Source organism: Enhydra lutris, unplaced genomic scaffold (genome assembly GCF_002288905.1).
Source record: "Enhydra lutris kenyoni isolate GAN:26980312 unplaced genomic scaffold, ASM228890v2 scaffoldscaffold77, whole genome shotgun sequence".
NCBI classification, from domain to species: domain Eukaryota; kingdom Metazoa; phylum Chordata; class Mammalia; order Carnivora; family Mustelidae; genus Enhydra; species Enhydra lutris.
The window spans coordinates 1,958,339-2,092,128 of record NW_019154161.1 but is presented as its reverse complement, the minus strand read 5'-3'; the positions used below and the strand labels follow the sequence as shown (position 1 = coordinate 2,092,128).

Here is a 133,790-nt window from a genome sequence, read left to right as displayed (position 1 = left end):
TATTTATTAGAGAATGAACAGTGGGGAGGGGCTGAGGGAGAGAGAAAGAGAAGCAGGCTTCCTGCTGAGCAGGAACTCCCATGGGGGGCTGATCCCAGGACCCAGAGATCATGACCTGAGCTGAAAGCAGACGCTTAACCAACTGAGCCACCCAGGCATCCCGAGCTGACATTTCTTAAAATGACCCTGCACGTCACCCATATCAGAACCATCTGAGGTGCTTGTTGAAAATGTGGATTCGTGGACACTCCTCTGCCTTCCAACCCTGGATCAGCCAGAAGCAGAACTTCTGGGGGGAGGAACCCTGCAGTCTGCATCTTTTTCTTAAGCTCCCCACATAATCCAAGTGCAAACAGAAGTGTGATAACCCTTTGAATGGACTCATTCACAGTCAGAGGTAGAATTTATAGCATTTAAACAAGTTTGTGATAGTCCTGTGGACTCATTAAAATATAGCAGAAAGCTATCGGAAAGGTGAAAACACGGGGCTGGCGCTGTTGTTGGCTGCTAAGACAATCAGGGAAAATACATGCTGTTTATTGAGTATCTAGTATGTCCCAGGCTCTGTGCTACACACTTAACCTTTGTCAACTCACTTAATTGTGGGAGGTGCCTGAATTTACCTACCGTCTTCCCGTTGAGACTCTCCCATGATGGTTCTGCTTTTCCCACTGCTACAGGTGGAATCACTGACTACAGAGCTGTCAGCTGAGCGAAGTTTCTCGGCCAAGGCAGAGAGCGGGCGACAGCAGCTGGAGCGGCAGATGCAGGAGCTCCGGGGGCGCCTAGGTGAGGAGGATGCTGGGGCCCGGGCCCGCCAGAAGATGATCATTGCAGCCCTTGAGTCTAAGCTGGCCCAGGCTGAGGAGCAGCTGGAGCAGGAGAGCAGGTAGGTTGGGGGGGGGGGGCGCACAGCTGGAGGGTGGTCCCCACATTCTGATCAGGGAGATGAAGGGGAGCTGTGTTACAAGCCCCTGGTTTAGAAACATCCTAAAGATGTCATAATATTAATGATTGCTGATTTCCTCTATTATTTAAGATACTTGGGGCTACAAGTAACTGTACTCCCACTAAGAATAAGATTTAAACAGTAATGTAGGGGCGCTTGGATGGCTCAGTCAATTGAACATCTGACCTTTGGCTTTGGCTCAGGTCATGGTCTCAGGTCATGGGATCGAGCCCCATGTTGGACTCCACACTCTCCCTCTGCTCCTCCCTGCTCCCACACAGTCTCTCTCTAAAGTAAATAAATCTTCAAACAGTAATATAGCGGTTAGCTCTAGCTGCATAACAAACAAGCCTAAAGTTTAGTGGCTTAAAAGAACACCCATTTCTTACTGCTCATGAGTCTTTGGCTGGCTGATGGGTTCTGCCGATCTGAGGGTGGGAGCTTCATTCATGTGTCCGAACCATTTGCTTAATGCCTTGCCTGGGACAGTGAGGCTCACTTGTCCCTGCTACAGACTGGCCCAGGATTGTTCACATGACAGAGTCCAGGTTCCACGGGTGAGGGCAAGTGTTAAAGGTTTCTTGGGGCCTAGACTTGGAACTGGTACAACGTCACTTCTGCTGCATCCTCCTGTCACTAACGCAAGTCGTGTCGCCAGCTCGGATTTAAGGGAATGCTGAAATAGATTCTGTCTCTTGGTGAGAGAAGCTGCAAAATCCTATTGCAAAGGCTGTGGGTAGAGGAAGAGGTGAGAATTGAGGCCATTTCTGTCCTAGGCAGAGCAGTGGCCTTGGGGACATGTATGGGAAACATGGTGTTTCCAGGGTGTTTGGAGGAGGGTGACTGGTCCTGAGAGCCTGTGACTCAGGAGAGGGATGGGAGGCAAGAGCCTTGAATGCCAGGCCGAAGAACTCTGTCTTGGGAAGATGGAAAGCCATGGATATCTGTGAGCCGGAGGGGATGGGGGTAGGGTCAGTGCTGGGTGTAAAAAGTCCTCCTGGGGATCAAGTTGGGAGCAGACTGGAGGACAGAGACTGGGAGCTGGGAGGCTAGAGAGGAGGCTGGGTGATTGTGGCAGAAAATGAGGCCTAAGCTGAGGCTAAAGAGTGAGGATAGACATGAGGGAATGAAAAAGAGAGAGAGGCAGAAGGGGTAGAGCAGGGTGCTGATAGGCTGTTGTGGGTGTAGGGAGAAGAGGACAGTGTTAGCAGTTAAGTCCCAGTGACTGGGGGAATAGTGGGGAAACAAGTTGAGTTCACTGGGGAGTGTGATAAACATGGGGTCTCAAGGACAGGCAATGGGAACCAACCCCAGAGGGTCTATGGAAGAAGGTGTTGTCATCCCAGGGCCCAGCCAAGGGCCCAGGGGCTCACAGGAGATGTAGTTTGGGGTCTCTGGAGAGGCCTTCCAGAGGCAGATGGATATACCACTCTGAGCTCTTTCCCCTCCCCCATTATACAGATGGAGAAACTGAGGCTCAGAGGGTGTTAATGACCTACTCAAAGTCATCCTGGGAGCAAGGAGTGGCTGGGGGATCTGTAGTTCAAGGAGCCTCCCCCACCGCATCCCTTTCCACAGCTTGAGCCCTCCCACTCCCCTAGCCCCATGTCTGCCTTTCAGCCCATCTGAGGCTGCCAAGCACCACCCATCACTAGGGGCCCCTCACATGGACTTCACCCCAGGTGTGATGGTCCTTGCAGGAAAGGATAGAGGAGCCAGGGTTGTGGATGGGGAAATTTGGGGGACGGGAGGGAATGGCTTTGAGGGGGCAGGAGGTGGGGATGGCTCTGGTGTCTGATCTGCAGATCTAGGGGGAGCACAGGGGGAGAAGGAACTAGTTGGGGAGAAGGCGCTGAGCCTGGTGAGGAATATGAGGGGTGTGGGGGGTGTGTGGGGTCTGGTGGATGATCGAGGCCGGGGGCCTACCTGGCTGGAGCCCAGGAAACAGATTTAGCAGATGGCTGTGGAGACCTGGGGTGCTGATGAGCTTGTCCAGGGGAAGCATGTGTATGAGAGGGAAGAAGCAGCCAGGGTGGCTGATGGAGATGCTCTGGGCTTCCAGAGTGTCCCCCACACACTTGTGGACAGTGGAGAAGGGAATTGAGAGAGAAGGGACAGGCCAGGTCAGGCGGGAGAACACAGCCTTGAGCTGGGGGCTCGGGCTGGAGGACAGAGAGGAGGGGACAGGACAGAGTCCAGGGGACATCAGGACAGGGTGAGCATGAGGCAAGGAAGGAAGGGGCAAAGATAATGCCTTAGATCTGACCTGGGGACTGGTGGTCAGTGAGGCAGTTCCCCAAGAGGAGGACTGGGGTGCACAGTGGGGTACGGGAACTGGTGTAGACATGAGCCACTTTCAGGAACATTGAGCACCTTGGTACAAGTCAAGGACTGGATGCCGTGCAGTCGGGAGCCTGGGAGCCATGTCTGGCCTGTATAAACTGTGGGAGCCACTGAGGGTGGGAAAGAGGGAAGAGGCCACTGCAAAAACAGGACAGCAGCCCCTGGACAAGGCTGAGGGGACAGAAGCCCACATGAGCACCTCTCCTCATTGCCTCCTTCATACCCCTCTCCAGGGAGCGCATCCTCTCCGGCAAGCTGGTGCGCAGGGCCGAGAAGCGCCTGAAGGAGGTGGTGCTCCAGGTGGAGGAGGAGCGGAGGGTGGCTGACCAGCTCCGGGACCAGGTGAGCCACTGACGTTTCTGGGGAGCAGCGGGGGGATGGTCTCCGCTGACAGAGACGTAGCCCATGTTGTCTGGATGCAGTGAGTTCCCATCACGAGAGGCCACGTGTGACCACCATCCTGGGGCTTGGTACATCAGTGGAGAGCTGGCATCAGTGACTTTGCAATCTGTCCATTGTGGGATCGAGGACAGGTCCTGGTGGGGAGCTGAGACAGCCAGGGAGAAGGAAGAACTGAAACCCTACCCAGAGGCTAGGCCGGGGCTAAAATCACAATGTGTAATGTTTACAGAATGCCTACTGTGGGCCAGGCACTGTGCGAAAGACATTAGGTGTAGTATATTCAGTTTTTATCAGAACCCTACAAGGCAAGTACTATCCTTTTCCCTCTTATTCAGGTGATAAAAATGAGGCAGAGAGATGATCATGAGAGATGGCGTCTGGGTTCAAACCCCAGGACTCCGACGGCAGTCTCTCTGCTCTTATTTATTTATTGAGCAGCAAGTGCTGTGCCACTTGGTTTAAAAAACCAAAAAACAAAAACATGTTTGCATTCTCTTACCAGTCCCAACGCACAGGTGGGAGAACAGAAACTTCAAAAGGGGACACAGTTTTTATCAAAGTCACACAGTTAGTAGAGACAGAGCCTGCATCAGATCCCGGGACTCTCTGACTCTAGATAGCGTCACCGTGGCCTTAAAAGCTCCGCTACTGCTTATTTGCCCTGCATCCCGTGATTATCCGGCACCCACCACTGTATTTGGCATTGGAGATGTGGCTGTGAACAAAACAGAGAAGGTCCCCCATTCATGGAGCTCACATTTGTAGCATAAGGAAAGGAAGACACAAACCTATAAATAAGGAGAGATGAGGACAGATTGTGACAGGCGCTGTGGAGGAACGAGAGATGAAGAGAAAAGGAGAGGTGGAGGATTAGGGAATACTCCCTAGATTGGGGGTGAGGGGGTCGGGTCAGGAAGATCTTTCTAAGGAGGTGACATACGAATTGAGAACTGAAAGGAGAGAAAGAGCCAGGCAGGGGGAACAGCAGGTGCAAAGGCCCTGGGGTGTGGAAATAAGTCTGGTGAGTTTAGAGCAAAAAGCAGAGCAGTGTGGCTGGAGAGAAGAATGGGGAGGGAAAGTTGAGTGATAAGAAAGGAGGCCAGAGGGGTTGGTGGGAGGCAGATAACGTGTGTCCCCTCCCCAAAGACAGAGATAGCAGGGTTTGGGGAAGGTCTTGGTGAAGATGGTCTCCCAATGGGTTTATGGGAAGAAGACCCTGCAGGACCTGGAATGCCAGACTGAGGGGCTGGCACTTTGTCTCAGTGCCACTGGGAAGCCATGGGAGGGCTTTGAGCAGAGGAGAGATGGGGTCAGCTCTGGGCATAGAAAGACCCCTCTGAGGCCAAGTAGGGGACAGCCTCACATTTGCATCTGGGGTGGAGGCTGGCAAGAGGATCTAGAACGAAGCATGAACAGAAGGCAGGGGGCAGGAGAGATGGGGTTCGGGGGCCCAAGGGAGTGGCCCAGAGACGCAGCCCAGTCCTCTACTCCCACCAAGCTGGAGAAGGGCAACCTTCGGGTGAAGCAGCTGAAGCGGCAGCTGGAGGAGGCCGAGGAGGAGGCATCCCGGGCTCAGTCAGTCCGCCGAAGGCTGCAGCATGAGCTGGAGGATGTCACAGAGGCCTCGGAGTCCATGAACCGGGAGCTGAACACGCTGAGGAACCGGCTCCGGTAGGGCCAGCCGCGCATGCGCACCCTCCCTCCATAAGCCCCGCCCCCCAGCTCTCTCTGCCCGCCTCCTTTAACCTCTGTCTCTCGGTCTTCCCTCCTCCCTGCAGACGTGGCCCCCTCACCTTCACCACCCGCACGGTGCGCCAGGTCTTCCGACTGGAGGAGGGCGTGGTCTCGGAAGAGGAGGCCGAGGAGGCAGAGCCTGGGGCTGGGCCGGCACCACCAGAGCCTGATGGGCCGCCTGTGTCCCAGCCCCAGTGACCCCACCCTGTTCCCAGCCATGGCCCCTCCCTCCCTGGCCCCTGGCCCCTGGAGGCCCAAGTCCCAGGAACCCTCCCTCCGACCTCCAGCTTCTTGCACTTTGGAAATGGTGCCACCCTCTGGCACTAGAGCACTTACCAACCCAATGGCGGGGGCGGGTGCTGCGACCTCCTGTAAACCCCTAAACACAGGAGCTGGCAAGCAGGGAGACGAGGACTGGGGCTTTCGCTGGGGAAGAAATCCAGGTGTAGTTGGCAAGCTGTGGTCCCAAAGGGCTTCCCTCCATCCTTAAGTTGTTAATGATCTTTATTAGCCAGGGAGCATGGCTCCCCTGGCCTCTGAAGCTAAGGCTCCCATTCCTCTCCCCCCACCCCCATTTCTTCCTCTCGCTCCACTTAGCCACTGATCCCTGAACATCTGAGCGACAACAGCCCGAGCCCCAGGTCTCCACCAGCCTTTGTCCCTTGCAGAGGGACGGGATAAGGGGGCCCCTCTCCCCCCATGCTCCGTCCTCCCTTCTGATTGTTCTTGTGTGATCACAGTTTGGTTGGATTTTCCTACGGGGCCTGGAGGAGGCTCCCGTAGCCTCTCAGCGTCCAGACTGTCGCAGAAATAAACTCCAGCCCCAGCCCTTGGGGCTGTGTGTGTTCCTGCACGGAGATGTCTGATGGGGCCGCAGGTGGGGCAGTCTGCTGGTTCGAATCACAGCTGGCCAGTGTTGGGAGCCTCTGGGGTACCTGGCATTTAATGTGAAAAAACTCATTTCGGCCTCCTTCCCACATATTCCGAACTTCATTATAGGTGGGGAAACTGAGGCTGAGCTGTCCCTTGCTCCAAGACTCCCAGTAAGTGGCAGAAGGGATGCTGCACTCTGTCTGACCCTTTGCAAAACAGTGACAGAGTGACCGTTGAGCCACCTTTTGGATGGCGATCCTTTGTTTAGCTGAACATGGGCTAACGGTGGGCCGCTCCTCTCAACCTTCAGCACAACCCCGAGAGGTAGGGATTCCATTGCTTTCCAGCACCTAGAAGAGTGCCTGGCATGCAGTTGGAATTCATATATTTGCTGAATGAATAGATCACCCCTTCCTGCCCTATTAGAGTGGTGGAAGCAACCCAGAGAGGTTGAGACTTGCCCAAGGACACACAGCTACTAAGAAGCTGAACCCACACAGTCTGCCCAGGGGCTTCGGAGTGGCCGATGTGGAGCATGTGGCCCTCGGGCCCTGACCTCCTGGTGGAGACCCAGCTCCACTCCTCTCCTGGGGTCATCACCCTGACATCAGAGCTCCTATTACCAGATGCCCTCACAGTGTCAAGTTAGGGGTGTGGATCCCCATTTTTACCATCAGGGAAACTGAGGCAGCCACTTCTTACCCCTCCCCCACACCATCCCCTAGAAAAGTCACAAGGTGAGACCAAGGGATCAAGGGTATATCTGGACCCCCCTGCCCCCCCACAAAGCACACAGTCTTGCTACTTTAATATGACCCCTGTTCTTGAAGACCCAACTCCTCTGGGAGGAAACCCCCCAAGCCGGCCCGGATCAGAGCTCCCCAGCAAACAGGATGCAATTTTTAAATGAAAAGGAAACTTTTATTTTGGTGGGAAGTAAGAGGGTGGGTGGGAAGGGGGCATGACACTTTTTTCTTTAGGGAGGGCAGGTGACATGCGGCAGCTTCTGCATTGGGCGGTTCATGCACCCAGGGTGGGCGTGGGGGAGACTTGGGGGAGGGGCCATGCCGACCCCTCCCTCCCTGCCCTGGGGGTGGGCTGAGAAGACCCGCCATTAGCACCAGAGTTGGACGATTTGCAGACCTCCCCTCCCCACACTGACTCCGGACACCCGCCCCCATCCCTGAGAGCGCCCCCTCGCCACTCCTCCCACCTCCCACTTCGACAGGCCAGGCCCGCCCCGCCCACATTTGAGTGAGAGAGTCTTATTGCTGTGTGTGTGATGGGGAGGAGGAGCCGCTGAACTCAGGGAGACCCCCCGCCGTTCCTTCCTCCCCAATCGCCCCGCCCCCCGCCCCGTGTCCGTGCGTTCCCGGAGCGCAGGAGGGGCGCGACATGCGTGTGGGGAGCGCGTCATGCAGCGCATGCGTGTAGTTGCAGGCACCCTGGCGGCCGAAGAGAAAAGGGGAGCGGGACTTGGAAGTTGTCCCTTTAGCTCTCTCTTCCTCCCCGAATCCCACACTGTTGACTTGGGGGATGGGGACGGTGGTGAAGGACGAGAGTCACGTTTTGTAAAAGTTTATGATCGTGATTACTTTCAAAAGCTGAACTAAAAAGCTGGGTACGTGTGGCAGATTGGCGAGCAGGGGGAGACGTTGGGAAGAGGTCTGTACCCTTTGGAAAAGATCCTCACCCCCTTTCCCTGCGCTGTTCGGCTTCTGTGAGGGTCATGGGAATCTGGGGGCTATTTTTTTTTTAAGAAGTTAAACCCTTTGGCAATATAACCAGTCCCCACCCCCATACCCTGGTGTCTGGAGCCCCTAGCCCTTTGCCTCGTCCCACCCAGCTCCCACCAGAACCTGCCCCACCCCTCACCCCTGATTCGCCAGGGTTTAGGGTCCAAGGGAAGGATGGGGGGACTCAAAATGCCCCTTGCATAGGAATCGTTGCATCAAGAATCGTGCTCAGTGACACCCCCCAACCCTCGGGTTGCGGGGCGGGGGGGGCTCCTGAGGCCGTGGGAGCAGAGGGAGGGAGGTTGCTAATTCTGTAGGCCTCCAGCTCCAAAAGGGGTGGTCCCCTCTAAGGATTCTGGGACCGTGTGGTCTCTGGGCTTGGGGGAGGTAGCGCATCCTTGAGCCAGGATGGGATATGAGAAATGATCTTCCGCCCATGAGCATGGCAGGACGAGGAATGCCGGAGAAGGGTGGGCTGGGATTCCAGCCCGTGTAGGTTTGTCGTTTCCCAGGCTTCCGATGTTCCAGTGTCCCTTGATGGGGGCACAGCCTCTGCTGTGAGTGGAAACACTCTACCCTAAATAAACGGTGTCCGGGCCAGGCAGCAGTATCCGGACTTACCGGCCTCTTTGGAAGATACCGTAAAAGACAAAACTTTCTAGATTAAGTGTCCTTGTACTGCCTAAGACTTTAGCACATCACCAGGGGTCCAAATATAGCCTTCTGGGAAACACTGATGTCCATGAAGAGGGTCCCTTTTGGGCACCATGTAGGGGGAGGGGCTCTTGGAAGAGGCAGGTCTAGGCATAAGAAAGGGGATGCCCAGGGGAAGGTCTGGTTCCCTGGAATTGCAGACAGGTTGAGCCTATCTTGGAAATTCTAGCATCAGGAGAACCTGAGGTGGATGTCTGATGTTAGAGATTTGGGGATATCTGGGGGGGGGGGGGGCCTGAGGATTTGGGGGTGTCCAAGAAATGTCCAAGTGTGGGAAGGATTTGGAGCATCCCAAAGGCTGAAAGTGAGCTGAAGGGCTGGGTCAAGTCTTGGAGGTTCGAGGTGCTGGGATGCAGTCCAGGCAATGGGTGGGGTGGGGCTTGGGGGGGCAGCATCTGTATGCAGAGGTTAAGTCCCAGGACCCTGTGGGGATTTAGGGGATGCGGGGTGCCAGGGTTGGTCTCAGGAATTCTGGGTACAGGTCTCATGTCCTGGTAATTTGAAGGGGGTATTGGGGAATTTTGTGTGCTAGGGCCAGATCATCCCAGAAATTCTGAGATGGGAGGTCTGAGTCCATGCAGCAAGAATAGAGGCGAGCAGATCCCTTGGGGGAGGGTTGGGATGGGGAGGGAGAATTGGGGAGAGATGACAGGGTCACATTCACCAGGGGTCCTCCTAAAGGCTGAGGGAGCAGCTGTCCACAGCACACGCACCATGCCTCTGCTTCTACCATCTGAGCTCAGCTCATTTTGGGGGCTCTAGTGACTGTTACTCCTTCCCCCACATTGTTGCTAATATATATATATATGTATATATATCACATCAGTGTGATGGGTTGCCCTCCTGGGGTGAAGGGTAGGAGGCCAGGAAACCCTCCTGCGGCTTAAACGCCAGCTCATCCCCTTGAGGTCCCCGCCCCCTTCCCAGAATTCCCCTTCCCTCCGTGCCGTGGCATGCAGCCCCTGGTGGCTCATTGCTGAGGTGGGGTTGGAGGGGGGATTGTCCAGGTTGAGGGAGGCATGCAGAGTAGGGGAGAGGCGCCCCAAAATGTAATTGGCATAATTTGGACGTATTTACAGGAGTTTATGGGAGCGGGATGTCCTATGGCTCATGGAGACCTGAGAAGGCTTTATTGGGGGGGTAGAGAGTTGGGGAGGTGGACTTTGGCTCCTCCCCCTCCATCCTGGGGGCCCAGGTGGGGGTGAGGGGTCCGGGGGTGTCTGCTGGCGTCGTCGTCTCAGTTGCATATTATTAATGACTTTTTGATTTTTTTTTTTTAAAAACCCTTTCCCCCACCCCCAGCTCCTTTGACCTTCTTCCCTGTCACCCCCGAGTCCCCCCACGGGGGGGAGGGGAGCGCTAGAGGATGGAGGGCAGGGTTGGGGGAGCGCGGCGGGCGGCCCTGGGAGAGCCCGGGGGAGTGGCAAGGGGCGCGAGGCGCAGGGACACCCCACTCAGGCCCGCGATGCTGCTCAGGCTGCGGGATTTCTCGTAACCTGGGGGGGGGGTCGGAAACACGGGAGGAAGCATGGAGATGGGGGTGCAGGGGAAGGGTCCAACAGACAGAGAGACCCCGAGACAGGGCAGCAGGGGAGAAACGACCAGGAGGGAAGGGAGATGGAGAAAGAAAGAGAGACACAGAGACAGAGAGCCAGAGACAGGAAAAGTCAAGAGACAGAAAAAGGTGAAGCAGAGGGTCAGGGATAGAGACAGACGGTGAGGGAGACAGAGGGGATGAGAGACAGAGACAGACACCAAGACATAACAAGACAGATGGCAGAGGCAGAGATGGACAGAGGCGGACCAAGGAGATGGAGAGAGAGAGAGGTGAACAAATTGGACAGTCAGTCAGCATCAAGGAGAAAGGTTCAGACATGGGGAGGGGGGAGAGACTCAGGGTTAGGAGGCAGGGTGACGCCCACCGAGCCTCCCTCACCCCAACCCCACCGCAGCCCGCCCCCCACTTCCCCTCCCCCTCCCCCATTGGCCACCTTATCTGAGGCAAAAAGGTTGGGGGCAGCAAGGCAGATGGTGGGCAGCCGGGCATGGGGAGGGAGCTTGGTGGAATGCATGTAGGGGAGCAGCCAGTGGGAGGGCTTGGGTGGGGGCTGACCTAGTTGTGGGGAAAGGGGGAAAGGCAGGTGATGGGGCTGTGGGGGGCGGAAAGGAGCAAAAGGGGGCAGTGCCTGGGGGGGGGCGGTGCTGGAGAGCAGTCTGAGTGGGCCAGGGCTCACCTGCAGGTTGTAATGGGGTATCTTTAAAGGGTCATGAAGTCTTGAGGTGGAAACCTTCTGATGGGAAGGTTCTCACAGTGTCTTGAGAGCCAAACGGGTCTAAGACTGGGGGAGTATGTGTGTGGTTTCTTGAATGCTTGGGAAGATCTGAGTCTGCCAGTGTCTGGGGAAAGTTCCAGTACTTCTTCTCTAGGCGATGCCAAGAGGTCTGTCTGGATGAGGGCATCTTGACCAGAGGGGAAGGGGCCTGGGGGGCCGGGGTTGGAAGCCCAGTATCTTGGGGACACCCCCTCCCAGCCATTCCCAATTGCTAACCTGGGGGGAAGGGGCAGGGGGGGGACCGAGGGTCTCGCGAGGTCTCAGGCGGTGACAAGAGCTGGGGACAGAAATACACAGAGTCACGGCGGGGGGAGGGTGGTCAGGGGGAACCCCCCAACACAGCCTCACTGTTGGGGGGACGGAGAAACGCTGGAATCTCTTCATCCTCTCTGGTGTTTTCCGGGGGAGGGGAGCAGTGAAATGGGGGTGGCCAGAGACATCAAATATGGAAGGAGCTTCCAGGGTGGCTGGGGAGGAGGGGGTGGATGGGGAGGAGGACCAGGGGAGGAGGGGGTGGGTGGGGAGGAGGACCAGGGGAGGAGAGGATGGGTGGGGAGGAGGACCAGGGGAGAAGGGGGTGGCTGGGGAGGAGGACCAAGGGAGGGGGTGGCTGGGGAGGAGGACCAAGGGAGGGAGGCTGGGGGAGGGTTAGGGAAGAAAGGGTAACAGGTGTCAGGAGTTGGACTCAGGAAGTTGGTGTGAGAAGAGAAGGAAAAGGTCATGGGGTGGGCAAGGGGCGTGCCGGGGGGAAGGGTCTTGGGTGGAGTTTTGGGGGACGGTGGTGGAGGGATCACCCAGGGAGGGCAGAGAGGAAGGGAGGAGCCTGGAAGTACAGGAGTGGGGAGGGACCCAGGACCCCAGGGCAGACGGCTCAGTCAGCCCCATCAGCTCCAGCCACTATTTGAGTTCATTGAATGGATTTTGGCATCAGAGGCAAGAGCAGCAGGACCTCCACCCGCCCGCCCCACTCCACCCTCCCTCCCATTCCCAAATCCCCCCCACTCCCTGAGCCCCTCCGTTCTCTGGGGCCCATCTAGACCCAGGGGTGGGGAACAAAGGGTGGTACTGGGTGCAAGCGGGGGGAGGGTGAGGCGGGGGCAGGGAAGGGGGGGATAATGAGATGAAAATGGAGGATGAACTGGGGAGACGGAGGGATGGAACGAGAGGAGCCACAGTCCCTCCTGGACGAGGAGCCTGGAAGCCTGGGTTCTCATCCGGGTCTGCTTGGTGGCGGGGGTCGCTCAAGGCCCCCCTGAACTTCTGTGAAACAAGGGGCTTGAAACAAGGCTGTCCCTGGAGGCTCCCCAAATCCCAGGACAGCATCTTTGTGGGCTGTAAGAGGGAGTTCTCTGGGCTATTATCTCTATTTCTAAAGAAGTTTTCCACAGACTGTTGCGATCAAGTGCCTTCAGGCAGCTTCCCCGTCACTTTGAAGATCAAATCCAGCCTCTCACCAAAACCTGTCACGATCCTTCCTTCCCCCGCCCCGCACACTCTGGCACCCTGTTCCCTGCAGATACTCACTTCCAGCCACACACCCCTCCTTGCTTTTCCTTTGACAAACCAAGCTCACCCCATCTCAGTACCCCTGGACTTTTGCACTTGCTGTGCCTTCTGACCAGCTGGCCCTTTTCACTGTTCAGGTCTTACCTTCTCAAAAAGCCCTTTGCAGACAGACCGCGCCCACCCCCCCAGCCCGGTCTGACGTGGCCAGAGTAATCACCTTGTTCGTTCATTTGATTTTCTGGTCCCCGGATCAGGGGGTGGCAAACGTTTCCTGCAAAGGGCCAATTCCTAAATGTTTTCAGCTCTGTGGGCCACACATTCTCCGTGGCAGCTCTTCCACTCTATTTACAAAACAGCTTGCTGGCAGACTTGCCCCTGGGCTGAAGCGTGCCAATCTGTGCTCTAGCATGTTTGCTCTGTGATGGCGGATTCTTGCTCTGCGCTGCCAAATCTCCAGCGCCTGGAGCTGTGCCCTCAGTAATGAGCTGCTCCGTGAAGGAGCGGATGGAGGGACGGAGGAAGCAAGCCCAGTGCCTTAAGCTAGGGTGGGTCCGAAGACTACAGAATGTGTGTTCGCTTCCTGGCAGAAAATAAAAGCCGGACCGTGTTTGCTGAAAGATTCCTCGACTACCTCGTCACTCGCTCCCCCTCATCTGCCCACCGCCAGTCCCCAGCCCCGTCCCTTCCGCCCCCTCCCCATCCCTGACTCCCTCTACCTTGTCCCTTCCTCTCCATCCCTGTGCACAGCCCTGGACTGGGTCCGGGCAGCATCCTCCCCGTCTCCCTGGACCTTCATCCAGCCTCCTGACCTCTACTCACACACAGCCCAAGAGCCGACCTGCCCTCCCCCGGGGGGCCCTAACCAAGGTCCTGGCCTTTCAGTCCAGCCCGGCTTTCCTGCCTGTCTACCTGCCAGTCCCCGGTCTCCTCAGCTTTGCTTGTGCTGGTCCCTCTGGTCACCACCGTCTAATGGGATCATTTCTTCGCTTGAGGTCAGGCTAACTCCAGACATCAGTTCCTTCGGGAAACCTTCCCTGTCACCTCCCTCCTACCCTGGAGAGTTCCGAGTGTTCCGCATACTGCGTGTCCCTGCGCTACCTCCACTTCCAGAGATCACCTCAAACAGGGACTTTCTAGGTCGGTGTCTGCCTCTCCCATCAAACTGGGAGCTCCCCCGAGGCAGGGGGATGGTCTTCCCTGCTGCCTCCCTGCGCTGAGCACCGGGCCAGGGATGTGCGGGTACAGACAGGTACTCTGTGCATGCCTTGGTCTGTTCACAAGCCTCTGCGTAAGCAACTGAGTCCCCCTCACCCCGGCTTGCACCCAGAAGTGTGCTGGGTGTGCACCCTGCTTTCTTCATTGAATTTAAAAGACACCCAGGGGTGAGGCGAGGGGAGAGATGAGGATAGGGGTGAGGCTGGGGCTCAGTCCTGACGGGCAGGGGAGGGAGGTCAGGCACGCGGTGGGGAGGGCTGGGTTAGTTCTGGTGGGTGAGTGAAGGGCAGGGCAAGTCCTGGGCAGATGGGTATGGGGTTGGGGGTCGTGGCTGCAGGTTAATTGGATGGAGCAGTTCAGTGAGGGGATGGGAGTCTCGGTCAGTGGGGGCCACATGTTCTCAGAGGGGTTAGTCAGGAGGGAGTTGGGGACCCAAGGTTGGGGGCTACTTACCCCGGGGGGAGGGGATTCGTCCGCTAGGGGGATATCCAGGCTGCAGCGTTGGCGTTGAGGTCGGGCAAGAAGCTTGGGGGGCCTGGCTTACGCCAGTCTGGGGGGGGGCAGTGGGGGAGCACCGATGGCTGGGGGTGGGGGAAGAGGCCAGAGGGTCGGGGGGGTGGGTGGGGGTGATGGAGATGGAATAAAGACAGGTGAAGGGTCAGTGGTGAGAAAATTTGGGGGTGGGAGGGGTCTGGGAGGAAGGGAATTTGGGGCCAGGGGATGGGGGAAGGGAAGTCCAGCACCTCCTCCCCCATCTCCCTCTCCCCCCTCCCCTGAGGGAGGGAGAGAAAGAGAGGGAGGGTCCCGGGGCCAGTGGAGGGCACCTCACCTTTCCGGATGGAGCCATCAGGGGAAGGGGCATAGTCGGTGAGGAGGAAGCAGGCTCGGTCCCGGCTATAGCGGCCTCGGCTCCCAGGGGTGATGGGGCTCTTGTCTTCTGGGGACATGGCGGGCTGGTCGATGGCTGGGCAGTCCTCATGGGCAAGCGCAGCTGCGGCGGGGTCCCCGTTGGGGCGGGGATCTGCACCGGGGGGTCAGACAGAGACAGAGAGGACAGGGTGAGGTGTGGGAACTCAAGGTGGAGGGGAGATTAGCAAGGAGGGTGTTGGAGAATGTTGGGTGCCAGAAGTAGGTGATTGAGGGGCACGGTGTCTCAAGGAGGGGACAGGAGGGGTGCACAGTTGGAAGCAGGGTGTCAGGGTGTGTGCTGGTGGGTTCAGGGAGCCGGTCATTGGGGGAGGGTATTAAATGCTGGGAAGGACAACAGGGAGAGGGAAGGGCAGTCAGGGGTGGGTGCAGATGGAGTGTGCTGAGTGGTAGGAAGTGGTGGTCGGGCCAGGTATTAGGTGCTGGGAAGGGCAGGACTGGGGTGGGGAGTTGGGCATTTGGAGGGTGGTTAGGAAGTTAGGTGGGTGCTGGGAAGGAGGCTGGGATAGGGTGCTGGGGGGGGCAGTTGGTTGAAGTGAACTAAGTAGGACTGGGATGCAGCGTTGGGTTGGTAGGGTGCCTGGGCTGGGATGGGTTTGGAGGATTGGCTGGGAGATCTAGAGGAGAGGGAGTGGCTTAGGGACAGTGTTGGGTGCTGGAAAGGGCACAGTGGGGAAGGGTTGGGAAGGTGACAGGGGAGGGAGGGGAGAGGTGGGGGTCCCCCAGGCTCTGACTTAAGCTATTTTTAATTGGTGTGAAACTGGGTCAGTGGCTGAGGGAGCAAGATGAGGGCCAGGCGGCCCAGCTCCCTTTCTTGACCTACTTAAGTCATGGGGGTGGGGGCCACCAGCTCCGGACTGCCCCCAATTATTGCCTCAGAGACACAGACTCTCTGGGGGGGGGGGCAACACCCAGTCAACTCTCTTCTAACTCATCTCCTTTGCTTCCCCTCTTTATCTCAGCAGCCTCTGTCTCTCAGACCCCTCTTGGGCTGCTCTCGCTCTTGGCACAGCCTGAGCCAGGCCCTAGGTCCCGAGTCACCATCACATGGCTGGTTGGCTCTCTGGGCCTATCTACTTGGCCTTTATCTTCTGAGTTTTTAAGCCTTGTCTCCTCTCTTGGCCTCACTGTTATTAGAACCTGAACTCTCTGCCACTGACCCTACCCCCACCCCTCCCTCCATCTGTCCTCACTCTCCTGCTCTCAGTGACAATTGCCTGATTTCTGACTGTTTCTTTTAGACTCTTTTCTCAGGGTCATCACTAGAAGACTCCGAAGTTGCAACTGTCCTTTGGCCGGGTCTCCGGCCAGCCCTTGATTCCCACATTAGACCCGCTCAGTGCCGGTGTCTGAGTCCCCCTGGCCAGAGGCTCATTACTCTGCCTCCCAGGTCCCCTGGAATGTCTGTCTCTCCCCAAGCTGTCTTTCACACAGAATATTTCTGTGCCTTTTCACTGACCTCAGCAATAGCCGTTCCCCTTTCCCTCTCTCCTCTGTCGTGACCCCCCCCATCTCTCTTAACCTCAGCAGTGACCTCCCGCCCCCTACGAACCTCTCCGCCTCCCCACGCCCCCCACCCCATGCACCCTTCTCACCTGCCCGGTTGATCTCAATGACTTCCTCCTGAGCCAGAGGGCAAGGCTCCCCAGGGGCTGGCAGAGGAGGCAGCCCCATGATCCCAAGCCCACCCGCTCCCCCCCTGAGCAGCCCGGGGTGCGTGTGGGGGCCCGGTGGGTAGGCCCCAGGCACAGTCACCCCCACGGAAGGTGGGGTGATGGGGGGCGGGGGGGCTGATGCCGCCGCTGCCGTGGTGGGCGTGGTGCGGGGGCGGTGGGGGAGGGTCGGGCTTGCAGTAGTTGGGAGAGCCGGGCTGCGGGGGGCGGGGGATGTGTTTGTTCTTCTTCTTGGGCAGCTTCTGCTTGGCCATGGCCAGCGAGTAGTACATGCCAAAGTTGTTGACGATGACGGGCACGGGCATGGCGATGGTGAGCACCCCGGCCAGGGCACACAGGGCCCCGACCAGCATCCCCGACCACGTTTTGGGGTACATGTCTCCGTAGCCCAGGGTCGTCATGGTGACCACGGCCCACCAGAAGCCGATGGGGATGTTCTTGAAGTAGGTGTGGTTGGAGCCCAGGATGTCATCGGGGTCCGCGCCGATGCGCTCGGCGTAGTAAATCATGGTGGCGAAGATGAGCACGCCCAGCGCCAGGAAGATGATGAGCAGCAGGAACTCGTTGGTGCTGGCGCGGAGCGTGTGGCCCAGCACGCGCAGCCCCACAAAATGGCGCGTGAGCTTGAAGATGCGGAGGATGCGCACGAAGCGGACGACCCGCAGGAAGCCCAGCACGTCCTTGGCGGCCTTGGAGCTGAGGCCCGACAGGCCCACCTCGAGATAGAAGGGCAAGATGGCCACACAGTCGATGATGTTGAGGCTGCTCTTGAGAAATTCCACCTTGTCCGGGCAGAAGGTGACACGCATAAGGAACTCGAAGGTGAACCAGACCACACACACGCCCTCCACGTAGGTCAGGAAGGGCTCCGTCTCCACCTCCACATTGGTGATGTTCTCTGGTGGAGCCCCGGGGATCGGGGAGGCCTGGGTCACTGTCTTGTTGCTGATATGGATGAAGCCTTCGTGGGTCTCCAGGCAGAAGGTGGTTATGGAGATGAGGATGAAGAAGAGGGAGGCGAAGGCCACATACTGTGAGGCAGGGCAGGAGAGAGAGGGCAAAAGATGACCCAGGCATCTGGTCAACCAGCCAAGTCCACAAGACCCTCCCGGCGGCCCCTTTTCCCAGCCCCAGACTCCAGGGAAATTCAGAAGCCCCATACTTCCATCACAGCCCGCACCTGCTGTCCCCTCTAACGCCTGAAAAAGGGGAGGAAAAGGATCGGAGGCAGCTCCCCCCAGCTTGGGATAGGAGCCGGCTCCAGCAGTGGAAACAGATGGGCAACTGTTTTCATGGAAGCAGCAATTTCTGGTCCTTTGCTCTATGTCCCAGACCACCTTCCCATACTCTGTGTCCTATCTCAGGACTTCCCAGCAGGGTCCAAGGATGCTGGGGGGAGGGATAGGGGTGGGGTGTGGGAGGAGACCAAGATCACTCACCCTCTGTGTATCAGAGGCTTTGGAGCTCAGCTTGGAGCCAAGGGAAGGGGAAGGGGGGAAGGTGGGTGGGGAGACAGAGTACCCAATGGTTAAGAAAGGCTGGATTTGAATCCGGCCTTTCCTGTGCCTAATTTGGGCAAGAAGTTTAAGCTTTCTACACCTCAGGGTTTTTGTTGTTGTTGTTGTTACCAGATTATTATGAGGATTATGTTAAATGAATATACAGAAGTCCTGGCTCCAGAAACAGTGCTTGGCCCAGCATCTGGAACTCAGTAAGCAAGACTGTGCTCCTGTTAGGGTACGTGGGCATCCGTTAGTTGGAGACAAGGTCAAGGCCTTCAGAGAGGAGCCAGGGCTTAAGGACTCTGGTCCCAATGTCCGGCTCCAGAGAAGGGAGAAAGCTCGGTGTCACCCTCAACTAGAGAGGACAGCAAAGGGCTGGAACCACAGAGGGGTGTTAGGGCCATAAACAGGAAAGGAAGTGAAGAGTCAAGTCTGCAAAAATTGAAAAAGAGAGAAGCAAGGAGGGTTGGGGTTTCAGGCTGTGGAGAGGAAGGGAGGGTCAGGGGCCCAAGCGTCAGGGGAGATGGTGGAGCCAGGGCCATAGAGGTGACGGGGCTTTAGCCAAAAGTGCAGAAAAGGGGGTGGGGCACACATGGGTTATTTCAAGATGGGGAGAACCAGAGTCCTGAATGCAATGGTGTGGATTTTGAAGAAAACCGTGAGGAGCAGAGGGGGTGCGGTCAAGATCTCAGAGAAGGAAGGGGACAGAGTTGTCCCCTGGAGATGACAGTGGGCTTTATCAAATATGCAGAGAGGAGAAGAGTGGGGTTAGTGCCTTGCAGGGAGAAGGAGATGGGTGTTAAGGCAAAGGGGGGCTTTAGTCAGTTGGGTAGAGGAGGAAGGAGGACCTGGGCAGCTAGAGTTTTAATCAGGGATGCAGAGAAAAGCGAGGGCCCAGGCTCCGACTGCAGACAGGACCAGACCTTGGGGTGGGCTGGGGGCCTGCACACCCCTTCAGCCACTCCCCTTCCTCCACAGGGCTGGGGGGCAGGGTCTGGGCTTGGGAAGGCTCAACTTTAATCTGAAGTGCGGAGCAGAGAGGTGGACCAGAGTCTGCCGCACATACAGCCCTGGACCTTGGGGTGGGCTGGGGTCAGCGCTGGCCCTCTCTGCCCCGCCCCCCTCTTCGTTTCTCCGCAGTGGTTTAAGAGGCCAGAGGCCGCTGCACAGCGCATGCCCCGTGCTCCCCCCACCTCCTCCGAGCCGGGTGCGCGGCGCAGGCTGCGGCACCGCAGTGGGGGCGGGCCGGCCGGGCCGGGGGGCGGGGCGCGCGGCGGCCAGCACCGAGGCCAGCTCCCCCGCCGCAGTGCGCAGCCGCCGCAGCTGAGAGTGGTCTTAACCCCTTCCGGGCCAGGAGCAGAGCAAGCAGGGCGCAGCCGCAGTGCCGCTGCTTCGCTTCGGGTGGCCGCGGGCCAGGAGTTTAACTCCTTCCCTCCCAGGGCAAGGAAAGAAAGGTGGGCACCCGCCGCAGTGCGCGGCTGTAGAGTCTGGACTGCATTGGGGCTGGTTTAATCCCTTGCCCCCAGGTGGTTCAAAAGCAGAAGGGGCAGGAGGGCAAGGAGTCTCTGTAAGAAGGAAAAGAAAAATTACGGGGAGGGGAGGGGAGGGGAGGGAGGATGAAGTAGGGCTGTACTCTCCACGTTGCACTGGCCTCTGCTCCCAACTCTGTCCAGCTCTCTCACCTGTAGGCTGGAAAGTACCGGGCAAGCCCGACACTCAAAAACCATTTGTGTAGTGAGTGAGTGACAACCCCCACTCCCCCATAACTGTCCCGGACCCCTAGTCTCACCTCAGGACCCTTCAATGGGGTCACGAGAGAAGGGCGCCCCAGCCATAGGGGAGGAGGCCACTCAGAGGCCTGAGGGGCATTTAGGGCCAAGGCCCTTCGGAACCTCCTCCTCCCTACCTCCCCCCACCCAGCCCCAAATCTCGCCAACTCAGCGCTTCCTGGGACCAAACTTTATGCAGTGCCTCTGGGCTACCCCCCCTTTCGCTCCCTCCCCTGGCGCGAATGCGGCACTGCGGCTCCACGTCCTTCCCGGCCCAGGACACGGCACGGTGGGGGGAGGGGGCGGACAGGTTCCTCCGGGTGTTTGGGTCCCCTGGAGGCTAGGAGAGGGCCCGGGAGTTGTTCCTCTTTCCCCTCCTTTCTGATCCCCCCCACTATGAACTGCCCCCCTCTCTTCCAACACAGGGAGGAAGTTAGTAGGAGGAAGAGGTTCAAGGGAGAACAAAGGGGGAGGGTAGCTATTTAGCCTAGGAAGTTAGAGACATTTGAAGGAAGTTTAGGGGGGAAGATGAAGGGAGCTTTGGGAAAAAATCTGGCATTTCAAGGGAGTTAAGATTAGAGTGTGAACTCTCTGGTTCACTTTTGGCGTAGGGGAGCACAGAGGCCCAGTCCTGGGGTTTGGCTGATGGAGAGGCAGGGAGCTTGGGAAAGGGGGAGTGTGCAGAGCTGGGGTAGGGACCAGTGGAAAGATACCGAGGCAGAGTAGAAAGAACTGGGAGCTATTTTGAGAGGAAGTTTTAGGACAGATAACTGGGGGTGGGGGAGGGAGTCCCAAAGATTGAGGTTCAGTAAAGTAGGAGAAAAGTCAGTTGATTGACTTGGAAAAGGACTGGGAGGCTCTGGATGGGGGATCCTAGAGATAAAGAGTGGGAAGGGAGAAGAAGCTGGGAGAATCTGTGGATGAAGAAGGCATATGGGAACTTCTGGAGAGGAAAGACATATTATGGGGGCTCAAGACTCTTCTGAAGACACTGAGGAGGAGTGTGAAAGGCTTGGGGGAAGTCTGGAGCTTTATAGGGAAAGTCCTTGGGATGGGAGTTGGCGTGGAGGATGCAGGAAGATATGTGAACACAGACACAGAGGGGACTGGATAGGGTCCCAGGAGGAAAGGCTCACCAGGACTCCGTGTTGCAGCAGGGGAGAGGGGGAAAGTGTGCTAGCCAGAGCAAGTGGTTTGGGGGTTCACAGGGGTCCAGGAGGTTCTGAGATTGAGGCAGAGTCTTCTAAGACTTTGAGAGCACAAGTGGGGTTCAAAAATAGCCAGAAGACTCAAACTTGAAGAGAGGGGAGGTGTAGGGAGAGGGGCATAGGGAGAAAGAATCAGGGAGAACCCCAGGGACTGAGGGTTGGAGAGGAGCTTCAGAGGAGACGCAGCTTGCAGGGAAAGGTGGGGGCAGTGTTCACAGAGTCTGGGACACTGAAGGTTAAGAAGGGAGGTTTTCTGGGGCACCTGGGTGGCTCAATGCGTTGGGCCTCTGCCTTCGACTCAGGTCAAGATCTCAGGGTTCTGGGATCAAGGCCCACATTGGGCTCTCTGATCAGCAGGGAGCCTGCTTCTCCCTCTGTCTCTGCCTGCTGCTCTGCCTACTTGTGATCTCTATCTTTCTGTCAAATAAATAAATAAAATCTTCAAAAAGAAGAAGAAGAAGAAGAAGAAGAAGAAGAAGAAGAAGAAGGAGAAAAAGAAGAAGAAGAAGAAGAGGAGGAAGAGGAAGAGGAGGCGGAGGAGGAGGAGGAGGAGGAGGAGAGGTCTTCTGAGGGTCTGGGGATGGTCCAAGAAACTGAGGGCTGCAGAGGGGTTCTCTGGCGGTCCGAGGGGATGACTGAGAGAGGTGAAAAGGATTTACAGGGGCTCAGAAGACTCGGGGTTGGAGAAAGTTCTTCTGAGGGTCTCAGAGGAGTCCAGGAAAGGAGGTAGTGAGGTTGTTCAGAGAAGCCCAGGAGATTCACAGACGGGGCAGAAGTTTCTAAGCGTGTTGGGTAGCCTAGGGAAGCCGGGTGGGGTTTGGAGGGATCTGGGGGATTCTGAAGGTTGAGGAAGCGTCTTCCGAGGATCTGGGGATGACAGGGAGAGGGGGTGTGTTCACAAAAGTACGGGAAACTCGGGGTTGGACAAAGAGGCTTTTCTAGAAGAACCTGGGAGGCCCAGAGACCAGGAAGGCCAGAAGGGCTTGGGACCCGCCGCGAGATTCTGGGGGTTAGGATGGGGGCACTCCTAAGGGGCTGGGATCTCCAGGAAAGGGGGGAGGGATGGGGGCTCCGAGAGCGCGCTCACCCTGGCAGCCCGCGACGAGTAGGGGTCCTCGAAGAGCGCCCACACGCGGGGCTGCCAGCGGCGCCACCACGTGCCGCCTGCGCCGCCCGCGCCCCCTGGCGGCCCCCCGGCGCCGCCGCCCGCGTCCTGGAAGCAGAGGCGCTTGAGCTCGCCGCCCGCGCCGTCCAAGCCGCCTCCGCCCGCACCCGCCTCGTCGTCCAGGCCCGCGTCGTGGGCGCCGGCGGCGTTGGCGGCGTTGGCTGCGCCCGCTGGGTCCGGAGCCTCAAAGGAGTCGAGCGCCTCTTCGGCGTCGCGGTGCTGCCGGTAGGTCATCCAGCAGCAGGCCTCCACGTCGGTCTCGTCGATGCCCCAGAAGCCGAGCTCCTCCTCGAAAAGCGGCCCGCACACGTCGGCCGGACAGTGCAGCTTGCCTGTGCGGTAGTAGTTGAGCACGTAGGCGAAGACTCCCGGGTGCCGGTCAAAGAAGAACTCGTCAGCGCCGGGATCGTAGTCGAAGCGCGCCGCCGCCTCGGGCTCCGTCAGGCCGGCCAGCCGCGTCCCCGGCAGGGTGCGCAGCGTCGAGCGGTACGTCTCATGGCGCACGCCGCCCACGTTGATCACGATCTTGCCGCTGTCGCCACCGCCGCCGCCGTGCCGCCCCATGGCCGCCGCCGGCAGCCCGGGGCATGGCTCGGCGCGCCGGCCCCCAGGCCCGCGAGGTGCCGGGGGGCCCGCCGAGGACGCGGCGGGGCCGGGCTGCGCAGACTGCTGCTGCTGCAGCGGCGGCGGTGACGGCGGCGGGGGAAGAGGCGGCGGGGACTCGGGCGGCTGCAGCGGTGGCGCCGGCTGCTGCTTGCTGGCCCCCTGGCGCCCGCGGAAGGACGAGACGCAGACTGAGCTCAGCATTGGACGGGGGGCGGGGCGAGAGGGGCGGGGAGTAGGGGGCGTGGCCTCAGGGGGAGAGGCAGACAGGATTGGGTGGAGGAGGCGACGAGGGGAGGGGGCGGGGCCGCGGTAGGGGAGGAACAGAACTGATTGGCCTGGGGGAGGTAGGGCGGGGCTGAGGCAGGGAGAAGGTCGGGGACTCCGCACAGCCTAGCTGGACGGGGCGGGGCTGCAGGTGAAGCACACCGATTGGATCTTTCCGAGAGAAGGGGCGGGCGGAGCTAGGCGTTAGGGGGCGGGACCGACAACTAAAGCTGCGGGGCTGGACCGCGCGAGGAAAACAGAGGAGGTGGGACCAGATACGAGATCTGAGTGAACTGAAAAAAGGAGCGGGTCCAGCAGAGGAAGGGGACACGTCCAAACTATTTAAAGACTTCTGACTGGCATGGGGGAGACGGTCCTGACTGGACAGAGAAAGGACCTAAAGAGCTGGCAAGCAGGACCCGGTGGGGAAGGGCGGATGGAAACAGCCCGCTTGGGTCCCTAACTTCGCTTTGTCGCCACAGGGCGGATCTTAAAGAGAGGCAGGGCCTGAGAAAGTTAGGAGCAGTCCTAATTGGCCTGGGAGAGTGAGGGGGCGAGACTGAACGAGGGGCGGGAACTGGAAATGGAGAGTAGAGAGTACTTTGGCAAGACGGGCACTAGGCTGGACTGTAAGGAGGAATAGGGACTGAGACCCAGTGAGGAGGAGCGGACGTAAGCGAGGCCTGGAAACCTGAGAGCGTCTGGCTAGGACTAAGAAAGGGGGCGAAGTGAGGAAGAGGAGGGGCCGGAGCTGCAAACTTGTCCTGGTCAGACAGGGCTGGGCCGGGAAAATGAGGGTCAGAATGAATGGAACGGATCTGAGGAAGGTGGACAGGGTCTACGAATGGTAGAAAACCTCTTAAAGGGCGCTGTGGGAAGGCGGGAGTATGGTTCTAAGAGGCGTGTAAGGAACCAGGCTAGGCGGGGTGGGGCAGGGTTCAGAGTAGAGAACGGATAATGGGTACACTATGGGAAAGGTGAGACCTGCAGGGTACAAAGATACTGGGCTGGTTGGAAGGGTGGGACGTGGAATGGGGAGGCTTGGGGCTCAGAACCTGGGAGAGAGTCCTAAGAGTCAGTGGGGCTTTAGAGGGCGATACAAGAACTTCCAACTGCTGATGAAAAAGGGACCAAGTACACAACAGCGAACTGCAGACTGGAGACCAAAGGATGAATGAGGACTAGTGAAGAGGGAGCCTTAAGGGCGGTGGAGGGGAAAAACCTAAGCGCTGGGAAGGCTAGGAAATAAGCAGGACCAATGAAAAAATGGGGCGGGGCTAGGTGTCCAGGAGTTTTGGCGGGAGGGGAGAGAGGGAGGTTTAGGGCGGGGCTAGATGAAGGGCGTGTCCGGCCCCGCCCCCTTGGCTGGCCAGACGCCAAGTAGCAGGGCGCAGGCGCTGGGGCGGGGCCAGCGGCTGCTGCCCGGGCTGCGGCGGGAGGAGGCGGTGCCTGCGGGAGCGAAGGGGGCGGGTCAGGGGCTGCGGGCTTCCTCCCGCGGCACTATCCCTGGCCCGCCGCCTCCCTCTGCAGGTGCGGCGGCTGGTTCGTATCGCCTACCAACCCACACCCCGCTCCCGTTTCTGTGTCTCTCGATGTCTTTCTCTCCCCTTTCTCTGAGTATTTGTCCCCTGTCTCTGCCCTCACCACTCTGAGACTCTGGCCCCTCTTACAAGTCTCTACCCTCCCTCTGGGTCTCTGTCCCACTGTTCTTTGAAGGTGTCCCTCTCGTCTGAGTCTTTGCCCCCATCCTCTCCCCCAATTGTGTCTCTTTCCCCCCTACCCCCAGTCTCTTTCTCCTGGTTTCTGTACCTTTTTCTCAGGGATTTGCCTCTATCTCTGGGCCTCTGTCTCCTCCCGGTCGCTATCCGTCCTCTTTGTATCTCTGACCTCCACTACCCCCTCCCCGCCCCTCCTCGCCAATCTGCCCCTTCTCTGGGTCGCAGTCCCCCTTGCTCTAGGACCCTGTCTCCCACTCTCTGGGTCTCTGTTCCCTCCAGCCCTCTGTCTTCTTTGTGTCTCTGTTCTCCACTCCCCTCTCCCAATCTCTACGCCCCACCCCCTTCTCTGCCCATTCATCTGCCTTTCTGTCCCCCTTGCTCTTGTTCTCTTACAACCTCCCTCCCAGTGTCTTTTTCCTCTCCTCCACCACTTTCCCTCCTTTGTAAGTGCCTTTTCTCTTTCTGCCCTTTCTTTTTCTCTGTCCCCCTATTTGGGTCTCTATCCTTGCTCCCTGTGTCTCCTTTGCCCCCTTCTGAGTCTCTGTCCCCACTTCTTTGGGACTTTGTCCCGCTGTCCTTTGGTCTCTGACCCCCCCCCCCCACCACACCCTCTAACCCCCATCCTGGCCAGGACTCGAGGCTGCGTCACTGCGGAGAGAGTTGCAGAAGTGGGGCCCGTCCTGCAGACCAGGGAGGTAGCTTCCCTCACCCTCCACACCCTGGGCTCCCCCGCTGCCCCCGATTCAATATCCTTAATCCAGTATCCGTGAGCAGTCCTAAAGCCCCCGATGGGACCCGGGAAGGCAGAGAAAAGACATCGGAGCTTCCTACTCCTCTCTGCCCAGAATTCTGGTGTATCCCCAGGCAGAAGCAGTGAGTCTTGAGGTGAGGGACTGGACTTAGGCTGAGGCTTGGGTTGGGTAAGGTTTCTGAGCAAGTCGGGTGTGAGGGTAGTGACTGGAGGAGGGGTTGGGTAGGCCTTAGGGGTGGGAGTAGGGGCTAGAATAAGGACCTAAATCAGCCATGCTCCCTTATATCCTCTCACCTCCCCCCAACTCTACTTTTCTCTTCTGCTTTTGACAGCAGCCAGGCACGGGATTAAGTTACCAAATCAGCGATTTTTGCCGAGGTCAGAAGGTGTGGGAGAAGGTGCGAAGGAGAGGGAGGAGGCTGCCACAGAGGTGAATATGGGAATGAATATGGGACTCCAGGTTAGAGACCACAGGAGCAGGAAGGAGGCCCCAGGGCAAGGAGTAACAGGATAGTCCAGACTCCATCAGGCCCTGGGGAAACTGAATGCCATCACTCCCTCATGGCACTCCCCAGACCCCACCAGGTTATGTGGGGGGATTTGTGAGCCTGGATTCTGTACCCATGGGGTAGAGTTCCGGAGGCATAATGTAGGCTCCAGCTATGGGACGCCCAGCCTTGCAGACAGACCAGAGGGAAGTGGACTCTATTTTTGGCCGTAGACACTAGTAGGGTGTAGGCCAAAATCTGTCCTCATCTTCAGACATTTCTCTTTCCTCCTCCTTCCCAACCTGTCCTTTCCCTGAAATTCCTGAAAGCTCCAAACTCCCACCTCCGTCATCCTCGGCGCCCTCTCTTAACTTACCCTCCCCCATTCTCCAAGGCCCTGGAATTGGGAAAGGGTATCCCGCTTCCCGATTTCTAGGACCCCAGGATCGTTCCTCCGCCCCCACTCCTATCAGTTCTAGAAAACGGGGTCTCCCGAACACTAAAGCTGAAAATATGGAGACTCTGCCTAGGAACCTTGGTTCCCCAGACCCTCCAAGAACCATGGCCCCCAAACCTCGTTATTAAGGAAGAATCTCTCCGCTGTAATTTTTGAGTCTTCATCTCCCGGGTATCCCGCCTCCCAAACTGGGATCTGGGCCGTCTTACCGCCCCCAGTCCCTGTGCCTTCTCCCCCTCCCCCGTACTCACCCCAAGTCGAGGCGGGGCGGGGATGGGGGAATCCGGGGCTGGCGTTGGGGGAGGGGTGACCCAGCCCCGGCAGCTCAGGGCAGCAAGAGGCTGCGGAGGGGGGGCAATGACATCATCGCCGGAGGAGGGACAGCACAGCTCCCCCCAACCCGGGGGCTTCAAGCCCCGCCTTTATGGCGGACCCAGGGGGGTCTCAGAATCCCAGAGGAGAGAAGAGGAACAGAAGATGAAGTCTGCGGGAATCGTATCCCCACCCCTTAAAACAAGGGTTGGACAGCCCTTTACTATTCAGCCACCACCCCCCACTGCCACCTGTCGCTGCCGTCGCGACCTGTCGCCTCCCACGCATGTTGTGGCTGCGCCCGCCCCCGGCAAAAGAACACAGCCTGGAATACAAGGTCCGTGATGCTCCGCGGTGCCGGACGCCTTTGTCTACAGAGGGCGTAGACGAAGGGCTTCATGGGATTCGTAGTACAAGGCTCCCTCACGGGTGTGAGCCCTTTTTTCCTTTCTTCCTCAACTCCAGAGAGCTGCACACTAATTTTTCTCTCCAAAAATCGTGCGCTTTAAAAAAAAAAAGGCGGGGGGGAACCCGGGTAGGGTCAATGTAAATAACGGGTTTGTACTGAGTAGCTAGTTAGGCTTCGGCTACCACTCGGTGCGCGTGCGCCTAGCCAGCGCGCCAACCGGTGCCCTGAGCCCGCGCGGACCCGCCCCTTTGTGGTCCTGCTTCCCGAGAGCGAGCGCGAGCCAGCCCCACTCGGGCACCGCCTCTTAGGTTCCCGCGATCGAAGACCGCTACATAGGTCCGCAAGAAGACATCGCCAAGAATCCAGAGGGGCTCTGCAGGCGGAGGCATGTCCAGGGCCTGGAAGCCAGACAAGCAGAGGCGAACACCACCCCGAGCAATCTGCAGGGCGACAAGAGAGGCCACTGGGTGTGTCACGCGCACCGAACCCTCCTCTTCCCGGGGAGCCAGAGCCTTGCCCCCGCCCACAATCCCGGGCACCAGAAGTGTTTCTGTGGCCCCTCCTCGGCCCTGGTGATGTCTCACTCCCAGCTCCATCCTCTCAAATCCCATCTTACTGCATCACTCTGACTTGTTAAGACCACCTACCTGGATGACATAGTCCTGGGCTGTAAGGTTAAACCAGACCCCACCAAGTAGGAAGGAGACTGGAGGAAGTGTTGGAATTTTCGAGCACTGGATGAGGTACTGAAGGAAAAGAGGAACAAGGGGAGTTGAAGGATTCCTGCTCTGCTTAAAGTAGATACTCAGAGCCTTGTGTGGTCAAGCTCTACTGCCTTCTCTATCCTTACCGGCTCTGCCCACCACACACATACATAATCATTGCCACTTCCTTTAGGCTCCCTTTTGATCAAACCTTTTCCTCCATCTACTTGTAGATCAAAAAATGCTGGCCCCGTGAGGCACACAGAGCCCACAGGTGTATTGCAATTGTCTAACAGTTTCAAAAATGTTTTAAAAATTATTTACCCACTATACACCACGGTGGTACAGATTGTATCCTTGGAGTCCAGTGCGGTGCAACCTTAGACAAGTCACTTAACCTCTCTGTGCCTCAGTTTCCAATTTGAAGGTGTTAGTTGATAGTAATACTTCAGAGATATTGTGTGAGAAATAAATGAGTTAGTTTGGAAGAATGCCTGACACATACTAAGAGTGTTATTATTCATGAACCAGGAGGTTTCAAATAATGTGTTCAGCCTTCTCCAACAAACCAGAAGATCTGGCTTTCCCTGCACGGAAAGACTTGGCTAGAACTGAGTGGCCAAGAGCTGCCCTTTTTAGATTGATGGGGTACCTGCTTTCCCTTCCCACCACCCCAAGTCTTTAAGAATACAAAGCTAGGCTGTAAATATTGTAAATGTTTACATTTGGAAATGACTGTAATGTAAATGACTACCAGAAAGTCTATTTTCTGTAAAAACCAATAGTAATTACCTTGTTAGGAAGGTAAGGAATGGTGAGAAGTTAATTTTGAGTGTATATCTCTTTTGAGAGAGATGACAGCATCAGAGCATTGTTCCGAGTACCTTAAGTGGGTTAATTTATTCAATTCCACAACATACCTAAGAGGTATTAGTGACCCTACTTTAGAGGTTAGGAAACCAAGACCAAGGAACACTAAGTGACTTGTCCAAGACAGCATAGTTCTTACGTGGCAGAGCGGAATCCCAACCCCAGGCAAGCCACACTGAACCACTATGATCTCCCTGGTTCGCTTGGCTCATTACGAGCCCACATCCTGGACATTTAACTCGGAGCCCCACAAACTGAGTTTTCTCTACCCTCTCAGTAGTGCCAAAGAAAACAGGGATAGTCACAGAAATCCTGACCTGGAAGGAAACCCCCCCTTCCCCCCGGGAGCTACAGGGCTTCTCGAGCAGCTTTGATGTGGCACCATGCCCCCCACCAGGCCTGAAACTCTCTTGGCACAGCTTCTGTGAGCCTCCACTCTCCCATGCCTCGGGCTGCTCCTGCCCTGTCTCCACTTCTCCTTTGTGTGGGTGTTCCCCAAGGCTGCTTCTGGGATCTCTTCTCTCTCCCAGAAAGGGCTCCCCTCTTCTGTGGCTGATTACTGTCGGGGGGCTAATGCCCCCTGACTCTTCCTGCACTTCCTTCACACCTCCCCCAGACCCCGCCAGGCTCCTTAGGCTTCTCACTCCCATTCAGTCCTGAATAAACCTCTATCACCATCTCCTCCTGTCCGGAGTGACTCTGCAGAGGCCTAGGAGGGGTTCTTGCTCCCTTCCACTACCCCCCAGCCTGTCGCTCATGATGCCTAGTGCCTTTTGCCCTGCGATACCTCTTAACCATTTATTCCCATCCTTGGCCATTGTTTTCCATCAAATCCCTACCAGACACTGGGTCCTCACCTCCCCCAACAGCAGGGAGACTCCTCCAATGGCGGCATGCAGGGCCTGGATCTCTTCAGTGGGTCCTGTGATGAGGGATGTGCCCGTGTCCAGGATGGCAGCACAGCCCTGAGCGCAAAGAGTCAGCCCTGTGCCCACGTTCACACTGTGAGGGGGCAAGGAGTAGACATTGGAGCCAGTGTCCTAGGAGTCCAGGCCCTCTGCCCTTCCTCCCTCAAACACAGGAGCCCTAGCCCAGCCTATCCTCCCTCAGACCCAGGAATCCTGGCCCCCAGCCCCCCCCCCCTCCGACCCCGGAATCCCGGCCCCCCAGCCCCTCCTCCCTCAGACCCAGGAATCCTGGCCCCCCAGCCCCTCCTCCCTCAGACCCAGGAATCCTGGCCCCCCGAGCCCCTCCTCCCTCAGACCCAGGAATCCTGGCCCCAGTTCTCTCCTCCCTCAGACCCAGGAGTCCAGGCCTCCAAGCTCCATTCTCCCAGAACACTGGAGATGAGGCTCTAGCCCATTCCTCCCAGACCTAGAAGGCCAGGTCCCTCACCGCTCCATGTGGATCTGCCAGTAGGCAGGGATCGTGACTGGCAAGAAAGTGAGGGGTGGGATGTAGTGAGCTGGATCTGAGCCACCCAGGACCAGCTCTCCTCCATCCGCAGCCTTAGGATCCCTGTAGAGGCAAAGTACGGCAATGTCATGGGTGTTTCCCTTGCCAGCCCCAGGAGGGGCCAAGGAAGGGAATTCCTGCCAAGGGAAGGTCTCCAGGTTCTAGGTGGGAGTAGCGGGGTACAGGCAGGGCCTAGATGTTGTGACTGGGAAGCAAAGCAAAAAGTGAAGAGAGAGAGGACTGTTCTTGAGGAAGGTCAGGATTGTAGGGTCCTGAGGGCTTTCTGAAGTGAGGATGGGACTTCTTGATTTGGCTGTGGGAGATGGAATTTTTGGGGTGGAATTTAAGTGGAGCATTGGGGTTTGTGAATTGGCTCTGGCAGGTATGACTTGGGTAGAAGTGGGGTGGCTTCCTGGGTGTATGGTGAGACCTTCTGAATTGTAGGTCTCATAGTTCAGAGATGGTAGACTTCCTACTGGACTGAGAGTGGCGGGGAGGAAGGGCAGTGATTCCTGGAGGTGCAAGAAGGAGAGATCTACACAGTGGGTTGACTGGGGTGGACATCAGGGTAACTGAAAGTGCATAGGATTTTATGCCTATGGGGGATGGGCCTCCAGAGGGAAGGTGGGGACTTCCTGGATGGTGGGGGGAGATTTCTGAACATAAGGTCAAGCTTCCTAAAAGGTACCTGGGACTTCTTAGATTAAAATGGGTAACTTAGGGGCACCTGGGTGGCTCAGGGGGTTAAGCCTCTGTCTTTGGCTCAGGTCATGATCTCAGGGTCCTGGGATCAAGCCCCATATCAGGCTCTCTACTCAGCAGGAAGCCTGCTTCCCCCTCTCTCTCTGCCTGCTGCTCTGCCTCCTTGTGATCTCTATCTCTCTCTCTGTGTCAAATAAATAAATAAATAAATAAATAAATAAATAAATAAATATCTTTTTAAAAAATAAAATGGGTAACTTCTGACTTCTGGAGTGCGTTCTCAAATGGCATTTGGGTTTTCTGTATAGTGAAGAGGGCGTTCCTAAGTTGAGTAGGTAGAGCATGGAGTTTCCTGGTTTGGGTTTGGAACATGGAGCATTTAAAATGGTGGTGAGTGTCTTTCATGGGTCTTAAGGTTGCTTGGCCAGTGGAACTTTTGAACAGGTATTGCTTATATTGACTGGGTCGGTGACTTGGTGAGTGGAGGATGAGACTTCCTTTAGTGGGTAAGGGACTTCCTAAAAACAGAAAGCACTTCCTGGGGCTAGGACTCATAGGAAGGTAGACCCTTCCCCATTACCTGTTGAGGTAGAAGGAGAAGATGGGTTTATCCAGTAGCCCCTCGTCCACCAGTGTATCCAGCGGGGGCCGAACTCCTCCCACGGCTAGAATGGGGAAACCAAGGCCCAGTATCCCATCAAAGTGGGCAAAAGTGAAGACCAGGCTGGGCTCCCACAGAGCCTCTCCAAAAATCACTGATGCACCCTTAATTCCTCCAATCTAGGGATAGATGCAAATGAAGCAAGTTACTTCTTGGAGGACATTACCTTTGTAATCCTGAGGTCTTGCAAACGAAGGCCTGAATCCCACATTTGGAGACACTTGAAAACAACTCTAACTGCCTAGGAAGCTTTGCTTCTCCACTTAAGAAGCCCACCCTTTAACCAGGAAGCCCCACCCCTGCTTGAGAAACCCTGCCCCTTTTACTCAAGAAGCCCCGCCCCCCCACTCCAGAAGCCTCATACATTTGCCCTGGAAGCCCCGCCTCCTAAGCCACCTCCCTAAGCCAGATCTTCCTGGGGTCAAGGGTCACGCACAGTCAGCTTGTCCTCACTCAGGATGCCATCTAGCTTCCCAGTTCCATACTGAATGGCAAACTTGGTCCCATTGGGTTGGAAGGAGCTGGAGGCTTTGGAGTTGAAGCGGTGGTGGAACCCTAGGTCAGAAGATCAGGGAGGTGTCACCAGGGAAAGGGAATATCCTCAGTGCCTCCTGCCTCTGTGCCCTTGTCACCCCTGAAGGCATGTCAGAAGAGAACAGTGCCTCAGAAATCCTTGGGAAGCCAAGAACCAGGCCTCCCTTCTCTCATCACCTCTGTTCAGACTTATCATCCCCCATGAAATCTCACAGCAGCGGGGCACCTGGGTGTCTCAGTGAATTAAAGCCTCTGCCTTTGGCTCAGGTGATGGTCTCAGGGTCCTGGGATCAAGCCCCACATCGGGCTCTCTGCTCAGCAGGGAGCCTGCTCCCACCCCCACCGACCCCCCGCCCCAGCCTGCCTCTGCCTACTTGGGATCTCGGATCTCTCTCTGTCAAATAAATAAATAAAATCTTAAAAAAAAAAAAGAAATCTCACAGCAGGGCAGACTCAAGAAGTGGCATCTTATGGACGGGACCCAGAGGTTGGAGGAGCCAGTGTCAAAGACGACAGAGAAGTTTTGTGGGGGTGTTCCCAGTCCAATTTCCCCATAATACTGGACCTGATGGCAAAACAGGAGAGAGGGGGAATGAAGACCTTGGCTTCCTAAGGGGGGAGGAGGGCAGGGACTCTCTGGGGCCATGACTCACATTCAGGTAGTTAGAGAGAGGTACAAAGACAGGCTTGTCCCCAGGGGATGGGGCCTCCAAACTGGGGGGCATTGCTGGCTTCCCCCATCCCCTCAGTGGGTTCAGGGTCCCACGTCCAGGGTAGACTCGGTGGAGAGGGATCCTGTTGGGGAGAATACTGACAGTTAGGAAACTATTCTTCCTGGAGACCCTCTATGACAGAATGTTCCAAATAGGATATAATGATAAAGCAAATGTCTCTATGGCCCTACAATAACTGTCATTACCAGAAACCCTACAATAACAACCTTCCAGGAAACCCAACGAAACACATATCAAACCATGATGACAAATTTCCCCAAAGACTTTACAAGAGCAAGCCATCCCAAACAGAGTTTCCCCCAGAATCTTTCCATAAGAGACATTCCGAATAACCTAAAATAAACCATCCTCAGGAAGTTGACATTCACAAAGGTTTCCGAAGACCCTAAACATAAAATTAGCCTTTGCAGGGCGCCTAGGTGGCTCAGTGGGTTAAAACTTCTGCCTTCGGCTCAGGTCATAATCCCAGGGTCCTGGGATCGAGCCCCACATCAGGCTCTCTGCTCAGCAGGGAGCCTGCTTCCTCCTCTCTCTCTGCCTGCCTCTCTGCCTACTTGTGATCTCTGTCTGTCAAATAAATAAATAAATAAAATCTTAAAAAAAAAAAAACTAGCCTTTGCAGAAACTGTTCCTTGCATGCTTCTCATCATGACATTAGAGACAATTTTCCTTACTATTGGTGGGGGGAGAGGACAAGCACCAAATCCCAATTTCATTCTTTATACTAAACTATGTTCCAGATAATCAAAGAGTTAAGGTGAAATGTAATTTTTTAAAAGATTTTTTTCTTATTTATTTGAGAGAGAGTGAGCAAGAGAGAAAGAGTGAGAACAAATGGGGGAGGAGCAGAGGGAGAGGGAGAAGCAGACCCCTCGTTGAGCAGAAAGCCCGATGCAGGGCTTGATCCCAGGACTCCAGGATCATGACCTGAGCTGAAGGCAGATGCCTAACTGGCTGAGCCACCCAGGCACCCCATTAAATGTAATATTTAAGAGCACTAGAATGAAGTAAAATGTTTAAATGACTCTGGCTTTTCAAAGCATGATAACAAGATCAGAAATTATTGGGGAGAATATTGATGAATGGGACTCTAAAATTTTAAAACTTTGTACTCCCTTTTCCCAACACACAAAGCTGTTAAAAAAGTTGTTTTGTTTTTGTTTTAATCTAAGGGATATAATTACAGGTTATATGCCAAAGAGTTAATACCTTTAATATGCAAAGAATTTTTACAAACAAAAAAGAGTAAGATAAACACCCAGCATTGGGGAGACAATTTGCCATGGTTCTCTCACATTTCCAAAGAGGGACTTTGTCAAGGATTTCCTTTAGTGAATAGCCTTGGGAGAAAGACAGTGTCTCCCTCTGGGGCAAAGAGCAAGCAGGTTTATGATCCACTATAAAAGGTTCAGTTTCCCTAAACTTTGGGTTCCTTTCCTGTAATATACCTTACTGCGTGTGCAGGTCTCTGCCAGCCCTCTTCATCTCACCCCATGGTAACTGGGGTTCAGAGAACTAATAACCTGGCTCCTACTGTTGCCAAGAGTAATAACCCGTCCTTGTCTCTGACCTGGGAGTTTTGTGTTTTCTATGGGCACCCATGAAATGAAACTGTGGCAAGCTAACTTCACAGTTCTTGGAAAATAGGCAAAAGGACATAAACAGGCAAAAGAAGTACAAACAGCTTCTAAACAAATAACACCTTTTTATGTTAGATGTTCAACCCCAGTAGTCGTCAAAGGAATACAAATGACAAGAGTCAGAAACCTTTTCTGACCCTGCAGATTGGCAGAGAACCACCGATACTGTTGGCTCTGGCTGTGGATTGATGTGGATCGATACAAACTTTCTGGAGGATGATTCGGCAAGTGTGTATCATAGGGCTTAAAATTGCACACATTTTAGCCCAACTTAATTTCGTTTCGATGAGTTTCATCTATAGGAGATCACTGGACAAGTGCACTAAGAGGTGTTTATCAGGATGTATCTAATTTTGAAAACTGGAGACCAACTAGCTAGGCCTTGGCTCTGCATGGAACATGCATAGAATGGAATACATTCAAGCACTAAAAAGGAGAAAGTAGGGGCACCTAGGGTGGCTCAGTTGGTTAAGCATCTGCCTTCGGCTCAGGTCATGATCCCAGAATCTTGGGATCACGTCCTGCATTGGGGCTTCTTGCTCAGTGGGGAGCCTGCTTCTCCCTCTGCCTCTTCCCCTGCTTGTAGGCTCTTCCTCTCCCTACCCACCCCCCCATCAAACAAACAAACAAACAAACAAATGTTTATGTGGTCAAATTAAAAAAAAAAAAAAAAGGAGAAAGTAGCCCTCTATGCCAGTGGTTCTCAAACTTTAGCAGGAACAGGAACCACTTAGAGCAGGGGTGAAGGGCAAAGATTTTGTAAAGACTTTACCTGCCATTGGTGTCTGTTGCAACCACTAACCTCTGTGAGTATAGCATGAAAACAGTCCTGGGCAACAGGAAAACAGGATGAATTTGGCCCTTGAACTAAGTGTTTGCCAACCCCTGACTGAGAGGTGAAATTCAGAGCTTGTCCCTTCTGATTCACTAGGTCCAAGATGGAGCCTGAGAATTTGCATTTCTACCAAGTTCCTGGGTCACGCAGATGCTGTTGGTCTTGAAATGATTCTCAGAGAATCACTATCTTTTGCACTGGCTTGGGAAATGGCCATGAGCTTTTTGGTTCAAAAAGCAGGTTAGCAAACATCCTGTGCAGTAATATTTTTGTCCTGTTCTTAGTCACTTCTTGGAGCCCTGCTCCCTCCCTCACATTTTTGCCCCCCATGACTCAATCTTTGAGAGGCTCAAGAATGTCAAGTGGGGAAAATGTTTCCTGGAAGAGGACCCCCCCCAAATCAAGAATTCCAGGGAATGGGAGAAGAGAGGAGAAGAAGTGAGAGATTGGGGTTTGGGGAACCAGAGGCCAGGGAAAGGGGGAGGTCACTGGGGTCCCCAAAACTGGACTTCTAGAGACCTAAACAGTTTGGAAGATGTGAGTCTGGGGGAGTCACAGCTCTGAGTCTCCAAGATCTTGTTGGGTTGGGGTAGGGGGAGTCACATGTCTGGAGACCCCAGTACAAGATCATCAGAGCTCAGGGTGAGATCTGTGGGGTCCTCCCAAAACTTGTCTGGAGACAGGAAGGACAGAGGAGTCCCCCAGTGCAGGGTCTCAGGGTTGGAGGACCTTAGACTGAAAGGGCTGCCCTCTTAGGACCTAACAGGGTGGAACCCTCCCACCCCCTGCCGGGTGAGAGCCCCGTTTGGAGATCTGTGAACCCAAGAGATAGGAATCATGAGTCTTGGGGGTGCTAGGCTTGGGAGTCACTGAACTGGGGGGCTCCAGACTTAAAGGGCAAGAGGGGGAGGGGCCGTGCCCGGTTTGGGGTGGTGATGGGGTCCCCGGTACCGGATCAGTGAGGCCCGGGCGGGCTCCACAGTCAGCGGCGGCGGCGGCAGCAGCAGGAGCAGCAGCAGCGGTAGCGGGGACATCTCTAGGGACCCGGTGGAGACCCATGCGTTTTCTTCCCCCAGAGTCTCCACCCTGTGCCCCGCCCACCTCCGGGGTTCGGAAGTGACCCGGGCCTGAAGGCTCTCTGGGAGTGAGGGGGGACGGCGGACGGGGGTCGGGAAGCTGCTGGTGTTTTTGGAGGGATGTGTGGAGTAGTTCTGTGGGGTCGCCAGAGAGGGTCAGCTTGTGTCGCCGGCGCGCCTCACTCACAACTTCGGGGGTGGGGGAGGGGCGGTCTCCTGCAGGGGGCCTCCCCCACCCCCACTGAATCCTTCAGCGGCTGTCGCTCTTATCTATGACTTTCATTTCACTTCACTGTTCCGAGACTCATTAACCACAAGAGTTTTCTTGGGCAGGAGAAGGGAGGGCGGGGGGGGGGGGGGTGAGAAGGATGTGGGGGAAGAGGGAAGAAGGTTAGACTAGAGGGTTCCGTCCCATGATAAGTGGGACCCTGACTCTTACGGGTTTATTTGGAAAATACTGAAACACACGCACGCCAATAAAAATAGCCCATAGCTCCATCACCATGGAAAGAGCATAAAAATAATTGGCAGCTTCTTTGTCTCTGGGCCTGCCCTCTTTTTCACTAAGCCTCTCAAATAGTAAATGAGGATCAGAAAAATCTACTGAAAATGCAGATTCCTGGGCACCACTCCCAGGGATCCTGATGCCAAAGGCCTGAGACAGAGCCCAAGAATCTGCATTGTTAGCCAAGCCCCCTGATCAGGATGCTGCAAGCATTTCTGAGGAACTATTTGATGTTTTTGGTTTTCTAGCTTAGCTCTGCAAATCAATATCAGCTTGCACGTTTTTTAAAGTAAATAGAAGCAAACGGTACTTATTGATCAGTAACTTCTGTTTCTTTTTCTGCACTTGACCATATACCTTGGACTTTAAGAAAAACTTAGAGGTGGGGTCCCTGGGTGGCTCAGTCGGTTAAGGATCTGCCTTCAGCTCAAGTCACGATCCGGGAATCCTGGGATTGAGTCCCGCATCCGGCTCCCTGCTCAGCCTGGAGTCTACTTCTACCTCTCCCTCTGCCCCTCCCACCTCATGCTCTCTCTCTCAAATAAATAAGCAAAATCTTTTTTTAAAGAAAAAATGTAGATGTAACTTACCTATAGTAAAATGCACCAATCTTAAGTGCACAGCACTATGGCTTGATTTATTTTCCCTGACAAATTATGAAGATAGCAATATTGAAGCAATAACAAAGTTGAAAGAATTGTATAGTGAACCCCATTACCTACCACCTAGATTCTACAAGTCATATATTTTGCTGCATTTCCTCTGGTACACATCTATCCAGCAGTCCATTCCTCTATTTGTCCAACAACCCATCTGGTTTTTTTTTTAAACTGATTTTTTAAAAAGATTTTATTTATTTATTTGACAGAGACAGAGAGAGATCATAAGTAGGCAGAGAGAGGGGAAAGCAGGCTTCCTGCTGAGCAGAGAGCCAGATGTGGGGCTGGATCTCAGGACCCTAAGCCTCAGGACGTGAGCCGAAGGCAGAGGCTTTAACCCACTGAGCCACCCAGGCGCCCCAACCCATATGTTTTTATTATATATATTTCGAATAAGTTGTAAACACGATATTCTTCTTCCCTAAACACTTGGCATTTATAAACATCATTAGCTTGATCCCAGGGTCCTGGGATCGAACCCCACATCCAGCTCTCTGCTCAGCAAGCAGCCTGCTCCCCCCCTGCCCCCTGCACTCTCTCTGCCTGACTCTCTGCCTACTTGTGATCTCTGTCTGTCAAATAAATACATAAAATCTTTAAAATAAATAAACAAACAAATAAATAAATGAAAACCAGGTGGGATACCCGGCTGGCTCTGTCAGAAGAACATGCAACTCTGGATCTAGGGGTTCGAGCCCCATGTGAGGTGTAGCGATTACTTAAAAAAGTAAAATCTTACAGAAAAAAGAAAAGGAAACACAGCATATAGATTTACTTCATTCCTTTTTTCTCCAGCCCTTAAGTATGAAAAATTTCAGACATAGACCAAAATGGAAAAATTTTTAGAGTGAGGACTCAGGTACCCACCACCTAGATTCTACCATTGCTTTATTTGCTTAATCACATTTCTTTCTTGTTTCTTTTTTAAGATTTTATTTATTTATATGACACAGAGAGAGAGCGTGAAGGAGCACAAGCAGGGGGAGCAGCAGAGGGAGGGGGAGAAGCAGGCTCCCTGCTGAGCGGGGAGCCTGATGCGGGGCTCAATCCCAGGACCCTGAGATCATGACCTGAGCCAAAGGCAGACGTTCAATGGATTAAGCCACCCAGGCATCCCTTGGCCACATTTCTATCCATCTCTCCATCTCTTTATCTAAGTTGTTCTCAGCTGGGAAGCTCTTTTCCCTACAGGGATATTTGACATTGTCTGGGGACGTTCGGGGTGTCACGACTGGGTGGGGGTTTACTGGCATCTCCTGGGTAGGGGCGAAGGAAGCTGCTAAGCATCCTACAGTACACAGCACAGCCCCCACCCCACCAGCAAAGGTCAGTAGTGTCAAAGTGCAGAAACCCTGTTCTGTCCAGTCCTCAATCCGTCTGCTTCTCTTGCTTTCCAGGCAAGTGGTGGACATCAGTATCCTTCGCCCCTTGCATTCAGCATGGTTTGTTTGTTTGTTTTTAGCATGTCTCATTCTTCGAACAGCTACATTGTATTCCAGGGGCTCCTGGCTGGCTCAGTAGGAAGAGCCTGCGACTCTTGATCTCAGGGTCCTGAGTTCAATCCCCACGTTGGGTGTAGAGATTACTAAAACAAACAAACCAAAAAAAAAAAAAAAAAAAGCTACATAGTATTCCAGAGTATAAATGTAATACTATAAACCCCTTACCCTAAGTTAGTTATGTTCCTTTATCAATATTATAAACAAAGCAGCGGTCATCTTCTGCATATGTATTTTCCTCTGTACTCATTCTATAATATCTGCATGACATTTTCTATTCTTTTTTAAGTGATCTCTATAACCGACATGGGGCTCATGGGGCTCAAACTCATGATCCCAGGATCAAGAGTCACATGTTCTACCGACTGAGCCAGCCAGGCACCCTTGCGTTTACTATTTCTAGAACCATAATTGCTCCAGCAGTGACTGGATATAAGTTGTAGATCTGGATACATATTGCTTAATTACTCCCCAGAGAACATGTAGTGATGTACAGAGCGATAAGGCTACATGTTATCTGATAGGTAAAAGGGAAAAAAAAGTTCTGCCATTATTCTTGAAACATTCATCCCCTGATTATTTATTTATTTATTTATTTATTTTAAAGACTTTATTTATTTATTTGACACAGAGAGAGAGAGAGAGAGAGAGAGATCACAAGCAGGCAGAGCAGCAGGCAGAGAGAGAGAGTGGGAGGCAGACTTCCTGCCAAGCAGAGAGCCTGATGCGGGCCGATCCCAGGACCCTGAGACCATGACCTGAGCCGAAGGCAGAGGCTTAACCCTCTGATTCACCCAGGTGCCCCCATTCCCTGATTATTAAAAAAAAAATTTTTTTTTTTTTTTAAAGATTTTATTTATTTATTTGTCAGAGAGAGAGAGGGAGAGAGAGCAAGCACAGGCAGATAGAATGGCAGGCAGAGGCAGAGGGAGAAGCAGGCTCCCCGATGAGCAAGGAGCCCGACGTGGGACTCGATCCCAGGACGCTGGGATCATGACCTGAGCCGAAGGCAGCTGCTTAACCAACTGAGCCACCCAGGCGTCCCTTAAAAAAATTTTTTTAAAGATTCTATTTATTTATTTGACAGAGAGAGAGACAGTGAGAGACGGCACACAAGAAGTGGGGAGAGGGAAATGGAGAAGCAGACTTCCCGAGGAACAGGGAGCCCGACCCAGGGCTCAATCCCAGGACCCTGAGATCATGACCTGAGCCAAAGGCAGACACTTAACAACTGAGCCACCCAGCCACTCCTCTACCCACACTTCTTACATGCACTCTCCCCTTTCCTGTTTAATATAGTTATGTAATTATTTTTGTTAGATTAATACCCAGCACTGGGGCTCCCGGATGGAATTACAAGTGGGAGGAGGAGGGAGCTCAGGCAGAGAAGTGGGTCTAAGATCTGCAAGTTTCAGGAAGTATTCTCAACAGCACCATGAGGAAGTGTGGGCATTTGGCGAAGGGGAATCCTAAAGGAACAAGAGCTCCAGGGGTGTACAAACAATGACGCAAGAGAGAGAAGGAAACATTGCAAGAGGGAACGTTCTGAGTAGGGAGAGGGGAAGGGATTCAGAGCCCAAGTGGAGGCATTCAAACATGGTCATGGTCATGGGAGGGACAGCACTATATGTACCTCTGTGGGTGAGCTAGCAGTGTCCCTGGGGTAAGCATCGGGAAGTTTTCTTTTGGTGGCTTCTGTTTTTTTAGCAAAAGAAGAAGTGAGAGCGAAGAGGGGGAGGGACGCTGGAGGTTTTGAGAGAGAAGGTGAGAACAAGATTTCTTAGAGAATGGAGAACAGAGCCAGAGAGGCCTTGCAGATCAGTTCTGAATGGTCACTTGAGCTTTGCTGTCACACAGCTCAAGTGTGTCCACTCGCAAGCTCAGCTGGGTGGGAGCAGACACAGAAAAGGCAGAGTCCATTTTAACCAGGGCTGGGGTTTGGCCAGGCAGGTGTGCTGGAGGGAGAAAGTGCAAGGAAGTTAATGTCATGTGTGCAAGGACATGACTGTGGTGCTCGCCCTTAGAATCTAAGACAGGGAGAGAGGACATGAGAGGAGGTGAGGCGTTAAAGAAAAAAAGGGTTGGCTCGAAGGAGCAGAGGTACCAATGGCATCATGGAATTGAAAGGCCCTTTGTGGGGCGCCTGGGTGGCGCTATTGGTTAAGCATCTGCCTTAGGCTCAGTTCTTGATCCTGGGATTGAGCCCCACATCGGACTCTGCTACCCCCACTCATGCTCTCTCTCTCTTTCAAATAAATAAATAAATAATAAATAAAATGAAAAAAAGAAGGAAAGGCCTTTTATGATTTTGGCCTCATTCCCTCTCTGACGATTATCTCTCCCCCCTCCCCCTTGCTCATTCAGTCTAGCAACATTGGCCTCCTTGTTGTTCCACAGACAAACCCAGACACGCTCCTACCTCAGGGCCTTTGCACCGTCTGTTCTGCCTGAGTGTTTTCCCTCCAGAAAAACCCTATTCAGCCCCTCTCCTCCTTCAAATCTTTACCCAAGTATCACCTTCTTAGCAAAGTCTATCCTGAACACCCTATTGAATGTGGCAATCATCCTCTCCCCAAATTTCCAATCTCCTTTACCCTGACCTATTCCTTTTTCATAGTCCTCAACCCCTTTGAATATTTAATTGAGTCTAAGATGTCATCAATTGTAAGCTATGTGTATCTTAGGACCCCTGATACTGTCTATACTGGTAATTCTGTTATCACATTGAATGCCTGTTTCCCCATTATAACCTCATCTCCACGAGGGCAGGCATCTTGGTTTCATTTACCACGGTGTCTCCAGCACCTAGGACAGTTCCCAGCATCCAGTAAATGCTCAAGTAAATACTTCCAACAACCCACTTTGAGCACCACTGCTTTAGGGGATATCCCTGACACAGAGGATGGAGAGTCAGTTTCTCCACAAGAAATCTTACCACATTTCTCCCTCCTCTGTCTTGGCAGCTGGGATATTCAGTCTGGACCCCTCAGAATCTCCTCACCCGGATTCTGCCTCCAGTCCTAATTCTTACTTGCCCCAAGTGATTTCTGAAAGGTGCTGCCTGCAAATTCCGAAAACGGCCACACGGTGGTGGTGTGGGCCTATTTCCCCAGCCAAGATCAGTCTGTCCCTACCCACCTCACGAGTACCTTTTCTTTTCTTTTTTTTTGGGGTGGTGGGGGGGAGAGTCCTAGTCCTGATTTATTCACTCTAAGAACCATACTCCCAACACCTAGAAATGAAAAGCCTTGTGATTATTCTCTATTAGCTATGGGGGGAAAAACTTTTCTAATCAGTCTATTTTACATGACTTCAAATAATACAGTTTCATTTTTTTTTCACATCGATTTCAATGTACATTTTCTGAAAGTCTTAAAAAGTTAGTATACATGCTATAAAAATGGTGGCGTCTACACACATTTTTACATTAACAATAAAATTCAGAGCTTTTTGTATTCGTGAAGAACCAGTCTCTTTCTTTAAAAAAAAAAAAAAAAATTATTGGGGCACCTGGGTGGCCCAGTCGGTTAAGTGTCTGCCTTGGGCTCAGGGTCCTGAGATCAAGTCCTGGTCCCCCCCCCATCATGCATGTTTTCTATCGCTCTCTCTCTGACATAAATACATCTTTCTAAAAAAAAAATTATTTAAAAAATTTTAAATTAAAAAAAATTTTTTTGGCTGGGCACAGTATACTTTATTGATGGTACATGACAAAGTAGGGCTCCCCAAGCCCCTCCCCTTCTCCAGGGAGTCTGGGATGGAAACAGTGGAGGTTGGGAGATTCTCAGTGTTTTGGGGGATAAGTTGGGGCAGGGATTCCCCAGCAGCTGAGGGCCTCTCTCTTCCTTTTGCTCTGGCTGGGGCTGGTGGTCCAGGGGGCTCTTACTCCTTAGAACCCATGTGGACCATAAGGTCCACCACCCGGTTGCTGTAGCCAAATTCATTGTCATACTAGGAAATGAGCTTGACAAAGTGGTCATTGAGAGCAATGTCAGCCTTGGCATCGAAGGTAGAAGAGTGGGTGTCACTGTTAAAGTTGCAGGAGACAACCTGGTCCTCAGGGTACCCCAGGATGCCCTTGAGGGGGCCCTCTGATGCCTGCTTCACCACCTTCTTGATGTCATCATATTTGGCAGCTTTCTCCAGGTGGCAGGTCAGATCCACGACAGACATGTTGGAGGTGGGGGCACAGAAGGCCATGCCAGTGAGCTTCCCATTCAGCTCAGGGATGACCTTGCCTACAGTCCTGGCCGCACCAGTGGAAGCAGGGATGATGTTCTGGGCAGCCCCTCGGCTGTCACGCCACAGCTTCCCAGAGGGGCCATCCACAGTCTTCTGGGTGGCAGTGATGGCATGGACGGTGGTCATGAGTCCCTCCATGATGCCAAAGTTGTCATGGATGATCTTGGCCAGATGAGCCAAGCAGTTGGTGGTACAGGAGGCATTGCTGACAATCTTGAGGGAGTTGTCATACTTCTCATGGTTCATACCCATCACGAACATGGGGGCGTCAGCAGAAGGAGCGGAGATGATGACCCTCTTGGCCCTGCCCTTCAAGTGAGTCCCAGCCTTCTCCATGGTGAAGACTCCAGTGGACTCCACAACATACTCAGCACCAGCATCGCCCCATTTGATGCTGGCGGGATTTCGCTCCTGGAAGATGGAGATGGACTTCCCATTGATGACAAGCTTCCCGTTCTCAGCCTTGACTGTGCCGTGGAATTTGTCATGGGTAGAATCATACTGGAACATGTAGATCATGTAGTTGAGATCAATGAAAGGGTCATTGATGGCGACAATATCCACTTTGCCAGAGTTAAAAGCAACCCTGATGAACAGGAGCACAATATGGCCAAATCCATTCACTCTCGACCTTCACCATCATGTCTCGGGCACGCGGCTGGCACTGCACCTGAAGATGAGGCTGTCTGTCGAACGGGGAAGAGCAGAGAGCCTAATTTAAATTTTTTTTAAAATTTATTTATTTATTTATTTAAATTGAGAGAGAGCTTAAGAGAGTAGGCATGGGGGAAGAGCCGAGGGAGAGAGACAACTCTCACAACCCCTGAGATCATGACCTGAGCCAAAAGCTTAACGGACTGAGCCACGCAGGCTCCCCTTGAAAAACCAGTCTCTTAATTTGACATAAGTTACTATAATCCAACAGGCATTATTTTTTGAGATTTTATTTATTTGACAGAGAGAGACACAGTGAGAGAGGGAGCACAAGAAGGGGGAGTAGGAGAGGAAGAAGCCTGCTTCCTATGGAGCAAGGAGCCCGATGCGGGGCTAGATCCCAGGACCCTGGGCAGATGCTTAAGGACTGAGCCACCCAGGCGGCCCCCAACAGGCATTTTTTTAAAAAAGGTTTATTTATTCATTTTAGACAGAGAGAGAGCTTAGGTAAACAGGGGGAGGAGCACAAGGAAAGAGAGAGAAGCAGGCTCCCCACTGAACTAAGAGCCCCAGATCAAGCAGGGCTCAATCCCACACTCTGAGACCATGACCTGAGCTGAAATCAAGAGTCAGACGCTTAACCAACTGAGGCACCCAGGCACCCTGGCATTTTGTGTTTTTTAATATTTTTATTTTTAAGTCATCTCTACATCCAAAGTGGGGCTCGAGCTCCCAACCCGGAGACCAAGAGTCACATGCTCTTCTGACTGAGTTAGTCAGGCGCCTGCTGGCAAGCATTTGTTAAGCACCTGGCCCAAGGAAGTAGTTAAAAAAAAATTTTTTTTTGCTTTTAATTTTTAAATTGCACCTTTCCAGTTTCTTGGGCTGAAGTCCTGAAACATCAGGGTCTTTGTAGCCTCCCTTTCATTGTAAAAGCAAAAGAATAAACGCTTCATCTTCGGGGGCCCCCTGCCCAAGGTAGCCTTTTTGGGACTCCACACTCAGTATAACACAATCCCACCAGAAGACTCAGGATTCGACTGGGTAAAGGATTACAGGATTTTTTAAGTCACCATTTTATGTAATCTCCTAGCAATCCTGTAAAAGAGGGATTATGAAACACTTCACAGAGGGTGGAAACTGAGGAGTGGGGATAGGGGAGGGAATGGCCCTGGTGTGCTGGACGGGCGTCGGGGGCTGGATTTGAACCTCAGTGTTGAAGTTTCAGACACCTTGGCCTCAGGCCAGACACAGGCTTTCATTCAAATAGCCTATTACTTTTGCTCGTGTTCCATTGGCCAGAATCCAGTCACGTGGCTGCACCGTCTGCAAGAATATGCTGGGAAATGTAGTCCGCTGGGGTCACCCAGGGTAAGGGAACGGTTTTCTGAGCGCTGAGCCAATGTTGGACACATCTGACCTGCAAGGCCTCTTGATCCGACAGCCTTCAGGTCCGATCTTGTCTGGCACCCTCCCCCCATCCCCATCTCATTCAGCTGATTCCAACCTGGCCTTTTAAAAATATTTGACCACAATTTGACCCTGCTTTCTTTTAATATTTGACCACAATTTTGAAAAAATTGTGTTGCACGCGACAGTGCTGCCTGAGCCCTCCTGTGTCAGACTGCTCTTGTCGCTTTCAAATGTACAATAATTCTATCTTTTGAAATAACATCTGGCTGTGTGTCTCTTGTGCGTCTATGTTGAAGTGGGTATCACTTTATTACACATTAGCTTCTCTTTATACATCTTTTGTGTTGCAGTTGGTGAAGCAAATGGTATTTTGTTATGGGGACATAGCTCAGCTATATTATCTTCGGGTTTCCCTTCAGAATAGCAAAGGCAGGGGCGCTAGGGTGGCTCAGTGGGTTAAGCATTCCAGTCTTGGTTTCAGCTTAGGTCTGATGTCAGGGTCATAGGATCCACCCCCGCTCTAGGCTCTAAGCTCAGTGGCCGTGGGCTTGAGTTTCTCTCTCCCTCTGCCCCTATCCCAGCTTTCTCTCTCTCTCTCTCTCTCAAATAAATAAATAAATCTTTAAAAAGAAGAATAATAAAGGCAGAATTACACATTGCAAAGTATCTGTGAGAAAAAGAAATAGAATTGGTCACCAAAGAAGTACAAATTAAAACAACAACCAAATATCACAACAGTGAAATACCACCTACTAGAATGGCTATAGTCAAAAAGATATAAAAACAAGTACTGGTAGGGGCGCCTGGGTGGCTCAGTCCGTTAAGAGTCTGCTTTCCGCTCAGGTCTTGGTCCCAGGGTCCTATGATCGAGTCCCACATCAGGGTCCTTGCTTAGCGGGGAGCTTGCTTCTCTCTCTCCTGCTCTCTCTGCTTGTGTTCTCTCGCGTGCTCTCTCTCTCTCTCTCTGTCCAAGAAATAAATCAAATTTAAAAAAAATTCCAACTTCTTAAAGGAATGGATATATGTTCCATATAGATCTGATCATCATCAAGGAAAGACTTCAGGACAGTTTCCTTCTACCTAATCAAGTACTGTGGATTCTCTTTGAAAGCTATTATTTTTATCATTTTGGCATGAGAAGGCTATGCTTTTTTTTTTTTTTTTTAGTGCTTTCTATCAACAAGTTATTTTTTAAAAATATTTTTCCTGGGTCTAGGTTTGTAAATCAGTTTATTTAAAATCAATAACCAGAGCGCCTCTAAAATCAAGAAACTTGTTAACAACCAAAAAAAGACAAACATGCCTCAAGTCAAACGTGTGCAAAAAGGAGCTAAAGGTCGGGAGATTGACGCCGAGTATACCCTTGGCCCGGAGCCCAGAGAAGTACAGGGATGATTTAAAGCCACCGAGCTTCTGGACCGAAGGTTAAGGACTGGCCACGCCCCCCGGCGACCCGGCGCCGGATCGTACTGGTCCGGAACTCTTCTGCCAGGCCTCAGTGGAGCTACCTCTGACGGTAAACTTCCGGTGAGCACACAACTTCCGTGCGGGGCAGCCGATTTGGCTAGTCCTAAACGGGCCGGAAGTCCGTCACTCCTGGCTACCCGCCCCTTTCCTAAAGTGACGCACGGCGGGGTTGCCGGAAGAAGTGGCGAAGTTACTTTTGAGGGGATCCGAGAAGCGGCGGCGTGCCAAAGGATACAGAGAAGGAGGAGGAGGAGAAGCAGAGCAAGGGGACAGAGGCAGGTGCACTAGAGTGTGGGGGAGACGCGGGAGGCTCCCCGGGCCCGGGGCTTTCCGGCGTTCCCTGCGCCGCTCCGCTCAGCCCCCTTTCTCTCCTTTCCCCCCCTCCCTTCTGTAGCTCGCGCTGTCTCCGGTTGTTTCCAGGGCAACGGGAGTAGGAGACCCCGCGAGAGGCCGCCCACAAGACCCTCGCGCGCAGCCATGAGCCCCGCCCCCCACTGGTGTTCGGAGAGGGGCGGGACCTGGAGCGAGGTGTGGGGGCGGAGCGTGATGGGAGGAGGTGGAGGCGGGGCATAATGGGAGATGGGGCGGGACCTGGAAGGAGGGGTACCGGATGGGCGGGGCAAATGGGGTGGGCGGAGCATTATGGGTAGAGTGAGGGTGGGACCTGGAAGGGTTGGGCGGGACCTAGGAGGAAAAGATGGGGGCGGAGCATGGGGAGCGGGTGGGGTCAGAGTGAAGTTGGGGGTGGAGGAAGTGAGGGTGGAGCACGATTGAGGCCGTACCTGGAAAGAGGGAGTGGGCGGGATCTGGAGTGGGTGGGGCCTAGGGGAGGGGTGGAGTCTAGTGAGAGCCGGTATTGAGACCCTGCAGAGACTTGGACCAGTAGGGGGTGGGCTCTGTCAGAACCGGAGAGGCTTTATAGGCTGGCAGGGATTAGGGGTGGGTTCTGCATGCAGTAAGGGAGGAGTCTGGAAGGATGGGAAGAAAGAAGTGCCCCATCAAGATGGGGGGGACTGGCCTCACCTGACCCTTCCTGGCCCCACAAGGCCCTCAGTCCTCCTGTTACCTGCAGGTTGCTCCGTGACTCCACCATGTCCACTCCCACTACCAGTTCCCTGGACACTCCCTTGCCTGGTGAGTGACCTTTTTCCAAGCCCAGTCCCCACTCCCGCACACTAGTCAGGAGAAACTCACTGTGCTTCCCTCTCCCAGGAAATGGCCCCCCTCAACCCAGCGCCCCCTCTTCTTCACCAGCTATAAAGGAGGAGGGTCCTGAACTGTGGCCTGCGGGTCCAGACCCTGATGTCCCGGGCAGTGATTGGGCTCGCTCAGCCTGCAGCGCGGGTGAGACGGGCTCAGGGGCAGGGGCTGGGAGTTGATGGGGGATTCGGGAAGGGATCTAGGAAGGGAGAAAGATCAGAAATGAGGATGGGAGGCTCCCAATTTCTAACTGATTTTTTTCTTCCATACCTATTTGCCACTTCTTTTTTGTCCTGTGAGTGTATTTTTTTCCTACTTGATACCTCTTACTGTCGTTTGTTCTTTGGGGTTCACTGACACACACACCTTTTCTTCTGAATTGCTGTCTCCCTAGATCACTCTCTGTGCTCTGGCTCTTTGTTTCTTCTCCCTTGTGGGGGTGACTCTGGCTGCTGTTTCCGTGTGGCTCTGTCTCTCATGGCTTCTATTCACTTCACCCCAGTCGTTCCAGACCCTGCAGAGGAGCCGGAGCGCAAGCGAAAGAAGGGCCCGGCTCCGAAGATGCTGGGCCACGAGCTGTGCCGCGTGTGCGGGGACAAAGCCTCCGGCTTCCACTACAACGTGCTCAGCTGCGAAGGCTGCAAGGGCTTCTTCCGACGCAGTGTGGTCCGAGGCGGGGCCCGGCGCTATGCCTGCCGGGGCGGCGGGACCTGCCAGATGGACGCCTTCATGCGGCGCAAGTGCCAGCAGTGCCGGCTGCGCAAATGCAAGGAGGCCGGGATGAGGGAGCAGTGTGAGTGTCGGGGTGGGGGAGCGGACCCTCTGGCCCTTCTGGCCCCTGCCCAGCCCTGGGGGCCTCCACTGAGGCCTGTGTCTCCTGAATAGGCGTCCTCTCAGAAGAACAGATCCGGAAGAAGAAGATTCGGAAGCAGCAACAGCAGCAGCAGCAGCAGTCCCCCTTAGGGCCGGCGGGTGGCAGCAGCTCAACCTCTGGGCCTGGGGCCTCTCCTGGAGGGTCTGACGGAGGGGGCCAAGGCTCCGGGGAAGGCGAGGGTGTTCAGTTGACCGCTGCTCAGGAACTCATGATCCAGCAGCTGGTGGCCGCTCAACTGCAGTGTAACAAACGCTCCTTCTCTGACCAGCCCAAAGTCACGGTACTGCCTACTCCCCCATGCAGCCGTGAGGGGTGATGAGCCCGGTGGGGTAAAGCCTGCAGGGCTGAGGCCCAGCGCATGGGGAGGGATCAAGGCTCCAGAGAGCAGGACCTTGGAAAAGAGGGTCCCCTAGGGCTCAGTCTTTGCCTCAAGGTGTCCCCACAGGCTTGGGCTCAAGGGAGGAGGCCTGATAATGATCCTGGCCCCTGTGTCCCCAGCCCTGGCCCCTGGGTGCAGACCCCCAGTCCCGTGATGCCCGCCAGCAGCGTTTCGCCCACTTCACGGAGTTAGCCATCATCTCAGTCCAGGAGATTGTGGATTTCGCCAAACAGGTGCCTGGCTTTCTGCAACTGGGCCGTGAGGACCAGATCGCCCTCCTGAAGGCATCTACCATTGAGGTAATGGGCAGCCTGCCCATTCTCTACAAGGCCCTTTATTCTTGCCCACAGGGAACCCCAGGACAGCTGTTGGGAGCATAGTGATGAGCCAGATTCCTCTAGTTGTTACCCTTGTGGGGAGGTTACCTTATAGGGGGATGCAAAAATACTAACAGATCACCAGAGCCTCCCAGGGGCCAAGGAGAAAAAGGGAATGGGTTGAGGCTGAGAAAAATTGAGGATTGGGCTAGAACGCTGCACTTTAGAGAATGTGGTGCTGGGAAGGCTGTTCGGGAGAGTTGACTTTCTTTTTCTTTTTAAGATTTTATTTATTTATTTGACAGAGAGAGAGAAATCACAAGTAGGCAGAGAGGCAGCCAGAGAGAAAGGGGGAAGCAGGCTCCCCGCTGAGCAGAGAGCCCGATGCGGGGCTCGATCCCAGGATCCTGAGATCATGATCCTGGGATCATGACCTGAGCCGAAGGCAGAGGCTTAATCCACTGAGCCACCCAGGTGCGCTAGAGTTGACATTTAAACCAAAACAACTGTAACAAATAGGTTTGAGTTCCTAGCATAGACCAGGCTCTATTCCAAGTGATGGGTATGTGGCAATAAACAAAACAGGCAGTGCCCATCCTCATGCCTTGTAACCACCTGGGGAGGGTATCCTAAGTAGAGGAAGGGTGTTGTGGGCACTAAACCTGGTGGGGAGAGAGCCTGAGTGGCTGACACGCTGACTGCAGCAGGCTGGAGTAGCTGAAGGGACAGGCAGAGGCAGAGGGGTGAAGGATGATTCTGGCAAGAGTAGGTCTCCCCACAGGCCGAGAGAGCAGAGACCAGTGACTAAAGGGTCATAGGGACTCCAGGAGCTCCTTCCCCTGCCTACTCCTCTTCCTGTTGCCTCAGATCATGCTGCTAGAGACGGCCAGACGGTACAACCATGAGACGGAGTGCATCACTTTCCTGAAGGACTTCACCTATAGCAAGGATGACTTTCACCGTGCAGGTACAGCAGAAAGTGGGATGGGAGGGTGCAGGGCTGGTGCCCCTGCTGGACCCCTATTGGACCCCTACTGGTAGGAGATCCCAGGCCACCTCATTCTTGTCTGAGCCTCCATTCCTTTATTTCCAAAGCTGGGTGAGCCAGCCTCACGTTGAGATAAGGGTATATGTTCTGAGTGTCATGTCAGTGCACTGGGATGCCGTGTGAATGAGGCAGAGGGGTCTGCTGTCACATAGGGCATTTCAGCAGGAATTAAGAGAAGACACTTCCTCCTCCCAAAACCTGGTGTCACTGCAGGGAGGCTGGAGCTCAGTCCATTGTGAAGTATGCAACCTACCCAACTGTACAGGGCAGTCCTGGTTCCTCCCCTCTGAGAGCACTTCTCTGGGGATGATTTAGGCAGTGGGCTTCTGGAGGAAGTGCAGTTGAACTGAGACCTGAGGGGTGAGATACCTTTAGGAAAAGGGAGTTGGGGAGTAGCATTGCCCGCCAGGGAACCCCACATACAAAAAAGCTGTGTTTCTTCAGTCTCGGCTTTGTAAGTCCAGCTCTCTCCCATCGTTTCTTCCTGGGGCACTTGTCTGTACTCCCACACTGTGTTCCTAACCCCATCTTCTTCCCTTCTACTAAGCCCTGGCCATCTCAGAGTATGAGTTTGACAGGGGAGCACTGGGTGGGGAGAATGTTTCTGGCAGGGGGTTGAGCATGTACAAAGGCTCTTGAGGTGAGGGAAGAGCTGGAACTACAGGGAGGCCAAGTCATCTGGAGCACAGGGAGATGGGGCTGGAGAGAAAGTTGGGGTCCTGCCACTTCTCTCCATGCTCTGCCACTGTCTAACATGTCTCCTGGAACATTCCCGGGTCCCCTCACTGGGTTGTCCCGAATATGTCTGTTCACACAGTGGTCAGAAAGGTCCTGTTCATACCAAATCAGCTTATGTCTGTTCTCTGCTCAGTACCCTGCATGGCTCCTGTCTCGCTGGGAGACAAGCCAGAGTCCTTGCTATGGCCCACAGGCCCTACAGGGGCCTCTCCATGCTCATCTCCGATTACTCACCCTCCTCCCACCACACTGGCTTCCTCCCTCTTGTTTGCACCCACCAGCTGTGCTCCCACTTCAGGGCATCTGTAGCTGCTGCTTCCTTGGTCAGCATTTTTGTGACCAGCTCATCCTGGCTCGTGTGGGAGCTTTGTAGTTTCAACGTTGAAAGTCTCGAGGCCCAGAAGGCTGCCCAGTCCTGGGCAGAGCAGACAGGTGGCACCCACCTGGGACACTCTCACATCCTCATGACTCGTCACTTTCCCTCCTGCGGGTTGTTGCTCAAAGGTCCCCCTATAGTAAGGTCTTCCTACAGTGTCACTATGCAGTGGCCACCTTGTCTACGATGTTGATTTGGTTCTCGATGCCCCCATTACGCTTCTGTGCGTTAACCTTGGTCCACCAGCGCCCATCCCTCTGACAGGCTGGATGGTGACAGTTTGCTTACGTGAATGCCTGTCGTCTGTCCCCACAACCCCCAAGTGCAAGTACCACAGGGGGGGAGGCTTTGTCTTGGAAACAGCTCTACCCCGGGACCTGGCACATAGTGGTGCTTGATGAAGCTTGATGACTGAATGAATGGAATGAGCTTAGGCTTTACTCCAAGCCATGGGAGCCACCACAGGCTAAGGTGGTGGGACCTAGGTTTAAAAATCTAGGTACAGGGAAGGTAGGATGGGGTAGTAGGAAATACTGAGTAAATGTTCACTCTTCTTGTTCATTTATTCAGGCACGGTTAGGGCACACTTACCATGTGCCAGGCGCTCATCTGGGCAGCAGGGACCCGGGTGAACAGACGTGACCAGAACACTAGAATTACTGCTGTTTGCCTCTCCCTGCTGACTGAGCAGTGTTAGGGCCTGGGCGTGGGGCCAACGTGGGGCTGGGGGAGCTTATCGGGCCAGGCCTCCTGCCCCCACAGGCCTGCAGGTGGAGTTCATCAACCCCATCTTTGAGTTCTCACGGGCCATGCGGCGGCTGGGCCTGGATGACGCCGAGTACGCCCTCCTCATCGCCATCAACATCTTCTCCGCTGACCGGCCCAATGTACAGGAGCCAAGCCGTGTCGAGGCCCTGCAGCAGCCCTATGTGGAGGCACTGCTCTCCTACACCCGCATCAAGAGGCCACAGGTAACGCAGCTCCCAGAGCTCCCTGTAGCCCAGCCCCTCCCAAGGCGCTGGCGGGGGCAGGAACTCCACACCCACATGGAGTCAGCCTGGGGCTGAGGTCTTGCTTCCTCTTTTGAGCTCCGGCTCCCCTGGCAGCCCTCTGGACTCTAGCTGATGTCCTCTCTGCAGAGTCTGTCCTCAGGCCTCGGTCCCTGGCCCAAGGAGCCAGGCCCGGTGCAGGCATAGGGGTGGGGGGGGTGGTCCCCGCACTGCTGTCCTGGCTCACCCCAGGGAGGGAGGTCCTCTTGGTGGTCCAGGCGGGCTGACCAGAGCCTCGCAGGGCAGGAGCCTGGCCAGCGCCCACCTTCATCCTGTCCCCCTGCAGGACCAGCTGCGCTTCCCACGGATGCTGATGAAGCTCGTGAGCCTGCGCACTCTGAGTTCTGTGCACTCGGAGCAGGTCTTTGCCCTGCGGCTCCAAGACAAGAAGCTACCGCCTCTGCTGTCTGAGATCTGGGATGTCCATGAGTGAGGGGCCCGGCCTCCCTGCCCCACAGCCCTGTACCTTCCAACGAATGGACATTGTCACCCCTTCCTCCTCCTGGAGTGGGAAGGGGCCAGGCCTGGGGGCCCACCTTGTGGCCTAGAGCATAAGCCCTGGCCCCACCAGCCCTCAGCCCTCACGTGAGCCCCAGTGAGGCCCCAGGAGGCTCCTTCCCTGCCCACTGAGTCTTCCTGGGAGGGCTGGATGGGTCATAGATCCCAACCTCTGACTCTCCTAGCACTACCAGCTGCCCTCCCCACCCAGCTTACACCTCAAGCTCACTGCGCAGTGCACCTTGAGCAGAGGGATTGGGGGGTCTGTGGCTCTCCCCTACCTGCTGAGAAACCACAGCCCCCCCCCCGTTCCATTTATTTAATAAAAACTAAAAAAAGACAAAAACAGAAAAATAAAGTATGAATAGAAATCTGCCCTGAGTCAGAGTGAGTCCAGGGTATATACTGGGGATGGGCTGTTAGGGTCTTCATTGACTCCAGCCCCCTGAACCTAGTGCCGCTTGCTAGGCTGATGGAAGGTTCAGGGTGATGTGACTGGGCTCTTCCAGGGGGGTTGGTTGCAGGAGAGGCTGACAGCCTTGGTATCCTCTCCCTGTGCAAGGTGAGTTGGAGCCCATAGAAGGACAAAAGAATTTTCAGTGGCTGAAGAGACCCGGGCTTTCACTAGGCAAAAAAATATTTGCTGAAGCCACTTGTGGGCTAGGCACTGTGCTGGCCCCTGTGGGGTTGCAGGTGTTATTCATCCAACAAATATATATGGGGCACTTACTATGCGGCAAACACAATTTTAGGCACTGGACACATGGGAGAGCAAGCTAAAATCCTCGGAGGTGGCTACCAGTCAGGGCTGGCAGTGGGGGCACGGAGGGGGCCAGCTAGAGTGTAAGAGAAGAGGGGCTTTAATGGGGGCAGCGTGTGGCTGTGTGGGGACCTAGCGGTGGAAAGCAGGCAAGTCCTCACACAGGATATCGCGGCCCAGCGGGGACATAAACCAAGACGTGGGGGCTTGGCCCCCAAATTGAGGGAAGGGACATGCTGAGTCTGGAAAGGGAGAGGCTCTGGTGAGTTTAGTCCGGTCAGGCTGTGGTGTTCTCTTAGTTCCTCCTTCCCCTGGGCCAGGCCCTGAGCCGTCCCCACAGGGAGCTGGGCGGACAGTCCTGGCTAAGGTTGAAGGAGGTGCCGCTTAGAGGGATGGGCTGGGTACTGAAAGGTTTGTTTTTTGGAACGGGTCGGGGAAGGTGACGGGGGAAGTGACTAGTTAGAAGCAGTTGTCCCTTTCCAAGCAGTGTGCCTGGCGGCCCCAGGTGGCAGATAAGGAAACAGGCCGTGAGACAGGAGGCTGACCAGACTTCCCCTCCACAGGGAGGGCAGACATCAGGGGGCCAGCAGAACGGCGCCCAGGAAGTCCTCCCGGCTTAGCCTCAGACAGAAAGCAAACCCGCTGGCAGAGGAGGCGTGCTGCGCCGCCCGGCGGGGAGGCGGGGCCGGGAGGACAGGGGACGGGCCGCGCACCTGCGCGCGCAGATGGCAGAGACCCGCGAAGGTACCTTAAGGGGGGGGCGTGGCTTGGGAGCAGTCGCACCTCTTCTCAGACGGGGCGGAGTTTGGCAGGAATTTATGGAAAACGGGAGGAGGCCGCGTCCCAAATTGGAAAGACGGGGCGTGGCCTAGCGCCAGTGGAAACGGGGGGCGTGGCTCCGAGCCCTATGGGGCGTGGTCTCGCCCTACTTGGGCGGAGGGGCGTGGCTCAGCTCGGCGCGGGGCATCTCTGAGTCTGCGCGCGCCGGAGTCAGGGGTCACGGCGGCGTAGGCTGTGGCGGGAAACGTTGTTTGAAGCAGGTGAGTAAGGGGAGTAGAGAGATTGCAGGGATTCGGCTGACAAGGAAGGAGGGTGGAGGAGCTGGGCGTGGAAGCCTTAGAAAGGGTTACGAGGGTCATGGAGGCGGGAGGGATCCCTTTGGCTCGGGGGGCGCACGGTACACGGGCAAGGGCCGGTGGTCGTGGGAGCGTGCGCGGGGGCGCGCGGGAAGATGAAGGGGCCGGGGGGGGGGGCCCTCGGCGTGCGGTGGGCGCTTGTGCTGGGTGCCTGGCCCCCGGGGCGAACTGGGGAATGCACTCTGGAGGGTCTTTGGGGCGACGGGTCTCCGGACGCATTGGAGGACTGAATGGGTGCACGTGGGGGCATGGTGTCATCCTTTTTTCACTAAATATTGAGTACCCTGTGCCAGGCACTGTTCTCGAAGGAAAGGCTACAGCCCGAACAAGTCAGAGGAAGTCCTTGTTCAGGGAGAAGACAGACAGTAGACAAGTGATAAGTAATAATGATAAAGCAGTGCTTTCGGGGTTTGATATATTATACGAAGTGAAATAAAACAGGGTAGCCAGTCTCTTTAGCAGGGGTGATTTCAAAAATCGCTCCTCTGGGGAAGTGACATTTGACAGAAAAGTCAGTCATGTGAAGAAAGCCCTGGACAGAGGGACCATCAAATGCAAAGGCCCTGAGGCAGGAAGAAGTTAGGTGTGTTTGTAGCTGGAGCCAAGAAAAACAGGTGAGGTTAGAAGACATGTTGGGGAGCCCGATCCTTGTAGAGGGCGATGTGGGGTTTGGCTTTTATTCTAACTTCCCCAGCGAGCCATGGGGGCTCTTGAGCATCAGAGCAACAGGACCTGCCCTGCGTTTTGAAAAAATCAGGCTGCTGAGTGAAGATGGGATTGTAGTGGGAACAAAAGTGGGAGGAGGAAGGCTGGTTAGGAGCAAGAGGGGATAGTAGGTGGCTCAGACTGCAGTGCCATCTGTCAGTCTCAGGTTGTCTTTGGGTTTTTTTTTTTTTTTAAGATCTTATTTATTTATTTGACAGAAATCACAAGTAGGCAGAGAGGCAGGCAGAAGGGGGTGGGGGAAGCAGGCTCCCTGCTGAGCAGAGAGCCAGATGCGGGGCTCGATCCCAGGACTCTGGGATCATGACTTGAGCCAAAGGCAGAGGCTCAACCCACTGAACCACCCAGACGCCCCTGTCTTTGGGGTTTGAGCCACAGGGTGTAAGGAAGAAGAGCTTAGATGGCTGGGGTATGTGGTTTGAGCAATACGTTGGATGGAGAAGGCTGAGGAGGAGCGGGTTTGGGGCACCACTCTGAGGTGGCAGTGAGTGGACAGGGCGATGTTAGTTTCTCAGCTTTATAGCCCCACCTATATGTGCCGGGAACCTATGGTTACCTGTCTCTCCCCCTCCTTGCTGCATGTCACCACCCAAGCCTCCTGTACCCTGGAGAAGGTGCCTTACTCGATGATGGCTTTTGCGATGCTGTTCCCTTCTCCTGCAATGCCCTTTCTTCTCTTCAGGCCTTCTTTCAGTCAGCTGTGCTTACGTCAGGCCCTTTGCTGGGCACTGGGGAGCCGATGATAATGCAGTTTGGTTGGTGGAGGATAGGAGATCTCAGTCCAGAGTGCTCTGAACAAATACGAGGCAGTGCTAGTCTTGGGGAGGCGAGAGAAGCAGCAGGGGCTCAGGAAAGACTTGTGGTGTTGGTGGTCCTCAAGAGGAGTCTAAACTGACACAACTCGAAGTGGCCCGTGTTCCAGGCCCTGTGCTGAGTCATGCTGGGACCCCGACTTGAGCGAGACCCTGACCCCTGTTTTTGAGGTGCTCATATTCTGAAGCAGTTCCGGGTGCAGTGGGTGCCCCGAGGGGCCAATGAGTGGCCTGGAAGAGTTGAACTGGAGTGGAGTCTCTGTGGAGGCCGAGGAGTAAAGTGGCTGGAAAAGGGGGCGATCTCATCCAGCAAACACGTTCCAAAGTCAGGCCCCTGTGCTGGGCACGTGGCTCATGTTCCAGCAGGGGGAGACAGGCAAAAAGCAATGCACAAAAGAAAGCTGCAGAGGATCTTAAGAGAGCCAGAGGCGCTGGGAAGTGGTGAGACTCAGGTCTCCTAGAGCCTATGAGATTTGTAGGTGGAACAAAAATGTGGTCTGAGGGGACGGGAGAAGCTGGAGTGACACAATGTTGTTGGCCTGATGGGAGCTCCCCTTTGCTGAACTGGGGGAGACTGTGGGGAGTTTGTAGGGAGCAGGTTTGCAGGGAGATGAGGGGCCTGGCTTTGGAGTATGGGATGCAGAAACAGACATCCTCATGGTGAGCAGCTGCCTCTGTTAGGCAGAAACCCTGGGGAGGATTCTGCGCCAGAATCTGGCCGGGAAGCCCGGTGAGCATAGAGGTGGCAGTGAAAGCCGGGGGATTGGGAGAGAGGGGACGAGAAGACCAAGGGAGGGAGCGTCGCAGAAACTAACATCTTAGCCAGGGCCCACTCGGCGTTGTTGTCTGTTTGCCAGTGAAGGGTCCAGAACAGGAGAGATCACCGTGTTTCCCCAGCTCCTGTCCTGTGCCTGGGCAGCTGAGAGGGCACACACAGGGGTCTTTTTCCTTCTCCCACCATGCCCTCCAGGTCTCTCCCTGCAGGTTGGAACTCTGTGCGTCTCTGTGGCCTCCAGGCTTTTTCCTTCCCGTGAGATGAGCCACCTGTAGAAACAGTTTGCATTCAACAGTCACAACAGGAGAGTCTGTCCCAAGTCTTCCGTCCTATGCAGAACTCTCGCAGAACTCTCGTATGCACGGTTAGAGCAGTGCAACTCGTAATAGGCCAAAGGTGCAAACAGCCCCATCGTTCACTGACGGACAGACGGAATTTTTTTGTTTTTTTGTTTTTTTTAAGATTTTATTTATTTATTTGACAGACAGAGATCACAAGTAGGCAGAGAAGCAGGCAGAGAGAGAGGGGCGGGAAGCAGGCTCCTGCTGAGCAGAGAGCCCGATGCGGGGCTCAATCCCAGGACCCCGGGATCATGACCTGAGCTGAAGACAGAGGCTCTAATCCACTGAGCCACCCAGGTGCCCCAGGCTTTTTTTTTTTTTTTTACTACAAGAAGATAACAGTGTAAGTGCACCATTCTGCACCTCGCTTTCTCTAACAATAGGTCTTTGAGAGCCATCCACATCAGTACATAGAGAGCTTCCTCATTCCTTTACACAGCTGCATAATATTCCACGGAACAGAGTTAATGTAGTTTATTTAAACAGTCCCCCAGGTGGGGACATTTAGGTGGTTTCCAGTCTTTTGTGATCACAAACAGTGCTGCCGGAAATAACCTCGTAAATGCAAATTTTCATGTGTGATAGTGTATCTCTAGCATAAACCCCTAGATGCAGAACTGTGGCTTTCCAGCTTTCCTGTTTTCACTGAGGTGGAATTGACATACAGTGAAATCCACAGGTTCTCAAGTGGACAGTTGTAGGTAAGTTAAAGATTTTAATTATTTATTTGAGAGAGAGAGAGAGCATGAGCAGGGGGCAGAAGGAGAAGGAGAAGCAGGCTCCCCACTGAGTAGGGAGTCCGATGTGGGCCTCAATCCCAGGACTCTGAGATCACAACGTGAGCTGAAGGTCGACTCTTAACCAGCTGAGCCACCCAGGCACCCCTGAGGTTAACCATTTAGTGTGTTCATGCATCCACCACCTCTGTCTACTTCCAGAACATTGTCATCCCCCCAAAAGGAAACCTCATGCCCCTGAGGAACATTCCCCGTTCCTCCAGTGTGTACTCGTGTGTCTGGCTTCTTCCAGGCAGCATGCTTTCAAGATTCGTCTGTCCTGTGTGTCTATCAGTAGCTACCTGCTGTCTAGTGCTGCGAAGTATTTGCAACAACACATCCCCCGTCAGTTCAGAATTTGTCTATGCTGTATTGGTTAGGGTCTAGGCTAAGCTGCTGTAACAGAGACCCCACAGCACACAGTGGCCCAAGCAAGACCCAAGTGTATTTCTCCACACAACTGCCCTGAGGTAGGCAGCTCTGCCCCCAGAAAATTGTCGAGGGGCCGGGGTTCCTTCTGTCTCCGAGCCTTGCATTCCCTGCGGTGTCCATGCCCCTGCGGTCAGGGTTGGTTCACCACCACTATATCCACATGCTAGCTATCGAGAATGGGGAAGAGGCTATAGAAGCAAGCTTCCTTTGAAGGTTGTCTGAAAGTTGCACGCCTCCCGGTCATTCTTTCCATGGGATTGCTCAATAATGTGACCATCCGTAGCAGTGCACCCTGGGAAATGTAGTCTTGGGCTGGGCTTCCTGTGGCAGCTGCGAGGCAAGGTGTCCGTCCCAAAAAGGACAAAGGATGAGAGGGGAGACTGGATATAGGGTTGGGTGGGAGCATTTATGGGATCCAGAGGTGTCAACTGGAAGCCAGGGCAGCTGACCTATCTACTCTCCACTGGGCCTGGAGTCTGCCCTAGGTTCCTATAATCTCTCTCCAGGCCTAGATGCTGGGAGACATGTACTTTTTAAAAACTTCTTTCTCGGGCACCTGGGTGGCTCAGTTGGTTGAGTGACTGCCTTCGGCTCAGGTCATGATCCCAGACTTCCAGGATGAGTCCCTCATTGGGCTCCTAGCTCCTTGGGGAGTCTGCTTCTCCCTCTGCCCTTCTCCTCTCTCATGCTCTCTCTCACTCATTCTCTCTCAAATAAATAAATAAAATCTTTTTTAAAAAAATTCTTAAAAAAAAAACTTTTCTCTTTTTAGAATAACTTTAAACTTATAGGAAGATCAAAAGAATAATAGTACAAAGAACACCTGTATGCCCTTTACCCAGTTTCATGTCTTTTAACATTTCCCCGTCTTTGGTCTCTTTGTTTTGTGATTTGCATGTGCTCAGGCAGAATATTCTCGAGCTGAACCTTAGTGAAGTTAGCAACCCGAATGGGCTTGAATACGGTCTTTGGTCAAACCTACCAGAGAATATGTACTTTCATGTCACTACCTCTTGTCAAAACATACTGCAAAATAATTTTTTATATGTTGCAATCAAGGAAACATATAAACAGGGGCACTTGACAGCCTTAGTTGGAAGAGCACACAACTCTTGATCTCAGGGTTATGAATTCGAACCCCACGTTGGGCATAGAGATTACTTAAATAAGTTTATTTTTTTATTTTTATTTATTTTTTTTTCAAGCAGAGAGAGAGGGGGAAGCAGGCTTCCTGCTGAGCAGGGAGCCCGATGTGGGGCTCGATCCCAGGACTCTGAGATCATGACCTGAGCTGAAGGCAGAGGCTTTACCCACTGAGCCACCCAGGTGCCCTCTTAAATAAGTTTATTTAAAAAGAAAAAAACGAGAAAACATATAAACATGTAAATTGCAGCCTCTGTTTGGTTTTTCGTTGTGTTTGCTACATTGGATCCTAGATGGGGGAGAGTACTATAAAGGGCATTTTGGGGGACAGTTAGAAAAATTGGAACATGGACTCTTTGTTTATGTTGTTATTGAGTTGTTGTTAAATGTCCTGGATTTGATCATCGCACTGTGCTTATTTAAGGGAATGTCCTTAGACTGCCTGGGTGGGTTGCTCGGTTAAGCGTCTGTCTTCAGCTCAGGTCATGATCTTGGGGTCCTGGGATCAAGCCCTACATCGCAGGGGGGGGGGGTTCCTGCTCGGCAGGGAGTCTGCTTGTCCCTCTCCCCTTACTCATGTATGTGCTCCTCTCTCTCTCAAATAAATAAATAAAATCTTCAAAAAGAGAAATGTCATTGGGGTGCCTGGCTGGCTCAGTCGGTAGAACACGCCAATCTTGATCTCAGGGTTGTGAGTTCAAGCCCCACATTGGGTGTGGTGTACCTACTTAAAAAAAAAAAAAGAGGAAGAGACAATGTCCTTATCTTTCAGCAATATATGCTGAAGTATGCAGGGGTTAAGGGGCATGGTATCTGACTGACAGGCAGCTAACTCAAATGCTCAGGAAAATAGATAATGTGCTGACATGTGCATATTACGAATAGGGGGGCTGATGAAGCCAGTGTGGCAACAAACTTTGATACTTGGGGATTCTGGGTGAAGGGTAAATAGTTCTGGCAATTTGGAATATTTCAAAATAGAAAGGGCTTTGGTTTGGTTTTGTTTTGAAGGGGGATGGGAAGCCTCTCAAGTGTTCTGGGCTGGGAAGGGACCAGTTCCAATTTGTGTTTCAGGCCACTGCCTGGCACCCAGCACAGTGTGACCGGCCTAACGGTCAGCCGCCCAGTTGTTTGTAGAACGGAGGCCTGGGCAGGTGGGGAGATGGGTGGGCGATGGCGTCAGAGGCAGAGGTTTATGGTAATGAGAGGGGTGTGCTGAGGACTGGGTTTTTGGGGGTTGTGGGCAAGCAGCCAGGTGAAGGGATGTGGAAGGTTTGCGCATGTGACGAAAGGGTTAAACTGAGGTGGGGAGTGGGCTGTCATTATAGTAGCATATAGTATATGGTGGTTTGGCATAAGGAATGTGCCAGCACCCCGTGATCATGCTACTCCCGGGGCCCTCCAGGGAACAAAAGGCTCCTGGCCATGGTGGGTGCATGGGGGGCCATGAAGAAGATAGGAACCCTCCCCAGCCCTGACTTGCCCTGCAGGATGGATGGCAAGCGGCGGCCAGGCCCAGGGCCAGGGGTGCCCCCGAAGCGGGCCCGTGGGGGCCTCTGGGATGAGGAGGAGCCATGTAAGCCATCCCAGTTTGAGGAGGAGCTGGCACTGATGGAGGAGATGGAGGCCGAGCACCGACTGCGGGAACAGGAGGAGGAGTTGGTGCAGCCGGGCCTGGACGGAGCAGCAGATGGTGAGACCTGGAACGGGAACCCCCTGCAGCCCCACACCCGTCCTGCCCGTGAACCGGGTCAGCCATAGAGCTTGCCTGTGACCTCTGACCTCTGGCCCACACTGTATCCCTACGAAGTGCTAACCTTTGACCCCATGCTAGTATGCCACCTTTGTTGCCTACAGCTCCAAGTCTGACCTTGACTCTTGACCCCATAATCTCTCCTGAGTTACTTGCCTGAACCAGAGCGCCCTATCCTCCTGACTTCCCTTTCATACATCAGATGCCACGTTGGAGGTCATGGGCTGGGCTGGGGGACCACGACTCCATGTACCCTGCTTGTCTTCCCTCCCCTCCCCACCCAGGGCAGTTCTCCCCAATGGCCATAGATGCCCGCTGGGTGCGGCCCACACCACCCCCTCTGGATCCCCAAACGGAGCCTCTCATCTTCCAGCAGTTGGAGATTGACCATTACGTAGGTGAGCTCAGTGGGCAGAGGCCTGGTGGGTGGGAGGTGGGGCCCTGGGCTTTGAGGGAGGAGATGAACCCACAGTGCCCACACAGGTGACCAGGGCTGTGGGTGCCCAGAGGGGCAGCAAGAGGGGAAGGGGGCACAGGTGTCCCACAGGGCTTCTTGGAGGTGGGGAGTATCTTCCAACTGAGGCCTGAAGGTAAGAGCTGGCTCCTTGCTGAGGCGAGACACGTGTGGTTTGACATCCATCCGTCCCTCTGTCCATCTGGTATCAGTCAGGAACAGCTGAGGATCTGCACTAAGACAGGCCCTATTTCAGTCAGATCAAGTCCCTGTTCTTCGAGGCTCACCTTCTGGAAGGATAGGCAGAAGAAAAAAGGAAATGGAACCTCTGGTGGCTTGTGAGGGTTATGGAGGGACATGTGGTAGGGCAGAGGTCCCAGACTGCACATCTCCGAGGTCTGAGGAGGGAGAGGTCTGGAATGTTTGAGGAACGGCCAAGAGACCATGGTGGCAGGAGCAGGGGGCAAAGATAGGGGGAAAGGGCAGCATGTGAGGCCCTGTCTGCCCAGGCAAGGACATGGGGGCTCCATTCCACATGGGCGGGAAAGCCTTTGGCTCTGCAGAGATCACACTGACTCGCAGGTTAGTAAGGCTCCCCTGTGAGAGAGTGAAGAGACAGGCGACTGGCCGGGTGCAAATGTCCACCATCCACATACTGGACACAAAACCAGGACCGCGAATATGGTCTCAACAGTTCTCAACAGTCAGAGTACAGTCCGGTCCAGGAAGGGACAAAACACTTGATCAGACAGTTCACTCGAGGAGAGACCGTGGCAGATCAGCACTGGGGTGGACACTCAGGGTGTCCACTGGCTGTGGACTCAGGGACACACTGGCTGTCAGGGTGATGCAGATGACGGCCACCGCGAGACACAACACGTCCTATTAGGAGAGCTCACACCCACACGCGGACACCAAGGGCTGACAAGGATGTGGGCCAATGGATTGCTTGCTCGCGCCCTCCCGGGGGGCATGCTATGCTTTGTAGCCTCTCTGGGAAATAGCCTGGAAGTTTCTTAGAGGTCACCCTACCCTTTTTTCCTCCTCTAGCTTTATTGAGATACAAGAGTTAAATCCACTCTTTTCTTAGGACCAAGCAATTCTACCCTAGATATTTCCCCTAGATTGACAGGAGCCAGTAGACTGTGTGGTCCCGTGTATGTGGACAGTCTCAAACGACAGAACTAGAATGATGGAGAGCAGACAGACCACGAGGGCCTGGGCTTGTGGTGGGAGGGGTGTGATGAGGAGAGCACATCTCTCAGGAGCTGTCTAGAGTGACAGACCTGTCTTACGCCCGATTTTGGTGGCGGTTCCACGAATCTATATATGTGTATTAGAGCTCATAACATTGGACCCACAAAGTCAGTATTATTTTCTAAAAGGAAATACTTTTTTGCAAAAATAGACTCCCTCTAGCTCTACAGTGGCAAACAGACTGTAGGGACGACGATGGAAACGGAGGCTAGCGGGGAGATGGTCGGGGCAGAGTGAACAGTGGGCAGACGCACCCCAAGATGCAGGAATTAGGGGGCTGTGTTCCTGGCCCAGGAGGAGCCTGGGGAGGCAGGCCGTTGAGGAATCTGTGGGGGTTGCCCCTGCCTTATCCCATGACACCCCCAGGCCCAGCACAGCCCCTGCCTTGGACACCCCAGCCGTCCCGCAACCCCGTGCCAGTGCTCCGTGCCTTTGGAGTCACCGACGAGGGCGTGTCGGTCTGCTGCCACATCCAGGGCTTCGCACCCTACTTCTACACCCCGGCGCCCCCTGGTGAGTGGCCCTGACCTGCCAGAACCCCTCTTGCTCCTGTCCATCGGGAGGCCCCCGCCCGACCCCACCCCCAGTGCTTCTAACAAGCTCTCCCACGGCCAGGATTTGGGCCCGACCACCTGGGTGAGCTGCAGCGGGAGCTGAACGCCGCCATCAGCAGGGACCAGCGAGGAGGGAAGGAGCTCATGGGGCCGGCGGTGCTGTCCGTGGAGCTGTGCTCCCGGGAGAGTGAGTGCTGCCCAGGGGCCAGGCGGGTCGGGGTCCCTCCAGGCCGGTGCTAGCTTCATCTGTCCACAGGCATGTTCGGGTACCACGGGCACGGCCCCTCCCCATTTCTACGCATCACGCTGGCGCTGCCGCGCCTCATGGCCCCTGCCCGCCGCCTCCTGGAGCAGGGCATCCGTGTGGCGGGCCTGGGCACCCCCAGCTTCGCACCTTATGAGGCCAATGTCGACTTTGAGATCCGGTACGACCCTGCCTCTCTCCAGCCTCCACCCCTACTGCCCCCCGCTGCCCCGGCCAGCTTCCGCCGACTGATCCTCACCCCCTCCAGGTTCATGGTGGACACAGACATTGTCGGCTGCAACTGGTTGGAACTCCCAGCAGAGAAATATGTCCTGAGGTCGGAGGGGAAGGTACGGGGCTCCCCAGGGGCAGGGGGGCCACAGAGCCGGCACCCTGCAGCCACTGACAGGCCCCATTCCTACAGGCCACACTGTGTCAGCTAGAGGCAGACGTGCTGTGGTCTGACGTGGCCAGTCACCCGCCAGAAGGGCAGTGGCAGCGAATCGCACCCCTGCGCGTGCTCAGCTTTGACATCGAGTGCGCTGGTCGCAAAGGTCTGTCTCCAGGGCCCAGAGCTCCTCCTGCTCTCGCTTCAGATATTGGTGACATGCTGGTCTCCTCCCAGGAGTCCCCATACTTCTTGAGCTCACTCGGGGAGAAGGGAGTGAACATGCAGGCGGACAGGTTGTTGTAAGACTCTCCGTCGAAGGAGGATGGTGGCGGACAGTGACAGGGCTGCTCGGACGGGCGGGCAGGGAAGGCCTCAGGGCTGATGAGGCAGGCCTTGTGCAGAGGGATAAGGAGCCTCCCCCAGCGCGCACGTGCCTCTGCAAAGAATAGCAAGTGCAAAGTCCCTGGGGCAGGACCATCCCAGTCTGTGAGGGACAAGGAGAGGGCCAGGAGCTGAAGAAAGGGGAACCAGGGTGGGTTGCACGTGGTCTCTAGGCAGTGGAGGCAGAGGGGAGTAGACGGTCTGGGGAGATTCGGAGGTGCAGCCACCCTGATGTGTCATTAAGGGAAAGGAGGAGCCCAGTCCCCTGCATCCCCTTCTTCTTCCCTGTGCAGGTATCTTCCCTGAACCTGAGCGGGACCCTGTGATCCAGATCTGCTCACTGGGCCTGCGCTGGGGTGAGCCGGAGCCCTTCCTGCGCCTGGCACTCACCCTACGGCCCTGTGCCCCTATCCTGGGCGCCAAAGTGCAGAGCTACGAGCGGGAGGAGGAGCTGCTCCAGGTGGCTCTTGTTCCGTTTCCCCCCATTTCCTCAGAACCCCCCACCCGGCCTCCACATCCCAGGCTCAAGGCCTCTGGATGCTGAGACACCCGGTCCACAGGTTCAGACCCCTTCACTTTGCAGGGGTGAACATTTCCCCTCTGGGTTCTGTGTTATTTTCAGAAGCACCTGCTCAGTCTTTCTACAGTGGGCAGGAGAGCTCTAGGGTTGTTCTGGGGGGCTTCTGGAATGTTCCAGGAGTGGGGAGGACCCACGCCAGGGGGATGATCAGGATGACAACCAGGGTGACCCAGTGTGCTCCCACCCCCAGGCATGGTCAGCCTTCATTCGTGCCGTGGACCCCGACGTGATCACCGGCTACAACATCCAGAACTTTGACCTTCCGTACCTCATCTCTCGGGCCCAGACTCTCAAGGTAGGGCAGGCAGGTCGGGTAGGCTTACCTCACTGGGGGCTTGAGGGGCGGGCAGCCCCCTGCTCCTCCTCGCTGCCTTCTGGCTTGTGGCTCTGTCCCTGGCGGGTGGCCCGCCTTGCCCCGTACCTGCAGCCCACCGCCCCCACCGTGCTGCTCCCTGCTGGGCTCCTACCTAGCTCTCCCCGGTCCCCTCACCCCATGCACACAGTCTCCCCACTGAGCTCAGCATCATCCCCAACTCTGCCCCTCCTCCAGCTGCCCATCTGAGGGCGGCTCCCCAGCCGCAGGGCGCCATCTGTAGCTTCTCAGCCCTGCAGCCATCGGGCCTCTGACTATCCCCGTCCTGACCTCCTGTCTCTCACCTCCAATCCCTGCCTCCCTGGCCGCAGAGGGCTTTTCTGCATCAGAACTGCTTCTGCTTCTGGGCTCTCCGCGGGAAGAGCGTGGCATCATGGGTGGCGTCGCGGCCCTGGGATGGGGGTGGGGGTCCCCGATCTGGGCCACGGCTCCCACGCAGCCTCACCCTGCCGGTGGGCTTTGTCCTCAGGTGCACACATTCCCCTTCCTGGGCCGTGTGTCTGGCCTCCGCTCCAACATCCGGGATTCGTCCTTCCAGTCCAAGCAGACCGGCCGGCGGGACAGCAAGGTGGTCAGCATGGTGGGCCGCGTGCAAATGGACATGTTGCAGGTACATGGCCGGGGTGGGGTGGGTGCCCCCCTCACGGGGCTGCTGGGGCACAGGGCCCACCATGCACCCCCTGCCTCAGGTGCTGCTGCGTGAGCACAAGCTCCGCTCCTACACGCTCAATGCCGTGAGCTTCCACTTCCTGGGCGAGCAGAAGGAGGACGTGCAGCACAGCATCATCACCGACCTGCAGGTGCCTGGCCCTGGCCTGTGACCTCTGACCCCTGCACCTCCTGCCCCCACCCTACCCCCCATCTGACTCTTCTGTCGACTCCTCTGACCTCGGCCTCCCGCCTTCCTGACCAGGAGGCTTCAGCCTCCCAGCTGTCCTGACTTTCACCTTGACCTATTGGTTTTGACTTGTGACCTCACCCTACAGGTGTAAGTCCCCACTCCTGCCCATTCACAGGACCTCTGGCACTGCATCCTTTATCCTGCAGTCCCACCCGCATCTCTGGTCCACACTTGCTCTCCAGACGGCCCCCTCCTCCCTCTTACCCTGTCAGCTCCCCGACCTCCTCCCTCCCCACTCTGCACCCAGACCCTTGCCCTCTTCCTGACGCAGCCTCCTCCCCTGATGCCACCTGTGTCTGTCCCCAGAATGGGAACGACCAGACGCGCCGCCGGCTGGCCGTGTACTGCCTCAAGGATGCCTTCCTGCCCCTGCGGCTGCTGGAGCGGCTAATGGTGCTGGTCAATGCCATGGAGATGGCACGAGTCACCGGCGTGCCCCTCGGCTACCTGCTCAGCCGTGGCCAGCAGGTCAAGGTCGTGTCCCAGCTGCTGCGGCAGGTCAGTGGGTGGAGCTAAGGGTGGGCCGGGTCATGACACCCCCAGCAAGTCCCCACTCCTGGCCTCTGGTCACTCTCTGTGTCTCCTGGGAGGTGACACCTGGATGCCCTTCCATGCTCCTCCTCCTCCCTCTTCCTGTCTGCCCACGCCTGCCTCCATTTCCTGACTTCCCTCCTAGGCCATGCGCGAGGGACTGCTGATGCCCGTGGTGAAGACAGAGGGTGGCGAGGACTACACGGGGGCCACAGTCATCGAGCCCCTCAAAGGGTGAGGCCCCGTGGCTGGGTAGGGGCGGCTTGGGATTCCCAGGGCTGACTCCTCCTCGACCCCCAGGTACTATGATGTCCCCATTGCCACCCTGGACTTCTCCTCTCTGTACCCGTCCATCATGATGGCCCACAACCTGTGCTATACAACGCTTCTGCGGCCTGGGGCCGCTCAGAGACTGGGGTATGACCCCCTCTTCATCCTGTGTACCCCCAGGCCTGCCTGTGAGGCAGCTTCAGCCAGGACAGGGCCGGGAGCCCAGAAATAGTGGAGAGGGGAGATTCGAGAGGTGGGGAGAGCCTGAAAATCTGGAGGAGGAAGTGATGGGGAGGCCAGGTTCATGCCGTCCTCCCCATCCTCCTACCCAGTCTGACTGAGGATCAGTTCATCAAGACACCCACAGGGGATGAGTTTGTGAAGACATCAGTGCGGAAAGGGCTGCTGCCCCAGATCCTGGAGAACCTGCTCAGCGCCCGGAAGAGGTTGGTTCTGGAGCATCACACCCACCCCTGTGCAGACTTGCTCTTCATCGGTCCCTGTCCTTCATGGTCACCCCAGAATTGCCATGTCAAACTTAACTGCAGCTCCCATTTGCCTCCTCTGCTGTGTGCCTCTGTGCAGTGCACAGCCTGAACAACAGTACATGGCACCGATTTCTAGAACAGCACCCTAACCAGAGCCCAGCCCCAGCCTCTTTTCTCTCCCTGAAACCTGGGGCACTGCATCAGTGGCCTTTGCTTCTGTCCTTCCAGGGCCAAGGCTGAGCTGGCCAAGGAGACAGACCCCCTGCGTCGGCAAGTCTTGGACGGGCGGCAGCTGGCATTGAAAGTGAGCGCCAATTCTGTATATGGCTTCACTGGTGCCCAGGTGGGCAAGCTGCCATGCCTGGAGATCTCCCAGGTGAGTGCTCAGTTGCCTCAGTAGGCAGGGGGGAGCTGACAGCAGACAGCCCCTCCCTAGGAGAACCAGGTCTCTGTGTGGTGGAGGTTGCAGTGCCCCAACTTGCTGAACATCTCTGTGGGTCTGGCAGGTGGCGAAACGGATGAGGGTTCCTGCCCTCCTGCAGCGTGCAGCCTCATGGCACACAGATGGTGACAGCCGTAAATGCATATAGGAAGGCAGTTGGTGCCAGGGGCTCTGCAGACAGATGAAGCGGTGAGGTGGGGGGAGTGGCAGGGTGAGCAGAGGTTTTGTTTGTTGCTCATTCGTTCCATTCATTGTAATCCCATCTGACAGACCCCACCCGCCTCCTCCCCTGGTGCCCGTAAGGGTAGGGATGCAGAGGGCAGGTTCCAACCAGCTGGATGGGCATAACAGGGCTCATAGGGGCTGGGGCGGTGCTAGAGGCCGACCAGTAGCACACCCAGGCTCTGATGCTTCACGCACTGTGTGAGCTCTGTCGCGGAAGGAGCCAGTGCGAGGGTACTCCTTTCCACCCCAGCTGTGTGGTGTTTGCAGGGTGCTTGGTCAGTGCCCTGCTCTGAGAGGGGATGTGGACCGAAGACCCCACAGTGGTGTCCCAGGACTGTTTACCAGAGGCAGCTCTGCTGCTCCGATGGAGAAACAGATCCACGCTTAGACCACAGAGGATCTGGGTCCAAGGTTCTGCCAAGCTGGGATCAGTGCCTCAGCTCATGGCCTGAGAGACCCTTAGGTCTTTCTGTCCAGCTCCTTGCACTGGGGTTTGGGTCTCAGCACATTCCAAACTTGGTTGCCCCCTGCCATGGGAGGCTCCCTCTGTACCTGGGCACTATGTCAGTCCTCATGTGGCTCTGCATGGAAGACTTGGAGGAACTGCCAGTAGCTGGGCTTTTGGGTGGGAGAGACCTGTGTACACTCCCACGCACCTTCAGTCCCAGAGCCCCCAAGATCACGCTCCCATCCAGTGATCCACCAGAAGGCCTCGAATTTAGAACCTACTTACGATTATAACTTTAATACAGTTAAGGGGTAGGGATTAAAATCAGCCGAGGGCAGGGTGCCTGGGTGGCTCAGTGGGTTAAAGCCTCTGCCTTCAGCTCAGGTCATGATCCCAGGGTCCTAGGATCGAGCCCCTCATCAGGCTCTCTGCTCGGCAGGAAGCCTGCTTCCCTCCCTCTGTCTCTGCCTGCCTCTCTGCCTACTTGTGATCTTTTGTCTGTCAAATAAATAAATAAAATCTTGAAAAAAATTTAAAAAAAAATCAGCCAAGGGCAAAGGCACAGAGCTTCTAGTTGTCTCTCCCAGTGGAGTCACACAGACAGTGCTCATTTCTCCTGATACTGGTGTGTGACAACGTGCGCAGAGTGTTTCTCACTAGGAAAGCTCACCCGAGCCTCAGTGTCCTGGGTTTTTATTGGGGGCCAGTCACATAAGCACAGAACTTCTGTGTGACTGACCTTTGTTACTCGGTCTCCAGACCCTGAAGACAGAGGTCAGGCTGATACCATGTGGCTCCAGGCCTCACCGTGAGTCAAGTTAGTACAGTCCAAGGTCCTAGGTGAACAAAGACACTATCTTAGGTAGGATGTTCCAAGGGCTTAGAGGTTTCCTCTAAAAGCCAGGCCTCTGGCAAGGTTCATCCCATAGTGCATCCACCCATACTCCTCTCATTGGCCTTCCGTAGTCCCCTGGGGCCTCCCCAGTCTACTTGGTGGAAAGAGGTGGGTGTTCGGCTGTCAGACTCCAGCCGGAGAGAGGAGAGGTCAGGCCTGGAGGGTTTGGCTTTCCTTCCCCTGAAGCGCCCTCATCAGGACTGTTGCTTCCTGGTCTGTCGCTCTGTCTTTTCCTTCTTCATTCTTCTCTCTGTCCCTCTGTTTTATCTGTTTCTTAGTCTCATTTCTTATTGTTGTCTCTCAGGCTTACAAAAACAAAACAAAACAAAACAACCCATGGAATCATTCCAGGAAAAGATGAAGGGAAGAAGGAACACAAAACAGGTGGAACACACAGAAAGAAGATAGTACAGTGGTAGATGTAAGACCAGATAAGATCAGTAATTATACTAAATATAAGTTGCCTAAACACTCCAGTTAAAAGACAGAGATCTCTGACTGGGTCCAAACAAACCAAAACAGAAGAGTCACCCGTTTCTCCTTGGTGTGTTCCCCCCCAGCCCCCCACTGCCTCAGCTGCAGCTTCCTGTAAAGTAAGACTGTTGGAAAGTTTCTCCATGAGGCAAGCACAACTCTAGCCCTGGGGGGAGGGGGCACTTAACACATAGGGTCATTTCCTGTTGCCCAAAGATGTGGGGTGGCACTGCTGGCTTTCGGGGAGGAGGCCGGGAGCGCCAATGGTCCTGTACCTTGGAGAGCTGCCTGCGGTGTCCCCACACGTCACGGCCCCTCTGTGGAGGGAAACACAGTGTTGATGGCCCCTCCAACCTCAGGCTTGCCAACACGCACTTTTTGCAGTCATTCCTCTTCTGTGCCCAGAGCTCTGGGCCAGGGACCCAGTTCTTTCCAACAGACCCTTAAGGAGCAGCTTAGTAGCCCCATTTTGTAGATTCACAAATCAAGGCTCAGAGGGTCGGAGTCCCTTGGCCGAGTCCACGCCCCCAGGAGGTAGTGGAGGTGGCAGCCTGAGCCCATGAGCTGTAGATGGCTCCGGGGCCCTCACTGCCTGGTTCTCTCCCTGACAGAGCGTCACTGGGTTCGGGCGCCAGATGATTGAGAAAACAAAGCAGCTGGTGGAGTCCAAGTACACGGTGGAGAATGGCTATGGCACCAACGCCAAGGTCAGTGGCTACCCGACCTGCTGCCCAGAGATGGGCCTGGGACTGTTGGGGGATTCCAGGGGGCTGGCCCTCTTCTCCCCCCTTCCTCCCAGTCACACACACCCCTCCCCAGGTGGTGTATGGTGACACTGACTCAGTCATGTGCCGATTTGGTGTCTCGACTGTGGCGGAGGCAATGGCTCTGGGGCGGGAAGCTGCTGACTGGGTATCGGGCCACTTTCCCCCACCCATCCGGCTGGAGTTTGAAAAGGTAAGTGGACCTCCCTTGGGCTTGGAGTAGCCAGGTTTCAGAGGATCTCTGATTTTCGGGGCCTGCAAAGTGTAAGAAGGCATTCACATGAGGTTCTCCTGGTATGTCAGCATCTGGAGAACCCCAGTGTTGCTCAGGGTCTCTCCTTTTGGGGTGCCCTGCTCTGGGTACTCTGGGTATCCCATTCTCCATGTTCATATGCCCCAGTTTTGAGGAATTTTCCTGCCTTGGATTGTCTCAAATTTGAAAACCTCTGACACCTTGGGCTTCACTACACAGGGTGGTGTCTATTTTGTGAAAACCTTGTCAGTCTTCAAGCATCTCTGGTGTTGGGTGTGGGGGCTACCTTAGGTGCTGGGGACCCTGATGTTGTGAATCCTGGATTGTGGTGCCATTGGCCAGTGCTCCTTGGAACTCAGGAGGAATCAGGCTGGGGTCTGGGGGTGCACACTGTATGTTCTTTCCAAGGTTCAAACTTAGGGTCAGGTCTTGGGTATACCTGCTCTCAAATATGGAGCCTCCCAATTTTGAGAAGCCCCTATGTCAGGGCTCACTCCTGGGCCCAAGTCTCAGCTCCTTGAACCCCTGTCTGCCTCAGGTCTGTCCCAGATCCAGATGTGGGGCTGTCCAGGCTACACCCCCATGTCTGGGTCTTGTGCTTTAGGACATATCTCTAGGTTTATCCCAGTCTCTATTTCATGTCTGAGGCCCCTAGAATGCTGAGGGTGCCCCTGGGCTCAGGCGCTGGAGTCTTAGGGTCTATGTCCCCCAGTGTCCCCATCCCGCATGGCACAGATCAGCCTTGTGTGTCCTCAGTTTCTGAGGGAGGTCTTGGGCCTCTGGAAGTCTCAGGTCTCAGCCGCAGGTCCTCCCCCAGGTCTACTTTCCCTACCTGCTCATCAGCAAGAAGCGGTATGCTGGCCTGCTCTTCTCCTCCCGGCCTGATACTCACGACCGGATGGACTGCAAGGGCCTGGAGGCCGTGCGTAGGGACAACTGCCCCCTTGTGGCCAACCTTGTCACTGCCTCCCTGCGCCGCCTGCTCATCGACCGGTGGGTGGGATCCCCTCCCCTGAGACCAAGGAGTCCCGGCCCCCAGCCCCCTCCTCCCTTGGGGACCCAGGTGTCAGGCCCAGCTCGTCCTCAGTGGTGGAACGGTGGAAAGAGTGTGGGGTGGGACAGCTGTGTGTCTGGGCCCCGCCTCAGCCACCTTGCAGCCTGTGGCCTGGCCGCATCCCTCTCTGCCTTGGGCCTCAGCCCCCAGGGCACATCCTGGCCCCCCAGCCTTGGGGGTGGTGGAGGTACCAGCCTGGCCCTCAGCAGCCGCTGGCGACACCCCCCCCACCCCATTCCGGCCCTGCAGAGACCCGGCGGGCGCTGTGGCCCATGCACAGGACGTCATCTCCGACTTGCTATGTAACCGCATTGACATCTCCCAGCTGGTCATCACCAAGGAGCTGACCCGCGCGGCTGCTGACTATGCCGGCAAGCAGGCCCACGTGGAGCTGGCCGAGAGGTCTGCCCCGGGGGGTGTGCAGGACTGCCCAGAAACAGCCCCTCTCCTGCCAGCCGGGCACCACTTCCTGTGCCCCCGGCCACCCGCCAGCCCACCTGCCTTCACCGCCTGGCCTCCCCGGTCTCCCCGCAGGATGAGGAAGCGGGACCCCGGGAGTGCGCCCAGCTTGGGCGACCGTGTCCCCTACGTGATCATCGGCGCTGCTAAGGGCGTGGCTGCCTACATGAAGTCCGAGGTCAGGCCCACCTGGGCTGCCCGCTCCGCCCAGCTCCCCTCAGCTCTCACTTCTGCTTTCCAAGCCTGGCGGGGAGGGTGTTTCCCTCTGTGGGCCCCATAGGGCCCTGAGAACCGCCCCCAACACACCCCTGGGAGTTGGCTCCAGGATGCCTTTCTCCCAGGCCTCCTGTGCCCTCTGGAGGCCCCCCCACCCCGTTATTCTGACCCCCCTCCCTCCCTCTGCAGAAGAAGACCCAGCCTCACTGTGCACACTGAGTCTCACCATCTGTTTCTGTGTCTGTCTCCTTGGTCCTTGCTCTCCAACACATAATTCTCTAGGATTCATGTCCTCCCCCCTCTACACCCTGATGGCCAGTGACCTCTGACCCCCACAACCCCTTCCTCAGTCTCCAGGTCTGATCCCGCCCCCTCATATCTTGGCTTCTGGCCTTCGCCTCTAGCTACTGTACACCTTCATGGCCCCGCTCCAATAGGTGACCTCTGACCCTTGCTTGGTATAACCTGAGGACCCCCACCCGTGGACCCCAGCATGGATCACAGCTCATGACCAGGGACCGCCTTGGGGTCTCCGACACCATCCCGGATCCCTGCCCCCCCCACTGATGCCACCCCCTGCAGGGCGGCACCTGGGTCCCGTGACTGCCCCACACCATTGCCCACCGTCACGACAGGGAGCCCCACCCCATGGCTCGCAGTGCCCTTTGCCCCGCTGCCTGCTGAGGACCACAGCCCCGGCCCCCCGGCCGCTGTGTTTGCAGGACCCCCTCTTTGTGCTGGAGCACAGCCTGCCCATCGACACGCAGTACTACCTGGAGCAGCAGCTCGCCAAGCCGCTCCTGCGCATCTTTGAGCCCATCCTGGGCGAGGGCCGCGCCGAAGCCGTGCTGCTGAGTACTCAGGGGCAATGCCCAGAGGGGAGCAGGGGGGCACCGGGGGCCTGCGGGGGGCGGCCTGGGCCCACTGCCTGCCCTCACCTGCAGGGGGTGACCACACACGCTGCAAGACGGTGCTCACGGGCAAGGTGGGCGGCCTTCTGGCCTTTGCCAAACGCCACAGTTGCTGCATTGGCTGCCGCACCGTCCTCAACCACCAGGGTGAGCGCCGGACTCCAGCCCTGACCCCAGCCCCTCGGGGGGACCCCAATCCTCCACCTTCCACCGTCTACCCAGCTCCTCTATCACTGAGGTTCCCGGCACCCGCCCTCCCAGCTGGCAGTGCCACCCGGATGGGCCTCAGCCCCTGGGCGGGGGCTCCCGTTCACAGGCACCCCCTTGAGGGTCCTGGGCCCCCCGCCCCGGGAGTTCCCCGGGGAGTTTTCCCCCACACACTCGCTCCCTTGTTCTCTTGTCTCTGGGGACTTTCAGAAGCCGGGATGGGCAGCGGGTGGGGAAGGGGCAGGGACAGGGCAGCTCGGGCTCTGGCTGGGCCCCAGCTCCCCTGTGCCGACCCGCCCCTCTGCCAGGAGCCGTGTGCAAGTTCTGCCGGCCTCGGGAGTCTGAGCTCTACCAGAAGGAGGTGAGGGTGAGGCGGGGCGGGTGGGGGGTCGTGGGGACGGTGAGGGGAGGGCAAGGCGGGGACCGGGGCCCCCCTTCAACTGTCTCACCCCCAGGTGTCCCACCTGAACGCCCTGGAGGAGCGCTTCTCGCGCCTCTGGACCCAGTGCCAGCGCTGCCAGGGCAGCCTGCATGAGGACGTCATCTGCACCAGGTACGCAGGCCCTCCCTGCAGGCTCCTAAGGCCTGGGGACCGGAACCCTGACCCTGAGATGGGGGGGCACGCTGCCCCAAATGGCTGATGTTCTAGGTGTCCCAGCCTTGCTGTGGGGAGGGCGCTGCTTGGGGGGCCAGCATCTGCCCAGGAAATGGCCACAGTTCTCTCGCTCCTGCTCTTTGTCTCTGTCACACGCATGCATACACGCGCGCGCACACACACAGGCACCATGGCCCAGCCCCCTTCCCCAGGGCGGGCCAGGCTTTCCCCAGGGAACGGGTGGGCGGGGCTGGTTCCCACGCCAGGTGACAGGTGATATACGGCTGGTGGAGCCCAGCGTCGCCGCGGGTGCCCGCTGTTACGGTTCCCCCCTGTGCCCGCTGAGCAAACAGCCTGCTCCTGAGGGGGGTTGGGTGGGCAACAGGCGGGGGCCAAAGTCCTGGGAACGGCCCCGGCCCCATCACTGGGCTGGGCAGCGCCCCAGTCCTGACCCTGACCCTCACCCCACCCACAGCCGGGACTGCCCCATCTTCTACATGCGCAAGAAGGTGCGGAAGGACCTGGAAGACCAGGAGCAGCTTCTGAGGCGCTTTGGCCCTCCTGGCCCTGAGGCCTGGTGACCTCTGACCCCTGCAGGCTTCTCATCAGGGCTGGGGGGGCAGGGACGGTGTTGGCGGAGAATTAATAATAAAGTTCAGGCCTTTTGTTTCCTGGTGCTTTGTGGTCTCCGGTGGGCAAGGTCCACTGTCCTGCACCCTGGCCCAGGTGGGTCAGCTCCACTCAGTGGGGTCCCCTGACCCCAGGAAACCCCTGCTGACTTCCTCACCTTCCCTCCAAGAGCAATGCTGCCAGCCCCATGAAAGCTGGGCCTGCCTCAGTCTCCCTCTGAGACCCTGAAGGCCCTGAGGGAACGTCTAACCACATATCCTCCTCTGCCTGGACCGCCCCCCCCCCCCCCCCCCCCCCCCCAGCCCCCACTCCGCCTCCAGGTGCCGGCCTGTTTCCTCCTGGCCTGGGGCAGCCCCTCGCTCAGAAGCCTCCACTCCAGGCACAACCCAGGGGACCCCCCTTTCCATGTCATACACCCACGATGTTTCCACCTCTGGGTCCTCACAGGCACTGGGCCTGGGTTTTCCTCAGAGTAGCCCCCGCAGCCCCTCCCAGTCCACGTCCACTCCTGGGATTCCTGGCATCCCCACCTGGCCTTCAGATGCCATTGGTGTTTGAGTCTGCTCCTCGATGTTATGTGCCCCCCACCCCCAGCAACCCACTCCCCCCCTCTGGCTCCTGGGCCTGGACCCCCACTTCTCTGACCGCAGGACCCCTTGGCTTCCCTACTTCCTTAAGGTCCCCTGGAATCCAGTTCCTCTCCCATCTCCACCACTCAGGGTCAGCCCCCCATTCCTACCCCAACTGTGGGGATCCCCAAATCCAGACGGGCCCTGGGCCTGCCCACTCCACCATGTGACCAAGGTGTTGTGCAATCCAGCCCCCTCCCCTGACCCTCCCCGAGGGGATTTTCGAGGAGGGCTGTGCTCTGTGCAGGCCAGCCGGCACCCCTGCCCCCCCCAGGGGGCTGGGCCAAGGCATAAATAGGGGTGGTGGCTGAAGCAGACAGCAGACCCAGCCCAGCACCACCATGCTCGCTCTAGAGGCTGCACAGTAAGTGGGGGTTCCCTAAAGGAAGGGGTCCCCCTGCCCTTAGGACCCTCTGCCAGGCCTCCCTCAGGGGTAGGGGGCAGGGGGGTGGGAGGGAGGGGGTTCCCCCTGCCTTTTGCCCATTCTAGATCTCTTCCTTTCCTTTCTTGGCGTCCTTCCTCCATCCTATCCCTGTCTCTCAACCATCGAAAATCTCTCCTTGGGATGCCTGCCTCCCCTCCAGCTAATAGCCTCTCCCAGGCAGTCCCCCCAGGCCTGTCTGTCCCCCCGGCCCCCCCATGGGGCCTCGCTGAACCTCTGGCTTTCTCACTTGTTGCCCACTCTGCTGCTCATCACATTGTTTTGTTTCTGTGTTCTATCCTCTGCCTCTTGCTCCCTCTCTGCCTCTGTCTTTGCCCCAGTCTCTTTCCAGTTCTTCCTGTCTGTCTGTCTGTTCTCTCCTGCTATCTCCCTGTCTCTCCTCCAGCCCCTTCTGCCGATTTCTGGGACTCAACTGCTTCCTGCATCAGTGAATGTGTGTCTCCATACTTTCCTCCCATTCTTGCCCAGTGGCTCTCCATCTCCTCTGGTCCAGAGTGGACCCATTTAATGGACTTGATGACGGAGGTCCCCTCCCTGCCCCCATCAGCCCACTGGTGCCACACCACCTCTCCAGGGACTTTCTCTCCCTCACTTTCCCTGCCCCCCAACCAGCCTCTGCCTATGCAAATCCCAGGGGTGGGGGGACATTTGCCTGTCCCCCCACCCCCCACTTCCTGTCCCGCTCGAGTGTGGTGGGGCTGGTCTCACACAAGGACACACAGCAGAAGAGCTGCGGTAGTCACAGCTGCAGCCGCCTCCCCCCTCCGGCTCCCCCACTGGCTCCCAACCACCCTGAGACTCCAGGCTGAAGGCACCCTGACATGCCCCTGTGTCTCTCCCCCTCCAGGCTCGACGGGCCACACTTCAGCTGTCTGGTGAGTCGGGGCCCTGGGGACCAGGGAGGGTAGAGAGGACCCACATGGCCCACCTTGACCCCCCTACCTCAGTTTCCCCTTCCATTCCTTCCCGTCACTTTGTCTTTCTGACTCTCCCTCCATATCTCCCACCAGCACCCTCCTCCTCACCTGCCCCATCTCCTTCCTGGACCTTTCTCTGCCAGCTCTTGCCAGCTCTCAGACTCTGGGTCCACTTCCTGTCGTGGGGAAGGATGGGGGTCCTTGTGTCTTTGGCTTTGTGTCTCTCCCTCCACCCACCCCACATTCAGCAAACCTATCAATTCCTTCTTTCCTTCTCTTCCTTGCCAAATTGTTTTCTCAAAAGCGTAGTCTAATAGTTCAGACACACAGAATACTATGCTCTCACCATCCATAACCCACAACCCCGTCCAAGAACGAAAACCTCGCTCACTCCCCACGCCCCATTGCCAGCATGTCCCACCTTGCTTCAACTTGACAAGTTTTTTGCTTTAAAAAAAAAAAAAAATGGAGGTATAACCTACAAGTTGGAAAGTGGCAGATCTGGTGTGCAGCCCAGTGACATTTCACATTACGCACACACCTGTGTAACAGCTAACCAGACCAAGACATAGAATGTTTCCATCTCTCTGGAAGATTCCCAAACAACAACCACCCCTCCCCGCTGGGATCTTTTCCAACATGGATCCGTGTTGCCTGGTTTTGACCTTGATATGAAGTATATCGGGCAGGATGTCCCCTTTGGCTCTGGCTTCCTTCATCAGCATTCTGTATTGGGCATTGTTTTGCCTTGGTATTTAAGTACACTCTGTCCCCTATGTGGGGCTCGAACTCACGACCTGAGATCAAGAGTTGCATGCTCTACTGCCAGCCAGCCAGGCGCTCCAGCCTTGGTTGCTTTTCTCTGTTGTCTAGTGCTCTGCTGTGCCCCCGCCCTGCAACACACACACGCCACGACCACCTGTTTATCCACTCTCCTGTCCATGGGCTATTTCTCGCTTGGGGCTCTTGGAAAAGCTGCTCTGATTGTTCTCGAACAAGGCTATTTTGTGGACCTATGTTTTCAGTGCTGTGGGGTAATACCTGGGAGTGAGGCTGCGGGGTCGTCTGGATGTCTAGCCTTGGTCTTGACTATAATGGCTAAAGCAATACATAATTCTTGAGGGGTAGATCAAAATGATAGATAGGTGGATAAAAGAAGCATTGAGATTTTCTTTGCCTCTGTAGAAACACTTCTACCCCTGGGACAGGCGAGCCTGGGGGAATTCTTCCCTGCCTTCCCCATGCCTTCCTAGGAGCCCACGGTCTTAGCAGGTGCTGGCTGCCATGTCCCTGAGACCCTGGGTCTTGGGGTTTCTGCACATCTCCTGCTGTGTCTTTCATTCTGTGTGTGTGTGTGTGTGTGTGTGTGTGTGTGTTCCTGCTGTGGTGTGTATGTGTGTCCCTGCTTTCTGTATCTCTGTATGTCTCTTTCTTTGCCCCTGTCTCTGGTGCCTGGTCTCTATGGCTCTTTCTGTCCATCTCCCAGCCTTCCCCTCTTCTCCCTTGTCCTTGTCAGAACCCTTCTGCTGGCCCAGAATGGGTGTGGGGGCTCCCCAAAGCCTGGGATGACCCCTCTTCCCCCCACCCATCAGTATCCAGATGGTGTCTTCTATGATCTGGACAGCTGCAAACACCCCAGCTACCCTGACTCAGAGGGGGCTTCTGGTGAGTGGCCCTGCCCTAGCCATCCTCTTGACCTGGACCTTGGGCCCATTTCACAGATGGGGGAGCTGAGTCCCAGGGGAGGATGTCACCAAGTTCAGCAGGATAAGATTAGCCTAGTCTCCAGACCTCCCCCCTTTTCCTCTCCCACCCACCCTCTTGCCCATGCAAATTATGGGGAAAAACATTTGCAAGGCCTACAATGGCCTCTCTGTGCTGGGGGCTTTGAGTGGGTGGGGCTGAGGCCAGACCTGGCTTCTGACTCAGCGCCTTCCCGCCCTCTCCCAGACTCCCTGTGGGGCTGGGACCTCAGTCCAGCTGTCCCAGCCACCTCCTATGAAGCCTTCAACCCGGCTGTGGCCAACTTCAGCCATCCTCAAGGAATCCAGCTCTGTTACGGACCCTCGACCTACAGCCCCGTGGGGAGCCTGGACCCAGCCCCCAGTGTAGAGGCCCCGGGGCCCAGCTTCCCAGCATACCCCACGGAGGACTTCACCAGCCAGGTGAGGGACAGGGACACGATTAACTTTCCCATCATCGGCTCGAGATTTCCTAGATGCCAGGCAGCGTGTGAAAGCCTCTGGGTTAAGTACCATTTCTGCTCCATTGCACGGGCCAGCCAACAGAGGCGTGGATGTCAGGCAAGGAGCTGCACGGGAAGCCATGTTCTGGGTTGGGCAGGCTTTCAGGGAGGGGGCCCGGGTATCCCTTGGCCATGCCATGGAGATGGGAACTGAGGCCAGAGCACAGGCTGTAAAGGGTGGGGGGGCACAGTGGGGAAGGCCACAGCGAGGACCCAGGAGGAGGAAGCTGAGGGAAGAGCAGAGGGAGGGAGGAAAGGGGGTCCCTGGACTGCAGGTGATCCTGACCTTTTGCAGACCATGGCCCCCCCGGCGTATGCCCCGTACCCCAGCCCTCTGCTGTCGGAGGAGGAAGACCTCCTGCTGGACAGCCCAGCCCTGGAAGTTTCAGACAGCGAGTCGGATGAGGCCCTCATGGCTGGCCCTGAGGGGAGGGCATCTGAGGCAGGTACGTAGGAGCTAGTGGGGTGTGGTGGGGCTCCAAGAGGAGATGGGGGAGGGGCTAAAGGAACCCCCGGTTTCTCAAGCACCTACTGTATACTCCAGTGATGAGGGTATTTCCCTGTGTGACCTGGGGCAAATGACTGTACCTCTCTTGGCCTGACTTTCCTATCTACCGTGGGGATGACGTAAGTGTCTATTACTGGAGTGTGGGGATTAAGTGCGATAATACAGGTGAAGGAGAGCGGTGCTTGGCACAGCAGTCAGTCAGTGCGTCTCCACCCTTTTCAGACACGATATCAATGGACACAATCATAGCAACACAGGTCCCCGGAACCCCTGTTTCCGCCCATGTGACTGACCCGTGGTTTGCCCAGTTCCTGGGCCGGTAGGATTGTGAGTTACTTTCCCTACCTGGCTCTCGGTTTCCCATCTGTAAAATGGGCAGCAGCAGCAACAGCCCCATCTCCTGGGCTTCTGATGAAGATCAAATGAGCTCGTAACTGTAAATGCTTAGAACTAAGTGCTTCACAGAGGTTTGTAAAATACACACACACACACACATACACACACACACACAAGCCTCATTTACAGCTGAGGAAACGCCAGCTCAAGTTCACTGCTGGGAAGTGGCAGACCTGGGGTTCTGGTACCCAATGGCCTGCTATGAACAGCCCCTCTCTGGCTTCGTGGGGGTCTTTGCTGCTGGTAGGAGCAAAAAAGAGACCCCCAGCCACCCCCGCAAATCCTTCCAGGATCCCAGTCCCTCTGGGGCTGAGAAATGGCTAGGCGCATTCAAACCCACTTCAGATCTCTTCACCACTCAGCGCCCCGTTATAAGCCTCTGAGGGGCCTTGGCAGTCCATTCCACGGATCCTGTCCTCCACACGCAGGGCAGACACGTATTACTACGTGCGGGCCACCAGCAGAGCAGAGGAGAGACGCAGGTCCCCAAGATAAAGCAAGGCAGGGGGATGGGAGCTGTGGGGTAACAGCTTCGGGGAGGAGAGAGGCTTGCCTCCGATGGGGGTGGTGGTGGCCCAAGGCGGACCCAGGCAGATGCCTCCTCCCTCGTCCCAATGCTCTCGGCTGTGAGACTGAGGCTTGCTGGGGGCCCGGGAGGAGGGGTGAAGCGGAGGGGGCGGGGAAGCGCGGCGCCCCAAGGCTCGCTCCCCTAACGTGCCCCGACCACCGCAGGGGCCCGCAAGAAGCTCCGCCTGTACCAGTTCCTGCTGGGTCTGCTGACGCGCGGAGACATGCGCGACTGCGTGTGGTGGGTGGAGCCGGGCGCCGGGGTCTTCCAGTTCTCCTCCAAGCACAAGGAGCTCCTGGCGCGGCGCTGGGGCCAGCAGAAGGGCAACCGCAAGCGCATGACCTACCAGAAGCTGGCGCGCGCCCTGCGCAACTACGCCAAGACCGGCGAGATCCGCAAGGTCAAGCGCAAGCTCACCTACCAGTTCGACAGCGCGCTGCTGCCCGCCGCCCGCCGGGCCTGAGCCCAGTGGGGGGGCTCTCCGGGGCTCCACGTCTGCGTCACGTTGGCGTCCCCACACTCTAGGTCATAGGACCCGTGGATTCCCCACGCTGTTGGGGGTGGGGGGCTGCCATAATCCCTAAGCTCTGCCCAGGGCCCCTCTGGGACTCCACCCCACCCCAATCATGTCTGGGGCCCCTCTGGGATTTCCTTGTCATGTTCAGGATCGCCAGGATCCTCGTGTCTTGGGTCACAGAACCCCTGGAGGACTATACTCTGTGTCTGTGCGGAGGGGGTGGGCAGGACCCTGCTTCCAGATCGCCTTGTGGTGTCTGAGATCGCCAACCAAGCTCTCTGAGCTCCCTTGTGTGTCTGGGATTCCTCAGTCTCATCTGGGGAGGGTGAGCTCACAGCTCATCACACAGGGAGGGGGTTGCTGCTTGTAACCCTAAGCCCCGTCCAGCCAGGGTCTCTCTGGGATCCCCTTCTCATGTCTGACACTCTCCTATCAGATCTGAGATCTCCTACTTATGTCTGGGGCCTTCTGGAAACCCTCTATCATGTCTCAAATCTCTATGCCCATCTGTGACTCTCTTGTCCTGTTCCCCAAAATATGTTTGTCATCTTGAGATCCCCCAATTCTCTGGAGCCACTGTGCTATCACTTTTTGTGCGTGTGTCTGGAATTCTCCAATCACATCCAGAGTATCTCTGGGATCCTTTGGGCCTGTCTAAAAACAACCTTGTCAGGTCTATGGGAGACCTCGGTGAACTCTGTCTTGTCCAGGCCACCTCTGGGATCCCCTGGTCTGTCTGGGATCCTTCCAATCACATCTGGGGCCTCCCTGGGATCCCCTATCTGCTCTGCCCCTTTGGGGACCCCATCAGCAGACCTGAGTTCTCACAGGGATCCTCCCCTTCCTGGAGTACACTCTGTAGGGCCAAGCTAGAGATCATTCTGGCCAGTCAACTGATTTCCGGGTGATCTTGGCAGCTCTCCCATGTCATCTCTAACCAGAGGTCTCACATTGGTACCCCTACCCCTCCAGCTCCCTTTGGGGCAAATCAGATCTCCGGTGGTGGGTCCTTCTTTAGTTCCCTGCAGCAGTGAGGGAGATTTTACAAACCCCTTCCCTTCAGACTTTGCACGATCCAGCAAAGGTGGGCAGCTTTGCGGTGCAGAGAGGCTGGAGGAGGGTGCCGGGCACCCTTAACGGGGTGCCTGTTCTCCAGTCTGTCCCAGTCCCCGCTGCCCCTGGCTGTCAGACCCCAGTGGCTTCTTTCAGTCGCCTCTTGGCCCCTGACCATTTGTGTTTTCAGCCCTGGTGTGAACCCACGGAGGTGAAGCTTGGGTTCACCGTGGGAGCTCCGATTTGAACCCTGTGGGGGTGTCACAGACTGTGGGCTAAGAGGCCAGAGTCCCAGTCCTTGAGTCTTTGTGACTGGGGGATCTAGGGTGAAAGACTTACTGCTTCTGGGCCTCAGTTTGTCCCTTCTGTGAAAGGGGAGAGGAGGAGGAAGATAGAAAAAGTCCCCTGCAGCCCTGCTGAGCCTTTGATGCATCTTCTGGAAATCTACCCCACCACCCATTCATTGACGTCCAGGAGGAGGACGACAAGGAAGGAACTTCAAAGACCCAGAGAGGGAAAAGGTCCTTATGGGGCACACAGCTGCTGGTAGCAGAGCCCAGGCTGGGACCTGCCCTCCCAAGGACAGCACACACCTTCACACTGGAATGGGGGCAGGGTGGGAAGGGAGTGCCAGGGACAAAATGTTCCCAGGGCCTCCTCTTGCAAATGAGGTACCTTTTGCAAAAACTATCATCATCACCCCAAGTGTGGAATAAAATAAAATAAAACAAATCAAGGTAGACAGGCTTCCTAGGACCCTTTGTTAGGGATGGCTCTCTGTCGGCCCAGGCCTGCTGACTGGCAGAGACACTGAGGCGGAGGCAAGGCGGACCACAAGAAGGGATGGAAGAGGCGTTCAGAGCCGCATCAGGCTGAGCTTTGAAGGCCGCGGTAAAGGGCTTTAGATGCAGACACTGCTGGTTCCGTTCAATTTTTGTCTGTCTCTCTTTTTTATAAAGATTTTTTATTTTGAACCAATCTCTATACCAACCTGGAGCTCCAACTCACAACCCCGAGATCAGGAGTCGCCTCTTCTTCCGGGCTGAGACAGCCAGGCTTTCTCGCTCTCTTCCCCACTGTCTCCCTGCTCCCCTTTCCGTCAAGGTGTCTGTCCCCCCGCCTTCTGAATTTCTGCCCTTCTCTGTACGTCTGGATACAGCACTCGGACAGGCAGATAGGGCGGGAAGCTCCTGGCGGCGCGTCGCGCTCTGGCTCCAGCCACTACACCACCCAGCTGGGCGCGCATGAGCGGTGTGGCTGTCTGCCTAGCAACCCGTGACATCATACAGAGGCTGGCGCGGGGTTGGCTTGGCGCTCCACGGAGGCGGGGCAGTTTCCGGCTCGCAGGGGGTTTTGGAAGAGCCGGGAAGGGGGAGACCGAGAGGAAGAAAATCGGGAGGGACGTGTATTCACTCAAACCTGCTCCCTCCGCCGGAGTTACTTCCTCTCCCATCCTCCGCCTTAACCCCAAACCCGCACTCCCTACTCCCTCTCACACTCACCTCGCCTTCCTCCCCATAACACCCACTGCCTCTCAGAGACCCTCTCTTCACCCCCCACCCCCGCTTCTGGCCTCCTTCACCTCCCCCCATCCGGCGTCCAGCCACCACCGCCCCCATTCTGAAAGCCACAGGTCCCCCTGCCGGGAAGGGCGCCAACGTCCGGGCAGCCCTCCAGGGCCTTCCCGGTCTCCCCACCCGCCCCGCTGGGGGGCACTCGTCCCCCTCCCCCGCGTCCGGTGCCCGCCGCGCCCGCTCCGGGAACCGTCGAGTGGAGCCGGCCGGCTGGGTCCCAGGAGGGGCACGCGGCCAATCCCGGGTCCCAGGTGGCCGCGGCCGCAGGCCTTCAGATGTGCTCTCGCCCAGGGGCGGGACGCGAGAGTCCTCGAGCCTCGGTGCCCTTCCTGCGGGCACAGAGATCGCCTCCCCACCCCCGCAGCCGTCTTGCCCACGCTGGGAAACCGGACCCTCCCTCGCAGCTCCGGTTTCCCGAAAACTCCTGACTTGCAGATACTAAGAATGGCTTTCTAGACGGTCTTCCCCCTTGGCCCCCACGGCAGAGTTCTGGCTCGGAGCCCTCACCCATTTTAGACCCCAGCCCCTTCATCTCCCGCCTCCCAGGAGTCAGGAGTCCAGGCCCTCATCCTCCATTTTCCTGGACCCAAGAATCCGAGCCCCAGACCCCAATGTCCTGACCCTCCTCCTTCAGACGTGGGAGCCCTCGCCTCCAGCCCCCTCTTCCTGGGACCCGGGTGTCTGAACCCCAGGCCTCTCCTCCCCAGGGACTTGGCATTTAGCCATCTCTCGCGGTCCAGATGTTCTTTCTCACCCTTCAGAACACGCCCCGCTGAATGTGGGGCAGCAAGGAGGGCGGGGAGACCAGGCTGATGCCTCCCACAGCCTCCTGGGAGTCTCTGGACTTCTTAAAGGGCTCCCCCTGGGGGCCCACCTGTTCGCCCCAGGGCGCTGAGGGACAAGCTGCGGTCTGAGGAGCCCAGGAGCGAGGTCTGCTGACATGCCTGAGGCGAAACCAGGTGACTTTCAGGACTGCCCTCCCTGGGTGGAGATGCGGTCCCCTTTTCTGAATGGGGGCTAAGGGCTCCTCTGTAGGTTTCGGAGAATGGGATGTGTTCTCTGTGTGGTGAGGGCTTCCCTTTCTTCTGTGGGGTGGGGGGCCCCATATCTGTGTTGGGTTGGTGGGTCTCCTTCCCTGTGCAGTGAGGGTGTCCCTTTCTCTATAGGGATTTGGGGGGGCATTGCTGGGTGCAGATAAAGATTATCTGACTTTGAGTCCTTTTTCTGCGTAGGGATGGGAGTGTGGTGTATGTAGACCAGAGAGTCTTTGTGTTGTGATTGGGGTCCTCTACATTTGGGGATGGAATTCTCTCCATAGGCACCAGGGTGCTTCTCTGAGTGAGGACTGAGTCCCTTCTCTGTAGGGGAGTGGAGTCCTTGTGTGTATAGAGGTTAGGGGTTCCTGTCTGGTGAGGAGAGCTCTTGTCTGTATAAGGATGAGGGGACCTCCTTTCAATAGGAATGTGGGCTTCCTCACGAAGGAATTAGGGAGCCTTCTCCATATAGGGGCCCCTTATGTGAGCCTTTCTCTGCTATTTGATGCTCTTCTCTGTATGGGACTGTGGACATTTTTAACGTGGGGTGTCGCTTTCTCTCTATAAAGAAGTGAACACAAGAGATTCAAGTCCCTGGGAGGGACCCTCCTCCTGGGGTGTCCAGACCGCTGGCACCAGGCCAACCAGGCTGTGGAGTGGGGGTCCAACCCCTCACTGCAGCTGGGTCGTGGGTGGGCCAGGAGCCAGCGGCAGGGCAGGTGGAAGATGCCATGGTCAGCACACGGTGTCCAGTTTCCAGCCCCGGGAGAGAGCTAATTATACCCCCAGGACCCAAAAGGTCAGGGCCTGGTGGCCTGAGTGGATGGGGCACGGCTTGTCTGGAGCAAGGGGAAACCAGATCTCTCAGACTCTCAGGATTAGAGATTAATTTACGCCTGAAGGGGCAGGACTTCTGTGTCTGAGGGAGGATGGGCAGGGTGGTGCTAGAGTCCCGGGTTTTGGAAGAGGAGGGTACTGAGCACTTCCTCAACTGTGAACATCTTTTACCTCGCAGTAGCCAAAAAGGCCCCCAAAGGCAAAGAGGCTGCCAAACCAGCTCCCAAGGAAGCCCCCCCTGAGGAGGCTCCTGCAGAGCCCCCCAAAGGTGAGACAATGTTCCTGTCAGATCTGCAGAACCTGGCTTTTCAACCCCCGGCTCCCTTTGTACCTCTGCAGCACCTTGCTCTCTCTCCTTTAGTCCTACCTCCAGAGCTAATCCATCCTTCCCACACTTGCCCATAACCCTCCATGGCTCCCCAGTGCCCCCAGGTTAGAGCCCTGCCCCTCAGACTGGTCCCCATGCCCCTAGCAGCTAACTGATTCATCACGGAGTCCTGCCCAGTTTTGGATGCCGCAGTCTATTTCCACACCTCTCCTACCCCAAAGCCACGTTCAAATGATCCAGTCCACCTCCCTCCAGTTCACAAATGGGGAAACTGAGGCCCACAGGAGTGGAGGAGACTGGCCAAAGTCATGCAGCCACCTGTGTGATACATGGTCTTTCCAAAGTCAGGAGAAGCCACTTTGCTCCATGCCTTGGCATCTGAGCAGAGGGTCCCTCACAGGCTCTAAGCCCCGCTCATTAAGTGGCCTGCTGCCCCTTCCCCAACCTGCCTCAGATCCCCCCCAATCCTGTCTCCTAAGCAGAAGCTCCACCTGAGGACCAGTCTCCCACTGCTGAGGAGCCCACTGGCATTTTCCTGAAGAAGCCAGACTCAGTGTCGGTGGAAAATGGTGAGGGGGGATGAGGGAGGAGGGGGCTGGAGACATGACTCTCGGGTCTGAGGGAGGAGGGGGCTGGGGGTTTGGACTCCCAAGTCTGAGGGAGGAGAGGACTGGGGTCCAGGGCTCCTGAGTCTGAGGGAGGAGGGAGCTGGGGCCTGGACTCCTGGGTCTGAGGGAGGAAGGACTGGGGGCCTGGACTCCCGGGTCTGAGGGAGGTGGGGGCTGGGAGCCTGGACTCCCGGGTCTGAGGTAGGAGGGGGCTGGGGACCTGGACTCCTGGGTGTGAGGGAGGATGGGGCTGGGGACTTGGACTCCTCTGTCCAAGGAAGGAGAAGCTCCCAGTCCTCTCTGTAGAGTCTCACAGTTCCTGTCTGGCCACTCCCTCCCATCCCCCACACCCCCACCCAGGAAAAGATGTGGTGATCGTGGCCAAGGTGAACGGGAAGGAGCTCCCAGAGAAACCAACCATCAAGTGGTTCAAGGGGAAGTGGCTGGAGCTGGGCAGCAAGAGTGGGGCCCGATTCTCTTTCAAGGAGTCCCATGACTCTGCCAGCAATGTGAGGACCCCGTGGGGACACTGAGGGCTTATGGGCTAAGGATGGGGGTTGGGCAGCCCTCGATTCTCAGAAGGCCTGTTGCTTGAAGCCTGGAGCCCCTGTAGGATGGAAAACAGGACCTCCAGGGATAGAGGTTGTGCGGAGCTGCTTGGTGGAGATTGTAGGGGACAGGTGGGGACAATGTTTGGGTTAAGGCAGGGCACACTTGGTCAGTCCGTGCATTCCCAGAAAGCTCTCTGGGGTCAGAGATGTGGGGCCCCAGGGTCAAGTTTGTCCAGGCATGCGAAGAGACAGCTGGCCTTTCCAGTGAGGCCAGGGTGAGGACCCAGAGAGGGAGACGTGAGGTGGGCTCCGGGGGGTGTGGGGTGGGGCTGGGGAGCAGTCACGCGCACCCACATCCCTGGCCCCCTGCCCCCAGGTGTACACCGTGGAGCTGCACATTGGGAAGGTGGTCGTGGGGGACCGTGGGAATTACCGCCTTGAGGTCAAAGCCAAGGACTTCTGCGATAGCTGTGCCTTCAACATCGATGTGGAGGGTGCGCTGGTGGGGGTGGCGGCGTGGGGGAGCAAAGGGTTGTGGGGGGTGGGGCTGGGGTGGGTGTTTCAGCCTGGTGTAGCGAGCGTACAGATGTGGGGGTGAGATTTGGGGAGGAGGGAGTAGATGCAGGGGTCAGGGGATTCAAAATTGGGGAGATAGTCTATGGGCTTAGACCATGAGGTGGTGTGGACTCGGGGTGGAGAGGGTGCAGGGTTTTGGGTGCCCAGCGAAGGCTGAGAAGGTGAGCTAAGTAGATCCCACGGTCCCAGTGGACAGGCTAGAGAAGGTAGCCATGAGGGCTTGGGAAGCTAGTGTGTCCAGGTTTAGGGTGAGGGTACGCAAGCTTAGTGGGAGGTTATTACAGATTTGGGGGCATATGTATGGACCCCAGAGGGCTCTGGGGTCTACAGCCCAGGATGGGTGTGGCTTAAATATGGGGGACACAGGGAAGGTGGCTGCCCAGGCCCGGGGAAAAGAGTGTGCTGGCCCTGGGGGAGAGGCTGCTCGTGGGGCAGTGCGGCAGCAAGGGAAACAGGAATCCACGCGCAAGTTGCAGGATGTGCTGGCCCATGACAGGGGGCCTGGGGGGAGGTTGTGCAGGCCTGGAGGGGCACTCTTGGTCTTAGATCAGGCCTTGCTTCCAGCTCACCTTCTGTCCCCCCATCTCCTCTCCCCAGTACCCCGTCAGGACGCCTCTGGGCAGGGTCTAGAAAGCTTCAAGCGTTCGTAAGTGATCCTGGAACCTGGGAAGAGGTGTGGGGGGTTGGTGTCTGCTGGTGCCAAAGACTATGGAGTGTCTTCCCTGGGGGTGGGGAGCTGTGGGAGAAGGGAAGAGTGGGGACCCAGGGCAGACCTGAGGGCACAGGACCTCCATGGGGTTCACACACCCTCTCAATGGCCACAGGGGCCAAGGGAAGTCAGAAGATGCGGGTGAGCTGGATTTCAGCGGCCTGTTGAAGAAGAGGTAAGCCTACTCCACTTGGCCTACAGAGAGGAGATGGGGATTCATAGAGGAGGAGGTTCCACTGCCAGCCCTGGATGCCCTGTTTTCCGCTCTGTGACCTGCATCTACCCATTTCCCACCCATCCGGCCGTCTGTCCCTCCACCTATCCCCATACTCACCATTCACATTTACCTACAACCACACCCACTCAGCCATCTGCCGGCCAGTTCCCCTACCTACCTACCCTTCAACCCATCATCCTCACAGCCATTTTCTTGTTCACTCAGGCTCTAATTCACCTGTACATCCCTCTGAGCACCCAGTTAAACACCCATCTGCCATTCTGGGTGGGGCAGGTCCACCCATCCACTTACCAATCACCCGTCTGTTCAACCAGCTGTGTATCCATTGACTAATCCAACCACTCACCTACCTGCGCATTTACCCATTCATCCGCCCACACATCCATTCATCTACCCGCCATCTCCCACCTGTCTATCCACTCGTCTACCATTACACTCAGCCACCCAGTCAGTAGCTCATCCATTCATCCTTCACCTACCCACCCCTTAATCCCATTCCCCAACTATGGAGGCACCACCAATCCACTTTCCAACACCCATCTGTCTCTCATCTATCTTCCTTCCCACCTGGGTATCTATCTGCACCTACATCTCTCTCCCAACTGAATCCGTCATCCCACCCGCCCACCTGGCCATGCATTCTTTGATCAACGCTTCCTGTCTTCAGTGACACACCCATCTACCCAGATAGCTCTCTGTGCGTGATCTATATGAAATTGCTGTTCTTTAGGTAAAAATGATGGGCTGTTGGCAATTTTATAGTGTTCAATATGATGCTTTTTCGTTTGCTTGGTTATTCATTATCTACTGGTCCACCCATCCATTCTTGTATTCATTCATCTATCCCCATACCCAAATCCACAGCAACCCCATCGAATGACAGATTCATCTCCTTGTCTTTACCCAGCCAACCACCTACCTGGCCATCTCCCCTCAACATATCCACCCAATTGCCGACCCAACCATTTGCCACCAACCCATCAGTCCATCCACTCGCCCAGCTATCTTCCATCCGCCCATTCATCTGTCTTCACGCCACCCGTCCACCACCTATCACCCATCCATGGACCCGCACATCCATCACCCCAGCCATCCATCAACACCTTGACCCATGCCTGTAGTATTTCTCCACCCAAAGCTCTGTACATCATTGCAGATACTCATATGTCCTCCTGTTCCCCAATCATCTCTCTCCTCTTTTTGTTCCCTTCCTTCCTTCTTTCCAGAGATCTACTCACTTTCTCACTCAGCAAACATTCTTTGAAGCCTCCTGTCTCCCAGGCCCGGGGCTGAGATCAGGGGACAGAGAGAAGTTTGATTTGGTCCCTGACACTGAGTCACAGATTGTTCTGGGGAGATGGGTCTGGTCCAACAGACATAGACAGAGACCAAGATTGTTTAGTGTGACCAAAGAGAGGGTCCCACAGAGACCTTGTGAGAACCCAGAGGGAAGGCAACTCATTGCCTGGGAAGACCAGCAGTGCCTCACAGAGAAGGGAGCTTTGGCACTAGGTCTGAAGAGGAGTGCATCAGGAAGGGAAAGTAGGGAGGGGTCATCTGGGTGGGGAAACATTTTGTGCAAAGGCTGGGAGGCAGGAGGGGGGCCTGAGGGTTCAGGAAAGGCAAGGAACATGCATGGATGGTTGTGGGGTGCTGATGGCATGGTGGGTGGCGTCATGACTGTGAGGCTGAGCTGCTGAGGCTTCCTCCTGATGGCAGTGGGGGACCCATGGAAGAATTCTGAACAAGGAAAGGATGTCATCTGATGTGGAAGTAAGGAATACCCTCCTAGGGCCATGTGGCGAGCAGGCTGGAGGGGAAGAGGCAGAATGGAGGCCAGGAGGTCAAGGAGGAGGCTTAGGCATGCAGGCGGAGAGGAAACGAGCACCAGGCTCAGAGAGAGAGAGAGCGGCACAGCAAGTGGGTGAAGGCAGAGGGAGCGCCTCACCTTTTAATCCTAATTGCCCCTCCACCCACTGCGGCCCCTGCCCACTCTCCCTGCCCTCAGGGAGGTGGTTGAGGAGGAGAAGAAAAAGAAGAAAGATGATGATGACCTAGGCATCCCCCCTGAAATTTGGGAGCTCCTGAAAGGGGCAAAGAAGAGTGAGTACGAGAGGATTGCCTTCCAGTATGGCATCACTGACCTCCGGGGCATGCTGAAGCGGCTCAAGAAGGCCAAGGTCGAGGTCAAGAAGAGTTCAGGTCAGCACTGCTCAGAGGGGAGGTGGGGCCTCCCTAGGGGATCCCAGCATCATGGGTATTGGATGTTTGGACCCTGGACCTATCTCTTGAAGGTCCTGATCTAAGGAGTAATAGGGCCCTGTAGTCAGGCACCTCCAAGTTTATGGGAGGATTCCTGACATTGACCTTGGAGAGCCCATGGTCTGGGGAGGGAGATGTGGCAGCTCTGGGAGGTGACCAGGGCAGTGAGAACCTCTCAGCTCCATGCACCCTGCATCCTTCAATCTCCAGCCTTCACAAAGAAACTGGATCCAGCCTACCAAGTGGACAGAGGCAACAAGATCAAGTTGGTGGTGGAAATCAGTGACCCAGACCTTCCTCTTAAGTGGTACAAGAACGGCCAGGAGATCAAACCAAGTAGCAAGTATGTGTTGAGGGACAGTCCCTCAGGGGGGTGGGGGGAGATCTGAGTCCCAGAGAGGGCCCAGATATAAATCTGACCACTCTTAACCCAGAAAGAGCCTCCCTCATTCATATGAAAAGTGTAAATACCTCAATAAAAAAAAATTGACAAAGGAGGGGCGCATAGCTGGCTCAGTAGGTGAAGCATGTGACCCTTGATGTCAGGATCATGAGTTCAAGTGCCATATTGGGTGTAGAGATCACTCCTTTTTTTTTTTTTTTAATTTAAGGGTTTTGTTGTTGTTTTTTAAGATTTTATTTATTTATTTATTTATTTGACAGAGAGAGAGAGAGAGAGAGAGAGAGAGAGAGACAGCCAGAGAGGAACATAGGCAGGGGGAGTGGGAGAGGGAGAAGCAGGCTTCCTGGTGAGCAGAGGGAGCCCGATGTGGGACCCGACTCCAGGACCTGGGATCATGACCTGAGTTGAAGGCAGATGCTTAATGGCTGAGCCACCCAGGAGCCCCTAGAGATTACTCTTAAAAAATCTTTAGGGGCGCCTGGATGGCTCAGTCAGTTAAGCATCTCTCTTCAGCTCAGGTCATCCTAGGATCAAGTCCCGCATTGGGTTCCTTGCTCAGTGGGAAGTCTGCTTCTACCTCTCCCTCTGCCTCTCCTCCTGCTCATGTGCGTGCTCTATCAAATAAATAAATAAAATTTTTATAAATAAATAAATAAGCTTTTAAAAAAATTGTTCAAGGTAATGAAAACAGGAATTTGGTTGAGAAGAAACCAATGGCCAATGTGCTGTGGAGGACACATTCAACCTTGAAAATAACAGCAACAACAACAATAATAATGCAAATAAGTAATAGTCTTCTGCTCTCCAAATAGGCAAAGACTTTCCAAAATGATAAAACCCAGTGCTGGAGACAACATAGAGAAATGGGTACACAAATGCTGCTGGCAGGAATGGTACTTGCTAAATCTCTGAATGGGCAGTGTGTTAAAAATCTTTCAGATTGTGCAATTTGAGGGATTTATCCTAAGAGAATTACATTGTTGTGCATATTTCGCTGCAAGGATGTTCCCTAAGGCATTTGCTATTGTAGCAAAAAATGGAAAACAACCAAAATGTATGATTCCTTGCCAAAGTTCTATGTGGTCACTAAGAATGAGATCCTAAAATGTATACTAATACGGGAAGCTGGTCAAAGTTTGCAAATGGGAAGAAGCGTGGTTCCCATTTCTGCCTCACATAATGTTAATCTACATACATATAGATAAAAAGATTGGAAAGACAGAGACCAAAATGTTTGCAACAGTTATCTCTTGGATGGGTTTTAGTTTTATTATTTTTTTCTTGGCTGTGTATGTGTGTGTGTTTTAAAGTTATTAATTTATTTAAGTCGTCTCTACACACAACGTGGGGTTCTAACTCAGGATTTCCAAGATCAAGTGTCAGCATGTTCTCCTGACTGAGCCAGCCAGGCGCCCTGGCTGTGTCTTCTAAGTTTCTCATCAGGAGCATGTTGGATAAGATAAAAAGTTAAGTTAGTTAAGGTCCAGGTTAAGTTGCTGTAACAAAGTCCCTAGATTACATTACTTGGAGTGAGAGAGAAATGTATTCCTAGCTGATTGCGGCTGGTGGGTTGGCTTTCTTCTTAGAGATTGTTTGGGGACCCAGGTTCCACATTTTAGGCTACACCATTTCTTGTGACATTGTCTTCGTCTACTTGATTGAAGCTGGGTCATGGGAGACAGGAAGGGGGAAGGAGAGAAGTCTGGAGCAAGCAACACAAAGGTGGAGATGAAATAGCAGTTATGCCGCTGGAATCCACTCACATTCCATTGGCCCAAGTTCAGTGGTGGTCCATTCTAGCTGCAAAGGAGGCTGGGAAATGTAGTTCTCAGGTCGGTAGCTGTGTGCTATTGCTAAATGGAAGGGGAGGATGGATATGGGCGGCGAGGGGGCACTTAAGATTTCCGCTATGGGTATTTAAATACTAGAAATTAGACCATCTGTCCGCTCCTGCACAATCTGGCCCTGAGAGGGAGTGACTTGCTTGAGAACTGGTGGGTAGATCAACCCCAGGCCCGGGATCTCCTCCAGGCTCTAGGCTAAGATAAGATTTTTGCACCAGATACGTGTTTGAGAATGTTGGTAAGAAGCGAATTCTCACCATCAACAAGTGCACGCTGGCGGATGATGCCGCTTATGAGGTCGCTGTCAAAGATGAGAAGTGTTTCACTGAGCTCTTTGTCAAAGGTGAGGCTGAGATTTGGGCCTGAGCTTAGGGAGTGGAGCTCTGGGGTGGGGGTGGAGGTGTCCTGAAACTACTGACCTCCTGTCCCTCCATGTCTCACAGAACCTCCAGTCCTGATTGTCAAACCCCTCGAGGACCAGCAGGTGTTTGTGGGTGACCGGGTGGAAATGTCAGTGGAGGTATCAGAAGATGGTGCCCAGGTCATGTGGTAAGTGACTCTTGATCCCTGAGCTCCATACAGGTGCCCACAGCTTCTTTGCCTCAGCTCTGATCTTTGTGAGCCTCTTAGAGATTCTGAAACTTTACCCAGTAGTCACCAGGAAACCTCAGCTCAGCCTTTCTCTATAAATCCTGACCTGCAACCCATGATCTCTTTCTGGAACTTCTGACCTCTACCCATCTTATCTTCTTCCAGCTCCTTTTCCTGATCCTTGCTATTTCAGATTCATTTACTCATCCATTCAATCATCCATCCATCCTCTGGTCCAATCACTCATGTATCCATTCATCAGCCAATCCTTTATCCATCCATCCACTCCTCTATCCCATGGGTTCATCTGTCCATCCACCCATCCATCCATCCACCTATCCATCTCCTCGCACACTCACTCACCCACCCTTCTCCTCATCCATTCATCCATCCCACATCTATTCACCCACCCAACAAATATTTATTGAGCACCTATTATATGATGGCACTCTTCAATGTATTGGAGATATAATGGTGAGAAAATATACCAATATGTCACCCACCCTTTTAGAGTTAATAATCTGGTAAGCCTCTGGGGTGTATGTGTAGGAGAGAGAGACATGTATTAGTCGAGACATCACATGAATAAATACAAAAGTTCTATTTTGACAAGTGTTTCAGAAGAGCACTAACTGAAGTTATAATCACTTTTTAATAGGCAGAAGGGACTCAGGAGGTCAGGGAAGGCTTCCTGGAGGAGGTGACAATGGAGCTGAGGTTTGAATGATAAGGAGGTAGAAGAGAAGTGGGAAGGGAGGAGTTTCTCAGGCAGGGAAGTACCGTTTAGAGAGGCCACAATATTTGATGTCTCTCTGGGACCCCAGGACTCCCTCCATGCCCTGACATCTCCCAGTGACCTTTTATTCCAACCGGGACCTTGCGGCATCTCCCTGTGGACTGTGACTTCCTGTGACCCACTATCCCTGTGGACTGTGACTTCCTGTGACCCACTATCCCACCTGTGATCCAACTATTCAAGATGCTTCTGTCAACCTGACTCTCTCCTCCCTCCTGGGACTGCCATTCTTACCCTGACCTCCGCTCAGGACTGTCTCTCTGGCCCTCCCCCTGTGATATCTAGACCCAGAGCTGTGTGGGTCCCTCACTTCTCTTCTTCACATCCCCTTTGCCTAGGATGAAAGATGGGGTAGAACTGACACGGGAGGATTCCTACAAGGCTCGATATCGCTTCAAGAAGGATGGGAAGCATCACATTCTTATCTACTCAGATGTGACCCTGGAGGATGGGGGTCACTACCAGGTCATGACCAATGGAGACCAGTGTGAGGCCGAGCTCATCGTGGAAGGTACGGGGCCTCCAGGTGGGGAGGGGGGTGCTGCGATATGTCAAGCTTCTCCTCACACCTCAAAATTGCTCAGGCCCTGGGGTGCCTGGATGGCTCAGCCAGAAGAACGTGTGACTTTTGATCTTGGAGTCATACGTTCGAGCCCCACGTTTAGGTTAGAGTGTTTACTTAAATAAATAAAGAAACTTAAAAAAAATTGCTCAGGGGCGCCTGAGTGGCGTAGTCGGTTAAGGGTCCAGCTCTTGGTTTCAGCTCGGGTCATGATCTCAGGGTCCTGGGATCGAGCCCCACGTCAGGCTCTGTGCTCGGCATGGAGTCTGCTTGTCCCTCTCCCTCTGCTTCTCCCCCTCTGCCCCCTCTCTCAAATAAATTAATAAATAAAATCTTTTTTTCTTAAAGATTTTATTTATTTATTCATTTGACAGACAGAGATCACAAGGAGGCAGAGAGGCAGGCAGAGAGAGAGGGAAGCAGTCTCCCTGCTGAGCAGAGAGCCCGATGTGGGGCTCGATCCCAGGATCCTGGGATCATGACTTGAGCCAAAGGCAGAGGCTTTAACCCACTGAGCCACCCAGGCGCCCCTAATAAATAAAATGTTAAACAAACAAACAAACATTGCTCAGGCCCTGAATCTTGCAGTTGTCCCTGACTCCTCTCTTGGCCTCCCCCGGCATTCAGTTCACCAGCGACTCCTGGCAGCTTCCCCCTCAGAAGATATCTGGGATCTGACCGCTCTTCCCCTCCTCTGTTGCCCTCACTTGTCCCAGGCCTCCACCCCTCATGCCTGAAGGACAGCACTGCTCAGTGGGTGCCCTGTTTCCATGGCCACCCCCTCCCCCACTCACATACACACCAGCCAGAGAGTGATCCTTGTAAAATGTAAGTCAGATGGTAGAAACTGAGCACATGGCCGTCTAGGGCCCAGGTCACTTTCCTGTTATGTAAGACGTCACCCTCTCCACCAGGGGAAGCTGACTGAAAGCCACATGGGACTCCATGCATTATATTTGCAAATGCTTGTGAGTGTGTAGTTCCTTAAATATAAAAAAATGAACCAACCCCAAACTAAGGTATTTATGAGCCAAATCAATTATGGATGTCAATAAGAAGCCCTTAAAAATGGACAGTGTGACATGCACTGATATGTAAGGATTTCCAATATACCCTGTTGTCAGGTAAAAAAGCAAATATGTTACAATTTGCAAGGAGGGGAGGGGAGGAAGGAAGGAAAGGAAGAGAGGGAGGAGAGAAAACATATATACCTATTTGCTTTCATAGTGATCGACTAAACGGGTAGTGCCCGTTTGGAGAAGGGAGGATTGGAGGTGGGTAAGTAGGAGATAACCCCTTTACATCTAAATCCATTTCCTTGGGGCGCCTGGGTAGCTCAGTGGGTTAAAGCCTCTGCCTTCGGCTCGGGTCATGATCCCAGGGTCTGGGGATCGAGCCCCACATCGGGCTCTCTGCTCAGCAGGGAGCCTGTTTCCTCCTCTCTCTCTCTGCCTGCCTCTCTGCCTACTTGTGATCTCTGTCTGTCAAATAAATAAATAAATAAAATCTAAAAAAATAATCCATTTCCTTTATTTTTTTCCTTTTTTTTTTTAAGATTTAATTATTTATTTGAGAGAGAAAGAGAGAGAGTACAGGCAGGGGGATGGGGAAAGGGAGAAGCAGACTCCCTGCTGAGCACAGGGTCCAACTTGGCGCCCGAGCCCTGGACACCGGGACCATGTCCTGAGCTGAAGGCAGATGCCTAACCAACTGAGCCACCCAGGGCCCCCACTGCCTTTATTTTTAAGGCATATAAATGCATTGTTTTGTTAAAAAAATAAAATACTTCAGATCCCAGCCATCTTTACAACATTCTTTAGTAGCTCCTGCCTGGCTGGGAGTCCTCTCTGGGGCCCCCAAGGTCTGTGATCTGGCCCCGTCTGCCCCTGCCCAGCTCATCTCCTACCATGTCTGCCTCGCTCACTGCGTGCTGGTCTCCTTGCTGTTTCCCACACCGAGCCTGCTCTGCTGCACAGGGCTTTTGCACATGCTGTTCCTGTTACCTAGGGGACTCTTCCGCATTCTCGCACAGACTCTTCCCTGCCCTCCTTCAGGCTTCATCACTCCCTCTTGTTATACATTTCTTTCTTTCTTTTTAAGATTTTATTTATTTATTTCTCAGAGAGAGAGAGAGAGAGAGTGTGAACGCATAAGCAGGGGGAGTGGCAGGCAGAGGGAGAAGCAGGTTCCCCAATGAGCAAGGAGCCTGTTGCGGGACTCGATTCCAAGACCCTGGGATCATGCATGACCTGAGGCAAAGGCACATGGTTAATCTATTGAGCCACCCAGGTGTCCTTGTTGTATGTTTCTGTGTTTCCCTGTTCACCGACCGTCTCCACGTTAGAATATGAGCTCCACCAGGCCGGTGGATGTTTCTGGGCTGTTCACAGTTATATCCCCAGTGCCTGGAACAGCGCTTGTGCATATCTGTGGGCTGCCTGGAGTTCTCATGGCCTCGTATCCTTCTCTCCCTGCCCAGAGAAACAGCTGGAGGTCCTGCAGGACATCGCAGATCTGACAGTGAAGGCCTCGGAGCAGGCCGTGTTTAAGTGTGAGGTGTCTGACGAGAAGGTGACAGGCAAGTGGTACAAGAATGGGGTCGAGGTGCGGCCGAGCAAGAGGATCACCATCTCCCACGTGGGGAGGTGCGGAGTAGACGGTGGAGGTGGCGGAGAGGAGAGGGGTGTGTGGGGGTGGTGTGTGTATCAGTTGGCTATCGCTGCAGAACAACCATCCCTCTACTTAGTGGTTTAAGGGGTAGGGAGCCACAGGCTGCAGGGTCTTACCGCAAGGGGCACAGATACAGGGAGGGGAGAACCTGTGGCCGTGTCTGCCAACAGTCTCCTACAAAGTGGGGGAGACGTCTAGCTGGGGAAACAAAGGGACTGGAATTCAACAGGTGGCACAGGGACATCCAGGAGAAGCACCTAGTGACCTGTGGGATGTGGAGAGCCACCGTGAGGCCAAAACAGCATGCCCAAGTGCGTGTGCCCCTGTAGGGTGGTGAATTGCATTTCCTGACCACAGCTCTTGGCAGAACGCAGGCTTTCTCCAGGTTCTGTGTCAGGAACCCTGCCTGCCAGGAGTGTCGGTAACTCTGAGAATGAATTATAATGCTTATGGGGCATTTATTACATGCTGGGAGAGTTTTACTTCTTTTTTTTTTTTTTAGATTTTATTTATTTATTGGACAGATAGAGATCACAAGCAGGCAGAGAGAGAGAGAGAGGAGGAAGCAGGCTCCCTGCTGAGCAGAGAGCCCGATGCGGGGCTCGATCCCAGGACCCTGGGATCATGACCTGAGCCGAAGGCAGAGGCTTTAACCCAGTGAGCCACCAGGCGCCCCAAGAGTTTTACTTCTTCACAACAACCCTGCTGTAGACTGTTCATGATTCCTCTTTTATGAATGAAGAAACTGAACTCACAGGGGACCTAGCTAACTTGCCCAAAGTCATACAGCTAATAAGTGGCAAAGATGAGATTTGAACTCAGATGATAGCATTTCAAAACCCAGAATAAAAATGGTAGGCCTGGGGGAATGGCACCTGGCAGGCTCAGTTGGTGAAGCATCCGCCTTTGCCTTTGGCTCAGGTCCTGATCTCTGGGTCCTAGGATCGAGCCCCACCTTGGACTCTGAACTCAGTGGGGAGCCTGCTTCTCCCTCTGCCTTGCCCCTAGCCCCACTCGTGCTTGCTCTCTCTCAAATTAAAAAAAAAAAAAAATGGTGGGCAAGGGGACTTAGAGTGCATCGAGAGGGTGTTTCTCTGGGAGGCTGGCTGGCTCTTTTGGAAAGATGTGTGATTCTCGATCTCTGCGTTATGACTTCGAGCCCCACATTGGGTGCAGAGATTACTTAAATGAATAAACTTTTTTAAAAAGGTGTTTCTCCATGGTGATCCATGGGGTGACCCACCTGATTCCTGCCTTGTCCCCACAACACCTTAGGTTCCACAAGCTGGTGATCGATGACGTCCGCCCTGAAGATGAGGGAGACTACACATTTGTGCCCGATGGCTATGCCCTGTCCCTCTCAGCCAAGCTCAACTTCCTGGGTGAGGGTGCCCCTCTGTGTTCCCCAAGGGGCCAGAGCACCCACCTTCCCAGACCCCAGAGCCCAGACCCCTCCTTCACGATTAGGTTTCCCTAGTGTGTATTAGGGGTGACAGCAGGCGGCGTCTGATCTTGTGGGAGGAGTCAGATGAAAACATGGAGGGAGAGAGCACTATACATTCTGACGAGTGTCCACCTGGGGGGAGGGGCAGTCATGGTCCTGGACCCATGCCCAGCCCCCCAGGTCCCTGGGTGATGCCAGACCTTCCCCTCAGCCTCTGGGGTGGGAGGGTGGGATTAGGGGTCCACTGGATTTAGAGCTAACAGAGCCGTCTTCTTTGTCCTCCAGAAATCAAGGTGGAGTATGTGCCCAAGCAAGGTAAGGACCAGGGGCTGCTGTGCTAACCTGAGGGTCTGGACTCCTGGGTCTGAGGGAGGAGGGGCTGAGGGGCCTGGACTCTGGGGTCTGAGGGAGGAGGGGCTGAGGGCCTGGATTCCTGGGTCTGAGGGAGGAGGGGGCTGAGGGCCTGGATTCCTGGGTCTGAGGGAGGAGGGGGCTGAGGGCCTGGATTCCTGGGTCTGAGGGAGGAGGGGATTGAGGGTCTGGACTCCTGGGTCTGAGGGAGAAGGGGGCTGGGGGTCCTGACTCCTGGGTCTGATGGAAGAGGGGCTGGGGGCAGGACCCCAGGATTTCTATGGCTATTGGAGCCCAGCTCTTGGGGAACCCAGCTTGCCTTGGTGGGGATCAGGATGACCCAGCTGCCCACTCCGAAGCTCCCCAGTATCTCTTTTTTGCCACTAGAGCCACCAAAGATCCACCTGGATTGCTCAGGGAAGACCTCAGAGAATTCAATTGTGGTGGTGGCTGGAAACAAGCTGAGGCTCGATGTGTCCATCACTGGGGAGCCTCGTCCTGTCCCCACCTGGCTGAAGGGAGATGAGGTATGGCAGGGCTCCCCCCAACCCCGTGCCCTGACTTCTTCTCCCTCTCAGCTCTGCTGGGCAACCTGGGGCAAGTGGCTTCCCTGTCTGAGCTTCAGATTCATTGTCTGTAAAATGAGAATGATGGTCCTTCAGAGGATTGAAGACTGGAGATTGTATTTGTCTATCACATGGTACTGGCCTGCCACATGGTGGGTGCTCCCTCCCTCCCTCCATCCATCCCTCCCTCCATCCCACCCTCCATCCCTCCCTCCATCCATCCCTCCCTCCATCCCTCCCTCCATCCATCCCTCCATCCACCATCCATTAATCAGTCAGCCAACAAATCCAGCTATCCATCAACTCAACCATCTACCCATCTTTCCATTCAAAAACTTATCAATTATTTAATTCATCTGGCCATCTTCTCATCCAGTAATTAATCCATTTGTCCATTTATCCATCAGTCAGTCCAAGGTCCCATCCATCCAACAAATATTTTTATTTTGTATGTTCCAGGCACTGGACAGTTCAAGTTTTCTTCCATCGTCTAGGCTTCAGAGTCCTAGTCTGTAAAATCGATAGACTTGACTCAACCTTCATTCATTCCTTCAGTCAACAAACACAGCCCCTGAGTCTTCCTCTCTGTGGGGCTCTGTGCATAGCACTGGGGATACCACCACGAGGAAGGAGGTGGAGGGAGGCGGACACGTGCCCAAGCAGTCACAGTCTGGGGTGACCAGGCTGAGATAAAGGGGGGGTACTGGAAACTGAGACTTCAGGGGATAGGGCCATCACTTTCAGCTGGGGGCTTCCAAGATGGCTTCCCAGAAGAGGCGACTTCTAGGCGAGTCCTAAAGGATGAGTAAGAGCGAGCAAATAGAAGAGTGGCTGAGGGGATCGCATGCCACATTTTTGGGATTTTAATTCAGGGTGGTGTTTGGAGGATGAGGAGGGCAGCAGGGAAGAATGGTGAGGCTGGGTGTAAATGCAACGGGTCCTCTTACTCTGGGTCCAAGGCCGTGTGTGTTGTGTGGTGATGAGGAGCCGTTGGAGGACTCTGAGCAGTCAGTGCAGAGGTGGGTCTGGGCTTGGGGAGAGATGGAACAAGGTCACCCCGTGGCTGTGTCCAGGTGTTTGCAGCCACCGAAGGCAGGGTCCGCATCGAGAATCTGACAGACATCAGCAGCTTCGTGATCGAGAGTGCCGATCGAGCGGATGAGGGCCGCTACACCATCAAGGTCACCAACCCTGTGGGCGAGGATGTGGCCTCCATCTCCGTGCGGGTTGTGGGTGAGCAGAGGGAGCTGAGGGAGTGAGCCAGGGTGGCTCCCTGAGGCCCTGAGGGACCCGCTGATCATCCTGTCTCCCACAGATGTCCCAGACCCCCCGGAGGCTGTGCGAGTCACCTCTGTTGGAGAGGATTGGGCCATTCTTGTCTGGGAGCCACCCAAGTACGATGGGGGGCAGCCAGTCACTGGTGAGTGCCTGTATGCCGGAGTCCCTATGACCTCTGACCTCTCTTACTCCCCCTTCCCTGCCACCCCAACGAATCGCTTGGCCTTTGAGAGTTCTTAGCATCCTTGGTGATCTCCCTCTGAGATCGGTTTTCCATCTTGGATGTCTTGCAATTCCTTTGGTCTTCCCTCTCATTCTTTGCTTCCCAGCAACCTGGGGACCTTCACTTATAGCATAGGGTTTTCTATGATCCCTGACTCCTGATTCATGACTCGTGACTGTTCCTGAGCCCCAGCCCCATGACTGGTGATTACTGACTGCTCTGTGACCCCGAGACCAACCCAAGATTCATGTCCTCAGACATCTCTGGGGTCATGTGACCTTTTGATGTGCCTCTCACTGCTACAACTGACCTGCGACCCCATAGTCTCCCCATGGGCATCACTCCTCTCTGTTGGGCGGGGGCGTCCAGGTTACCTCCTGGAGCGGAAGAAGAAGGGCTCTCAGCGCTGGATGAAACTGAACTTTGAGGTCTTTACGGAGACGACCTATGAGTCCACCAAGATGATCGAGGGCGTCCTCTACGAGATGCGGGTCTTCGCGGTCAATGCCATTGGTGTTTCCCAGCCCAGCATGAACACCAAGCCCTTCATGCCTATTGGTAATGCTCCTCTGCACCCTCCCCAAACCCCTGTCCATCTCCAACCCCTGCCCTACCTGTTGCTGATCTCTGACCCTACACCTGGCCTTTGAACCTCCAGCCCTAACCAACCTCCCGACCTGTTACTGACCCAGTACATTAGTCACCAATCTCTATGATCCTAGACTCTGTGCCTTTGTCCAGATCCCTCATAGACCTCTGACCTACCAGACCAACATTTCTCCCTCCTCCTGGAGACCTCACCATCCCTTGATATACGTTGTGGTTTTAATGACTCATGATGACATGTCCTGGCTCGTGGACCTCTGGCCCACCATACTGCTCCCTTTCCTGATCAATGACTCCAACTCTGATTCCTGCCCCTCCCCGTGACCACCGACCCCTCATTTGCTTCCACCTTCCTTTTCCCTGGATTCTTACAGCACCCACGAGTGAACCCTTGCACCTGACAGTGGAAGACGTGACAGACACGACCACCACTCTCAAGTGGAGGCCTCCAGATAGGATTGGGGCAGGCGGCATCGATGGGTACCTGGTGGAGTACTGCCTGGAGGGCTGTGAGTGGCCGCGTCAGGTCTGGGGGTGGGGGCACGGTGTATCACACAGAGCCCTGCTGGGGGTCCAATTCAGGGGACTGCAAAGAGGGCAGTGCAAGGAGAGCTCTTTGATGGGGTGGACTGGCCTAGCCCTGTGTCTGTACTTGCTTGAATCCCTGAATGGGATGGCTCAAGCCAGGCCCCCATTGACCAGCTTGTCCTCTCTCCCTCCCTTCCTCTCTCCCATCCTCCACCCTCCTTTCCCTGTACCCATCTTCCATACAGTAGTACTTTTCCATCCATCTATCCATCATCCCTGTAATTATTGACTACCTATATTCCTTCTTTCTCTCATCCATCCCTCCCTCCATTTTTCCATCCGTCCTTCCTTCGTTCCTGTCTTCCTTCCTTCCCTTCTTCCTGCATTCTTCCATCCATTTGCCCACCATTGGTCATCCATCCAACCATCTGTCTATCCATCTGAAAATCTTTTGGATTAACAAACTATCCATCCATCTTGTAATATGTTTTCCATCCATATATTTATCTCTTCACCACCATTTTTCTTCCCTCTTCCCTCCCTCCTTTCCACCCTCCTTTCCTTCTTTCCATTCATCCATTTCCCTATATGACCACCATCTACTGGTCATGACATCTGTCTACTGTCTCTCCATCTTTCTGTGTATCCATCCACCCATCCACCCATCTTTCCACATATCCAACTCTCCATTCTCCACCGAACAAACACGTACTGAGTGCTGGACTCCATGCCAGGCTCGGTGCCATGACTGTGGGGGTACCTGCAACACGGTCATCTCACTGGGAAGACAGGCGTGATCATCTCAACACCGTACCCCAGGCCTTAAAGTCAGACAGACGTGAGTTCCCATCCTGCCCTACACTTTCCTTCATCTAAAAATGGGTGAAGACAGTTGCCTCCTTGACAGGGTACAGTGATGACCGCATCTGGTAATGCATGTAAATAATGGATGGTTGGACTCTAATCAGCTTCTTCCCTCTTTCTCTTTCCAGCGCTCTTTACCCCATTCTTGCCCTTGCCTATCCCGCTCCCATCTGCACCAGGCCACTATGATGTTTCAGGACCTAGTCTCATTAGAGTTCGCCTTGGTGGTGGTTGGTCTGACCCACATTGTTCACCAACCTATGGCAATAAACCTAAGCTAGAAAGCAAGGGGGCAGGAAATCCGAGAAGCTGTCTCTAACCAGCCCCCCATTCTCTACTCCTCTGAACTTTGATTTCCCCATCTCTAGAATGGGGATAACATAGGACAGAGGCAGAGATCAGTGAGCTAACTAACACGTGTGCCACCCTTCCAATCTGGTCATAGTAAGTGCTTAGCAAATATCAGCTGCCCCTGTTCACTGCAGTCAGCCCAAGGAACGGGAAGGGACAACCAGCTGAGGTGCTTCTAGAAGGTTCCTAGCATGCCTTCTCTTTTGTAGCCGAGGACTGGGTCCCAGCTAACACGGAGCCCATAGAGCGCTGTGGCTTCACCGTCAAGAATCTCCCCACGGGAGCAAAAATCTTGTTTCGGGTAGTGGCAGTCAACATTGCGGGGCGCAGCGAGCCCGCCTCCCTGTTCCAGCCCGTCACCATCCGGGAGATTGTGCGTAAGTGACTCTGAGCCCGCTCTCCCAAAGACCAAGTTGCTGTCATCCGGCCTGCTCTTGCCATGTCATCATTAGGGCCTCCCCCAAGAACGTCATCACCACAATCTCTCTGTCCCTCCCTCGAGTGTCCCCCAGCCCAGCACTGAGCCCCTGTTCCTGTGTCTGTGCCCTCAGAGCAACCCAAGATCCGGCTCCCGCGCCATCTCCGCCAGACTTACATCCTCAAAGTGGGGGAACACATCAACCTCGTCATCCCCTTCCAGGTGTGCGGAGCTGGGGTTGGGCTTAGGGGTCAGGGCCCAAGGGTGAGGCCCAGGGCGGGGCCCAGGGTGAGACCCGGGCTGACCTCTCGGCCTCCCTTCCCTCCGCCCCCACCCAGGGAAAGCCCCGGCCCCAGGTGGTGTGGACGAAGGGCGGGGCGCCCCTGGACCCCAACCGTGTGCACGTGCGCACCAGCGACTTCGATACCGTGTTCTTCGTGCGCCAGGCGGCACGCTCGGACTCGGGGGAGTACGAGTTGACCGTGCAGATTGAGAACATGAAGGACACGGCCACCATCCGTATCCGGGTCGTGGGTGCGCAGGCAGCTGGGGCAGTGGGGAGGCATTGTGACCCAGGAGATGGGACGTGAAGAGATTGGGATGGAAACAAGGACGTGAGGCTGGGATGGGGCCAAAGGGCGAGGAAGCGGGAGTGGGGAAAGGCCTAAGCCTGATCAGAATCCTGGGACCAGGTGAGGGGTCTTAGGTGGGGAGAGATGCAGGGAGGAGGTAAGGGGTTGGCGTCTGACAACCGCCCCCCCCACCATTCCAGAAAAGGCAGGACCAGCAGAGAACGTAATGGTGAAGGAGGTGTGGGGTACTAACGCACTGGTGGAGTGGCAGCCCCCCAAAGATAATGGGAACAGTGAGATCACGGGCTATTTTGTCCAGAAAGCCGACAAGAAAACCATGGTGAGAGACCGGAAGGGCCGGGGTGGGGTGGGGTGGGTGATATCCGCAGAGCAGATGCCATTGTCTCTGGGTCACTGCTGGGAAAGGGAAACCCACCTTGGAGAGAGTGGGAGCACGGGCTGGGGCTGGGAGGGAAGCCTTTTGGGCAGAAGGTGGGTTTTCTTTTCCTTTTTCTTTTTTTTAAACTAAGGTAAAATTCACATAAAATTAAGCATTAACAATTTTAAAGCTTTTAGTCTGTTCCCACTATTGTGTCACCAACACAACTAGTTCCAAGACATTGTCATCTCCCCAAAAGGACACGTCACACCCACTAAGCATCCCCCTCCCCCCCAGCCGCAGGCAGCCACTAATCTGCTTCCTATGTGTATGGATTTGCCTTCTCTGGACTTTTCATATAAATAGGAACTCGCGATATGCAGCTTCCTTTGCTCAGAAAGTTTTCCTGGTCCCCCCAGATTGCGACGTGGATTGGGGTTTCAGTCCTTTCCATGGCTGAGTGAGAGTGCCTGGTTTGGACCTACCATGTTTTGCTTCTCCGTTTATCCGCTGACGGGCACGTGGGCTGTTCCCATCTCTTGGGCCATTGTGAACAGTGCTGCTGGGAGCTGCAAGCTGTCTTAGCGGGATGCACGCTTTGGTGTGCTTTGCTCACGCCCTGGGCCTTCTTGTGTCCGTGTTCCTGTGTCTGATTCTCCCGGCCCCTCCCTGTCTGTCCCCCACTGTCCCAGGAGTGGTTCACCGTCTACGAGCACAGCCGGCACACCTCCTGTACGGTGCCTGACCTCATTGTGGGCAACGAGTACTATTTCCGCGTTTTCAGTGAGAACATCTGTGGGCTCAGCGACTCCCCCGGTATCTCCAAGAACACGGCCCGGATCCTGAAAACAGGTCCTGCCACCTCACTTTGCGGAGTCCAGTCTCCTCTCTTGGCTGGGATTCTACCCTGACTCCTTTCCCCGCCCCCATACTCAAAGCTGATGGCACCCGGTGACAGAAGAGAGGCAGTCAGGGGCCAGTCCAGATGGGCACCTGACAGGTGCATCTCCCTTTCCCCAGGTATCACCTACAAGCCGCTTGAGTACAAGGAGCATGACTTCCGAACACCTCCCAAGTTCCTGACGCCTCTACCAGACCGGGTGGTCGTGGCTGGTTACACTGCTGCCCTCAACTGCGCGGTCAGAGGCCACCCAAAGGTGCCGTGTGTGTGTGTGCATGTGCGTGCATGGATGTGTGTGTGTGTGACCCTAGAGGGACATCTTCACCCAGGTCCAGCCATACTACCTCCTTTCCCCTGACTTCTCTTTCCTCTGTTCATGGGATTTACTCACTTTTAACCCACTTCCTGCCTCTCCCCACTTCAAGCAGAGCCCAAGTCTCATAATTACACTCCAGCTTCCCTCGGAAACAGAAAACTTTGGCAGGAGCTGGGGGGAGGTCTGGACCTCCAGGGCTCCCAGGCAGCTTCTGTCCTGTCCAGTTTCCCAGCTGCTGTTGGGAATGTGGACACTTGCAACCTTGAGTTCCAGTGACTCACCTGGACCAGGGGCTGGCAAAAGAGGGCTCTCTTTTCTGCTTGTCACCAGGATCTCTAAATCAAATGTTATTGGGATGCGGCTGTGTACGCTTCAGAGCCTGAAATAATGACTACCTGGCCTTTACAGATGAAGTTTGCTGGCCTCTGGTCAAGTTTTTGGCTTCAGCCCCTGTAGGCCCCCCGTGGATTCATTAGTTCTCCTCCTCCATCGACGTCCACCCACTTTGTTCGCTAACTGTAACTCCTTCATTCATTCCGTTCATTTACTCGCCTGCCAAGCCATTCGTTTCCTCAGCTCATTTATTCTCTCCGTTTGCGCTCTTACGCCACTCACACGTGTGGTCTGTTCATACACTCAGCTCACGTTTTCAGAGGCTGTGTGTGCTGGTGAGCTGGACGTTGGGGGATACTGACATGAATCTGAAGTCATGCACATGACTGCGACACTACGAAGGGTGGGCTGCGTGTCAGAGCCCTGAGGGTAGTTGAGTGGACAGTGGGCATTCCTGCCGCAGCCCAGGCGCCTGAGAGGACATGTGAGCAGAGCCCTGAAAGATAAGCCGGTGCCGATTAGGGGGAGAGAGGAGGGAAGAGCAGTACTGGAAGAGGGGACAGCCAGTGCACCAAGGTCCTGGGGTGGGAGCCTGTTGGGTCTGAGGAAAAACTAGGCAGCTGGTGTGGATGGAGCAGAGGGAGGGAGCGACGGCAGAAAAGTAATGGGGCCAAATTGCATAGGGTTCTGTGGGCCACAACAGAGAGTGAGCTCTTCCCCTCACGAAGAGGATACTGAGAGTCAGAGAGGAGAAATGACTAGTTCAGGGTCATCAATCAAAATCAGGTGGCAGGACAGCCAAGGATTGCCTCCAGACCTGCCTTCCAAAGCCCACTTTGCCATCACCCGCGGACCTTCCCTAAGCTGGCCTCTTCTCCCACTCCACTCAACAGCCGAAGGTGGTCTGGATGAAGAACCAAATGGAAATCCGTGAAGACCCCAAATTCCTGATAACCAACTACCAGGGAATCCTGACGCTCAGCATCCGCCGCCCGTCTCCCTTTGACGCAGGGACCTACTCCTGCAGGGCTGTCAACGAGCTGGGGGAGGCGCTGGCCGAGTGCAGGCTGGAAGTCCGAGGTGAGCGCCCTGCCGGGCTGCCCCCCGCCCCTTCACCCCTCCCACATCAGGGACCTGGAGGCCCTGGGCCAAGCCGTATGGAGGGCAGAGCCGTCATCCCGGTACCCCTAGGTGTGCAACGGGGAAGCCGATTCAGACCCCTCCAAGAATGCTGCAGGGTGACGTGTGCACGGGGCACTGTAGGGGTGGGGCTGGGGAGCACCTGATCCGGCGGTGGCAGTCATCTGAGGAAGTTTTCGAGAAGGAGTTGAAGGACAGATAAGAGGTGAATGAGATGGAGAAGGGCTGGCAGGTGATCACCAAGGCTCTGCTGGGCCTGGCCTATGTGGGGAGAGGGGCAGGCGCCCAGAAAAATGCCTCTTCTCCCCAAGCTCTGTCCGTCCCATCCCCTCCTCTCTACCTCCCCCCACCAGCCCCAGCCCTGATCACTTCTTCCTCTGGAATTCCTGCCTGGCCTTCCTGCCTCCCATCTTTCCTTCCAGCCCATCCTCCACAGGGCCCCAGGGGATTCTCTATCTGGGGCTGACTTGCCCCTCCCCTGCCCGTGGCCCTCCCCAGGTTCCCCAGCAGCTCTGAAGCCTCTCAGCCTGGTGTCCATGGTCCTGCGCCCTCTCCCATGTGCCCCGCTCTGGCCTCATGTACCCCGTTTTCCTCAACACTGTTCCAGCCACACCAAGCTGTTGGCAGTTGGACAAACTGGTTGTGGTTTCTCTTGTCCCTAGGACTTTGCACATGCCATTCCCTCTACCTGGAATGCTTTTCCTCACCTCCTCTGCCTTGGGCTCTTGCCCATCAAACATCTGCCAGTCCATGCTCACTGGAGTAGCCGCTACCCAAGTCCCTCAGATGTGACTGATATAAATACAGGCTTCCAGGGTCCCTCCCCAGTTGTGACTCCCCCTGGCCCTGATGACTGCCCAGAAGACAGATGTGAACATAGACTCTTAACAAGCGAGACCATCTCTGCACCTTACTGGCTGTCATTAAGAACACTGCTCTTCCAGGCTGAGCCAATTTGCAACGTTTTGCTATCCCCTTTATTAATTATTGAATCAGCTTGGAAATACCCCTACTTTGGGATCCCAGTGACAGCTTGTCACTGGCGGCTTAGAAACCCCTGATCAGAACATCCCAGTCTGCGGTTCAAAGCCGCAGGTACTGTCCGCACCAGGACAGTGGTTTCACTGCCCCACTGAGATGTGAAGTACCCACGTGCTCCCCCTGCTGGCCCTGCAAATCCAGGGGCAAAGGAGCCTGGGGGTGGGGCAGAGGGACTTGGGAAGCCCAACCCACCTTACCCACTCTTTTCTCATTTCCCCTGCAGTGCCACAGTGAGACTGTCTTCCACCTGCCAAAGTAATTGGCTGCTGGGTCCTAACCTGGACCTCCCTGAACATTGCTGTTTCCCTTTCCAGAGTTACCACTAAGATAATAGTCTTGTCTACAACCTGTGTGTGTCTGTCCTTCTTGAATCTCTAGCTCCACTGCCTTCTCCCTGTAGGGAGTTAGTCACCTGGGTGTGGGTGATGGGGACAGCAGGTTGGAATGGTAACCATGATAAGACAGCCCTGATGAAACAGACCACGTTGAGGCTGCCATCTTGGAATGGCTACTTTAGTGATGCTACCATGTTGCCATGGCAATTACAAGTCTCAGGTGAACCAAGACCTCATAGAGGAAGCCCTCTGGGACTAGCTACTATGAATGGGAAGGAGACAGGCAGGCTGCAGTGGCAACTACAATGAGTTAAAGAGGAAACAAAGCCCAAATGGGGAAGACCACTCTAGTGAGGTAGCCATGATGGAACGGTGGGCACTAGGTCTCATGGTGGCCCCAGGAGCCACACACAATGAACCGAACACCATGTTGAGGCAGCCATGTTGAATTGGTGATGTTGACAAAAGTGCTCATGACCTGCTTGTTGGTTCTTAAGTGGCCGATCTTTATTAACTTTAATAATTCATCTTTCTGGCCCTGAGATAGGGTACTTTGATCTCTGGTCCTTTGGTGACCTCATGGGTATTGGGAGGAATCAGAGTCCCCAGAGTTCAGAGGTCTGTGGGTCAAGTCTGGCTTCCATGGCTTGAAGCTGGGTATAAGAAAGAATTTGTCTCAGAGGTCTTGACCTGTGGATGTATCAGCAGTTTGGGGATGGATAGGTGGGGTGACTTTGTACTTACCTGGAAGGTGGGGGGAGTGGGGTGTCTCAAGAGGAAGATACCCCACAGGTTTCAATGCTCCCACCTTCAAAGACTGGTGCTCCTCTCCTCCCCCTAGCCTTATAGGGAACTGGACATCCGGTTTGGCCCACCCTAGCCCTTCTGGGCCCAGGTGTCCCTCCCCCATATCCCACTGAAGTAGGTCAAGGGGAGAGAGGCTGGGGGATGGGGGTGCCCAGTTGAGAAACTTGGCTCGTGTCCCCAACCCTGCCCTGCCTTGAGATCTTGCTGTCTCTACACAGAGATTTCATACCCTTCCAGGACTCAGGAGTGAGGCCTTCCTTGGCGCCCTGCGCTCTCAACACAGGAATCCAGGCCCCCAGCCACTCCCACACACTCAGTAGTCCAGGTTCCCAGCCCTAGCTCAGGGTAGTCCAAATTTCCAGCTGCTTCCTCCACCGCCCCCCCACCCACCCCGGAGTCCAGCCCCAGCCACGCCCTCTCCCCGCCCCTCCTCCCACCTCCTCCCGCTCTATCAGGTCGTAGTCCTCGTCGTCCTCATCGTCTCCATCCTCCACCGGCGAGTACTCCTGCGTGAAAGGCACGGCTCCCTCGGCTGAATGGAAACGCAGTCGGTAGAGCAGCCGCACCCACTGGCCGAACTCGCGGTCTCGGCTCTCGGCCGGGGCCCGCAGCTGCAGGTAGAAGGCGCGGCCGGTGCGGAATTTGACCTTGAGTTGCCAGCGGCTTTCGTCGTGGACGAAGAGCTGGACGAACTGCAAGGGGAACAACCTGGGAGGGCGGAAGGGGCAGCCTCAGGTTCTGACGCTCCGTGGCTCGGCAGCCTTGCCATCCCGGGCGCCTTCAGGGTCGGGGTCGCCCACCCCAACACCCCTCTCTCAGCCCAGAGACAGTCCCTTTTCTCTTTCTCTGCCTCTTGAATTTTTTCCATCCCCACATTTCTTCCATCCCCACATTTCTTCCATCCCCACAGTACCTCTGTGTCTCCCGCTGGTCCTTCTAATAGGTAGCCGCCGCCTTGAGATTTCCAGTTGAATATGAAAATGACATCGGACCCATAACAGGTCCAACGACCAAATTCCTGACCTCCCCAACTCAAACCTGCTTCTCTTTGCCTTCCGCATCCTAACTACATCCTCCCACTGCTCCGTCAGAAGTCGTGGGGCCCACGTTGCTCTCATATCCTCATCCAATCCTGCCACCAAATCCTGACAGCTCCACCGTTAAAATGCCACCGTCTCCAGGATCCGGCCACTTCTAACCCCTTCGGCCACCAGCCAGGGCCCACCGCCCGCCCAGGCAGCTGCCTCAGCCTTCACCGCTCCGTTCCCATGCGGCCGCCAGAGGGCGCCGGCCAACACCCGAGTTCACGTCCCTCCCGTGACTCCTGCGGCTTGGAGTAAAGGCAAGGTCCCTCGGCACCTTGACCTTGGCCCCGCAGGATCTGCCTCCTCTGTTTACCTCTCTGCTCCCTCCCCTCGCTCACTCAGCCCCAGCAACACCAGCCTCTCTGCGGTTCCATAAACCTACCAGGCGAGCTCCTACCTCGGACCCTGCCTCAGGGTGGGAATCTTCCTCCAGCCAGCCCTATGCCTTGGCCCCTTAATCTTGTGTTTCTCAAGAAACGCCTTCTCTCTGGGGAAGGTGTTTACCACCCCTTTGACCCTTGCAGTCCTCCCCACCCCCTCTGCCCCATCTGTCTCCACAAACCTTACCCCCTTGGACAAATTGTCATTTATTCTGTTTGCCTTCCCAGATGGGGAGTTTGAAGGCAGAGATTTTGATCTCATTTTGTTCACTGCTGTTCCCCGAGTACCCAGGGCTCACATGGTTGGTGCTCAGTGGATGCTTGTTGAGAGGGTGGATCATTTGGCCCAATACACACAGCAGGGATTTGGACCCAAGTCTTATCCACGACGGGGCAGTCATATACCACCCTCTGGCCTGGCAATGCTACCTCTGGGGACAGACACCCTCACGCCCGTGCACATGGACGCCCTCTGCCTACCGTGCTGGCTGCAATCCCAAGACACTGGGCACCACGTCCCTCAGTAGGTGGCTTCATCTCTTTATGACATTCCCCAAGTGGCAGAATAACAGTTGACGTTTACAAGGTGCTGACCCCTTGCCAGGGGCTGTTCCAAGCGCTTCACAAACATTTATGCAGTTTCTCCCCTGACAGCCCGGGAAGCTGGGCTCTCCTCTAATCCCCATGTTCCAGATAGGGAAATCGAGGCACAGACAGGTAGGGAACTTGGCCAAAGCCAGTGAAGAAGAGGTGAAGTCAGGATTTGAACCCAGGCAGGATGGTAGCAGCACCAGATGAAAACTTGGGAGCCCAAAAGAGGATGTGGGGCTTGTACTTATGTTGATATAAAGTGAATGCTGATCCAGTGCTGATGAGGGAGTGAGCAGAGAGGAAAAGTAGCGTGCACCTGCCCCTGGTTTTAAAGGAAGGGTGAACATATATATGCTTATAGAATGGGCCCAGGCTAGCTCCAGGCTGCAGGCTAGAAGTGAAGGACTAGGGGCTGGTGAGTCTTGCTTTATTTGCAGAGCAAGTTCAGTGCTTTTACTTTGACGGTATGCTTTTTTTGGGGGATGGTGTTGAAGGGGTTCCAAGCACCCCTTGGCACCGTCATTAGTGTCCCTCCCACTGCAGCTCACCACTCAGTGAGCGGTGAGGTCGATTGGTGGGACAGATTAGCACTGAAAGGAAAAGAAGCAGTGTAGAAGCGAAAATGCCCTGGTGCACCGTAAAGTGTCAGCACACTGCTTTGTGGAATGTTCTAAACTTATACAGGGGGGATACATTAAAGGCTGTAAGTAGCCTTCATTTAGTTGAGGTCAGAATCAGATTCTGCCACCAAGTGGGTTGCAAAAGAACTTTTTAGGTTTCAGAACTGCAGACAAAGAACTGTGGACCCCTGTGTGTGTGTGTGTGTGATGTAAGTCTTTCCTTCATTTCCTCCATTTCTCTCCTTAACTGGGAGATGTAGTCAAAAAAGTGAAAGCCACCGGCAGAATGCTTTTATAGTATACTACACGTATGTACATGTTTTGTTATTGGCAGCTGGAGCTGGAGGCAGGAGCCTAGGATGGGCGAAAGGTGTTATTTTGTGCTATGTATGTTTTGTACCTTGATGTGTATTTGCATTCCTTTTTCAGCGAGAAAACAAAAGACCTGTAGGGCTTGTGTTTAGTGTGGCCCTGGAGCTCAAGAGTCATGAGGTCAGGGGCACCTGGCCGGCTGGGATCCAGCCCTGAGCCAGGCTCCCTTCTTCTTGCTCTCCCTCTCCCTCTGCCATTCCCCCTGCTTATGCTCTTTGGCTCTCTCTGTCAAATAAATAAACAAAATCTTAAAAAAAAAAAAGAATCATGAGGTCAATAAGGATGAGGAGCCTGAGATTCTAATCCCAACCCAACCGCTGAACCACTGTGGGTCTCTGGGTAAGTGGCTCCCCTCTCTGGGCCTCAGTTTATCTCTTCAAAGGATGGGACTAAGGGGCCCCACCATATGAGTATGTCAGCGATGAGATTACCTGCATGGCCTACAGCGTGCCTGGTATGCAGCAGGCGCTGCATCCATGGTTATTCTCCTGATCCTTGCCAGGGTGAGGCTGAGGACTGTCCTTCTTATGTCCATCTATCTCTGATTTCTAGCCCCCGTGGATTGCCCTCCCTTTGTTCTGGGTGTACAGCAGCCCGAAGCGGGCTGGCAGCTTTCCAAGACTCCTGGCACTGGAGTCATCTGTGTGAGAGGAGGTGCTGCAGGGAGGGGGCCCAGGATGCCCACAGCTGGGGAAGGAGGTGGTCTCGGCTGGGATGGGGGCAGTCACCCAAAGAGCTGCAGGCGTCCGTTATCCTTGGCAGGGCCGGCCAGCAGCAACAAGTCTGGGAGTTCCAGGGCTGGACTGGAGGCTGCCACCCCCATGGTGACCTTGTTGGCGACTTCTCCTAACCGGGTCACCTGGGGCCAGGGATTAGAGGTTAGAAGGCAGATAGATGGAAGGCAGGAATGGTGGGGTTAAGGGTCATGAGCCAAGTGTATTAAACACTGAATCTGAGGTCAGACATCCTGGGGTCAGAAGTCAAGAGTTATCCAGTGTGAAGTCAGGGAAAATGAACCAAGGGAATCAGAGGCCAGGGTTCACAGAGAAGCTAAAGGTCTAGAGGCATGGGGGTGGGGGATGATCCAGAATGCCAGGAGATGAACATTATGGGAGAATGCTCAGAAGTCGACAGGTCAGGTGTTCCCCAAGTCAGGAGGTCAGGACTCAAGGTAAGGCTCGGTGTCAGGGGGTTCTGGGGCTCCACACCTGTACAAAGTTGCTCTCAAAGATGGGGAAGTCTCGCAGCTGGTCGAACTCGCCGCTCAGGAGGTGGCGTTGGAGCCGTCCGGGCCGGCCCGTAGGATAGCCCGGAACCAGGGGGCATTCTAGAGGGGCAAAGTTCAGGGGTCTAGTTCAGGAGACTGGGCCGGGAGCCCCTCCATCTGGCAGGGCCCAGGAAGTCCCGCTCTGCCAGTAGGGGAATCCTGGCCATCAGTTTTCCCAACGCCAGCCCCATCCCTCACCTGGTTCCCTCACCTGGTCCAAGCCAGTCAGGCCCGGCCCCGCCTCTCACCTGCCATCCCACCTGGTCCCTCCTCACCTGTTCCACTGGGGGCCGGCTTAATCTCGTGCCCCCGCATCATCGCAACGCCCCGCCCCATGAGGAGAGAGGAGGGAGGTGCCAGCAGAGAAAACGGGTGGGTGGCGCCGCGGGCTCTACACGTCACAACGCGGCGGACCAGGCTTAAACGTCACCGAGGAAACGCCCGTTGTGACGTCATCACAGGGGGCGGTGCCCAGATACCTGGATGAAGCTACCGCCACCGGGCTGGCGACAGACCCCGGTAAGGGGAGGGCGCTAGTGCGCAGGCGCAAAGAGCTGGCGCAGGCGCTTGCGCGCCCGGCTCGTTCCCTACCCTGGCCTGATGCGAAGCGGTCAAAATGGCGGAGGTCGGTGTGGCGGCTACTCGCCTCCTCCTAATATTGCTGATGGCAGCAGCAGTCCCCAGCCGGGCCCGGGGCAGTGGCTGCCGGTCCGGAGCCGCTCTGCGGGGGGTGAGTATTCATTGGTTCTGCACAGGGTGCGGCGCTGACGGAAAGCTTGGGTCCCGGGTGTTTAGGTCCGGTAAAGTGGGAAGGAGGTATTGCAGGGCCAAGAGAGAAGAGGTGAAAGTGAGTATAGTTAGGAAGGCTCTAGCTCATGAGTATGCATGAGAGGGCGGGGCTCGGATGGACTTGGCGCCTGGGCTTTCGGTGCTTTAAAAAACGAGGATGCGCCGAAGGAGGTTGGGTCAAGAACCCCGTGTTAACGTTGGAACGCCGGGAATCCGCAGTCGTTACATATGCATGAGGAGGTGTGGCCCTGGTGAGCTTTGGCAAATGAGATGTAGGGGCGGCTAAAAGGAAAACAGCGGAGAGGCTCTGGAGTGATCGGATAGGTGCTTCCTGCATATGCATGAGGAGGGCGGGTCTTGATTTGGAGGTTTAAAATCTGGACGCGGAGTTGCGCAGGTGTGAGGGTTGCGTAGGTGCAAGGGCGTGGTGGGAGGATGCAGAGGTAGGAGAAATTTGAATTTGGAGAAGTGGACGGCGTGGGGGCGCCTGGGTGGCTCAGTGGGTTGAGCCTCTGCCTTGGGATCAGGTCATGATCTCAAGGTCCTGGGATCGAGCCCCGCATCTGGCTCTCTGCTCAGCAGGGCGCCTGCTAACCCCACCCCTCCCCCCGCCCCCGCTCTCTGCCTGCCTCTCTGCTTACGTGATCTCTCTCTGTCAAATAAAAAATTTTTTAAAATTTAAAAAAAAAAAAAAAAGAAGTGGACGGCGTGGAGCCTTAGGATCCTTAGCCTAAGGAGCGTCTTTGTTGTGGCTGTTAAGGTGTAAACGAGGCCACTTGTAGGGGCGCCTGGGTGGCTCAGTCGTTAAGCGTCTGCTTTTGGCTCAGGTCATGATCTCAGAGTCCCGGGATTGAGTCCCACATCAGGCTCCCTGCTCGGCGGGAAGCCTGCTTCTCCCTTTCCCGCTGCTTGTGTTCCCTCTCTGTCTCTCTCTCTCTCTGTCAAATAAGTAAATAAAATCTTAAAAAAAAAAAAAAGAGGCCACTTGTATATTAGGTTGGGAAGGAACCTCAGGTATCCTTTAACCCACAAATGTTTACGATGCTAGGCATGAAGATACTTGCCTTGGAACTGGAGATGGTTGCCTTGGAAACAAGGTTACACTTCTTTGCAGGCTTTGGGTTTCTGGGGACCATCCAGATCATGAATTTTCATGAAATGGGCGGTTCCCGTTGGAATCACGGTGGACAGGTGTCAGTGTTTGGATATGAATATGAAAGTAAGATTCCTCTTTCAGCCTGAGTCTGTCTTGGGGTGTGGCAGTCCTGCCTTCTGCCTCGGGCTCTGATGGTCCTCACCTGGGGACCTCTTTCACCTGCAGGCCGGAGCAGAAGGTCGAGAGGGTGAGGGCTGTGGCACGGTGGGGCTGCTGCTGGAGCACTCATTCGAGATCGGTGAGTCTAGCAACGTCCTAGTCTGGGTACTTAGCTGGTGTCCTGTGAAGTCAAGAACTTGGGTCTGGATGCCACCCAATGTGAGACACGCCATCCGTTTACTGAAAGCTTTGCCCCTCGGAATGTGTTTGCATTATTCCGGGGAGGTTGGGGCAGGGAGGGCCATGAGAGAGAAGGAACTCTACCTTTGAATACTCCCTTTACTGTAAGACACATCCTAGTTGCCTAGGGGCAACAGTAGAGCGGACTTCTCAGAGCAGTCACTCTGTGGCCTGCACTAGGTGCTGGATGTTCTGGGTGTATTCACTCTAATGCCCTCCCCGCAGCCCTGCAATGTATAGGTATTAGAGCCCCATTTTCCAGAAGGGGAAGCAGGCCCAGAGGGGCATCACATCTGTAAGTGAATGATAGAGCCAGGACCTGCTCTCTAGCCCAGCTTAAACCACTACAGTTCAGGTGTTCAGATTCCCAGAGGACAGAGGTCAGTACAGTCCAGAGGTCTGAGCCCCCAAACTCTGGGGCACTTATTAGAAACGCTGAAGCCGGGAGCCTCCACAGAACTGACTCAGACCTTGGCCTCTGCTCGGGAAAGCCCCACTGGTTCTGACATGGCCCCATGGGTGGAAGCCCTCTGTTCTGTAGATGGGAGAACTGAGGCTCAGAGAGATGAGGTGACTGTCCCTGGGTCACCTGGCGAGGCAGAGGCAGGGCTTGGAAGCTGCAGCATTTAGACATCTGCCGTCAGCTGCCCTGTGGGTTAGGAGGGCGGGACGTGGTGGGGGGTGGGGGGTCCCCACTTTGCAGGTGGGAACATAGGGGCTTGGGAGGGGGAAGCAGCCCGGTCATTGCAAGGGTCGTGGGATTCAGTGGTAGGGCAGTTGCTGAGTCCTGACTCCCCACAGAGGATAGCGCCCACTTTCGGAAGCGGGGCTCACTGCTCTGGAACCAGCAGGATGGCACTTTGTCCCTGTCGCAGCGGCAGCTCAACGAGGAGGAGCGGGGCCGGCTCCGGGTGAGGAGGGCACCCGGGGCTTGCTTGGGTTGTGGGGGGACCTGTGCCTTGGACCACGCCATGCGTGTTTCAGGGCCTTTGCCCTTTGCCTGTGCCATTCCTTCTGCGCAGCACATCCTTTTCTCCCATGTTTTTCATATCGTTGCTCCTCTCACTCCTCCAGGTTCAGTCAAGATGCTTTACAATCAGTTAGAAGGAGATTTGCTTGGGAGGAGAAAGAGATCCCTGGAATGGCCACAGTTAAACAAAAGAAGGTTATTTCTATCAGAGCCTGTCTCGTGGCTTCCTCAAGGCCAGGCTCCTGCCAGGCCTGGCTTGGTCCTCCCTAGGGATGGTGCATGGAGGTGCAGTAGGCCAGAGGAAGAGAAAAATGAGGGCTAGAGGGAGAAGTCGTCTTTTGGGGGTGGCCCACAAAAGCTGCCACAGTGCCCTTGCACTCTCTCCCTTTGGCCGGATGTAATTGCCTGGGAGGCTGGGGATGCAGGTTTCATCATGGGCTGGCACGTGCCGGTGGGTGCCCTTCCTGTGGGAGGTAGTCCATCCTGGCCAGCCGTGCTTTGTGCTTGCCACGTGGTTCTTTGTCACAGCTGTCACTTCTGTGGCTGGGGAGTCCAGATATGGGGTGGGCCTAGGTGCAGCTGGATCCAGGTTTGAGGAAAATGTCCTTGGGACTCACTTCATTCCTGGGCTGGGCTCTGCTGCACTTACAGTGGCTTCTCCCAAAGGTGGAGTACCCAGTGGCTCCTGGCCTCACTCACCAGCAGGGCTACCACTGGGCTAGGGATGAGGGGGATGCAGGCGGGTGAGACAGGGGAAGGGTCCCCTGGGCCCAGTGGTGGTCCAGGCCTGGCAGGGGCCGCGCATTGTCCTCACTGCCGCCCTCCTCTGCCCTGCAGGATGTGGCAGCCCTGAACGGCTTATACCGGGTCCGGGTCCCTCAGCGCCCTGGGGCCCCTGACGGCTCAGAAGCTGGCAGCTACGTCTCCTCTTTCGTCCCCGCGGTGAGTCAGTGATGGGACCGTCCTTGGGCCCTCCCACCTGCCCCAGCCTGGTTTCCACCATTTGTACCCTGGTGTTTATGGACAGGGAGGACTCAGACCTGGCCTTGCCCTCAAGGGCTGGAGGGGGCATGGTCCGGGTCGTGGGCCCTTTGATGGGACAGCATAGGACTTCATGGGGAGGCTGTTGCACTTGGACTTGTGCCCAAGGGAGGGGGGAACCGTGAAGAGCTTTGAGAGATCCTCTGGGTCCTGTGAGAAGGGTTGGAGGCTTGGGGGTCTTGGTGCAGGCAAGGTCTGGGTGGCAACCCTGATCCCCTGTTTCCCCCCACCACCCCAGTGCTCCCTGGTGGAGTCGCACCTCTCGGACCAGCTGACGCTGCACGTGGACGTGGCTGGCAATGTGGTGGGCGTGTCAGTGGTGACGCACCCCGGGGGCTGCCGGGGCCACGAAGTGGAAGATGTAGACCTGGAGCTGTTCAACACGTCTGTGCAGCTGCAGCCGCCGGCCACCGCCCCAGGGTGAGGGCGCGCGGGGTGCGGGTGCTCCAGGGAGCGGGTGCAGGGCAGGGGCGTGGGCAGCACCCCCCCATAACCTCCGCCTCAGCCATTCTGCTGCTGCCCTTGCTGTGTCCTTGTTGGCTGACCCCGGCCCCATAGCCTCTCTCCTCCGCCCACCCCTAGTCCCGAGACCGCGGCCTTCATTGAGCGCCTGGAGATGGAGCAGGCCCAGAAGGCCAAGAACCCGCAGGAACAGAAGTCCTTCTTCGCCAAATATGTGAGTGGAGCTCTGCCTGCCCCTGGTCCCTTCCCTCCTGAGTCCCCCTCTGCCCTTCTCTCCCCCGTGGCCCTTGGCCTGTTCCTCTTCCTCCTGGCCTCCTGTGCGTGGGGCTTGCCTGTCGCCTCCAGGCCTGTCCCCTGGCACCTGGGCTGAGCGCAAGGCCTGGATGGAGCCGGGAAGGACGGTTGAGCTGTGCTCCTCGCCTCTGGCTTGGTCTGTTCCTGGCGGCGGTCACAGGGTATCCAGGCGCAGCACATGACCTGCCCGGAGCCAGGCCGCTCTGGGCAGCGGGGGCAGCCTTTCAGGCTGGGGGCAGGTGCGGTACAGGCCGTGTTGGTGTTGAACAGAGGCCTGTCTGGAGGAAGGGCAGTGAGGAGGGCGGTGGTCAGGGGAGGGACGTGGTCAGTACTAGGAGGGGGCTGGGACGAGGCCTGGGCTGGGACAAAGCCTAAGCTGGGCGGGTGCTGTGAGGCTGAAGAAGGGAGGGAGGCAGAGATTGCAATGGGTCGGGGAGATTTGGAAAGGAGAGGACAGGTGGGGTCCTCCAAGTGGGGCTGGGATGCCTTTGGCTTTGGGAGGGCACAGTTAGGGGAGGCAGGGCTATGGGTGGAGATGTTCAAGAGGCTGGTCTGGAGCTGGAGAGGGGACGGGCCTGTGCTGCCAGGCTGGGGCTGGTAGGAGGAGCTGGGGGCACTGAGGCAGAAGGGTGGTCTACCCAAGATAAGGGCAGGGGACAGCAGAGGCCACGGTGGGTGGGAGGATGCCAAGCCTGACTGCCCTGAGTGTGGTGCCAGCGGGGCCTCAGGTTTGCCAGCAGCTCCTGACAGCTGCACTGCGGGGAAACTGAGGCCCAGAGAGGCCAAGAACCCACATGCCCCAGCTCTGCCCTCCCCAATGGCCACAGGACCCCATGGCCACCCCTGGCCCTGACCTGTGCCCCCTCCCTCCTCAGTGGCACCTCATTCTCGGGGGGGCTGTGTTGCTCACAGCCCTGCGTCCTGCCGCCCCGGGGCCCACGCCGCCGCCGCAGGAGGCCTGAGTGAGGACTGAGCCCCCTCCCGCCTCCACCCGACCCTGCGCCCCACCAGCCCTTCCCCAACCTGTAGTGATGTAGGGGACCTGGGCCCCCTTCCCTCACATGGCCTCCCCTTATGCCGGCTCCCCCACCTTCCCTGCCCTGGCAGAATCTGGCTCATACTCACTTTTCTTCTTTCTGTCTCTCTCTTTGTCTGTCTGTCCACCGTCCCATCCTCCCATCTGGCCCACAGTGGATGTACATCATTCCCGTCGTCCTGTTCCTCATGATGTCGGGAGCACCAGACGCCGGAGGCCAGGGAGGGGGCGGCGGCGGGGGAGGTGGCGGGGGCAGTGGCCGCTGAGGGCCGGGGGGGGCATCAGCGCCTGGTCTTCTTTCATTCAGGCAACCCCCTCCCGCCAGAGTGCTCTTGTCCTTGATCATCCCAAGAAAGATTTGCTAGCTCCCCCTGTCCCCATCCCGTGATGGTAGGGGGATACTCCTCCCAGGAGTCCTTTCCCTCTAGGTGGACAGGTGGCCAGATTCTGGCATACCCTGCATTCCCCTGTGATCCTTCCATAGCCGCAAAGGCTTCCTCTTGGCCACAGCATGGAGCTCGAGCTCCTGGTCCAGCTCTGACCTTATGTTTCTCCCCCTTCCCCTGAGCCTTGTAGTTTGGGAACATGCCGAGTTCTCTCCAGCCTCTGTGCCTTTGTTCATGGTCTTCTCGCCCTGCCTGTCCCAGGCCTGGCTAGAGGGTCCCCCTAACTTGTCTGACTAGATTGGGCCACACACTTTCCACCTGTCTGCCCTTGAGGGGCCTGGCATAGAGCAGGTGTGGGCTGGCTATGGGCGTCCCTTGGCCCCATTCCATCAGCCCTGCCTTGGGACCCCACTTCGGCCTTTATCTGCCCATGGCTCCAAGCAGGAATTGGGGTGTCCTGCCCTGTCTGGATGCCAGGCCTCCCACAGACTTTGGGGCATGCAGAAATGTTTAAAGTAAAAACAAAGTAATGTCTGGTAGAGTTGAGAGCCGATGATGTAAATAGAATCCCTTCCCCGGCCTGGAATGTCTTCCCTGGGACAGGCCACCAGGAGAGGACTGCTGGCCTTTCCTATTTATCATCCCACCCCGCCGATCTATTTAAAAAATACCGACAATCTATTGAAATACATCAATGTTTCAAAAAGGTATGACTTCCAGCAACCAAATGCAACCGTTGATTTGGTTGCAGGGAAGTCCTTACGTACAGGCTTTATTGAATTCCCCTCTTCGCTCTGTGTATTATCCAGAAACACACAGAAATGGCTGTCACGGTCGCTGAAATGTCTGTGTATTGCTTTGTGGTGTTGTATGGCGGTTTATTAAACTGTTCCCCAGATGTTCAACATTTAGCTTCCTGCTGGATATGGTTATAAATAGCACGGCAGCTAGAGCTCTCCAGTCTCTCTTTGGTGAGTGTGAATTATTTCCTGGGGATGTATGACCAAAATCACGATGGCAGATCGGAAACACTTACGAGAAAGTAATGCGTTCGTGTGGCTCGACTATCAAAACAGTATCAAAGGCGTGTGGTGGACCGGTGTCTCCCCCAGTTGCTTTCATTTGCTTAACTTCTCCCTGTGTTAGCCTGTGCCGGCGTGGGGGTGGGGGGGTGGTTCTCTGCGTTCTTTGTAACGCAGAAGTAGCAAATCCCCTCCACCGCCTCGCCCTTGCCTCTTGGCTCCTGCACCTAATGTTCTGGAGACTTCTCCTAATGGGGCAGTGGCTTCGTCCTTGCACCCCACCAGAGACCTGCACCGGAGTTCATTCAACCTGGCCTCTGCCTGCGGCTGTCACTGATTCCCGGATGCAGATGTAACCGAGATAAAACCCCAGCAGCAGAATGACCGGCCAGAGGAAGGTGGCATTTGTATAAATGTGACCCATGTTGCTAAGTTGCCCCCCATCGAGCAGACGCCGGTCACCATTCCCCCACGGCCTTGCCAGCAAATGGCTCAGACCTCTCCGTGTCGTGAGGCTCTGATCTGTGTCAGGAGGGAAGTGGAGCCCGGTAGCAGCACTGGGATTTTCTGGGAACCATTCTTGTCCTTTGCTCAAGGGCAGCATTTAGGATTTTGAATTCCTCTTGTGATTTGTCTGATGTTGCTGATGCCTCAAGCCATCCCCGCCTGTTTTCTGGTCCCTCTGGATTCCTGTCCTGCTGCGGCCCATTCTTTGGCCCTTCTCTTCCCTCTGACCTCGATCCCAGGGGCCAGCCACTCCCTGCTGCACTGCGACAAGTGGCCTGAGAGTCCCAAACAGTCCCACTGATTTGCAGTTCTGCAGTATTTTCTTCGACTGTGTTGTATTTCACACCCACCAGCAGTGGGGGTTATCATTCGACCCATTTCTTTGTGGCTTCAATACATAAAACAGTGTCCAAGGGGTGCTCTAAGACAGGTGTCTTTCCTGTCTGCATTCCATGTGAATTGCCCCCATGCTGTTTACTGCTGCTTTCTTGGACAAGGTTCAGACTCAGAGTTCCTAACCCTTTGCCTCGTTGGCAGGTGCATTCTTGCCCCAGGCATTGGTCAGACCATTTTCTAATTCTGTCATGGACTGAGATTGAGCTCTTTACCCATCTGATTACCTCCTTTTCCTGTAGGACTCTCTAGATCCCTCTGGAGCGGGCAGAGCTCCTCTGCAGTGTACTCCAGCCACTGTCTGAGTTGGCACAGGCTCCGTGGGGCTCTGTCCTCATGCAGCTTTTCTAATACTTGCCTCTTCAGGGAGAGCTCACTTACTATTTCGTTTTCTTGACCAGGGTGTCTGGGGATATAGCACGAAACTCAAAAGACACTGTAGGATCCAAAGCCAAGAGCCTTCTGCTCAGCGCAGCCTGGTACCTGTTCCCCTCACCGAGGGCGGCCTGACGGGCCGGTCTCCTGCTCATAGCTCTGGAGATACTCTCCACATAAACAAGCAAACGTCTGTGTAAATCATTTTTACAAAAATGTGTAGCTCTAGTTTTGTTTTGTTTTGTTTTTAAAGATTTTATTAATTAGAGCGCACAACAGGGTGGTGGGGGGAGAGGCAGAGGGAGAGGCAGAGGGAGAAGCAGACTCCCTCCTGAACAGGGATCCTGATGTGGAACTCGATCCCGGGATCGTCACCTGAGCCAAAGGCAGATGCTTAACAAACTCATATGCCCAGGTGCCCTGTAGTTCTAGGTTGTTTTTTTTTTTTTTCTCTCTCTCTCTCTGAGTTGGAGAGGTTTCCATCTTGGCTGTAAAGTGCATCCTTCTGTGATGTGGCTGGCTCGGAGGTGATATCACTGTTCCACGTGGAGGGACCGTCGGGTTGTTGCAAGCAGAGCTGCAGGGACCCCCGTGTGCACACGTGCACGTATGTCTGCAGGACATGCTGCCAGAGGAGGACTTGCTGGGGCAGTGTCGGGCACCTCCCATCCACACTGGAGCCCCTCTTGCCGACTATCCTCAAACCCATCTCCCGTTCAGACTCCCCTCCTGGTCTCCAGACCCATGGCTCCTTCCCCAGGCAGTGCTGCCCGGAGAGTCTCTGCCACCCATCCGCCCCCAGTTGGAGCTCCTGCAGGAATCCTACCCAGTAAGTGGTGCCACCATCTGCTTGGCCTCATAGTCTGGAGCACTGCAGTGCCCGACTCTGCTGTTCCTTCCTGCCTCACCCCTTGTCCTGTCCCCCATGGCCCCAGCCCTGACCTCATCCTTCCCCACGTGGACCTGTCAGCCCAGCCTCCTCCCTGGCCTTGTGGGGGGACTTCTGACACCAAAGCTGCCCCCTCCCCACTCCTCCTCTGTTCCTAGCCCTCCCATGGCTGCCCAGTGTCCTCAGGGCAAAGTCCCAGTCCCTCAGCCTGGCTTTGGAGGTGTGTTAGTTTCCAGTCTATTCCTCTTTTTCAGCCTCACTGAGGAGCACCTCCCAACCTCAATGAGTCCCTCAGATATCACCCTCTATGCCCCCTCTGTCTCTCCTTCTCCATCTCCACGGAGCTCAGTGCCCACTGTCTCCCTCCTGTGCCTTTTCCCCGGCCTCCTGACCTGTGGTCTAAGATGTCAGAGCACCTGCAAGGTAAATGCTCAGTGAAAGGACGGCCTCCCTCTCCAGTTTCCTGCCTCACCCTTTGGATGCGCTTCTTTGCCCCACAAAATGTTACTGCTCTCTGGCATTTAGGAAACCCTTTTCCCCAGCCCAGCATTTCCTATGGTCATTTAGGTATACTTAGCGCAGTTATAGGACAGGCAATCTTTTAAAATATATAAAGCTAACTTTAGTATTTGAAGACTTTACTATCCCAAACTGTGCACTGTAGCAGGTGGCTTTTGGAAGGAGTTCTATAGGCGTCTTTATTTAACCCATCAGAGAGACGCCATGGTGAGAATCGGGGACTAATCCCTGAGGCCTCTTTAGCTGTCAGTCATTCATCTTTGCCTGCACCCACCTCCCAGTCAGCAAGGCATAATGGTGTCATTACAAAGAAAAACTCGATTTGGCCCGATTCCTAGAAATAGGCTCCCAAGCAAACTGTAAAGCAAATCCCACTTTCCTTAGTTTCCCCCAGTGGTCATGTATGCATTTCCGTGGCAATGCAGAGGAGAAGCCAGCCATAGGATGACTTGAAAACACGAAGTCAGTCTGGAGGTGTACGTTGGCACGCTATGAAGCTTGCTGGGTACCGTACCATATTGACCAGGAGTAAAAATTTTCATTTTTGCAGAGTTTTGCTTGAGACCATTCCTGGTGTCTAATACAGCTTGGTAACAGTTCCGTCCTCTATCAGTAGGTGGCGATAAAAGAGTTCACCCTGCTTGAGAATGCCCCTCAGGCCCACAGCATGCTGGGCTGGATACTCTGGGGAGGTCAGGCCCATGTGGACCCTCTCTCTGAAGAAGAGAGCTTTTCAGGGGGTGCTCTTGGCCCTTGAGAAGGTTGGGGTTCCCATGAAGCCTCTGTCTTAGCAGGTGCTGGACTTCAGGAACACGGGTGCCTATGTCAGGTGAAGTCCTCCCATGCTCCATGCTTCCTGAGGAAGAGAAGATGGTGGCAGGTTGGGGAGAATGGGGCAGAAAGGAGGCCCCCTTCTCAGCAAACTCAGAAGTTGAGGGATCAGGAGAGTGGAGAAGGAGCCACTTCCTGGCCAACTGCAGGGCGGTTCAGCCCTTCCCAGCCCTGGCACTTACGTGCAAGTGTCTTTAGGCAACTCCCTATCTCTGAGCCAGCTCCTCATTTCCTCCTTCCTAGGCCGGGGGCAGGCGTCCTTCCTCCAGGCAGTGGGCAGCATCCAGGACAGACAGAAAAGAGAGAAAATGGGTGTCACAGAGGCCCTTCCACCCTCGGGGGTGGGGTGGGGTGGGAAGGCCTGGCTTGGCAGCCTTGTTCCAGGCTGCACAGATCCCTGGGAGGATGTCAGCTCCGAACTTCAGGAAGGGAGAGGGAAGGAGGGGAGGCAAAGGGAGAGGAGCTCGGAGCTCATGCTGAAGATGTGGCTGGCAGAGCCTGGAGGGGCCTCCCTGACACTGGGAGACAAGGTGCAGAGGAAAGGAGGCCAGTGGAGGGGAGAAGTCTGGGAGGAGAGAAGAGGTGACAGATTCAAAAAGGAGAGAAAGGAAAGAGCGAGAGAGACTGGAGGGGGGGGGAGAGAAGGGATGGAGATGAGCAAGAGGGGAGCAAAGAGGAAAGATGAAGAGAAAGTGTAGGGGGGAAAAAAGGAATGAGGAGAGGGGAAAAGGAAGCGAGAGATGAGAGAGAAGACAGGCTGGGGTGGGGGGCGGCCCCGATCGAAGCAGGCGGAGAGGGGTGAGGAAAGGAGACCGTGGCGGGGAGAGCGAGGCTGGGGGAAGGAGGGAGAGAGACGATGGGACAGAGTTGGAAATGGAAGGCCGGGCGGAGGAGCGGCCCGGGAGCAGCCAAGGCAGACGGGGTAAGAAGGCCCAGACGGCGGGAGGGGAGAGGGGAAGGAAAGGGAGAGAAAGGGGGAAGCAAGGAGCGGAGAGCTTGCTGGCGGCCCGGATGCAAAGGCCAAAGCCGAGCGGGACAGGGGAGGAGAGCAGAGCAGACAGAAGGAAGGAAAGCGGAGGAAGGGAACACAGCAGGCGGGAAATAGAGAAAAGGAGAAAAATGAATACGGGAGTGTGGAGAGACCGCGAGCGTGCGAGCGGGCCGGCAGGAAAGAGAAGAGCAGAGGCGGGGAGAGGCCGAGAAAGGAGGGGTGTGAGGGAGGGGCGGGGAGAGGAGGTGAGAGAGACGTGGAAAATTGAGAGGAAAACGCCGAAGCCCGAACTGAGAGGAGTGCGGTGTGTAGTGCGGGGGCGGGACCGCACCGCGGGAGAGCGCGAGGAGGAGAAGGGGTGCGCGGAAGGCGGCGGAGGGAAACGGGGGCGGGAAGAGCGGCCGGAGCGCGCGCGCGCCCGGAGGCCCGGGCCCGGGGCGGAGGAGCAGGGAAGCCGGGGAGAGGCGGCGGGAGACGAGGAAAGCCGGCAGCGAGGGCCGCGGGAAGGGCGGGAGGCGCGCGCGCGGGGCTCACACCCAGCCGCCGAGAGCCCGCCCGCTCCTGCGCGCCCGGCCGCCGCCCAGGGAGAGAAAGGCGCGACGGCGGGGGACACGGAGAGCGCGCCGAGCCCGCGGGGCGGGGCGGGAGCGGGCGGGGAAGGAGACGGGGCGGGGGCGGGGGGGTGCGACGGAGCCAGAACTGCAGGAGAGGGAAGGGAGGGCGTCCGCCTCCCGCGAGGAGACGCCGGTCCCGGGCGCGGGCAGTGCCCCCCGTCCCGGGGCGCAAGAAGCCGCAGACGCCGGCGGGCTCCTGGTCCCCGGAGCGGGCAGGACGTGACACGAGTTTCGTGACGTGTGAAACGCAAATCACGGGGCCGTTTGTTCAGAGGCAGGAGACGCGTGTCACCAACTCGCGGGGACGCCCGGCCCGCCCCGTGGGTGCCAGAGGGGCCTCCCGGCCGTGGGAGGCGGCGGGGGTGCAGCCCACGGCGGGGGGGGCAGATGTGGAAGGAAGAGAGACGGGGAGACCGGAGAGGGTGGGCGAGGCGCTCGGGGGCGTGAAGAGGCAGAAAAATGGTCAAGGAAAGTTGGGGCGTGGGGAACTGTCCCGGAAAGTGGGTTAGAGACGGAATGGCGGGAAGGGCCCTGGCGGTGAAGGCGAGTTGGGGAGAAGACGAAGGAGAGAAGAGTAAAAGAATCGATGAAAAGAAGGTTCAGGAAAAGCCGAATCGGAGTGTGGTTAGACGGGGGGGCGGGGGCAGATAGGAGACCCCATGGACCCCGTGTCTGTGTGAGGGACAGAGACAGGAGGACTGAGGGGAGAAGGGGACGGGAAGCGGAAGGCAGAAGGAAAAGAGGCGCTCCCTGACTACAACCAGAAGGACGGGGCGGGGGGGGGGGGGGGGAAAAGAAGCTGGAGGCGAAGGGGCAGGAGGAGAGGCAGAGGAGAGGCGCAGAGGAGCCGAGGGAGGGAAGAGGGCGCGGGGTGTCAACCAGCGTGCGGGGTGGGGCGGGGGGGCGCCACACGGTGCCCCAGAGCGGCCCTCGGGTCAGAGCTGCTGTGGGAACCGGTCGGAGCCGGAAGCTCCAGGCTCCGGGACGCCCCGCCCCCCATGCCTCCTGGGGAGCAAACGGACCCGGTAGGCGACGGGGCAGAGTGCAGCGCAGGGGGAGGAGAATGTGAGGTGGGGTAAGTCCTGAGGAAAGGAGATTAGCTTCCAGAGAGGGTGAGAGCCGCAGGACCGGAAGCCAGACAGGTGGGGTTGGGGTGGATGAAGGTGAAGAAAGACAAGCGCATGGTTTCTGGAAGAAACAGAAGTGTGTGTGTGTGAAATAAAGGGTAGTTCTGAGGAGCACGATGAGAGGAATAAAGAAGACCTGTGTGGGGAGAGACGCAAATCAGGACAGAGAAGAGAGGAGGAGGAGGAGGAGAAGCAAGGCACAATCAAGAAAGTGTGAGCAAAGGAAACCAGAAAGTTGTGTGAGGAGGAAAGTGTGTGTGTGTCACAGACAGGGCAGAGACAAACTGTGTGGGGGACAGAGGAACAGAGGTGAGAAAGGAAAAAGATGAAGAGAGACAGAGGGAATCAAAGAGTCTGAGAGGGAGAGTCAGAGAGAGAGAATCAGAGAGGAAGAGAGACGGAATGAGAGAGAGAGAGTCTGAGGGGGAGAGAGAGAGTCTAAGAGAGGGAGAGAACCTGAGAGTCAGAATCAAAGACGGAGAGAGTCTGAGAGAGGGAGAGAATCTGTCAGAGAGACTGAGAGAATCTGAGAGGGAAAGAGTCTGGGAGAGAGAGACAGTTTGAGAGGGAGAGAGAGTCTGAGAGAATCTGAGAGAGAGGCAGAGTCAGAGGGACAGTCACACAGAGGGAGACAGAATCAGAGAGTCTGAGAGAAGGAGAGAGAGAGAATCAGAGAGAGAGAAAGAAACTGAGAGAGAATCTGAGAGAGGGAAAGAGTCTGGGAGAGAGAGACAATTTGAGAGGAAGGGAGAGTCTGAGAGAGAATCTGAGAGAGAGTCGGAGGGACAGTCACAGAGAGAGAGAGTCTGAGAGTGGGAGACAGAGTCAGAGACAGTGTCTGAGAGAGGGAGACAGAATCAGAGAGAGAGTCTGAGAGAGGGAGAGAGAGTGAGAATCAGAGAGAGAGAGAAAGAAACAGAATCAGAGAGGGAAAGAGTCTGGGAGAGAGACAGAGTTTGAGAGGGAGAGAAAGTCTGAGAGAGAATCTCTGTCTCTCTGAGAGAGAATCTGAGAGAGATGTAGAGTCGGAGGGACAGTCAGTCACACAGAGAGAGAGAGTCCGAGAGAGGGAGACAGAATCAGAGAGAAAGTCAGAGAGGGAGAGAGAGAGAGTGAGAGAATCTGAGAGGGAAAGAGTCTGGAAGAGAGAGAGAGACTGAGAGAGAATATGAGAGAAATTTTGAGAGGGAGAGAGAGTCTGAGAGAGAATCTGAGAGACAGGCAGAGTTGGAGGGACAGACAGTCACACAGAGAGAGACTGAGAGAGAGAAAGAGAGAGAATCTGAGAGAGGGAGACATAATCAGAGAGAGAGAGCCAGAGAGAGCCAGAACCTGAGTCAGAGAAAGAGACTGAGAGTATCTGGGAGAGAGTCAGAGAGAGAGAATCTGAGTGAAAGAGAGAGTCACACACACATAGTCCTAGAGAATCTGAAAGTGAGAGTCTAAGAGAATGAGAGGGTCTGAGGAGAAACAGTCTGAGTGAAAGAGAGAGTCTGAGAGAGAGTGTGTGTGTGAGAGAGAGAGAGAAAATCTGAGTGAAAGAGTCTGAGAGTCACAGAGAGTGAGAGAGAGTCTGAAAGAGTCTGAAAAAGAGAGAGTTTGTCAGAGAGTCAGTCTGAGGGAGAGTCTGAGTGGGAGAGAGAGAGACAGAATCTGAGTCAGAGAGAGACAGTCAGAGAGGGAGAGAGTCTGAGGGAGAGTGTGAGACAGACAGAGAGAAGGAGAGTCTGAGAGTCAAAGTTTGAGAGAGAAAGACAGTCTGAGAAAGTCTGAGAGAGAGTTTGAGTCAGAGAGAAAGAGAGTCTGAGAGAATCAGAGAGAGGGAGAGTCAGAGAGAGAGAAAGAGAGTCTCAGAAAGTCTGAGAGAGAGAAATAGTCTGAGAAAGTCTGAGAGAAAGAGTTTGAGAGAGTCTGAGGTGGTCAGAGAGTGAGAGAGTGGGGGTAGTTTGAGACAATCTGAGAGAGAAAGAGTCTGAGAGAATCTGAGAGAAGGAAAGTTTGAGAGAGTCTGGGAGAGAGTGAAGAAGTTTGAGAGGGAGAGAGAATGAGAGAGTCTGAAAGGGAGAGAAAATCTGAGAGAGTCTGAGAGAGGGAGAGTGTGAGATTCTGAGATTAGAGGGAGAAAGAGCCTGAGAGAATCAGGGAGAGTCAGAGAGAGTCTCGGAAAGTCTGGGTGAGTCTGAGAAAGAGAAATAGTCGAGAAAGTCAGAGAGAGAGAGTTTGAGAGAGTCTGAGAAAGTCTGAGTGAGAGAGTCTGAGAGAGGGAGAGAGAGTTTGAGAGAGGCTGAGAGAGAGTTTGAAAAAGAGAAAGTATGTGTGTGTGTGTGTGTGTGTGTGTGTGTGTAAGAGAGAATCTGAGTGAGGGGTGTCTGGTTGGCTCAGTGGGTTAAGCCTCTGCCTTCGGCTCAGGTCATGGTCCCAGGGTCCTGGGATCGAGCCCGACCGAATCAGGCTCTCTGCTCAGCATGGAGCCTGCTTCCTCCTCTCTCTCCTGCCTGCCTCTCTGCCTACTTGTGATCTCTCTGTCTGTGTGTCAAATAAATAAAATCTTTAAAAAGAGAGAGAGAATCTGAGTGAAAGAGCCTGAGAGTCACAGAGAGTCAGAGAGAGAGAGTCTGAAAGAGTCTGAAAAAGAGAGAGTTTGTCAGAGAGTCAGTCTGAGAGTCCGAGTGAGACACAGAGTCTGAGGGAGAGTCTGAGTGGGAGAGAGTCAGAATCTGAGTCAGAGAGAGTCTGAGAGAGGGAGAGAGAGTCTGAGGGAGACTGTGAGACAGACAGAGAGAAGGAGAGTCTGAGAGTCAAAGTTTGAGAGAGAAAGTCTGAGAAAGTCTGAGAGAGAGTTTGAGTCAGAGAGAGAGTCTGAGAGAATCAGAGAGTTTGAGTCAGAAAAAGAGAGTCTGAGAGAATCAGAGCGTTTGAGTCAGAGAGAAAGAGTTTGAGAGAGTCTGAGGAAGTCAGAGAGTGAGAGAGTTGGGGGAGTTTGAAACAATCTGAGCGAGAATCTGAGAGAAGGAAAGTTTGAGAGTCTGGGAGAGAGTGAAAAAGTCTGAGGGAGAGAATGAGAGAGGGAGAGTCTGAGAAAGAGTCTGAGATGGAGAGAAAGTCAGAGAGGGAGAGTGTGAGATAATCTGAGAAAGAGGGAGAAAGATGTGTGAGAGAGAACAAGAGTCTGAGAGAATCAGAGACGGAGAATCAGAGAGAATCTCAGAAAGTCTGGGTGAGTCAGAGAGAGAGAAATAGTCTGAGAAAGTATGACTGAGAGAGTCTGAGAGAGTTAGAGTCTGAAAAAGAGAAAGGGAGAGAGGGAGAATGCAAGACAATCAGAGAGAGATCCTGAGAAAGTCAGAGAGGGAGAAAGAGTCTGAGAGAGAAAGTCTGAGAGAATCAGAAAGGGAGAGTCTGAAAGAGAGAGAGAGAGAGAATGAGTTTGAGAGAGTCTGAAAAAGTCAGAGTCTGACAGGGGCAGTTTGAGACAGTCTGAGAGAGAAAGAGAGTCTGAGAAAGTCAGGGAGAGAAAGTCTGAGAGAATCAGAGAGTCTGAGAGAGGGAGAGAGGGCCTGAGAGAGACAGAGAGTGTGAGAGAGAGTCTCAGAAAGTCTGAGAGAGTCTGAGACAGAGAGAAATAGAGTCTGAGAATGTCAGAAAGAGAGAGAGAGTCTGAGAGAAAGTAAGTTTGAGAGAGGGGGAGTTTGAGACAGTCTGAGATTGGGAGAGAGAGTCTGAGAGAAAGTCTGAGAATCAGAGAGAATCTGAGAGAGTCAAAGAGGGAGAGAGAGTCTGAGAGAAGGAGAGTCTGAAAGAGTTTGAGAGTCTCAGAAAGTATAGTGTGAGTGAGAGAAATAGAGTCTGAGAAAGAGTCTGAGAGAGAAAAAGTTAGAGTAAGAGAATCAGGGAGAGAGTTTGTGAAAGGCAGAGAGGGAGAGTTTGGGAGTGAGAGTCTGAGACAAAGTCTGAGAGAAAGAGAATCTGAGAGGGGGAGAGTCTTAAGAGATAGAGTGTGTGTCAGAAAGTCTGAGAGGGAGAGTCTGAGGGAAAGAATTTGAGAGAGTCTGAGAAAGTCTGAGAGGAAAAATCTAAGAGAGTCTGAGAGAGAGAGTCTGAGAGAATCAGAGAGAGAGTCAGAGGGAGAGTTTGAGACAGGCTGAGAGAAAGTCTGAGAGAATCAGAGAAAGTCTGAGAGAGGAAGAGTCAGAAAGAGAAAGAGTCAGAGAGAGTCTCAAAGTCTGAGAGAATCTGAGAAAGTCTGAGTCAAAGAGAAAAAGAGGGAGTTTGAGAGAGTTTGAGGAAGTCTGAGAGACAGAGAGAGAGAGAGAAAAAAAGAGTCTAAGAGAAATAGGGAGAGAGTTTGAGAAAGTCTGAGAGAGAGAGGGAAAGAGTGAGAGAGAGAAAGAGTGAGAGCATGGGAGACTCAGGTAGTCAGAGATGGAGAGTCTGGGGAAGTCTGAGAGAGTCTAAGAATCAGAGAGAGGGAGTGAGAGAGTTTTTGAGAAAGTCTGAGAGCAGGAGAGAGAGTCTGAGGAAGTCTGAAAGAGAGAGAAGAAACAGACAAGAGAACTGCAGTGGGACAGACACTCAGAGGCGGGGAGACTGGC

The 133,790-nt window shown here is 55.3% G+C and overlaps 10 protein-coding genes across 18 annotated transcripts in view; 6 read left to right on the top strand and 4 right to left on the bottom strand.

Moving 5' to 3' along the window:
* Positions 1-5,626, top strand: part of LOC111160648 (myosin heavy chain 14) — a 77,365-nt gene extending 71,739 nt beyond the window's left edge. For all 3 annotated transcript variants that reach the window (XM_022523882.1, XM_022523881.1, XM_022523880.1), the window contains 4 exons: positions 681-889; positions 3,526-3,634; positions 5,193-5,365; positions 5,473-5,626. In XM_022523882.1, coding sequence (XP_022379590.1) covers positions 681-889; positions 3,526-3,634; positions 5,193-5,365; positions 5,473-5,626 — 645 coding nt within the window. The remainder of the gene's footprint in view (positions 1-680; positions 890-3,525; positions 3,635-5,192; positions 5,366-5,472) is intronic.
* A 5,282-nt stretch (positions 5,627-10,908) lies between these two features.
* On the bottom strand, positions 10,909-22,856 carry LOC111160726 (potassium voltage-gated channel subfamily C member 3). The gene is given in 7 exon segments (XM_022524044.1): positions 10,909-11,361; positions 14,259-14,365; positions 14,367-14,386; positions 14,635-14,826; positions 16,328-16,520; positions 16,522-17,436; positions 21,972-22,856. Coding segments are annotated over 6 exon segments (2,289 nt in total). The 3' UTR covers positions 10,909-11,361; positions 14,259-14,281.
* A 3,975-nt stretch (positions 22,857-26,831) lies between these two features.
* Positions 26,832-36,399, bottom strand: LOC111160829 (napsin A aspartic peptidase). The gene is made up of 9 exons (XM_022524187.1): positions 36,141-36,399; positions 32,634-32,775; positions 32,422-32,545; positions 31,883-32,001; positions 31,366-31,565; positions 30,024-30,146; positions 29,486-29,630; positions 27,702-27,800; positions 26,832-27,494 (listed from the first exon to the last, which is right to left on the bottom strand). Exons 1-9 carry the CDS (start codon positions 36,221-36,223, stop codon positions 27,255-27,257), a joined length of 1,275 nt encoding a protein of 424 aa, XP_022379895.1. The 5' UTR covers positions 36,224-36,399; the 3' UTR covers positions 26,832-27,254.
* A 6,480-nt stretch (positions 36,400-42,879) lies between these two features.
* On the bottom strand, positions 42,880-43,715 carry LOC111160720 (glyceraldehyde-3-phosphate dehydrogenase-like). The gene has a single exon (XM_022524039.1). It carries the CDS (start codon positions 43,687-43,689, stop codon positions 42,880-42,882), a length of 810 nt encoding a protein of 269 aa, XP_022379747.1. The 5' UTR covers positions 43,690-43,715.
* Positions 43,716-46,854: 3,139 nt separating this feature from the next.
* On the top strand, positions 46,855-53,554 carry LOC111160765 (nuclear receptor subfamily 1 group H member 2). 2 transcript variants are annotated; one of them, XM_022524106.1, is made up of 10 exons: positions 46,855-46,979; positions 47,099-47,232; positions 47,777-47,838; positions 47,917-48,048; positions 48,407-48,697; positions 48,790-49,058; positions 49,277-49,456; positions 50,342-50,441; positions 52,399-52,607; positions 52,972-53,554. In XM_022524106.1, exons 3-10 carry the CDS (start codon positions 47,796-47,798, stop codon positions 53,116-53,118), a joined length of 1,371 nt encoding a protein of 456 aa, XP_022379814.1. In that variant the 5' UTR covers positions 46,855-46,979; positions 47,099-47,232; positions 47,777-47,795; the 3' UTR covers positions 53,119-53,554. The 2 variants fall into 2 exon arrangements, with proteins under 2 accessions (XP_022379814.1, XP_022379815.1); XM_022524107.1 differs by having other exon boundaries at positions 46,868-46,983.
* A 4,818-nt stretch (positions 53,555-58,372) lies between these two features.
* LOC111160794 (DNA polymerase delta 1, catalytic subunit) lies at positions 58,373-75,868 on the top strand. The gene is made up of 27 exons (XM_022524141.1): positions 58,373-58,431; positions 61,572-61,774; positions 62,119-62,232; positions 63,912-64,058; positions 64,161-64,286; positions 64,356-64,524; positions 64,612-64,693; positions 64,768-64,897; positions 65,409-65,575; positions 65,886-65,990; positions 66,538-66,678; positions 66,758-66,868; positions 67,276-67,467; positions 67,646-67,734; positions 67,801-67,917; positions 68,103-68,216; positions 68,487-68,634; positions 71,354-71,449; positions 71,562-71,699; positions 72,577-72,752; positions 73,063-73,215; positions 73,348-73,450; positions 74,211-74,343; positions 74,433-74,546; positions 74,915-74,967; positions 75,062-75,159; positions 75,677-75,868. The coding sequence occupies exons 2-27, from the start codon at positions 61,573-61,575 to the stop codon at positions 75,780-75,782; spliced, it is 3,324 nt and encodes a 1,107-aa protein (XP_022379849.1). The 5' UTR covers positions 58,373-58,431; position 61,572; the 3' UTR covers positions 75,783-75,868.
* Positions 75,869-76,496: 628 nt separating this feature from the next.
* Positions 76,497-83,846, top strand: LOC111160795 (Spi-B transcription factor). 3 transcript variants are annotated; one of them, XM_022524145.1, is made up of 6 exons: positions 76,497-76,824; positions 77,750-77,777; positions 79,412-79,484; positions 79,770-79,984; positions 80,360-80,506; positions 81,701-81,823. In XM_022524145.1, exons 1-6 carry the CDS (start codon positions 76,802-76,804, stop codon positions 81,746-81,748), a joined length of 534 nt encoding a protein of 177 aa, XP_022379853.1. In that variant the 5' UTR covers positions 76,497-76,801; the 3' UTR covers positions 81,749-81,823. The 3 variants fall into 3 exon arrangements, with proteins under 3 accessions (XP_022379853.1, XP_022379851.1, XP_022379850.1); XM_022524143.1 differs by having other exon boundaries at positions 76,767-76,824; positions 80,360-80,510; positions 81,701-83,846; XM_022524142.1 differs by lacking the exon at positions 76,497-76,824 and having other exon boundaries at positions 77,549-77,777; positions 80,360-80,510; positions 81,701-83,846.
* A 304-nt stretch (positions 83,847-84,150) lies between these two features.
* Positions 84,151-110,346, top strand: LOC111160610 (myosin binding protein C, fast type). Of its 2 annotated transcripts, XM_022523815.1 has the most exons (28): positions 84,151-85,639; positions 86,730-86,819; positions 87,362-87,448; positions 87,848-87,996; positions 88,415-88,532; positions 89,212-89,260; positions 89,439-89,498; positions 91,570-91,763; positions 92,034-92,166; positions 94,289-94,413; positions 94,514-94,619; positions 95,796-95,968; positions 98,499-98,664; positions 99,965-100,071; positions 100,419-100,448; positions 100,872-101,011; positions 102,124-102,283; positions 102,366-102,470; positions 102,921-103,109; positions 103,532-103,666; positions 105,110-105,277; positions 105,452-105,540; positions 105,657-105,852; positions 106,091-106,230; positions 106,962-107,121; positions 107,290-107,426; positions 108,713-108,899; positions 110,224-110,346. In XM_022523815.1, exons 1-28 carry the CDS (start codon positions 85,621-85,623, stop codon positions 110,232-110,234), a joined length of 3,423 nt encoding a protein of 1,140 aa, XP_022379523.1. In that variant the 5' UTR covers positions 84,151-85,620; the 3' UTR covers positions 110,235-110,346. The 2 variants fall into 2 exon arrangements, with proteins under 2 accessions (XP_022379523.1, XP_022379522.1); XM_022523814.1 differs by lacking the exon at positions 110,224-110,346 and having other exon boundaries at positions 108,713-109,281.
* Positions 110,347-110,478: 132 nt separating this feature from the next.
* On the bottom strand, positions 110,479-115,839 carry LOC111160615 (family with sequence similarity 71 member E1). 2 transcript variants are annotated; one of them, XM_022523823.1, is made up of 5 exons: positions 115,733-115,839; positions 115,399-115,517; positions 114,919-115,049; positions 111,580-111,850; positions 110,479-110,988 (listed from the first exon to the last, which is right to left on the bottom strand). In XM_022523823.1, exons 1-5 carry the CDS (start codon positions 115,791-115,793, stop codon positions 110,932-110,934), a joined length of 639 nt encoding a protein of 212 aa, XP_022379531.1. In that variant the 5' UTR covers positions 115,794-115,839; the 3' UTR covers positions 110,479-110,931. The 2 variants fall into 2 exon arrangements, with proteins under 2 accessions (XP_022379531.1, XP_022379530.1); XM_022523822.1 differs by having other exon boundaries at positions 115,706-115,793.
* A 189-nt stretch (positions 115,840-116,028) lies between these two features.
* LOC111160614 (ER membrane protein complex subunit 10) lies at positions 116,029-122,882 on the top strand. 2 transcript variants are annotated; one of them, XM_022523821.1, is made up of 8 exons: positions 116,029-116,187; positions 117,568-117,640; positions 118,543-118,652; positions 119,549-119,653; positions 119,991-120,172; positions 120,335-120,428; positions 121,384-121,470; positions 121,700-121,765. In XM_022523821.1, the coding sequence occupies exons 1-7, from the start codon at positions 116,074-116,076 to the stop codon at positions 121,468-121,470; spliced, it is 765 nt and encodes a 254-aa protein (XP_022379529.1). In that variant the 5' UTR covers positions 116,029-116,073; the 3' UTR covers positions 121,700-121,765. The 2 variants fall into 2 exon arrangements, with proteins under 2 accessions (XP_022379529.1, XP_022379528.1); XM_022523820.1 differs by lacking the exon at positions 121,384-121,470 and having other exon boundaries at positions 121,700-122,882.
* The last annotated feature ends 10,908 nt before the right edge of the window (positions 122,883-133,790 follow it).

Coding starts and splice junctions, on each gene's coding strand:
- LOC111160765 (XM_022524106.1), top strand. CDS start 47,796: ATGTCCACTCCCACTACCAGTTCCCTGGACACTCCCTTGCCTG. Junction 48,698..48,789: donor GGCCGGGATGAGGGAGCAGT/GTGAGTGTCGGG, acceptor TCTCCTGAATAG/GCGTCCTCTCAGAAGAACAG. Junction 50,442..52,398: donor GGATGACTTTCACCGTGCAG/GTACAGCAGAAA, acceptor CTGCCCCCACAG/GCCTGCAGGTGGAGTTCATC.
- LOC111160614 (XM_022523820.1), top strand. CDS start 116,074: ATGGCGGAGGTCGGTGTGGCGGCTACTCGCCTCCTCCTAATATTGCTG. Junction 116,188..117,567: donor CCGGAGCCGCTCTGCGGGGG/GTGAGTATTCAT, acceptor TTTCACCTGCAG/GCCGGAGCAGAAGGTCGAGA. Junction 120,173..120,334: donor CCGCCGGCCACCGCCCCAGG/GTGAGGGCGCGC, acceptor GCCCACCCCTAG/TCCCGAGACCGCGGCCTTCA.
- LOC111160720 (XM_022524039.1), bottom strand. CDS start 43,689: ATGATCTACATGTTCCAGTATGATTCTACCCATGACAAATTCCACGGC.
- LOC111160829 (XM_022524187.1), bottom strand. CDS start 36,223: ATGTCCCCGCTACCGCTGCTGCTGCTCCTGCTGCTGCCGCCGCCGCCG. Junction 31,566..31,882: donor TGAGTGAGGACAAGCTGACT/GTGCGTGACCCT, acceptor ATCTATCCCTAG/ATTGGAGGAATTAAGGGTGC. Junction 27,801..29,485: donor TCTCCCTGCTGTTGGGGGAG/GTGAGGACCCAG, acceptor CTTTTCCTTCAG/TACCTCATCCAGTGCTCGAA.
- LOC111160794 (XM_022524141.1), top strand. CDS start 61,573: ATGGATGGCAAGCGGCGGCCAGGCCCAGGGCCAGGGGTGCCCCCGAAG. Junction 62,233..63,911: donor GGAGATTGACCATTACGTAG/GTGAGCTCAGTG, acceptor TGACACCCCCAG/GCCCAGCACAGCCCCTGCCT. Junction 64,898..65,408: donor CGAGTGCGCTGGTCGCAAAG/GTCTGTCTCCAG, acceptor TTCCCTGTGCAG/GTATCTTCCCTGAACCTGAG.
- LOC111160610 (XM_022523814.1), top strand. Junction 86,820..87,361: donor TCCTGCAGAGCCCCCCAAAG/GTGAGACAATGT, acceptor TCTCCTAAGCAG/AAGCTCCACCTGAGGACCAG. Junction 89,499..91,569: donor AGCGGCCTGTTGAAGAAGAG/GTAAGCCTACTC, acceptor CCCTGCCCTCAG/GGAGGTGGTTGAGGAGGAGA.
- LOC111160615 (XM_022523822.1), bottom strand. CDS start 115,793: ATGGGGCGGGGCGTTGCGATGATGCGGGGGCACGAGATTAAGCCGGCC. Junction 115,050..115,398: donor TTGAGAGCAACTTTGTACAG/GTGTGGAGCCCC, acceptor CCCTGGCCCCAG/GTGACCCGGTTAGGAGAAGT. Junction 110,989..111,579: donor ACCTGATAGAGCGGGAGGAG/GTGGGAGGAGGG, acceptor TCTTATACCCAG/CTTCAAGCCATGGAAGCCAG.
- LOC111160795 (XM_022524142.1), top strand. CDS start 77,724: ATGCCCCTGTGTCTCTCCCCCTCCAGGCTCGACGGGCCACACTTCAGC. Junction 79,485..79,769: donor TGACTCAGAGGGGGCTTCTG/GTGAGTGGCCCT, acceptor GCCCTCTCCCAG/ACTCCCTGTGGGGCTGGGAC. Junction 80,511..81,700: donor GGGGAGGGCATCTGAGGCAG/GTACGTAGGAGC, acceptor CGACCACCGCAG/GGGCCCGCAAGAAGCTCCGC.